Source organism: Natrix helvetica (genome assembly GCF_964273705.1).
Source record: "Natrix helvetica genome assembly, chromosome: 4".
Classification (NCBI taxonomy): domain Eukaryota; kingdom Metazoa; phylum Chordata; class Lepidosauria; order Squamata; family Natricidae; genus Natrix; species Natrix helvetica.
The window spans coordinates 18,602,760-18,732,599 of NC_138550.1; the positions used below are offsets into that span (position 1 = coordinate 18,602,760).

The following is a 129,840-nucleotide window of genomic DNA, read 5'->3' on the forward strand; positions in this document are numbered from 1 at the left end:
CATGAAGCAAATGAAATATGTATTAGATAATTCCTGGGGCATTCATTAGCCAACACATAGGAATAGGGAGAGCTAGAGACCAATAGAACAAATTGTAGATTAGATGATATTTCTTGTTATCTCACCTTGTCCCGTCTTCTCCTTTAGTGAAAATGTATAAAGTTTACTTAATCCTTTGTTCTTGGCCTTTTGACCAGGAACCCTTTTCCTTGGAGTATTCCAATAAAAAGCAATCAGAAAAGCTGCACCTTGTGTCTGGCGTCCATCGTTGGCTTCGGCACCAGGCTCAGACCTGAATTGGGGACAACAAAGGGATCTTGGAGGGTTCTTGATTCCCTGCTCAGAGGGAATTAGGAGTCAAATACCATTCTGGTCAAATGGTTGTCCAATGAATTTTTGAAAAACCTACAGTAATGGAGCATCCACAGGGAGGCAAGCTACAAGTAGTCTTTGAATTACAACAGCTCATTTAGTGGCCAAAGTTACAACAGCACTGAAAAAAAGTAACTTAAGCACATTTTCACACTTGCAACCATTGCAACATCCTCATGGTCAACACCAGGGGTGTCCAAACTTGGGAACTTTTAAGACTTGGGGACTTCAACTCCCAGAATTCCCTAGCCAACCATGCTGGCTGGGGAATTCTGGGAGTTGAAGATAACAAGTCTTAAAAAGTTCCCAATTTTGGACACCCCTGGTCAACGCAATCAAAATTCAGAGGCTTAGCAACTGACTCATATTTATGGCGGTTGCAGTGTCCTGGGATCATGTGATCGCTTTTTGCAACCTTTTGACAAGCAAAATCAATGAGGAAGCCAGATTCACTTAGCAACCATGTTACTGACTTACCAACAGTGATTGACGTAACAATTGTGGCAAGGAAGGTGGGGCAAAACTCACTTAACAAACGTCTCACTTAGCAACTTAAATTTTGGACTCAATTGTGGTGGTAATTTGAGGGCTATATGTATTCTATTGATTAGCTGTTCTCACTGTCAGAAAATTTCTTCTTACTTCTAGGTCGGATCTCTCTTTCACTAGATTCCACCTGCTATTTCTTGTCTTGTCCGCTGGTGCCTTGGCGAATAAGTCAATCCCCTCCTCTTTATATCAGCCCAAGAACTGGAGGACAGTTATCATGTCCCCCCAAATCCTTCTCTTCAAAAGGCTGGACATACCTAGCTCCCTCAACCTTTTTTTATGCTTCTGTACCAGAGGTGGTATTCAGCAGGTTCTGACCAGTTCTGGAGAACCGGTAGCGGAAATTTTGAGTAGTTCAGTGAACCAGTAAATCCCACTTTTGACTGGCCCCGTCCCCAACTATTCTCTGCCTCCCCACTCCCAGCTGATCGGGAGGGAATGGGGATTTTGCAGTAACCTTGCCCTGGAGTGGGAATGGAATGGAGATTTTACAGTAGCCTTCCCCTGCCACGCCCACCAAGCCATGCCACGCCCACCAATCCACACCCACAGAACCGGTAGTAAAAAAAATTGAATCCCACCATTGTTCTGTACTATCGCACGATAATCCCAGAGTGGATACTGACCCAGAGCCACTTTCAAAAATACTCTCACCATCCACATTCAAAAGGGATTGCAAGCAATTTTTCTATAACTTTAGTTCTCGGGATAAAGCAAAGGTTAGCAGAAAAAAATATACCAACCTTTTATTATCAATAATAATAATCTTGATCAAAGAGAATTCTGTATATGGGATTTTTTTTTTTGACCTGTCAGTCTTACATTCCCTGCATTTTTCTTTACACCATTTTGGAAATGGTCGCTTCTGAATTTGGGAAATACCCTTACCTGGTTTACTATGTTTCTGAAAGTCTGTTATTATGGATCCATTTTAGGGGAGAAAAGGCTACCTTGAACAATTACTCCCTTTTTGTTTAAAAAATATAGGAATCAAGATTCCCTAATCTTTGGTAATCCTGACGTTTTTAAAGAATCAATACTTCAAGAAATATTGTCTTCTTTTGTGTTTAAAGGTTGAGACTTATTTATTCAAAAGTTACCCCATTATTTTCAAAACAATTTAATTACATCAGTTTTCTTTTAAACTTCAATAGTGTGCCTCAGACTAAACCTTCCCAAATTGTCAACACTTAAACAGAATATTTTAAAAACTTTTAATGTGGCGGCATTTTCAATATTTAAAAATCTCTTCACTACGTTATCCTTTATCAAGAGAAGTTAGGCTTATATACAATGTAAAAACGGGGAAACATTAAAGAATACATGTCATGCTCCCATCACAGCCTGAATCTGCGGAGCAGACATTGAGGGGGCAGCTTCATTGTCTTCAGAGGAATGTGGGGAGGAGCAGGCAGAGGCAACCCAAGGCCCCTCAGGATTGGGACGGCTTGTTAGCAGGGAGGAACGGGGGCAGGAGGGAGGGCAAACACTGAACATGAGGAGCAATGAAGCTCAGGTGATGAGCAAGGACTGCCCCCTCCTGATCCCCGAGCACAGAGAGTGGAGAGAAGGTGGGAACAGCACTTGCCAACCCAACAACTTGGGAGGAGAGCACTCCGCCCTCTTTACCAGGCATACCTAGGGACTGAGATTTGAGACACAGTGGGGAGGGGCATTTGTCGGGAACAAATGCTGGTAAGAGTTCCATGTGCCGGTATAGATATTTGGAGTTTGCAGGTCTTCTTCCTGACTTCATGGACTCAGTGCCTTGTTCCTTACTTTGTGGACTCGTTGTTCCTTATTTCGTGGACTCATTTCCCTGTTCCTTTGCTTTGCGGGACTGGGCGCAGCCAGAAGCTGCCGTGTGTGTGTATGTGTGCACTTTGCTCTGGGATTTGTCAAGAACACGCCAGCGTTTGGGGGGGACATTTGGAGCATTAATGGGGAGTTTGAACTCTCAGCTGGCTATGTGACCTTCGTTCCTTGTCCCGGGTCATCACAATACACAGCAGGAATATTGATAACAAGACACACTCATTATCTATTAAAATAAGGACTTCCTATTTTCTTCAAACATATGTCTACATATTGTACATCGGACATGATTTATACATGACTCAAATATCTTAGCTCCAATCCACTTTTTTGTCTTCCTTTAAAGTATTATTATCCCTTCCAATGTTCAATAAACAAAACATGTTTATTATTGCCAGCAGGAGTTCTTCCACAGAAAGAATTTTGTAGATTGTGATGCTTCATTAACTTTTTAGGATCCAATACATTGACATCTGCAGTTTTATTTTCATTCTTTACTTTTAGTGAAGTCATACAATTTCCACTTCTGAGCAAAATGCAACACTTTCTTCCTCTGGTCTTCAAAATTTTCTCGTAGTCCTTTCCTCCAAAGCCGTGGTTCCAAATCTAGCATGCCACCAATTATTTCCTTTCAAAATAGGAAAGAATATTATTTTTCTTAAAATAACCAGAAAAACCCACACCTGTTCGAACAAAGAGTGTCAAGCAGGAGAAAAAAACCATTCTAGCTTCGCATGCTAAGAAGAGATGAGTCATCTAACTGGCTACCACATTAAAATGTTTTATGCATGCTAGACCTTTCAAAGGCCATGGGAGGCTGGGGGTGGAATATGGATTTGAACTAAAATAATTTCCAATTCATCACCTACAGAACTAGGTAACATACCTGGAGTTGTTCCATAAATCTATTCCTGACGCTTATAGGAACAGAATATATCATAGTATAGATCTATTTCAAGCTATTTAGCTCTCATCAGCTAGCCCTATCCTTACTGGGATTTGAACCTGGACTGTATTACATATTAGGCAGATAAATTAGCCACTAAGCCACAGGCTCTCCTCCTTATCAGCTGAGCCAGGGAAATAGGTATGTATTTGTGTTACAACCCCTAGTATGCCCAAATATGGGAGGGAGCTCACTACTCCCCCTTTCTGTCCTTCGGCTCATTACAGAAGACCATCCAGGCAGAAAACCATATTTTTATTTTTAATGAACCCTGGTTCAAATCCCAGTAAGGATATGGCTAGTTGATGAGAGCTAAATAGCTTGAAATATATCTATACTAGTCTCCCTTTATTTATTTATCAGCACAAATACAACACAAACATAGCAAAGGCAACATTAAAAATAAAAATATGTCCTGGATGGTCTTCTCCATATATATATATATATATATATTTAAAACCACATATTAATAATTTTCTTTAAGGAAATAGTTCTCGGCAGTTTTCACATTGCATAGTGGGAGCTTTAACAACCAATAAAACCCCAGATACAATGAAGACTATAGCTATAAAACTGTGGAGTGTAATCCTCTTGGCCTACAGTAAATGTCTTAAACAAATGCATAAAAGTAAAGGTAAAGGTTCCACTCGCACATATGTGCTAGTCGTTCCCAGCTGTAGGGGGCTCATCTCCGTTTCAAAGCCAAAGAGCCAGAGCTGTCCAAAGACATCTCCGTGGTCATGTAGCTGGCATGACTAAAAGCCGAAGGAGCACAGAATGCTGTTACCTTCCCACTAAAGGTAGTTTCTATTTTTCTACTTGTATTTTTACATGCTTTCAAACTGCTAGGTTGGCAGAAGCTGGGACAAGTAACAGAAGTTCACTCCATTATGTGACACTAGGGACACTAAGGATTCGAACCGCCGAACTGCTGACCTTCTGATCAACAAGCTCAGCATCTTAGCCACTGAGCCACCGCATTCCACCAAGTAAATACATAGAAAGCACTAATCTTACCAAACAAAAACAGAACATTTTAATACCTTTCCAAAGTAATGAGGGAACATATACTGATTTTCAATGACGTGAGCGAAACCACCTTGGAGGCCAAAATCTACAGAGAAGTAAGGCAAACCTTTTGGCACCTAAATACAAAAAAAATAAGAACAATAATAATCAGTAATAAGACAGTGCATTAATTATTTCTTTCAAAAATATTAAATTCCAAATCCTTAAAATGTTTAAATTGATGGTTGACTTATTTATTTACCTTCAGATATTTTCCAAAATTCTAAAGTTTCCAAATTTACTCAGTAGGAATAGCAATACCACTTAGATTTATATACCACTTCACAGTGCTTTTTACAGCCCGCTCTAAGCAGTTTACAGAGTCAGCCTATTGCCACCAGCAATCTGGGTCCTCATTTTACCCACCTCAGAAGGATGGAAGGCTGAGTCAACCTTGAGCTGGTGAGAATCGAACTGCTGAACTGCAGTTAGCAGTCAGCTGAAGTAGCCTGCAGTAGTGCACTCTAACCACTGTGCCGGCTCAAGCTAAATCCCAAATGGGTAGGTGCTTTTGAAGAGTTTGGGGAAAGGGGGGGGGGGAGGTGCCAGAGCAGCTTTGCTTTTTGCCCATGAAAACATACAAACATTTAAAATACTGTATATTTTTGGAATATTGTTTTTAAATATTCTGTATTGTACATACGTAGCTGAGTCTGGCCTGTATTCTAATTATTCTTGGATGGAGTCAGGTAAGCGAAAGTGTTTGATTTCCTGATCAAACTTGTGAGTGGAAGGAGATCAATATAGGATAGAGATTCGAGCCTAGCTGGTAATTGTGTTTCTGGTTAAAACTAAAAATTTTGCACTGTGGGCTTAACAACCCATGACAAATGGGAGATATGGTAGAAGAAACTCCCAAAGAACACATTGCAATCATATGGTCTCTCATCCACTCTTTCGTTACCAACAAAATACAAGTAGAGGTTGTCTTAAACAATGAGCTACCGATGCAAAATGGCAAAATGGCCTACTTTTAGTAATCAATAATGTTAGGACTTCGAGACTCAACATTAGTATCAAGCCAATTATTAGCATCTCACAACTTTAGAATTGCCTAAGTAGCAAAGAACTTTCTCTTGGGCCTGCTTTAACATTCTGCTATCTGCCTTGCTAGAAGGCTTGTTTAGTAAGATTTCCTTGGAGGAGCAAGCATGCCAAATGTTGAAGAAACTAAATGCATCCTAACAATTGCTGTCTCCAGGCAATTACAGCATCTCCTCCTGCTGTTAAACTGGCAGCCTAGGCAAATTGGTACCTACAGAGGGGAAACTGTGATCGACTACAGTGAAGCAGCAATTTCCCAGGAAGACAGGTGAGACAGGAGGCATCATAGCCCAGGGCTGGATTCAGAGGAAGAATGTTAGAATAGTCACTCCCTAAAATTTCTCAGGACATATTCATTAGAATGAGAGTAGTAAGTGTTTAGACTGGCAAGATTCTGTCTATTGTGCATAAACAAATAAAGAACTGAACTTTTGGCTGGGTTGTGCTATGTCATTCTTAGACTAAAGCCTGAAACAGCCAGGCATTACATATATAGACATACTTACATGTGCATTACACATTTGGTCAAATTCTGTGAACTGCCCTGTCTGAGAAAACAATAGATTGTTCATGACATTCCTACAAAATAGTGACTTTGGATAAAGGAAGCCATGATATTGTGTTAACACTGTCTTTTGAGTTCTGCATATCTTCATGTGTAATATTGCTGTGTTGTCATTATAATGAAGTTTCACAAATTCATTCTACACATTGTCATACTGTTCAAAACTGTTAGGAAAATGACGTGCAAAAGTTTGCTTCTTTATTTTAAACTGTCATTAAAACGAACAGTGGTAAAAAGAAACAGCACTCTGGGCCACTTGCCACAGCCATATGGATGTTCATGACAGGGCAGTCAAGGGGCTATTTAATGAAGCACTAATTCTTAAACAAACAAAAAAATCCAGAATTAATAATTTGTAAGCGACTTGGAGAACCTTATGTGCATATGGTTAGTGAATAATTAAAAAGTTAAAAATTGGAATCCTGGTCTAGATGAAAACTACAAACATTGCAATTTGAGTCCAGAGTCTCCTCCTGCCAACAGAGGAAATGATGTAATTCTTCTCTCTCCTCCAACCCCAAAACACTCCGAAGTGTCGAGCAACTCTCCAGTATATAGCAATAGCGCTTAGACTTCCGCTATACCGCTTCATAGGGCTTCACAGCCCCCTCTAAGCAGTTTCCGTGTCAGCCTCTTGCCCCCAACAATCTGGGTCCTCATTTTACCGACCTTGGAAGGATGGAAGGCTGAGTCAACCTTGAGCCTGGTGAGATTCGAACTGCCAAACTGCTGTCAGCCGGTGATCAGCAGAAGTAGCCTGCATTCTAACCACTGCGCCACCACGGCTCATAAGATCCATTCATTCAGCAAGGCTATCTCTTTCAGGGAGATTCCTCCGCAATCAAGAGCTTTCTGTACAAGCACAGTACAAGCTGTACAGGTAGTCCATAGTTAAGCACTGTACCTGCATGTATTGGCAAGCTTCGCAATTGCATGTTCACTGTTACAACTATTATTGCTTCTCAGCTTGCCAACGAACTGGGGGTGGGGGGTGGAGAGATGGAATGTAGGCTCCAGACATCAAGAAGCCAGTCGTAAAAATGAAAGAAACTTTGGCAGATGTGTACCAAAGCCAAAAGACTCATAACAATATCAGGAGACTCCATTGGACAATATGGTCTGGTCTAATAGGGGGAGGAAGAATTGAAACTTTAACTATGTGGATTTCCGCAGGAAATACTTTAGATCTGGTTTTGCCCTCATCTTGGCCGAAATGCAAATAAATAAAGGCTGACTAATTTTGGTGGAGTACTGTATTTTTTGGACTATAAGATGCACTAGCTAGGCATGTTACTATGCCTTAAACAATGTTTTTCCAAAATTTTGCTTTGCAAAATTCATTTTGATGCCTTCCCATAGTCAATTTAATGTTGAAGAATAACCAGAGAAAGTTCAGTCGGAAGACCAAGCAAAGAAACAAAAGGAACACACATGATTTTATGGTAGAAGCACTAAGTCCTGAAACTTAGTTGTGCATCTATAAAATGAAATGAAGGTTGATACTTTACTTTCTATTCTGAAAATAAATGATCCTAACATTACTGCATGCTTTTATGATTTAAGAGAATGGTGTTAAATAACTCATTGCATAACTCACTCATTTTTCTTCTAGATAAAGTCAAATAACACAGGAGCACATGTTAATATTTTTTTTTTAAAAATGGCATTGGATGGGAAACTATGTACTAAATAGGGAATAAGTAACATTTTTGCCTATCTTAATCTTGTACCTTTAAATTCTGTGATGTATTGTTCTTTTCCCAGCTTAAAGTTGCTTAGTATGAAATATAATAGAAATAAAGGCACACTGCAAAGCAAAACATCCATTCTCCTGTATTATTTTCAATGGTGTTTCTGCGACCCGAGATAAAGTATTATAAAAATAATAATAGATGCAAAGGATATCTATCTGCACAGGAGAAAAAAAAAGATAAAGGTAAGCCCGAACGAGAGGAGAGCATTCTGTGGCTTGCAACACAATGAGGGTGGCAACCTCATTAATTTCCCTGCTGATAAACAAGTGGCTTTTTGGCAGGCCTGTCAGCTATGAGTGCCTTGTTGTAAATAGGCAAGTTCAGCCTTTGTAAATTTATCCATGACAAAAAGCTGCCTAATCCTGAACTAAAAGGTCTACTCTTTGTATGATTTAGAACAGTGATGGCTAAACTTTTTGTCGTCGCGTGTTGAAAGTGCACGCCCGCACCACAATGCAATGCGTGTGTGATCCCCCTGTACTTCCCCACACCCGCACATGTGCACATGACCCCTTGCGCTCCCCTCCCCACACACGTGCCCCGCCCCCAAGCATGTGTACATGACCCCCACACATGCTTGCATGACCCCCACTCACACCCTGACCGTCTGTGCATGCATGTGCATCTCCCACATGCGGTCTGCCCCCTGCGCATGCGCGGCAGAGACCCAAAAACCAGCTGCCAGCAGGAGGCCCACGTGTATCCATTGTGGAACTGAACTGGGGGGACAACTTGCGTGCCCGCAGAGGGGGCTCTGCGTGCCACCTGTGCCATAGGTTCGCCATCACAGATTTAGAATCTATTTTCTCAAAATATCAAAGCCATTGCATAGCTATTGAAATTGAGGACGGAGGCAGGGAGGGAGAGGCAGGGGGAGAGGAAGAGAGTGAGGGAGAGAGAGAGAAAGAGAAATTTTGGAAACTTCAGAATAAATACTTGATTGCCCTGAAGAACTATGATTTAGGAGTGACAGGAAGATAAATAAAAACTGCTAGGTCTGTACAAACACTGGGTGAGACATTTCAGTTGACAGATTGACATGGATCTAGTAATTAGATTTCTCTACATGCTGAACTCCCAACGTAATGAATTCCCAAAGACAGTGAACATAGTGGTTTAGGTGTTTTGACTAGATTTATTTATCCAATTTCTACATCGCCCGTCTCACCTAGTCTAAGTGACTTCAGATGCTTTACAAATAAAAAAAATATATATATAGCAACATAAAAGCAGAGTTAAAAACAGAGTTAAAACTGAATCAAAACCAAGTTAAATTTTAGGGTTTATTAAATTAAATGTAAATTTATTAAAAGTAAATTAAAGGTTACCAAGTTAAAGAGGCCTTGAAAAGTTAAAGATTCAAGTCCAGCCTTCCCGATGGAATCTCAGTAGGTGATTTGGAGCCAATTGTTATTTCTTGGTCCAAAATACCTCACACAGTTTGGAAAATAAAAATGAAACATGTTCTCTTTATAAGCATCACTGAAACCCTGGAAGAAAGGCAGGATAATGAAGTAAAATAAAAGAGCCTTTCTTCCCAATTCCGCATCATAGCTCTTCTGAAGGAAACAAACCACCTAGCTGAAAATTTCAAATTATTCCAAGTGAATGTGGCTCCCAGAAGCCACTGCATATAAATGCATCTTTCACTAAACTCTCAGTGAATTCAATGGGACTCAACAGAGTAATTACATATGTAAGACATATGGAACTGAAGCAGAGAAAAGCTGTCAATAAAGCCAATACCTTCAAAAATTACCTTACGAGATAATTAAAAAAGTATTCCCATGGATATTTCTTAGAGTTTCTTTGAAATATACCAGTCAATATGGTTAGATTTAGCCTTGGAATGCAGATGTGTTCTTTCATCAACTGTATTTTTCTATGTAGTCTTTTATTACAAAGGCACTGTCTTTTAAAAGCACTGCACACATTCACAAGTCGAAATCAGCTCTGCATTACAAGTGATGAGCTTGGAATACTTACCGATTTGCGAACATCTTTTGAGCCTAGATTAATTAGTTTTTTATTCATGGCCCACTCTTCGTCTGATTCCATTATAGCTTTCTGGGGAGGGGGAAATATTGCAAGAATATATAAAACGTCCACAAAACGGCAACAATGTATGACACAAAGTAGAATTCATTTGGGCCTCTCCCCACCCCACCAAATTATGATCAGAATGGAGACTGCAGATTCTTTCTCTCCCCCACCCCACCCCACCCCCGTTCAAATGTGTCAAATTAGATAACTACAGAGACTGTAGTTATTTTAGCAAAGTTTTTCAAAAATGTTTTGCCATTGGCTTCCTTCATAGCACTGTGAGAAAGCAACTGGCCCAAGGACACCCAGCTGGCTTTGGGCCTGACAGTCTCCTGGTTTCTAGCTTTTTATGCACCTTAACCATTAAGCCAAGCTGGCTCTCAGAAATTTCATTAGTACATATTAATTAGGTAATTCAATTTTATGTATTAGATTAAAGCCTAATGAAGACTGATGCAGTGATAACTTTACTCTGTACCTTTCTCTTTTTATTTTACTGTTTCAGAACTGCAGTTTAACTGTAACCTGACATAAATTAGTTCAAAATAAGGGATTTCACATTATAGAATTATACATGCTATTGCCTCTGAATAATTGTGACAATTGTGTGAAATCTATTTACGTGTATATCAGGGGTGGGTTCTGGCCAGCGTTACTGCCGGTTCACTCGTGCGTGCGCTAATAGAAATTGTTCTGCACATGCGCAGAACTAAAAAAAAAAAGATGGCGGAGGCAACAGCGGGGACCGGGGAACCGGTTCGGAGGTGTGGCCAGCCTGTGTCACTGCCGGTTCTGCAACCCAGGCCGCATGCCACTACCGGTTCAGCTGAACTGGGCCAAACTGGTGGGAACCCACCTCTGGTGTATACACACTCACACACCACCACTATCACCATATGAAGGGAAGGGAAGGAAAAGGAAATTCAGGCCAAAGAATCATAATGTCGGTAAAAGCTCCCATATTTACTAATACCTTCCCATGGCATTTAAATTGCTTCAAAATACACAGTATATAAAAGGCATTTTGGATTCAACATGTCTGTTGGGGCAAACATATCCAAATCAGCCATCTTTAGAAAAAATTGATTTCCATTTTACAACATCCTATATTTCACTTCTACTGGTGGGTCTCATTCATGACAAAAAGTTTTCTTTCCCCTCTTCCCCTCCCTGGGAAGTGGACCAAAGCAGATAATACCAACTCCACAGCTAGTTTAATATGACTATTTCCAGGTAGTGGCATACTTTAAAAAAAATACTTTGTTGCTAAAAAAAAATTGAAAAGGAAGAAAAAAGAAAAGAAAAAAAAGAATCATCATCTGAGTCTTCAACAAGCAATTATCTTTTTGCTGATGGAAGGTCTTGTTAAAAATAAAAATACAGTTTCTATGAAGTGCCTATAAAGGGAAGTATCTGATAGTACTGATGCCTGTACTAGTTTTGGCTAACTTTCTTATGAAAACAAATCATTTAAGAACCTGAATACAATATTATCATGAGTAGTTTCACATAACTCATTTTAGGGTTGCTCTGCTTTAGGGTCAAAAGAAAACCAGAGATGTTAAAAAAAATTGTTACCTTGAAATAGATGGGAGCCATATCCCCCACTTCCTTTGGGAGAGGAATACATTCATATACCATGTGATATTGTTTGCTTATACTTAAATTTGTCTCCAGAAAGACACAATCCAATTCTTCAGCTTCAAACATCTTTACCAAGGTTTTTCTGAATACCTGGTACAAGAAAAGGTGGGGTGGCGGGGAGGAAGGGAGAGAGATAGAGAAGAAAACAATAGTTATTCCAACCTTAACATTACTAGGAAATGTGACTATGCAAATGTCTGCAGTGAACTGAGAAGCTTTATGCTTTTCATAGTGTGAGAAGAAATCCAGTCTGGTTCCAAGTTGTGAGGAGAAAAAACTCAGCTTGAAACAAAATGGAGGCTGGCTACACGGAAAAAAGGTCTCAGTTTATTTGGTTTCCAGAAACTTTCAGAGACAGCAGCATGTTTCTGCGGTGGCTGGCAAAATGGCTGAGTGAGTGGATGGATTTTATAGGGTTCTGGGGTTTGGTGATTGAGATGCTCCAGGGAGTTGTGCAAAGTAGTGAGCCTTGGGTCTTTTGCTGTTCTAATGGTGGTGAGTAAATCCTATAATGTCACGTCCTTAGAAATTGGGGGGGGGGGATGTAAATGCTTAATCTGATCAGCTCCAGCCTTCTGTGGGAGTTTGTGGCTGAAGGAGTTTTGTTTATGAATAGATTGATCCAGTCTTGGCCCAGAATGGATACAAAATCTCCTATCCAAAAGACCAGTTTCTTCTGTTTTGAGGCTGTTTTCCTATGGCAGGAAGACTGGGGCTGCTTTCTGTCTTTGTTAAGACTATTCTCCGTTTCTCTTTTAGGGGAAATATTCTATCCTGCCTCTTTTAAATATTAAGAATGAAGAATATTTTAACTGGGGGGGTTGTCCTACATTTTGCATTTTTGCTGCATGCAAAATCAAATATAATGAGTATGGGTAATTTTAAATATTTATACAATATGCAGAATGTCAGAGGAATTTCTTGTGGAGTTCTTGGTGCAGAGAGCCTTCTTATATGTCAAAGGAAAGGTATGTACCGAAGTTCATTTATTGGGCAATATAAATGGAAGTAGAAACAACAGGAGGTCCTTTAGGCACATTTACACAGAAGTTAATCTCTTGTCTTATATTGACTCCAAATGCCACCATTCTTCCAATTACATAATTTGTCAAAATGTGACATTTTCATCAGGCTTTATTGACCTTTAAGTGCAATAATAATATTCCCTTTAAAGAAAAGCAATCGTAGATCTCTCATCTCTGTTCTGCCGAGGTTTATCCAACCTGTTAACTGTAACAGACTTGACCTCTGTTCACGTTCACTCATTCTCCTGCATAGGATGGAATGTCACAAAGAATTACAGAGAGCATCAGTTTGCATCTGCCCCAGTGTTTGTAAACTGGGACTTTTTAGAAATAACGGAAAAGGTGGAAATCACAGTCCAGATTTCCAGGAAATGAAAGATGAGTCTATAACCCAAACTTGAAATGTTGGAATAATCTATATACATAAAAGTGTGTGTGTGTGTGTGTGTGTGTGTCTGTGTGTGTGTGTGTGTTTTTCAGCATAACTCTGGAAAGCCTCGAGCAATTTCAAACAAACTTGGTACACAGATGGCTTACTCTCGGGAGAAAAATACTGTGGGGATAAGACACCCCTAACATCCCCTTGGGGTGTGTGTTCTGTTAAGATACAGCCTGTTGTGCTGTACTGCCGAACTGGCTTCTATTGTACAGCGCAGTGGAGTTGCCATGATAACAGTACTCCACAAGGAGGCTCCCTCTGGTAAGGGGGAAAACCCAACATTAGAAATTACGTTCGGTCTGGACATTTTCTCCCTATAAATAAATACCCAGGCAAGTATTTGATAAAGAAGATGAAAGTGCTAAGAACTTGAGGTCCTCAAAATAATAACGATACGTCTGTATCTGCTTGAATCATAGGCCAATTGTACAGCATCATATATATTATAAAACTCACTTTTCATAAGCCAAATATGATGAGGAGACAGGCTACACCAAGGGTGTCAAAACTCACAGCCTGCAGGCCAGATGTGTCATGTGCAGGCCCCGCCCCAAATGGGGGGGAGTCCCAATACATCATGTGACGACATCGTGATGATGTGAACTTGACACGCATGGGCTACACTAGCTCATGAAATACGGTTTCAAACTTTATTGATTTAATTATGAGAGCAACTATTTATTTTGCAATACCAGATATGCAATGCAAAGCAAATGAAACTGTCTGCATTTGCTGCTGAAGCCAAAACATCCAGACAGAATAAAGGACAAACTAAAAAGGAATATATTCTTATAAAAAAAATCAAATGCTAATACATCTGATAATGGCAACCTAACTACAGAAGGTTGTGTCATTCATTTTCTTGCTAACAATTATGTAAATATCCAAACTGCCTTACAATAAATCAGACTACTTGTCCTTCAGAAAAACGTGACATAGTTTGAATGGTAGAAACACTCCAGAGGCTTATGAAGAGTCTCCCCATCACCACCACATCCATTAGTTGTTACTTGAACTATTATCTAGAGATGCCAGCTTGAATCTAGGACTTTCATACATTCTGCCATAAGTTATGGTCCAAAGAATCCCAGGATGAAAGGTGACAGATCTTTTATTTTCACGAAGTACCAGAAACAATGACAAACCAAATAATTGAATAGCCTGATGCTGGCTGCCAAGATGATTGGTGCTCCAATAAAATAACACAATGTTATTGGCAGTGTTGAAAGAAAACAAAATACAACAAAAACCTAAGTAAGGCATACTTTAAAAAGGGGACTGAAACAGTTTAAACCAGGGGTGTCAAACTTGATTTCATTGAGGGCCACGTCAGGGTTGTTTGACCTCGGGGGGCCAGGGTTGGCATGGCCAGCTCGACATCACTCATGTTGGGGGCGCCTGTGGTGGCCTGAGTGCTCTGCCAGCGAAAACATGCTCCTGAACTCCACTTTTGGATGTGATGGCCTCCTGAAACCCTCTGCCATAGAAAACGGGCGGCCCTCCCGAAGCTCCATTTTTGCTGGCAGAGGCACCGCGGGCTAGTCCTTTGTTATATCTGGGGTGGCCCCACAGGCCAGATCTAAGCATCTTGCAGGCCAGATACGGCCCCCAGACCTTGAATTTGACACCCCTGGTTTATGCTATACATCAATGCAAATTTCTGCAAAAAATATTTGGAGAAAATCTGAAGACAGCCAACAAACTTCCATTTCAGATTTTATTTTATTTTTTGTTTCACTGTGCTGAGAATTCTAATCAGCCTCATGTTGCAGAGATAGGCAAAAGCTGTCAACCAAAAATCCTGGCATCAGAAGGTCTGAGTTTCAATGACAATTAAATGGAAAAATAAACAGAAACAAGCCCCCTGGCCAACATCTTCAAGAATTTTACCAGTCAGCTAAATAGCCTGTTCTTGTTGTCCAGACTAAGAATTAATGGAATGGTTAACACATTACTGCTTAACATTGCCACTAGCATTCATTCTGGCAATAGTATTTGGGAGACTTTTATGGCAAAGTACACAATTCTGTTTTGTCACAGAAGTTACTAGGATGAGGTTCGGTTATCAACCAGCATATATAATAACAAGCACCAGGTTTAATTCTCTAGAGCCTTGATGGAGAACCTATGGCAAGCATGCCACAGATGGCAAGCGGAGCCCTCTCTGTGGGCACATGAGCCATCACCCCAGCTCAGCTCCATCGCGCATGCACTTGCGTCTCCCGTCGGCCAGCTGATTTTTGGGTCTCTGCCGCACATGCAGGAGATGCCTGCGCATGCATGGGAGAGCGCAGGGGGGTGCAGCGCTCCCCCTGTGCCCCATTTTTGGTTCCAGGAGGGTGCAGGGAGGCCTACTAGGTCCAAAATGAGCTGCGGGTTGGGGGGGAGCAGGAATGCAGGGGTCACACGCACATGCGCAGGGAGGCAGGAGGCACGGGGGGGGTGTCATACGCTCATTGCATTATGGGTGTGGGCACGCACACACACACGCTTTCGGCATGTGATGACAAAAAGGTTAGCTATCACTGGTCTAGAAGATTTAGGAGACAATTTTGATATTTTTATAAATATTGCTTGAGGTTAGCTAAACTGAAGTTACCTAGATTCCCACAGACTCCTAAAAGTTGTTACTTATTTGTTTGTTTATGTATTTTGTGTGGCTGCCACCTCACCAATGACTCTGAGCAACGAATAAAACTTAAAGAATAAAGACAATTAAAATAACACATATTTTAAAATACATAGCAGCCAAGAATAAAGCATACATAATTATGACTGAATTAATGACCTAAAATTGCTTGGCAGAAGAATCGATGTTCACTTGAAAAGCCCAGTAACGTTAGACATAGAATAATGTTTTAAATCAGATCATCCTGTCAATATTTTTGAATTTAAGAACAAAAACTGGAAACATATCTGGGAGGGAACCCACAGACAGCAGGAAGAACAAACATTACATCCCCCAATTTACCAATGCCAATGTCACACAAGTAAAGTTTCTTGCTTGGGAAACTGACAAAATCCACAGCATTAATAATGTGACTGATGGAACCAGAGACTTAAGAAGAAAATGGATCAAAGCTTGACTTTCCAAAAGACATGGCTCAGCTCAGCTCTGATGCTAGGAATATCAGCTCTGAGCTTTAAAAATCTGGATGACCTTCTGACAGCAAGGAAAAAAAGCTACCATATTTTATCTTTTTTTCCTGCTACAGAGTGTCATCTGGATTTCTGCAACCGAGATCCAATAGTCCTCACTTGTTATGAATTCCACTAAACCTCCTCTGAGATTTTGTATTTCATGCCTGTGATCAGAGTGCAAAAGTTTATGGATGAACTGAAAACTTTATAGTATTTCAGACAGAAAGCAATAATGGCAGCATTCCAAAGGATATGCCTGACACCCATTTTTAATATTGTTTTTCCTATTTGTTTGACTGTAACTTTGTTTGTCTGCAATATATTAGAATTTATTGGGCAAGCAGAGTACAAGAGGCGATTTTAAAAGATCTTTATTTTGTAAATTAGATAGCTCTTGCACACTGCAGCTGACAAAACGAGGCAGCAAGCTAACTCCAGATTAAATAGTTACGTGCCCAGTTTCTGTGCCAAATGTCTGTTTCAAGCAACAGAGGCGAAGGATGAACAGGGATTTTTGTTTTCCAGAAATTTTTTAGTGCACTGGGAATGGGTAACTAAATATAGGATTGTATTCGCATAGATCTGGAAACCAAAATATTATGATGCATAAACCAGGCCATGGTTGTGCCAATAACCATTTGTAAATGCTGTCCAAGGTATTTTGGCATGCCATCATACCAAAATTTGTTGGACAGGACTTGCAAAACCTGTGCATTGACAAAATTTCCACCTGTCAATTAAAAAGGCCACACCGCTTGGATCTGCACATATAGTATGTGCAAATATGTTACAACATCCTAGGTTCTGGTATATGAAGGGCAATACCAGCTAAAGAACTGACAGCTGTAATTTCATATTTTTTGTGTATATATGTGTAAAGCTGAAGAAACTGTGAATCACTTATTTAGCTGCTACAAGATGATCAAAGAGACTGAGTTGCAAACATGGCAAAGTAGAAACAATGATGTCAGGCCTGTGGTCACATTTCTTTCAGGATCTTTGGCCTGCCACACTCTTATTTTTCTTTTTCTGTTTTTTTTTAAGTTTTATTGGTTTTTTTAACATTTATAAGAGAAAAGGTAATGGAAAGGTATACAAATTTTGGCAGTTGCAAAGTGTGGTAGGCGCCCCCTCCCTCCAAACTCATAGTATACATTTGAATATAAAACATTAATGCATAGTCATATATAATCAGCATATTAATTCTATTGGTACTTTCAATCAGTTTATACATTGTAGTATATAATCCACATATTAATTTCATTACTACTTTCGGTCAGTTTATATCAATGAGATTTTCTTATTCATTTTTGTGATCTGAGCTTTCTTGGTATTGCCCCTTCTCCCCCCGCTGGCAGAGCTCCGGCCCCTCCCGTGTCCTGCGTATCCGTTGTAGGATCTTCTGTTTTTTCTAGGTGTATTTTATTTTTTTCCATAAAGGCCTGTGCCTCTATGGGTGTGTTAATTCTAATTCTTGTCTCCTCCCAGAATATCAACATACCTTCAGGCATCAACCATCTAAACCACACCTCTTCTGGTATAATTTATTCGCCAATTGCGAATAATTTTTCCTTTTTTCCCTAATTTTCTTGGGGATCTGCTTCAAGATGGTTATTTCCCTATCGTGGTATGTCAGTGCCTGCCCCCTTTGTACACCCAGAATTTCATCTCTTGTGCTTTTTCTAAGAAATTTAATATGTACCTCCCTGGGTACATTGTGTGTTCTGGCATAGGCTGAGTTCACTCTATAAACCAGGTCTATCTCCCATTCCATCTGTTGTTTTTCTTTGTGTATGTATTCAGCCAAAATGTTTGTCATGATGTCCCTTATATTTTCCTCATCTGCTTCTATCACGTTTTGAAATCTAAGATAAAAGGACATTCTCTCAAATTCTGTTTTCATTTGCTGGGTGTCAAGTTCTTTGTTTCCCTTCTGCACCGCTTCTACCCCCCCCTCACCTCCGCCACCCCACCCTCCACGAGGTCCAGTCTCTGTGAGTTCTTATAGATTTGGACTTGGTTCTCTTTAATTTCTTCTTTCATTTCCTTTAATTGTTTCTTAATTTCCTCCTGGCCCTGTATGAGTTGCTGAAGCATTTGTTGCAGATCCATCTCTGTACTTTTGGGTTGCATCAGGTCTGTAATCTTTGATTGTGTAGCAGGACTGGATGTTGCTGATGTCGGGGCAGAGGTAGCAAAGCCAAGTTTTCCAGGGGGTGGTCTTTTAGGAGACATAGTTAATAAAATAAAGAGTTCAGTCAGTATGGAGAATGGACAACTGGAGAAGCAGAGCAGCCAGATGAGTCCAGGAGGCAGAAGATCCAAGCAGGAGAGAATTTCTCTCGTCAGTCTGGCAGTAGAGTAAAATTTTTCCCCCCAGAGAGATCAAAGAATAACAATCCACAAGAGATTCTTCTGGGTAGCATGGAGACAAAGACCGGAAGCCTGAATTTTTAAAGGTGGAGTCAGGTTTCACAGTTCATAAAGACAACGGAAGTGTGCCATCTTGCCCTGCCAGCTTCGGGCTCAGAGGCATAACAAAGTTTTCAAAGTTCCCAAAGTCCTCAGATCATCAGTAAATTATGGAGCTAAGTTCAATAAAAAATCACTTTAGCAAGGGTGTGGCATCATTGGTTGGCTCTCCCCCCTCCTCCTTCTCCTGGGGCTGAGAGCAGAATTGTTCCAAGCCGCTTGTCCAAGGGGGGGGGGAAATCCCCCTCCCTCCAGCCGCGCCTCCAAAGTAATCCGAAAGCAAAAGTTTTAAAGAGCTGAAAAGTCCTTCATGTCAAGAAAGGGAATGAAGGGGGGAAGCGCCTCACCACACCGCCGCTGCTTCCTTCTGTTTTTTCATTCTCCGATCAGCCTGTTGCGAAGACGTTACGCGCCCTCCGATACTGCTCCCCGATGCCTAGAGCGAAGCGGGGGGGCCCCCACCAGCCGCCGCCGATGCAGGAGTCCCCCGCGAAGCCGCTCCTCCGGCAGGACGCCTCTCCGGGGCATCCTGTGCCCCCAAAGGAGTGGGGAAGCCCACCGGGGAGCCGGAGCGAGCAAACGACTTGCCCGTCGCCGTCAGCCGCCGGAACCGGCCCACACTCTTATTTTTCTATGCTGTTTCATTAGTGGGGAAATTGGGAGGGGGAATAGTAAGGAGTAGAATGTGTTGTTGTCAAAATAAAACATTCCTTTCTAGAAGCCCAAGGTCATTCTGTCTCTGCACCTGACCGGAACTAGATGGGTGGAAATGCCAGCGTGGCGGTGGAAGACTGGACCATGTGATGGACATGTGGGTGTGGGGGCAAGGTCTTGAACTTTCAACTGGGTGGAGAATTCGGGAAGCTTTCAGATTCGGGTTTTACACAGATGTACCAACATGTCTCTCTTATTAAATTGGAATTTGATGAAAGCTATGTCTTGAACTCTGATTTAATTCTGGATGATATTTGGAATGCTGACAGATGGCGCATTGGAATATCTGCAAGAAAAACCACTTGCCTGCAAGCAAGAATTGGTGGAGCCACAAAATAGGAAAAAAGTAATAGAAAATTAGTTTTCATTCAACATTTAACAATTGTTGATTAAGAAAGACAAAAAGGGCTGGATAGCAGATGTTGCAATACCTGGAGACAGCAGAATAGAAGAGAAACAACTGGTGAAAATCACAAAACATGAAGACCTGAAAATAGTAGTAGAATCACTATGCCAAAATAAAGCAAAAATAGTACAATACAGGTAGTCCTCGACTTACAACCATTCATTTAGCGACTGTTCACAACAGCAGCACTGAGGGAAAAATGACCATCCTCACACCTACAACAACTGCAGCATACATACAGTCCATACCCCAGGGTGATGTTGTTGCCAGTTGCAACCTTCCCAGCCAGCTTCCGGCAAGTGAAGTCAATGGAGGAAATCAGTGTCGCTCAACAACTGCGTGATTCACTTAACATCCATGGAAAAATGGTCATAAATGGCCACGTGTTCACAACTGCTTTGCTCAGCAACAAAAATTCTGGTCCCAAATACTGTATTGTCATAAGTCAAGGACTACCTATAGTAATAGGCACCAGGAGTGCAATTCCAAAACATCTATCATAGTGATCACACACTATCAAATTTTTCCCTAACTAATTTGAGATGACAATGGAATACTGTACTGAAAAGAGTTTCAATGTGCAAGTTGGATAGCTTGTTTTTCATACTTAAAACACTTCTCTAGCCCAAAGAGAACCATGAAATTATGTATTGCTCAACGGATCCATAATTGGTGATAATTCCTTGGAGGAATGGATATATCTTTTCAGTGTGTATATATATATTTGAGGGTTACTACCATTTTTGAACATTTATATTTAGCTTTTCACTGAATTGGTTTCCTCTTTCTGAGAAACGTGGGGAATTTTTGAAGGCCCTTAAAGGGTTTAAATAATCTGTAGGAAACACCATTAATCATCCCAAATAAACATTATCTCCAAAGATAAACTGTCTATTTTTTTTTAAGTTCAATAAAAATGAGTATCTAACTTGGCACTGCAACAGTTACAAATCATCATTAGCAAGGTTATCATTGTGGCTTGTCTTGCCAAGGCCTTTAACTAAGAGATTTCAGTTTTGAAATATTTTTATTTCAGTAACAGTGAGATTGTCAACAAATGCATTGTAATTTATTTTGAGAGAACTGGTCTTCCCAGAAGTTTGGAAAGCACCAGCAAAATGCTTTTTTATCATAAGCATTTTGGTAAGTACATATCTCTTTGAAGGAAAAAAGATATAATACATATTTTACAGACTATTTTTGTCTTTTATTTACTGTGTTTTTTTCTCTTCTTCTAGAAGAGATAAGGACCAGAGGTGGTATTCAGCTGGTTCGGACCGGTTCGAGCGAACTGGTAGTTAGAACGATCAGTTAGCCCCACCCACCCACCTGCCCCCACCCTATCCTGTCCTATATTCCCTTCTTTCTGGCTCAGCTGATTTGCGCGGCACAGCTTATTTGTTGTACTTATCAGGACTATCTTAGAAGGTAAGCAGCTGAACTTCAAATTGCTGTATTTTGAACGCTGCGCACAAGCATGTTAGGCGCGCATGCGCACACCGAACCGGTTGTTAAACTGATTGCATCCCACCACTGATAAGAACACTTCATACACAGCTCTCAGGAAATTTGCAGTCCTTATCTAGTGGGCTACAAACTCTTAATCCTAACAATATAAGTTTACATTTTCTTGTCAAACTTTCATAATTCAAAGGACAAATTCAACAATTCCACAGAATACTGGTCATCCATAGATATTCAGAAGAAAGGTCAGGTCAGCTGTTGTGTAAAGCAGCGGTCCCCAACCTTTCTGGCTCAGTGGACCAGCGGGATGGTGGGGATGGTTTCGTGTGCACATCACTTTCACAAATGCAGTTTCCAGCGCGCTCAACCACCAGATCTGCAGCCCAGTTCCAAACAGGCTGCGGCCCAGCATTGGGCCACAGTCCGGAGGTTGGGGACCCCTGGTATAAAGTACATACCAAAACCAAGCTTGCTACCGTGCTATACCTACAGCACACAAAACCCACATCAGAAAAAGCCAGATCAAACCAGAAGCTGTGCTCACCTGAATTTCTTCCCAAATGTCTTCATCTAGCACTGTGGCAGCGGTGTAATGCTGCATAGGAATGATCAGGCAATGACCTTCAGTAAGAGACTGGTACCTCGGCAAGGATAAGTACACCTAGAAAAGAAATTGCAACGTCTGAGCATCCATATCGACCTTATGATTTCCATGATTCATTCTAGGCAAACTAGACCTGATATAAAACTTGCTTAGACAGAGACTCTCATTTTAAAAGAACTAAAAGTTCCAGCAGTGGGAAACCTGCTAAACAGCTTCTGTAGTTTTTATATATCCATATAGGACAAGATCCATATGGGACAGATTCCTGAATGAGAAAAAGTGGCAAAACAGGAAGCATTATTATTTCTCAGCCGTGAGGTTCTTTTATTTCTATATATAGTCTGAAAAAAGACACATACAGAGAGAAAGAAAGATTGCCATATCATCTAATTTGGACTGGAATCCCTTCATATATTCAAGCACAGGCTGAACGTCATTTGTCAAGGATGCTGGATTTCTGCAAAGAACAGAAGATTGAATGTGATGCCTTAAAATGGTTTCTTTCAGCTCTTTGAAACTAATTCCAAGTTCATTTTATAAGGAGGAGACACTGTGTCTGTTGTTTTTTAACATCCGCATGACTTTGCTTGCCTTTGTGCCTTTGTTTTCTTCTACCAATTATAATTTCACCTTTCCTCTATGACTCTCCTGGTCTTACAACTCAACTCTGCTTTGGCCTCCTAATTATTTACTCTGCTTGTGCCACCTAAAATTCAGATCTTGTGTATCATTGCAGCAAGGTCACCAACAAATCTGAAGTGCTGAAGATTACGTTTATCATTCAAGACAGAGTCGCACTCCTATTTGCTGCATCCTTGAAGTGGCTTTTTCCTCTTTAATTGAAGAGCCAGGGTTATTCAAAAGCAATCATTCATGTCATAAGAAGCAATCTTAATTTGAATTTCCTAACATTCATGCACAGAGAACAGCCTTCTTTTAAGTCGTCCATTTCTAGGTCAAAATAACTGATGCTCTTCCCTTACCTTGTTGCCAATTGCAATGATTAGGTGTTTAGGAAGTTCAGAGCTACCAAAGCAATGGGGGCATTTTTCCATGCATGCAGCAAGCCGTCGATGCTCACGGATCGCTTGGTTCCTCTCCCTTTCCTCCGCTTTTCCACTTTCCTCCCTCTTTGCTGCTTTGGAAACGAACATGTCATCCAGAGTGTAATAATCTCTATCAGTTTTGTCTGAAAACTAAAGCAAAAGATAGATCGGGTGAGCTGGAAAGCTAAACTTGGGATTATAAAGTTTATTCGATGACTTCTAGAAACTCATTACCTCTACATATATAACAACTATGGACTGTGGTGTTTGGCAAAGGGCAAATGCACAGAGTGCAGTGGTGCTATGTGCTCCACCTCAAAGTACTCAAGAGAATTCTGGGATTGCCATGAGGTAGCTTGCATGTGCACTTACATACCAAGACAACATGTGAAAACTCCTACAGCATCCATAATGAATCTTCAGGAAGTTGCAATTGCTTCCAAGCTCAAAGGAGTGTGCTTCAACCAGTGAACTCTATGAAGCTCCACTGGAGATGTTTGCACAGCCCCAATAAAAACCAAATCTCATTTCATTTTTATTATCTTGCTTTTCATTAGTGGGAGTTGCTGCCTTACATAAAGTCCACAGCTTGTCTTTATTCTTATAATCTGCATGAGATGGAGGATGATCAGGGAGAATGCAGACGGCAAGTAATGACAAGGACAGCTTAAGACAAAGTCATGACAGGTAAATTTAGGCATTCAAAAGTTGTTCCAAGTATGGGGATAAGGGGAATCAATTAAATCAAGTTAATATATAGATACAAGGCCACACTGTCATCTTACTAGAACAAGCCCATAGATTTGCAATAGGAACTGTTTTTCTTTTGGTGCCTAGTATTCCCAAGCCCCCTCTCCTCTTGATTTATGGGAGATGTTGTCCTCCCTGTTTTATTGTTTCATTTCTACCTTCTGCTTTCTGAAAGAAAAACTGTGCAGGAAGTAACCTAAGCTTCATTACCTATAGTGGGGGTCGCCCAGGCAAGGGTGATGTCACCAGCCAATCCATTCACCCAGTGGGAGGATTCACATAATTTAACAATCAGTTTGCCCAGGGTCAGGTTGGCTGTCGTTGGAGGCTACGTTAAATTACACACATACACACACGCACACGATTCTGGGCGCTGCCTTGCGCTGCAATGGAGAAACGGGCAACGGAGCAGCCGGCACAAGGGAAGGAGAAGGAGCAGGAAGAAGGAAGAGGGAAAGCGGTCTTCTCTTTCCCTCCCGCCAGCCACTCTGTTTCTCCATTGCAGCACAGTGCAGCGCCCAGGATCCACTTTGATAGTGGGTGTTGTGTGTAATTTAACAACCAGTTTGCTCAAACCAGTGCGAACCGGCTGAATAGCACCACTGCTTTCACTACAAAAAGGCTTTGGTGCTTCCAACAGGGAAGTATAGTATAGAACCGAGATGGCAAACTTATGGCACACGTGCCACAGGTAGCATGGGGAGCCATTTGTCAGGGCACGCGAGGCGTTGCCGTCAGCTGACTTTAGCCTTTTTTTTTTGAGGCCATTTTTCACTCTCTCCAGGCTCCAGAGGCTTTATAGGAACCTGGGGATGACGAAAACAGCCTCCCCTGCCCCCCGCCCCGGAGGCCCTCCGGAGGCTTCAGGACCTTCCCTGAAGCGTCCGGAGTGCAAAAACCCAGCCCTATGGGCAAACCGGAAGTTTGGGGATGGACTTCCGGTTTGCTCGTAGGGTCGTTTTTCTTCCTCCAAAGCCTTTGGGAAAGCCTCTGGAAGGCTCCGGAGGGCTTAAACCGGTCCTATGAGCAAACCGGAAGTGAATTCTGGTTTGCTCGTATGGTTGTTTTTTGTCCTCTGGAGCCTTTAGAGAAGCATCCTGAAGACTCAAGAGGGCTTCAACCGGCTCTACGAGCAAACCGGAAGTCCGTTCCTGAATTTTCAGTTTGTCCGTAGGGGCAGTTTTTTGCACACTGGAGGCTTCAGGAGCTAGAGGGCCTCTGGCGGGGGGGGGGGGGCAAGCAGGAGGCTTTTTTCACCCTCCCCAGGCTCCTAATAAAGCCTCTAGAGCCTGGGGAGGACGAAAAAAGCATGAAAAAATGTGCGGGAGCACCTGTCATGCGAGCATGCACACTTTGGGTCGTGCATAGCATCATGGGTGTGGCACGCCCACACACGACCCCCCTGCATTCCCACTTTTGGCACGCGAGCCAAAAAAAGTTTCGCCAGCGCTGGTACAGAATTATATATAGTAAACTTGAGATCCTTTATCTACAAATAAGTACCTTACTTCTGTTGCTTATGCATTGGATTCTTCCACCTTTCTAAAAAGAATAAATAAGAGTGCACCACTTTGTTGAGTGGGGTATCTCTCAATACTCTTCTGACGGAATCCTACCAGCATATGCTGCTTAATAAACACCACACTAAGTCTTGATTATTGACTTTGGTTCCTATGTTTGATTCCATACAGGTAGCTTGGCCCCGTCTTGTCCAAAGAGGATTGTGTTCTAGCAAAACTCTTCTATATAGATAGCAGAATGAACAGCTGCAGCTTTCTGACTGCAAGTGAGATGCCTCATTTTGCAATGATTGAATTGCACACACGGGACTCAGTTTCAGAGACTTGCTGCCAATTTTGCACAGCCTTAGCCAAATGCTGCATTTTCTAGGTAACTACCCTGTTTCCCTGAAAATAAGACCTCCCAGGATAATAAGCCCAATCGGGCTTTTAAGTGCATGTGCTAAAATAAGACCTCCCCCCAAAATAAGTTCTCCCTGAAAATATTGCAACCCAGCAGCAGCCATGAGGTGACCATGCTCACTGCCTCCTGCACCTGAACAATAATAAGACCTCTCCGAAAATAAGGTCAAGCGCTTATTTGGGGGGGGGGGGTCAAAAGAAAATAAGACCCTGTCTTATTTTGGAGAAAACACGGTATCAAACAAAAAGGGGGAATGGATCTCAAGTCTCCCATGGAATATTATACTGGAAGGACCCTTTACCCTCACACATTACGAATCCATTCAAAGAGGTATTTCCTACTAGGATTTTGGATACCCTCCCCCTCTCCATTGTTTTAGTGGGGAGAGGGTACTGGGAAATCAGGGCCTGCTTTCTTTTATCTAATGTATCAAGACAGATAGTTTAAAAAGAAAATAGCCAGATGAAGGCAATGAAACATTTTTTAAAAAAAGAAGAAGATGGAAACTACAATTTTTTACCTGTTTACATATAATAACTAAAAGTAAAAATAAAGAACAACCAAGACATAAATGGACCCAGTGCTCTACCCAGCTTAAACTACCAAAAGGTGAATGAAAAAATAATAAAATAATAAAGTAAAGTAAAATTAAATTAAAAAATAAGCCTTTTTTGTTTCCAAAGTTTTGCTCTAGCTAATGCTATTGATGAAAATACCAAGTATCATGGATGAAAATTTCACCATCTTTTTTTAAAAATAACACATGAATGGAAGAGCTTACATAGTATGTGGCAGACAAATGCATGATACATGATACACATGATAGACTGCAGTGTGTTTTATAACATGTTTTCATAAGGTTTCCACAGAAATGCTCTTTAGAAAGCTTTTCAAAAGACAAATTGTCTTGAAATGTTAGGGGGGTTTTTTTGGTCTTCTTCCGTTGTATTGTGTCCAATTCTCAGAGACTGCCTGGACTTGCCCCTGCAGTTTTCTTGGCAAGGTTTTTCATGAGTGCTTTGCCATTGCCTCCTTCCTAGGGTTGAGACAGAGTGACTGGCCCAAGGCCACCCAGAAGACTTCATGCCCAAGGTGGGACTAGAACTCAGAGTCTTCCAGTTTCTATCTTGATATTTTAACAACAATAGCAAACTGGCCCTTTTACAAACAAAAAAAATATTTTGGTTACTCTGTGGCAAACATATAATTTGAAGCTAAGCATATAATTTCATGAACTGATTGTCTTTTTAAGTAGTACTTTTTTAAAAGTTTAATTCTGGCGCCATTTAGAGTTCCACGAGACAGTATCTTTTAATGTATACTGACAGCGGAATGAATACTCAGTGACACTGAAAGTTAATATAAAACAATTTTAAAGTCTTGACAACAGATCATACAGAGTGGTTTCTATATCTTTTTCCTTGTACTAATTAATCAGAACAACACACTGAATTTTAAATTAACTCATCTAATAAATTATTTTAAAGGACCATACAAAAGAAGAGAGTTAAGTTTTAAACCTGGGTTGTCTTATCTATGCATTGTGTTTTCGTTTTGTTTTCTGACTTTTTTGTGCCTTTCGGGTTTCAGAAGTGGGGGTTTTGTTGTTATTTTTGTGTTTGTTTTGTGTCTTTGAAACAGTGATCACTCCTGCTGGATTAAAATATAGGCGTAGGGTAGCACTTCCTCTTTATAATAGCTAAACAGATAGGACCATGGTGGTGAACCTATGCCATGCACGCCCGAAGTGTCACGCAGAGCCGTGTCACCTGGCAAACACGGCATTGCCTGTTCCACTTCTGGGTTTCTGGTGTGCATCTGCGCGCAACAATCAGCTAGCCTTCATGCATGCGGCAGTGCCGGAAACTGGAAGAGCTGGTCTTCCATTTTCTGTCATGAGTGCCAGCCAGCTGATCGCTGCATGTGCACCAGTAACTGGAAGATTGGCTGGAGCGCATGTATATGCTGGAAACTGGAAGTTCATTTTCCGGTGCGCACATGTCCCCTGGGGAGCTCCTCTTCCGGGTTGCGGCCCCAATGAGTGCGCAGGCGCATGCTCCCTTTTCGGCACCGAGTGCCCAAAAGATTCACCATCACTGCTATAGAAAGTCCAATGAGGATGTGTAATAAACTGTAATATCACAATAACACATATGAAGAGGCATATAACCATAACAGTTAATACCCTCCAACTATTTTATCCTTTGTGAATTTCTTTAATCCCTTTTAAAAGACTGTCCAAATTACTACCACCATTTTAATGATATCCTATTATGGAAGAAAAAGAAAATGTCTCAATTTTTTTTTTACACCATGTAGCATGCCCCCTCTCCACCCTATATTCTTTTCACCCTTCTCTTCTTCTTTAAATGTAAACTATCTTTATTAAAAGTTACTACCTGGGTTTCTATAGAAACCAATCTCAATAGGTTGTCATGTTCTTATTCCCAAGTTACAGTACTGAAGCCTGGACAAGAACAGGACAAAGCTTCCACATTAATGGAGCCCAATTATAGGAAAAGTGCTGATTCCAAAGGCTCAGATCTAATTCTCAGAGGCTCATTAATCACTAGGAGAATGTATCTTATACCTCTGGAGCAGTGTTTCTCAAACTTGGTGACTTTAAGTCCTGTGGACTTCAACTCCCAGAATTCCCCAGCCAGCTGGCTGGGGAATTCTGGGAGTTGAAGTCCACAGGACTTAAAGTCACCAAGTTTGAGAAACACTGCTCTGGAGGAACATATACGGTGGAAAATTCCCAATGAACGCTCACTGAGCATGTATACAGTTTGGAAATGCTTCCTTTTTTTCACAAGATGACTTGATGTTTGCCATCAGTGTCAACTCTTAGCAACATACAGATCCTTTCCAGGGATCAACATTATTTTATAGGTGTGGTCTTGCTGTGCCCAGAGGTGCTACCTATGATTGTACTATATAGTGTGCTTGGCTTCTTCTATCTCACTGATCCAGACTTGAGGCAGTGTTAATCTCCATGTTCAATACAACCATAATAAATCATGCAAACCACGCATAACTATACTATCTACTAGCTTTTATAAGGCAGTTTGCATAGGTTACAGAATTCAAACTTTCTTAACATGGAATTTTTAGTTTTAGTTTTAAAGCAAAGATTATGAAGAAACCATGTTGCGGGAAAGGTAGACTCAACACTTTATCACTAACATCAGGGTTTTTTTCTTTACCAATACCATCTGGAAAAATATCCCAAAAATATGTTTTCATAGGTGTATAAAATGATGTGTGGGTTTAAAGAAGTGTAATTTTTGAGACAAAATATATATATATTATCAGTTTACTGTTTATTTCACGCCAGTGCTTTCTTTTTATGGTATAGCTTGATAGTATTGTTACTATCAAACTATACTATCTATTACTATTATTTGACGATAATTTGATAGTATTTTTCAGATCTTTAAGTTGATGTCATCCCTTTTCATTTCCCTTAAATTATCCCGCATTCACTTAAAATGATTGATTTTTATCTTTTCAAACCACATTCATTCACAATCATCCACATACAGCAAATATGAAAAGATGGCTAACATAAACAATTGTGTTTTTCCCAGAAATTCACCAGCCCATTAACATCACTGTGGTTCATATCTCAGAAGAGAATTTGTGCAATTCAATACTATGTTTATATTTGAAAGAAGAAAAATCTCAGCAAAGTCTCCCATAAAATTATTTCCACCCTTATTGATAGGAAACAACCCTGAAGAAAGCTCCTTATAACAGTGGTCCACCAACTGGTGGTCCACGAGAAAAATCTGGTGGCCCGCAGAAAAATTATTTGCATTTTTATATTGCACTAAATACCATTTATCTTTTTAAAAAATCATATTAGTGGTCCGCGGGATTTAAAATTATGAATTTAGTGGTTCCTGAGGTCCGAAAGGTTGGTGACCCCTGCTTTAGAAGACTCTCAAGCTGTGTCGCGTTTTCACCAGGTTTTAATTTTGTGTGAGAGAGTGTTGTTTATTTCCTTTTATTCCATTTATTTCCAGCATTTTACAGATTGCAGGGCAGATGCATGGCTTGGAAACACTACATCAGAGAATGACCTGAGTATGGTCATTGAACCAGCATTGTGAGGTAGCTGCCAGAAGGACTAACACGATCTGGGATGCATTAGAAGAAGCATGGTAACAGAAATGTGAAGTCTGCACAGCACTGATATGATCACACCTGGACTTTATACAATTCTCTATACTTCATTTCCAGAATATTGGCAGGCTAGAGTGGTTTCAGAAGAGGGTGATTAAGATGATACTTAAGAAAGTGCCCTATGAGGATAGAGTGAAGTTCTTGAGATGTTCAGCCTGGAGAAAATGCACACACATACAAACACAAATACACTATATACATATACGCATGTACAAGATATAAATCGAGTAAAAAGCCAGAATCAATAATACCCATTAGACTTCCCTTCAGTTGCAAATTTTATGTTTCCCCTCTATATGCAATAATAAGATTCTAATTATGTCATGTTGACTTATATTTTCTTCTATGTTTATTGGGTTTTGAAAATAATTATGTAGGAGGGAGAGTTTTGCATTCCGGAGAGGGAATAGTTCAAAGGGGTGAGAATTGAAAGTGCATTTCATTTTCTTAGAGTTTTCACTTGCCCATTACTGTTTATTATTTTGAAGCACCAGATAACACCATAAAGAAAATTCTAGACCTGTTGAGACCTGTCTATAAGCAAGGTCTGTTTTCAGAACAGACACAAGCAACTCAAAACCCAAAAGTGAGGAGTTTCCATCATTCATAAACTACTGTATTTTTGGGAGTATAAAACGCACCTATTTCCCCCCCCCAAAAAAGAGTGAAAATTTGGGTGTGTCTTATACACTGAATGTAGCCCCACCCACCCCCATCAGAGGCCAAAAACGCGAGGCATGGAGGCAGTGATGGTCTATGGCAATCCTTGCAGCCTGGAACAGCTGATTGGGGGTATTCTACCAGGCTGATCCACCTGCCAATCAGCTGTGCTGAATCAGGCTGCAATAAGTGCTGAAGCTGACCTGGCTGTTTGGAGTTTGCAGCAGCAATCACATTCAGAAAGCACAGTAACTTATTCAGCAGGATTCAAAATAATAATTACAATACAATACAATAGCAGAGTTGTAAGGGACCTTGGAGGTCTTCTAGTCCAACCCCCTGCCTAGGTAGTAAACCCTATATCGTTCCAGACAAATGGCTATCCAACATCTTCTTAAAGACTTCCAGTGTTGGGGCATTCACAACTTCTGGAGGCAAGCTGTTCAATAATATACAATATATTACCAAAAGCAAGTTTTCCAAAGTAGGAATAAATACAAGCAAAACACAAGTAGTTTCACTTTCAGTTCTCGGCTAAGCCGGGCTCCTTCCTGTTTCTTTGTTGCTCACATGGCAAATTTCAGAGTCCAAATAGCCCTTATTGGCTGACTTAGTTGCTATGCCTATTCATTGGCTGACCTTGTTACCATGTGTCAGCTGAATACCATGGATGCTGGTAGGCAGAGGCAGAATTTTTCTTCTTATTTTCCTCCCCAAAAACTAAGGTGTGCCTTATACTCCGGAGCGTCTTATACTCTGAAAAATACGGTATATGTGAATTTCCAAATGGCACGTGTGCACACCGAAAAACAGACTATGACTGATTTCCTACTGCAGCAATTACATCTGCCAGAGACAAAGTTTTGAAAACTCTGGATTACCTTTCTACAGTCAATAATGCAATTATATGCGGAATTCTATATGTACACCACAGTATACGGTGCTGAAAAAATATCTCCAGAGATTTCCCAAAACAAAAGAGGTCATTGTAAAACTGAGATAAGTCTAGTGGGAATGTGAAAGACCATTGTTATTTCAAGGAGTTTAGTGATGTATTTTGAGTTCTCCTTTATATAAAGGAAAAAGTCTAGAAATTTGGAGCTCATTCTGCGCTGGCCTGCTTGTTTTTCGCTCTTGCTTGCTGAACAAAGAAGGGGAGTGGGAGGGAATCAGTGGTGAAATTCATTTTTTTTTACTACCGGTTCTGTGAGTGTGGCAGGGGAAGGATACTGCAAAATCTCCATTCCGTCCCCACTCTGGGGCCAGCCAGAAGTGGTAATTACCGGTTCTCCGAACTACTCAAATTTTTTGCTATTGGTTTTCCAGAACCTGTCAGAACCTGCTGAATTTCACCCCTGGAGGGAATCATATGTAGCTTCAAAGCTTTTCCCATTGTGAAAGTCTCAGATTTTTGGTTCTCATTGCAGAGTCATGTGCCAGCCAGTCAAGGCCAGGATCTTGCAGTCTCATGGCTGTAGCGGGGACCATGAAGTCAAATTGCCACATTTCGATAAAAACTGAAGGATGCCATGGTTTGTGGAGCTTCTGCACAGAATCTACCACTAGGTATTGTGGAAACTGACTGCCCTTGAGATACCTCAGCTGTCATTATTAAGGATCTCCCTGTAAGAGATTTTAGTATTATCTTGCTTTGCATTTATGTTGTTTTTATGTTACGCTTTTAAATTTGTTTGCTTGAACTAATAATAAAACTTAAAATCCCCTTATTCACTGAAATGTTCACGAGCTGTGATGGCGCAGTGGTTTGAATGCAGTACTGCAGGCTACTTCTACTGACTGCCGGCTGCCAACAGTTTGGCAGATCAAATCTCACCAGCTCAAGGTTGACTCGGCCTTCCATCTTTCTGAGGTGGCTAAAATGAGGACCCAGATTGTTGGGGGCAATAGGCTGACTCTGTAAGCTGTTTACAAAAGGGCTGTAAAGCACTGTAAAGCAGTATATTACTGTGTTTCCCCAAAAATAAGGCAGGGTCTTATTTTCTCTTGACCTCCGAAATAAGCTCTTGGCCTTATTTTCAGGGAGGTCTTATTATTTTTAAGGTGCAGGAGGTGGCGAGCGTGGTCACCTCATGGCTGCTGCTGTGTTGCAATATTTTCAGGGGTGGGTTTATTTTCAGGGGAGGATTTATTTTAGCGCATGCACTCAAAAGCCCGATTGGGCTTATTATCCGGGGAGGTCTTATTTTCAGGAAAACAGGGTATGCCTAAGTGCTATTGCTATTGTCTCTAGATCCAAAAGAGCCAATTGCTTGGGCACCTCAACAGTACCCTAACACTTGGCAACAAAATAAGCTGATTATTTTTAGTCTCCCCTGCCCTTCCCACTATAAAGACAAGGGTTCTCCCTGTTATAAGCCTGTCACACAACTATCTCTGATGTGTGTTATGTTAACTAGATGTTTTATTTAAAAAAGGGCTGGACCCTTTTTCACATTCACTTCATGAAAAAAGAGCAAGACGAGGGTTGCTGTTTTTTTAAAAATCAACCATTTTAAAGTATGATGTATAGCATAAAGAAACAACCAGCAAAATAATAGTCCTATTAATTTATTGCAATGAGAAGGACAAACAGTTCTATTACATTTTAAGGAAAACCAATATATACATATATTATGGAATAAGCCTAGGATGACAATGTGCTTGCCAAAAAGTACTTAGGTGTCTGCCCAACTCCCTACTCTATTTAATTATATTTGTTTAGATTCTTTTAATTAAAATTAAAAAAAATGGGAAGCTAACATGCCGAAACAAAGAAATAACCTCAAGCACACCATGCATGTCTATCAAAGTCTTTGGGGCCCATTTCAGTATCCGAGGAATTGTTGCGGGGGGGAGGAGGGAAGATTACTTTAGCTCAGTTCCTTTGTTAAGGCTTCAAGGTCACACTTTCTAAGCATCTATTTCAAGACAGCGCCAACTGTCAAAATGTCAAATCTGCCCACTGGCCCAAAGGTGTTGAGGACACCTGGTCTAAACTTTTAAAGATCACGTTTCACTTTGTGAAAGTATCTGAAGCTGAAGAAGCCTATTCTGAATCTCCAGTAAATCATTATTTGAGCTTTTTGAGCATTGTTTAAGGAACTGCTATTATTGGGAGTGGATGGGGAAGAAGGCCTTGAGTGACCAGCAATTGCCTTGAAAAGGCCAGGCTCAATTATGGTAACAGGGAAGGGGAGAGCACAACTAAAATGTCTACTTTGGCAAAAGTGTCTCAAAATAGAAAAGGGAAGAGTCAACAGAACTCTACAATCAAAATCCTGCCACAACCTAAGCTTGAGTACAATTAGTCTTTGCTTAACAACCATTCGTTCAGCGACATTGGAAGTTACGATGGTGCTGAAAGAATGGTGCAGATAGTCCTTGACTGATGACCACAACTGAGCCCAAAATTTATGTTGTTAAGTGAAATATTTGTTAAGTGAGTTTTACCTCACTTTACATCATTTCTTGCCAGAAGGTTGCAAAAAGTGATCACATCACCTTGGGACACAGCAATGGTCATGAAAATGAACCAACTGCCAAGCACCTGAATTTTGATCACACGATCATACTACAAAAGTCATAACTGTATACAAATGGTCATAAGTCCCATTTTTCAGTGCCGTTATAACTTTGAACTGTCACTAAATGAACTGTTGTTAAGACGAGGACTACCTCTACTTAAGACTCAGCCCCTGAAGTTACGGCCACTGCAGGCACCCCCCGTCATGTGATCAAAATTTGGGCGCTTGGAAGTCTGCCCAAAGTTAAAACCATGGGAGCCCCTCAACTTCCCCCATTGGCCTATCTCCCCACTAAGTCTGCTCTTTTGGCCTCCTGCCCCCACCATGCCCCCCCCTGCCCCCAACTGACAGTTTGCTATATTTTGATGTTTATTTGCTGATGACGCCAGGTAGCTCCTGGCTATGCAGGCCTTTCTTCCCAGCAATTTTCTCATTAGATCTGAGGAGGATTTGCAAAGGGCCGTATTGAGCACAGCAGAAGGCCTTCGCAAAAAGCTGGTGAAGGTCAGCTGGGATGTGGAGCACACGGGGTATGAGCTCTGGAGCGCAGGGGCGACTGTAACTTTTGTGCCACTAGAAGGACTGCCATGGCTGCAGTTTCACATGGCGCTGCTGTGGTAGCTATGGCTTTCTGCTGCACGCAGTTGAAGGGATTCATGTAGCCCCAAAAGCGTCACACATCAAGGAACCCTTGAGCTACAGCAGGGCAAGCAGCCCTACAGCTGCATGGTTCTGGGGCTGCTTGGTGCCCACAAGGCAGGGTGCAGGGCAGTCAAAAGGGCAGCGAATGCAGGGAATAGGTGATTGGGGAGTTGAAGGGGAGGCAGTGTCTTACCTTAGAAGAATGGAGGGTCAGGCCTGAGAGAGGCCAAGCTGGGGATGGCTTGGATCAGATTGGGTGCTTAGCTAACAACCAATGGTATAGTATAGCCGTTATTGTCATTGTACAAAATAAATACAATGAAATTGGTTAAATCCAAAATGAATTACGTTGATGATGGCAACAAAGATTGCCACAGCTAAGTGATGAAGTCACATGATATCGAGCCTCATAACCGCACAGCTTAGTGACTAATGATCTGATCCCAACTGATGTCGTAATCTGACTCTAAATTTATTAGCATTATTTTTAACTAATTTTCTATTCGTCAACTTCTGTGGGCTGTTTCCGTTCTTGCTAGTGAACTAACATTTGTTCTCGTAATAATACTAATGCAATACCAATTCAAGATGCCCCTTCCACATGAATGCAAGAGTTACAGCTGCCGTGAAAAACTGCCAGAACAAAAAAAGGTGTACAGATTGTGTAAGCTGCATCAATGCGATTTTAAATTGCCATGGCAACACTGACATCATCCAATCTCAATGGTAGAATATGTATTCCAAGAATGTTAGATTCCAAATATATTACAGAGAATAAAACATATGTGAACAGAAAAGATCATCTCTCTCTAAGATGTTGTATTTAGACAAATGGACTACAAATGCAAAAAAGAAGAGTTTAAATGCATGTAATGTTATTTCATTCAGATTAATAGATGAGAATCTGTATCTTAATTAAATATTGCTAAAATAGATTTCATTACTCAAATGTCTTTATTAATTTAAATCCTATCATATCTGTACGAACCTGAATTTGAATGTAGAATATCCACCAACAATTTGTTCCATTGAAACAAAGTCAGTGAATTTTATTATTAGATTATTAGATTATTTTGCATGATGATTGTCTACAAACTGTAGGATCCAAATTACCAATAGAAGAAAGAAAACATATATTACTAAACTATTTATAAAGCACTCAGGTGATGCTATGTTATACAGAATATAACTACAGGAGTTCTTTTAAAGAAACAAAACTATTTCAATTTAATTTCACTTCTCTCATACAATCGAAGCAGAATAAATTTTCTGCATGGGACATCAGTATTATTAGATGAATCTCAGTATTAATAAATGAGTTTGTCACACAAATATATAAAATCAGTATCTTTGTAGAAATGAAATGAAACCAATAATCAAAAGGCTAGATTATGTGGTTAAAGTTTATCGATTTCTATCAGACATCTTTGTTCGTGCTTAGATGCTGAATTACTGCTAAGAAATAGATTGAAAAAAATCAATTATTCTGGAGGGTTTGCTATAGATATCTTAGAAAAGACTGTTTTTAGAGGGCTAATAGTTCAGTTGACAGAATTGAAATATATCATTCCCATACAAAATGTAGTTAAAATTATCACTGGAAAACATTTCCAAAAGAAAAGTTATAGCCAGTGGTGATTTAATATTTAAAAAAGGAAGAATAACTGAAATCACACAATGTGCAATGGCCAGTATGCAACTTCACAAAAATTAAAAACCTGAAAGAAGCCAGAAATAGATGAAATTCTCCTATTATACAAAGAAAGCACATTGGATGATGGGGATAATCATATTTTACTTTTATTCTTTCTAAATAAGCTGTTAAATAATTACAGGCAAGCCTTCCCGGAGGACAATTGTCCATCATTTCAATGTTCACATTCATTATGCAAAGAAAATCTATTCACTTGGACAGGTAACAGTTCCTAATAGATACGGCCAGTGGCTCCTTCAAAAACTAAGGTATTCAAACAGTTCCTTGGCAGAGTTTCTGGAAAAACATGTAAAATTTCCCTGAGGGCAGAAAAACTAAAATAATTATTAATTGATAAGTTTGGGGAGGTTCAGCATTTAAAAAAATTGTGATGATTCCCAACACAAAAATGGCTTTGGCTAGTGACATAATCCTGGTGTGGTGAGGAGAAAAAAAAATACACAAACAAGTTTACTTGCTGTTCCCACTTCATTTTTTCTTTTTCTTTTAAATTTAGAAGTAATTATTTTAAGATTATTTTCCTATGTGCCTTTGTTATTTTTATTCTAACATCCTTTTTCTGTGATTGAAGAATCACTTTTCTCAGGATCTAGGCAAAATATTATTTTACGGCTTTTTATAATTTTAATCTTTTATATCAACAAATGTATTTTTTATTTCTTCCTCAAATGAAGGTATCAAACAGTAAGTCATCCTGATCTGTAGACATTATTAATAAAAATGATGGGGGAAAATTAGAAGCAAAAATCCCTAAAATTAATGTCTTCCCCTATTTGAAATTTGAATAGAAATTTCATCCATTGTTATATATCATATAACTCACTCACTCCCTCCCTCCCTCTGTTTCTCTCCCTCCCTCCCTCCCTCTCTTTCTCTCTCTCTCTCTCTCTCTCTCATCCACCCACCCCCGTGCATGCTAAAAGTCAATCCATTACTCTATGAAACTAGCTTAAATTCTTTATTCCAAAAAAGCCCACTCTGAGTCTTTGGGTTAATCATCTCTCTCTAAGATGTTGTAAGGATTAAGAAGACTTAATGGTTTTTATAGGGTTCAAATTTTTTAACCTTCTTTCAAGTATTCAGCTAAATATAAAATTATATCCATTCCTAAATTGTAAAAAAAAAAAAAAAAGGACGTGGAAAAATTACTTCTCAGATCAATCTCTTTCATAAAAACGAAATGGGCTCTTTTAAAGTGAGATGGAAAACTTGTAGCCCACATATGACAAAATTACCTTCAATAGTCCCCATCATCCCTGGAACTCAGACCACTGATTTACAATTGCAAACTTTGAAGAAATAGGAATTCAATTTCCATTTGCTTTGCTTTTTGCAGAACAGCAAATGAAAAAGCACAAGTCTTGGGGGGGGGGGGGAATCTCACTGTGACAGGTTACAGGAGGCCATGCCTCTCTGCGAATCTGCCAGAGATACAAAGGCAGCCCAGATATCCCAACACGCACTGTATTCTAGCAAGCAGATAACAGAATTAGAGAATAGGAAAGGGATGATGGTGGTATTCAGCCAGTTCGACCAGTTCTCCCAAACTGGTAGCAGAAATCATAGATGGGCCCACCGCTGCCCACTTGCCCAAGCTCTATGCCGTCCTATTTAGGCACGCTTTTGAGGCTGGGCGCATGCGCGGAAGGCACACGCATGAACAAAGCGCATGCTTGGAAGGCCGGGCACATGCATAAAAGGTGCAAGCGCCTGCTTCACACGTGTGTGCGCACAAAGTGCGTAGGTGCGCATTCGGCAAACCAGTAGTAGCGAAATGTGCAACCCACTGCTGGGGATGATGGAATCTTAAAAACTAGGAGGAATATTGGGAAGAGGAAGTATATCTTAGAGGGAAGAGGTGGAATGGCTGGTAACCTAAGATGGATATAGGTTGAATACTGGCTTTTGAAAAATGTGTCATTTTATTAAAGAGCAATGTTGTCTGGAGATTGAAATGGGCTCTGCAGTACCGATGTACGTTAGGAGTGCTAGTTCAAGGGGAAGACTGCTGAAGTGGAGCAGTGAACAATTCAGACAAGTGTGCTCTACCAATCCAATTGTACTAATGCTAGATCGAGAGAGAGACTAATGGTCAGTATCGCAATATCATTGTTCAGTATCTTTAATCTTTTCTGAAGTCTACTTAAGAGTCTTCAGAAATAGAAGAGTACATATAAATTAAACCAACATTATCGAGCGCACACATAAGCTATTAGAGAACATTTAAGCTGCATGTTGCCCCTTTTCAACATAAGATGTGGCTTCAGTTCTTTTCAGTTGATTATCATTATAAGCAGGCAAGAGAAGCCATGAGAGCCCAAGTTGAGTTGTAAATTACACTTGAGAAACGAGGCTGGAGGAACCAAAAGGAAACACCTAATTGGAACACTTATATTGATTTTTCATCAAATGATTAGAACTCATAAAAAAACATGACAGCTGTTTCAACAAGGCTCAAAGAAGAAAATAAAAAGGAAGAAAGAAGAAAGTTTAAGGCAAAGACAGATAAAGAAAAAACAAGCGTTGAGACACATCTCCTTTGCAATATGTTGGAATATTGCACACAAATACCTAAGGGGTGGAGCTTGTATTATGAAATCACAATGCGGATTTCACGATTTCGACAAACCATACAACTGCTGAGCAGATTTATGCGTATAAGTATGATTTTATCTGTCTGCAATCTGTAAATTAGTATTAGCAATCTTAATTTTGAAACAACAGGGTTTGTTACTTTAAAACTGCACTGTAGCATTGAAGTTTAGGATCCTATTGGGGGGGGGAGCCAACATCACGACGATACGGACGTGCGGTCTCAATGCTCCGAGACCGCAGCCTATACTTTTGCCGCTGGGTGGTCCAATCGGACCTAAACCATCCCGCAGAGACGGTGAACAGGAAGAATATGTCTTGCTGATCTCATGATCTCAGGGACATCGCAAAGTCCCTGATCGATCCAAGAGAAGTTCTTCAAGCCAGCGACAAAAATCCAGCCATTAGGCTGATGAAGTCGGGGCGGCTCCAATACGGAAAGAGAAACTGTTTCCAGCTGGTGAGGAATTTTTACCGTTTTAAAAGAGACTGCCTATAAAAAACTTAAAATTAATTTAAATTGGAGAACAGAATAAATAAGCGGCAGATTTAAGTTTGGAATGGTTTTGGACAGTGGGTTATCTTACTTTTAAAATGCTATTTTCATGGATGGAACTTATGCAAGCCTTTTAAAACGAATGGATTAAGTTTTCTTCTTCTATTTTTTTTTCTTTTATTATTCTTTGTAACCTATGGACTAAAATTCTCCTCTTTCATTACTGTGGGTGTTCTTCTAACTCATTCAAGAATCAGACTTTTTTTAAACTTGAAATACAAAAAAGATACAAAAAGAAACAAAGAAAATTGCAACAATAACACTGCTACTCTGAGGCTGGAGGTTTGTGTATTAGAAACAAAACACTCTTACTTTTCTCACTGATTATCCTGGCTTGGCACGCCAAGGTCTCACTGCTTGTTTATAGACAGTGATAAGAAGAAAAGCATACAGATGTCCCTTTGAAGTATATCTTTAACCAGAGAAAAGTGAAAATAAAACATTATTGTGAATCTATGCTTAATCTTGTTAAAACCTTCCAAGCCAGAACAGCAGCGTTTGTTAGCTGGAGATAATGGCAAAATTTCAACAGCAGAAAGAGACTTTAAGTCTGCAAAAGATATTCTCAGAAATATAGAAATTATCAAACACATATGAGAGGATAGAGAAGAAGTTGGAAGACTTAAGGGCATCTAACAGTAAAATATGATGAAGAAGCTGGAGATGTTTATCAAGTGGAAAAAGTGGTGGCTAAAATCTTTAAAATCGAAGAGGAAAATGAATATAAAGAAATTAAATTTGCTGATATTTATGGTGATTGGTTTATCTCTGAAAATGGAAAGAGTGGAATACTGAAAGAGGAATTAAATGGAGGGGAAATCTACTCCAGATGGCAAGATACAGAAGAAGAAAAAACAAAATAATTTATGGATTTAAAGAGAGAACATTTATTAGCAATATCATTAATAACACTACCGACAATCAAAGATAAGCTGATTAAGGAAACAGAAGAAGGGCATCAAAATTACATGAGAGATTTTACAAGCAAGGAGTTGCTAAGAGGAGCCCATGCTTAAGACCCACCTGTTCCAACTAGCTGGCCTAGCTGACTTATAGTCCCACTTTCAACCTCCTGGCAAACATCTTATTTTGGGTAGTTTTTAAGGGTAATTTTTAATTTTTATTCGATTTTTAATTTATTATTGTACAGTGCATATCCTACCTCCTCCGTCTATTTATGTATCTATGTATATCTATATTTTTATATCCACATTGTTTTTAATATGACTGTACACCGCCCCGAGTCCTGTTTAGGAAAGGGTGCGGTCTATAAATTAAAGTATTATTATTATTATTATTATTATTATTATTATTATTATTATTATTATTATTATTATTATTATTATTATTATTATTATTACAACTACTACTACTACTACTACTACTACTACTATACGATTGTATCACAGTGGCCAGTTGATTCGCCGGATTTGGCATTGATTACTAGTCGGGCCCCACCCAGGGGCCTAGGACGTTGTAACGTATTTTCGTAATATACGTGCAGATCCAAGCAGTGCAGCTTTTTGCATTTGACTGATGGTGATTTTGTCAAGTTTTAACTGTTTTAAATGTAATTCCAGTGCTTTTGGAATAGCACCCAGTGTGCCGATTACCACTGGAATTACCACTGCTGGTTTGTGCCATAATCGTTGGATTTCAATTTTTAAGTCCTGGTGTCAGGCCTGTAATTATATTCTTTTTAGGATCTTTGGCCTGCCACACTTTTTAATAATTTTCTAGGCTGTTTCAATAGTGTAGTAGTTGGGAGGGGGGAATAGAAAGGAGTAGGATTGTAGAATGGATTGTTGACATTCTTTTGTAGAAGCCAAGGTCATCTTTTGTCTCCGCATATCGACACCTGGCCGGAAGAAGATGGGTGTACATGCCAGCGTGGAAGATGATGATTGGAACATGTGATGGATTTGTGGGTGTGGGGAGAGATCATGAACTTTCAACTGGGTGAACTTACAGGATGTAATCCAGAGTTGGAATTTTCCATAGCTGTGCTAAATTGCCTGCGGAATAAATTGGACCTTAAAGGATGTTTTGCCTTGGACAATGATTTATTTCTGCATGGTATTTAGAACCCTAACATTATTCCAACTCTCTCTCTCAAAATAATTCACTAGCACCCCCCCTCGCGGGGGGGGGCTGGTGATGGGGGGTCTCGGCATTCCCAACGCTGACCGGGACAGCGTAAATATCAGCGAAGAATTAATGAGAAGCTTTTGGTGATAAGAAGCTGAGTGCGGAACTTCAAAGGCAATGGAATGCTGCTTCCAGTTTAATTGCATCAGGAAGAATGCAGGAGGAGACACGACAAGACGAAGGAAGGTCGCAGAAATATTTCTTCAGCAAATTGTGAGTGCATGCTCCCCCTCCTTCCCCCCAGTTTGGAAACAAGGCTTGGGGGGAAAAAAACCTAGAACAGAGGTTTGGGCTCCTTCCAGACGGCAATAAATGAAATGGCTTGTCACCCTGCAACTAGTTGGGAGAAAGATTCCCTTTCAAAATGGGAATTTCAAAGGAGGCAGGAAGAAGGAATTTCTCCAGCATCTGTCACTTGCAAGCCACCACAAATGGGGCTGCAACCAGTAAATGAAGCAAATTGGGCAGTAAATTGCGCTTTCCTCCCAGGACTTGGATGGAAGAGATGCTACTTACCAACTCCTTTGCCATCAGCATGGGGAAATGCTCCAAGCCAGCAAAGGGCACCTACTTGGCCCATAACTCCTCCAAGCCAGCAGGAGGGTCCTTGGCACGTAAAACCCCTTAGCCAGCCATCATTGGTTGAGCTGCAACCTGTGAAGCAGGCAACCCCGGGATGGGTCTTAACCGCAGGTCATGGATGGGAGGGATGCCAGTGGGCACCTGCCCTCCCTCAGCAGATGGCACCATGGCAGAAAGCTGGGCAGTGGCCAACCGAGGGATTGACCTCCCCACCGGTTCCAGTCTCCCCTGCAAGGCCCAAAAAGGTTCTTACCAGACCTTCCTACAGAGAAGAAATCTCCATGGAAGAATGGATTACCAAACAGAGGCCTGCATTGTGGATGGCGGGAAAATGTGCGCCTGCAAGGCCCCAAGTGGTTCTTACCCCACCTTCCTACAGAGTAGCAATCACCAACATGGAAGAAGGGATTACCAAAGCCAGGCCTGCAAGATGGGAAGCGGAACAAGGTGCATCTGCAATGCCCCAAAAGGTTCTTACTCCACCTTCCTACAGAGAAGCAATCTCCACCATGGAAGAAGGGTTTACCAAGAGGGCAGCTGCAAGTTGGAGAGCAAGGCAGTGTGATGAAACGGTTCCTAAGTTTAGAGATGTAACTAGGTTCCATTCCTCGTGGGGGGCAATTAAATGCCACCATTGTTGTCAACTTGGCCACAGAGCGTCAGAGTGCTTGGCTCCAGCCCCAATGCCACAAACGTGCGCACCAACCACCACGGCGGTAAAGAGAGGGTCCCAGATGCCACCACAGAAGAGTCATCTGGGCCAACAACCTCTGGAAGAGGATCCCCAACTTAAGGTGAGGAAGTGTCCTACCAAGGGGGAGGCCTCGGAAGATGAAAAGGGCAGACAATCTCCGGAGGAGGATCCCCAACTTAAGGTGACAAAGAGTCCAACTAAGGGGGAGGCCTCGGAGGGGGAAAAGCCTAAACGACCTCTGGAAGAGGATCCCCAACTTCAGGTGGCGAAGAGTCCTACCAAGGGGGAGGCCTCAGAGGAGGGAATTGCCGAAGAACAAATGTGTGTACCAGTCGCCATGGTGGTAAAGAGAGGGCCCCAGATGCCAGAACCGAAAAGTCATCTGGGCAAACGACCTCTGGAAGAGGATCCCCAACTTAAGGTGAGGAAGTGTCCTACCAAGGGGGAGGCCTCGGAGGAGGGAATTGCCGAAGAACAAACGTGTGTACCAATTGCCACGGTGGTTAAGAGAGGGCCCCAGATGCCCGCACAGAAAAGTCATCTGGGCCAACAGCCTCTGGAAGAGGATCTCCAACTTAAAGTGACAAAGTGTCCTACCAAGGGGGAAGCCTCGGAAGAGAAAAAGGGCAAACAATCTCCGGAGGAGGATCCCCAACTGAAGGTGACAAAGAGTCCAACTAAGGGGGAGGCCTCGGAGGGGGAAATGCCCAACCGACCTCTGGAAGAGGACCCTCAACTTCAGGTGACGAAGAGTCCTACCAAGGGGGAGGCCTCGGAGAAGGAACAAGGCCAGCCGTGGATGATTGAATCCAAGAGCCCAGAACCTACAGCACCTGCAGCAGAGAGCCCTAAACGGCCATGGGAAGAGGTCGCAATGGACTTCATCGTGGAACTCCCAGACAGCAGTGGGCATAAAGTAATTTGGACTGTTATTGATTTGTTTTCTAAGCAGGCACACTTCATTGCTTGCTCAGGATTGCCATCCGCAAACGAATTAGCGAAAATGTTTGTGAAACACATTTATCGCCTGCACGGAGTACCCAAGAGGATCATTTCAGACCGCGGAGTCCAGTTCACAACCAAGTTCTGGAGAGAGGTCCTGAGATCCATTGGGTCCACACAAGAATTGAGCTCAGAGGTTCATCCCAGCATGAACGGCGCAGCAGAGGGAGCCAATGCGGTGGTGGAACAATACATCCGGTGTTTTGTGGACTATCAGCGAGACAACTGGTCGGACTTGCTACCCTTCACCGAAGTGGCGTACAACGATGCGGTCCACAGCAGCAGAGGATTAGCGGGTTTCCAGATTACCAGTGGCATGGAAGTTGTTGCCATGCCTGAGTTGCCTAGAGAACCTCCTTCTTTCATGTCTTTGAGTGAATGGATGGACATGCTAAAGAAAGGATGGGAGAATACGAAGAAGGCTCTAGCAGTTGCGGCAGAAGCCTACCAGAAGCAAGATGATCAACGTCGCTCACTCCTAAACCCCTACCGTGTGTGGGACAATGTTTTTGTATCTACCAAATACATAAGATTAGAAATGCTTAGCAAGGAATTGGGTCCAAAATTTCTAGGTCCATTCCCAATAGTGAAGATAGTTAACTCAGTTACAGTTCAACTCGGTCTACCCAGAAGTCTAGGGGAAATTGACCCAGAATTTAATTGTAGCTTGTTGAAACCAGTAATTGGGTCTAACAGAAGAGCATCCACCCAAGCTCAATCTCCTCCTGTAGTGATGGAAGGGGAAACACAATCTGAGGTGGAAAAAATTGTAGATTTCAGGCTGAATAGGGGTTGCTTACAGTACTTAGTGCATTGGAAGGGTTACCCTTGGTCTGAAGCTAATTGGGTGAACAGTGGGAACCTAAAAGTGGAGAAGTTAGGAAAGCAAGTCAATGGGAAGTTTCCCGAGAAGTCAAGGGGTTCCCCTGGGTGGAGAAAAGGTGGTTAATTTTGTTATGTTAACTTTTATGTTATTCTCTTTGCAGGAAACGTTTTTCTTTTGAGGAGAGGCCGCCTGTCAGGCCTGTAATTATATTCTTTTTAGGATCTTTGGCCTGCCACACTTTTTAATAATTTTCTAGGCTGTTTCAATAGTGTAGTAGTTGGGAGGGGGGAATAGAAAGGAGTAGGATTGTAGAATGGATTGTTGACATTCTTTTGTAGAAGCCAAGGTCATCTTTTGTCTCCGCATATCGACACCTGGCCGGAAGAAGATGGGTGTACATGCCAGCGTGGAAGATGATGATTGGAACATGTATTTGTGGGTGTGGGGAGAGATCATGAACTTTCAACTGGGTAAACTTACAGGATGTAATCCAGAGTTGGAATTTTCCATAGCCGTGCTAAATTGCCTGCGGAATAAATTGGACCTTAAAGGATGTTTTGCCTTGGACAATGATTTATTTCTGCATGGTATTTAGAACCCTAACACCTGGTATTTCGCGACTTTTTCATGTTCCTTCTCCTCAACCCTGCTATCACCTGGTATTGCGATGTCTATGATTGTAACCTTCTTTTTCTCAACCAGTGTGATGTCTGGTGTGTTATGCGCTAGTACTTTGTCTGTTTGTATACGAAAATCCCACAGGATCTTGACCATCTGATTTTCGGTGACTTTTTCAGGCTTATGTTCCCACCAGCTTGTTGTTGTTTTAATATTATAATTTTTGCACAAATTCCAGTGGATCATTTGTGCTACTGAATTGTGCCGCAATTTATAATCAGTCTGCGCGATTTTTTTACAGCAGCTGAGTATGTGGTCAACAGTTTCATCAACTTCTATGCAAAGTCTGCATTTGGCATCATCAGAGGATTTTTCGATTTTGGCCTTAATGGCATTTGTTCGGATAGCTTGTTCTTGCGCAGCCAGGATTAGTGACTCTGTTTCTTTCTTTAATGTACCTGTTGTTAACCATAACCAAGTTTTTTCACTGTCCACTTTATCTTTTATTTTTTCCAGAAATTGACCATGTAAGGCTTTGTTCTGCCAACTCTCCATTCTTGATTTTATCACATCTTTTCTGTATTCTTGTTTCGTCTGTTGGGCCTTCAGTAGATTTTTGTTCTTTACTTCGATTAATAGATGTTCTTGACTTTCTTTTAAATAATCAGCTAGTGCATGTTTTTCTTCTTCAACTATTTGCTTCACTTGTAATAATCCTCTGCCACCTGATTTTCGGGGCAGGTATAGTCTATCAGTGTCACCACGTGGATGTAAACTGTAGTGCATTGTCATTAGTTTCCTTGTTTTTCGGTCCAAAATGTCCAAATCAGCTTGTGTCCAGTTAACTATACCAGCTGTGTATCTTATAACTGGTATTGCCCAGGTATTTATGGCCTTGATTGTATTTCCACCATTTAATTTAGATTTCAAAATTTTTCTAACTCTGTTGGTGTACTCTCTCCTGACAATAGTTTTTACTTGTCCATGTTTGATGTTATCCAACTGCAAAATGCCTAAGTATTTGTAGGCTTCATTTTCGTTGCATTTAATTAGTTGGCCATTGGGCATTTCAATTCCCTCACATGTAGTGATTTTGCCCCTTTTTATGGATACAGTGGCACATTTTTCCATGCCAAACTGCATTGAAATATCGGTGCTGAATACTCGGACAGTGTTTGTCAGTGATTGGATTTCTATTTCTGACTTTCCATAGTTTCAAATCATCCATATATAATAAATGTGAAATTTTTTCAGCTTCTTTGGCTGTTTGGTAGCCTAATTTCATTTTTTTTAAGATTACTGATAGTGGGATCATCGCAATGATGAAGAGAAGATGTGAAACTGAATCACCCTGGAAAATTCCTCGCTTGATATTAACCATTCCATAGTTCTCATTCCCTACTGCCAACTCAGTTCTCCATTGTTTCATCGCCTTTTCAGTGAAGGATGTAATATTTTTACTAATGCCAGTTGTTTCTAAGCATTTTATGATCCAACTATGTGGCAATGAGTCGAATGCTTTTTTATAATCAATCCAGACCATATTCAAGTTCGTTTTTCTTTTCTTACAATTTTCTAATATCATTTTATCAATTAGGAGCTGATCTTTTGTGCCCCTACTCCTTCTTTTGTTGCCTTTTTGCTCTACTGGCAAGATGTTGTTTGTTTCCAAATAATCCATAATGTTATCTGCAATAATGCCTGTGAGTAATTTAAAGGTTGTTGGCAAGCATGTTATTGGTCTGTAGTTTTCAGGTATTGTTCCTTTAGTTGCATCTTTCTGAATCAAGTATGTTTTTCCAGTTGTCAACCATTCATCAATTTGACCATTTTGTAAAATTTCATTCAGTTGCCTGGCCAACATTGCATGTAAACTGATCAGATATTTGAGCCAGAAACCATGTAATTGATCATTTCCAGGTGATGTCCAATTCTTTACTTTTTTTACTCGATTTTTGACCATCTCAGTTGTTATTTCTATTATTTCTATTATTATTATTATTATTATTATTATTATTATTATTATTATTATTATTATTATTATTATTATTATTATTATTATTATTATTATTATTATTATTATTATTATTATTATTATTATACAAAGTTGGTTAAGGAGATGATTAGAGGACTGACACCACAAATGGCAGAAGATATGAGACTGTTTTGCTACTGGAAAGATACAGGTTGGTAGATGGAAGAGTATAATTTAAAACTAGTTAAACTTAGTGAAATTTAGTGACAATAGGTATAGTTAAATAACTGATAATGATAATAATGTGTACAATGTGTAGTGTTATGATAAGTAATACTTGGATATGAATATTGAATGGTACCCATGAAAGGAAGATTAGAAATCCTTTTGGATTATATATAAAGGTTAATAAAAAAGAACTAAGTTAGATACAGTTAAGTCTTGATTATTAGGGGAAAAATGTTATGATACAGGAAATAGTTAAATAAAGGAGGGATAATGATAACAACGTATATATAGGTATGGGTACAACATAAGAAAACTGGATGTAAATTGTAAACAGTGATTTGGAAAGGGGATTAGAAAATGTTGTTATTAAATATTATGGATGTTTAGCTAGAATAGGACATAATGATTCAGTATTATTGGAGGATTTTAGAAATAGTAAATGAAATGCCAGTATGTGGTTAGGTATTAAATCTTGGTATATTTTATGATGAAGGATGTTTAAACAATTATAGTCAAATGAAAATGGAGGTATGATGATGGTAACATGTATAAATATCTGAGTTAAAATACTTGAGTTAATATGAATTATGTTTGTTGACTGTGGAAGAGATGCATGAAAGCCTTTTTGTAACCAACTGATACACTTTCTACAGTATGTAAAGAAGGATGTGTTGTGTTTGTTTTGAAAATAAAAAATAAAAAAATGGGGGGGGGGGGGAAGAAATGTAACTAAAATCCCTAAATGTAAATAACTCAAGAACGTGTTGCCCTGAAACTCTTCAGAAATTATCTGTCCTTAGCTTCTTCTTGAAGGTAGCTGAAAGTTTATCTAAGGTCAAGCAAGATGCCTTTTCCTGTGGTCTGGAACTGAAAAGCCATCCCTTGACCTTTTGAAAATGAGGAACTCTCAGCTGCTTATCCCAACATGATCACAAGCCTAATTCCACTAGGAAAATGTGTCCTTTTGTTAACTGATATTAATAACAGACCAACAACAAAGTCATAAACAATGTCCCAATCAAGGAACTACCAACTCAGACAAACAATCAAGCAGTAAGCAAAAGCCTGGTGAATAAACAACTAAGAAGAAAACTACACTCCAACCATCAAAGCTGTTATGTAAACAGAAATCAAACCCTCCTCACTTCTAGCACTGAAGATGTCTCTTTGTTGTAATGAAACATCCACAATAAATCAACCAAGCAGAATTCCAGCTTCTTATCTCAAACTCACAAGATCAGAGAATGGTTTCCAATAAGAATAGAGTAGAGTAGAGTAGAGTAGAGTAGAGTAGAGTAGAGTAGAGTAGAGTAGAGTAGAACAGAAATTTTAGGATCCTATTATAAATCTATTGAAAACTAAAATTCATGGACATAAGGAATATAAATGCCACAGAACAAGCAATTGATATTCTTGTTCTTAAAAATGAAATTTCCTACATAATCTATTAAATGAAAGCTAATTTCCTCAAAATTAAATTCTAATCTAATTTAAATTAAGTCTAAAGACATCTTAGAATATACGAAATAATAGTTTAAAAAATTAAAATATCAAAAATGTACTTTTAATTTTTAGAAATAATTCAGACTGTCAAGTCTTACCTTTGATGCCATTCTCATGAAAAGCTTATTTTGATCCTCTGATGTACTCATCTTTTCATTCCTGATCAAATCCTTCAGGTCCAAATTATCATCATCTTGAAAATATCGAATTCTTTCCTTATCCACATGAGTAGGTATCTGATAATCAACATAAAAAAATCAAGATGGTTGATATGATTGCCAACTTATTTTAAAACAAACCGATGAAAAATGAATCACGCTATCACAAGCCAACTGAAATTACAGGTAGTCTTTGACTTATGATCATTCATTTAATGATCATCAGAACTTATGATGGTGCTGAGGAAACTGATTTACAAGCTTGGAAGTTATGACTATTGCTACACCTTTAGAGTCACATGATCATGATTTAAGCACTTGGCAATTGGATCACTTTTACGATGCTTGCAGCATTCTGTGATAACATGAATGTAATTTGCAACCTTTCCAGACATTTTCCAATAAGCAAAGTCAATGGGGAAGCCAGCAGGAAATGTCTCAGTTAATTATCATGGTGATTGACTTAACAACCAAAGGGGGAAAAACTCATAGAATTGGATGTAGTCACATGATACCTCACTTAACTAACATTTAACTGCTGTTTAATGATGAATTTTCTGGTCCCACTATGATCATAAGTTAACTTCCTGTTCAGAAAATCAGTTTCAACAAAATGTAAATTGATAGAACGCATGGAGTATAAAATATAACTTTATATTTGGTATAATCAACAAAATGGGCATCTGGAAAAAGCTGTTCAAAATTATTGAAAAGCATCTTAAAGATATTTTTTCGTAGAACATGTTTACAAATCATTCCTTCAAAGGGAAAGCAAAAACAGGGATGTGTAAAGCATTTCTATTCAAAATGGACTGTTCCAACCATTTGAAACACCTTGTTCCTTCCCAAAACAGCTCAAGAAAATGTTTAAAGGTTGAAACTGGCATTTCAAATCTTGAACCTTTGGAAAGTTCCTAGAGGAAAACGGATAAAGTCTTCATTCCCCTTATTGATGAGCTGATACGAGCTCTACTATTCCCCAGAAGTCATAATAAAAGAGACAAAGGAAACTTTGATATTTTAGAAATTGCTAAGAATTTGCTTTTTAAGGTATGAGCTTCAGGGTAACTATTGCTCTAATGCCAGATATGTTTAGGGAGTATGAACTAATAAGATGTAGTCTATATATTACTTATTTTATTAATATATATACTGTATGTACTAATAAGTAATATATAAAGAGAGAGTGGAGTGGAGTGGAATGGAGGGGAGGGAAGGGGAGTGGAAGGGAAGGGAATGGACTAGAATAGAATAACAGTTGGAAGGGACTTTGGAAGTCTTCTAGTCTAACCCCGTTTAGGAGGAAACCCTACACCACTTCAGACAAATAGTTGTCCAATATCTTCTTAAAAACTTCCAGTGTTTGAGCATTCACAATTTCTAGAGGCAAGTTGTTCCAATGATTAATTGTTTTCACTGTCAGGAAATTTCTCCGTAGTTCTAGGTTGCTTCTCCCCTTGATTAGTTTCCACCCATCGCTTCTTATCCTATCTTCAGGTGTTTTGGAGAATAGTTTGACTCCCTCTTCTTTGTGGCAACTCCTGAGATACCGGAAACTGCTGTCATGCTTCTCCTAGTCCTTCTTTTCATTTAAAATAACACCCACCATTTGATTCTTCCTCCTTCTGCCTACATGATCCGATGTTTCTTCCGGAATATTAACAGGCCATGCCCTGCCAGATTTATCCATTCTGACCAAGATCGCTTCATGGTCTTCTTGAAAACCAGTTTTCTATATTAAGATAAAAAAAATAATAAAGCAGAGAGAGTTAACAAACACTGAAGCAGGTGATGCACCTTAATTTATAAACTCAACAACTGTTAAATACTAAATATGCCATTTAAACAGAACATGAAATCTAGAAAATTCAAAACATTTTTTTTACTAAAATAAATATAGAATTAAGACCCTTCCAAGAGCAAAAACTATACACATACAAATGACCCATTTGGTATAATTTCATTCACTAAGTGCTGATACTATAAGTATATTTGAATATATTTCAATTTATTGGACATGTATTATACACATTATTCCCTATAACCTTTAAAACATCAAACAGCATTTCATCGCACTTCAAAGAGCTGATAGGAAAGTATCATGGAAATCAGGGCCATCAGGGCCCAACCTATCTTGGTAATATATGCCAGATTTTTGTGTTCATCCACTATCATGTCATCTTTACTGTGGAGGAAAAAACTGATCCACCATTCTCTATTCAGTGTGGGATCGAGATTAGGTTAAAAGGATATAATTCGCATTAAGATTAATTTGATCAAAAGTTTCTAAGAGAATTTGGAAATGGAATTGAGCCTCTTTTCTAAGGTAAGGATTTGTACTTTCCCACTAGCTAACCTTTTTTTCAATTTTACTTTTTATTTGTACAAATAACTAAGTAGTCATATCCAATAATGTCTGGAATGTTCTACCAACCAACAGCAGTGACGCAGTGGTTATAATGCAGTATTGCAGGCTAACTCAGCCCACAGCCTGAAGTTCAATCTTGACAGGGCTCAAGATTGACTCAGCCTTCTTTACTTCTAAGGTTGGTAAAATGAGGAGCCAGATTGTTGAGGGGCAATATGCGGACTTTGTAAACTGCCTAGAGCAGGGTTGTCAAACTCCCAACCCCACGGGCTGGATGCGTCACACTCTGGCCACGCCCATGCCCGGTTTAGCAAAGGGGGAAAAGTCCTACTACGTCATGTGACAAAGCCGTAACGATGTGAGTTTGACACCCCTGGCCTAGAGGGTGCTGTAAAGCACTATAGGGAAGTATATAGGTTTATGGGCTATTGCTATTATGATTATTTTTGTCTGCTTACCAATAACTCTCAAATTCTATCTCTGTACCATCTGTATTCCTACAATCAGTAATATATCAGGGTATATTAAGTACATGTTTATTTTGTTTTTTCTTAACATAATGAATGGTAATAGTGACTGTGTTTGTTTTGGCTCAACATGATAACTAAATTATAAGAATTAACTATGGGTTAACATTGTCTCTATGTGTTTGTGCCTTTGAGTCGGTGTTGATTCCTGGTGACTGTAGGTGCCTTGGCAAAGATTTTGAAAGTGGTTTGCCATTACCTTCTTCTTAGGATTAAGAGAGAGTCCAGGGACACCCAGCTGACTCTAACACCTAAGCTGGAACTTATACTGTCCAGAGGCCTCTAGCCCTGTGCTTTAAACATTATACCAAACTGGATTTAATTTAATGTGCAAAGCAAGTCAAAGAATAATGAGTGCTAAAAAGAATAAAAGAAAGTTTACTTTCCCACTCCACCTATGAAAATTAGCAAGAGTCAGATCTTTTCCTTATTCTTCAATATTTGCAGGTATGACAAAATGTTGTAACCTTCATCTCTTTTATTACATGTATCCTTTAGACATGTTTATCCTGGTCTTCCATGAAAGCTTCATAGGAAAGCCTGTCACCACATAAAACTGAACCTGAAATAACAACTTACTTTTCAACTTACTTGCATTAATAGAGGCCTCCATAAGATGCAAGTGTGTATTTCTATTTATAGCCTTTGTAAACAGAAATTAAGAGCAGAATATAAACTTCTTGCTCAGTCATTAAAGAAGCAGCCGCTCACTGTCTGTTAATTGATTAAATTAACTCTAATAAGGGGGATGTCATCAAAATTGGGCACATTAAAACTGACTTTGTCAACTTTGATATACGCTGAAATAAATCTCTATCCAAATCATTTTCAGGCAAATAAACAATGTGTTGAACTCACATCTGTCCTACCACTAAATAACAGCCCATCCCCTGAAAATTCTAAAACCTACTAAAGGGGGAAAAAAGTTCTATAGTTGTGGAAGTATCAAAGCTCTAAGGGCTTAATTATATTCTTCAGAAAAACCAAGACAGCAATAATAAGAAGTGTGAAAAAAAACTGCAGATCTATACATTTTGCCCTTGTTATATTTTGATCTGCCACAATCTCTGTCCCCCTGCACAAACGATTAATCATACTTTTTGCATAAGCAATTTTTTTTTAGAAAAGTTAATATTTTTTGTCAACTACTAAGCAATATTTTGTATTATGTACAGATACGGAACATGCTTTAATTACTAAATGTTGTACTTCAAATAAGAAGAGTCCCTGATAATGAATACAGTAGTTTATTTGAATAAAAAATAAAAAGAAGAAAAATTTGGATATTGGCATTAAGGTATTCACACGTTTATTTGTAAAATAATGAGAATTTCTTCTTGCCATGCAACTGAATTCCATGGAGGCTTTGAAAGAAATAATATTACAAATCTCTCATGCCCTGTAGATGTTTTATAATACTTTTACTAAAGCATTTTACTTATGTATTGTTCATTGCTGTTCAGACAAAAGTTTTTCATTCATGGTCCAAAAGGACTCTGATATTCCCTTTATATAACTACTTTATTTTATATAACTGCTATTTTAAAAGACTACTTTATATAACTATCCCAACAAACTATAAGAATTTCTCACTAACAATATATAAAATTGAATTCCATGCAGCATCTAATGACACAAATCCCTCATAACTTGCAGATGTTGGTAAGTATTGTTAGTAGTCCCGCTCAGAGGTGGTATTCAGCCGGTTCGGACCAGTTCACCCGAACCGATAACGGAAATCGTGGGGGGGCCTGCCCACTCACCCCGGCTCTATGCCGTCCTATTTAGGCACGTTTTTGAGGCTGGGTGCACGTGTGAAGGCGTGCACGCTAGCAAAGTGCATGCACGGAAGGCCAGGTCCATGCACGCAGGGAGTGAACCAATGGTAACAAAATGTGAAACCCACAGCTGAGTCCCACCCAAAAAACAAACCTCTGTGTTGTTCTTGGACAACAATCTTCCATATAATGTTTAAGACACTGGACTAGATGACCTATAAGGTCCCTTCCAACTCTATTAATATGTATCTGTATCTTTAAATTATCTACTAATTCTGAAGTAAATCAATGAAATATGCAGTAAGATATGCAAATAACTAGTCTAAAATATTTGTCAATCAAAAAGTCCCATTCAAATTTCAGGGAAGCTCTTTCATAAATTACTTTCAGATGAGCTTATGCATATCAGGAGCTTATTTTATTATTTATTTTTTGCTTAAGAATAGTGACAGATGTTTTCCATCAGGCGTTCCTAAACATGTCTAAAAAATGTGCAAATCAGAGACAGAAATCTGTCTCCCTCCAAATGTTGTTGAACTCCCAACATCCTCCTCCTCTCACTTGGCAACTAATTCATACTATATACACAACCCACAGAGTTACATTTTTAAATGACATAAATGACGTAGATGAGGAAAAGACAGCATGAATTTCTTTGGAATTCATGTTCATATGTCATGAGTACTTTAATAAAACTCACTGCCACAAAGAAATGGACTTGCAATTTTTGGTGAAAATGCTATCCTTCTAGGCTTGGCTACCTACAAAATGTTGATTTACCAGAAGGTAGCTGGTAAGATTAACTCTGCCATCCCATTTAGCTGACTAGATGGTCAGAGTTAGTTTTAAGATGGCAGAATGGCATGTTGTTATTCTTTTAGAACCAGATTTCCAGAAGGCTGTAGTATTTTTAAAATAATTTTCAAAGTATTCCGCTTTTATGAAGAAAATCACTAATTGACTTGTTTGGAAATTCAAATAGAATAGGAATAGGAATAGGAATAGGAATAGGAATAGGAATAGGACAGGACAGGACAGGACAGGACAGAATTCTGTATTGGCCAAGTGTGATTGGACACACAAGGAATTTGTCTTTGGTGTATATGCTCTCAATGTACATAAGAGACATTCATCAAGAATCAGATGGTACAGCACTTAATGATAGTCATAGGGTACAAATAAGCAATCGGGAAACAATCAATATCAATATAAATCGTAAAAATACAAGCAGCAAGTTACAGCATGCAGTCGTAAGTGGGAGGAGATGGGTGATAGGAACAATCAGCGATTATTGTATCAATAATACAACTGAATTCAGCCACAACAGAAATATTTTTGAGAACCTGGAAAATTACAGGAATCAAGAAAATTGCAGGAATTATGCAAACATTATTTCCAATCTTTAAAAAGGGAGTCATTTCATGATTTGGAAGACTCCAATACTTACAGAGAAATAAATGAACATATTAGAAGAGAATACTTCTTAACGGAGAGAACATGTCCACACTATGGGTTTGTAGAACATGAAAAACCATAAGCTATGATTTACTAATAAATGGGGTAAATTTTCTGAAGAATGGGGACCCATTAATAAAATAGATAACACAAGGAATGCAGCCTTGAAGCAGCTACCTCACAGCAAATCTTATCAGAAGATTCCCATGGCAACCCCTTGATATGTTTCTTTTCATTAAGACAATTATTCTCTTTTTGAAGATGTTAAAAGTAGAAGGGTTGGAAAGTAACCCAAGATCTATTACTTATGAATATGCATGCTTACATCATCTATTATTTATGCATATGTGTGCCTGCATCATTTTCCCTTCCTTTTTGGAATGTGTAAATATTAACGCATCTCTTTCTTTGCAGGTCTCTCACCGTTTGCCATCTAATAAAGACTGCCTAGGTTGACACATTGCAGGAAAGCCCTAAGGTGTGTTTAGTTTTCTGAGCCTTGATTATTTGCTTTGTGTCCTGTGTTTTGATTCCAAACATAAAAAACCTGTTTTGATTCCAAACATAAATAACTGATTTACATAACGTACTAAACAAAACCAAACACGCATTATGGCTTCGTGCAATGTGTCAAACATAGCTAGTCGCTCAGATTTTAATTTACTGATTTTGGACAGGAACTACGTCATTTGCAGAAGATCATTCTCTCCACAGTAAAGGCATAAAATTATGCTCTATAAAGTTATCCACAGTTCCTATGGGTCAACATATCAGTATGGTAGGTTTGAAGGCATGCTAACTATGGACATGGCTCTACAGTCCCATTGTGCCCTTGCCAAGGGCTTCTTAGCAAGTTCTGTCAGCAGCTGCAGCTTCTAGTTCCCTTGGCTGAAGGCCAGAATGGAGTAGGGTTTCTTCATAGCACTGACCTGGAGGTTTAGATTCCAGTACACTATAGGGGAATTGGCAAGGCATGTGAAGGTTATCTGTTGTGATGACATGTCTTCTAATTTCTTTTGGGCTCTGATAATCAGGGACTCAATGCTGATATACCTCACCAGTTGCTGGCAAGCTGTGCCATGAAGCCTCTCCATCAGTTTTGAAGGCAAGAGCTGCCAAAATCTGATATAAAACTGTCCCAAGGATGCTTTCTTTTTTTGAAAGGGCACATGGACTTTCTTGTTGTTGTTTTTGAAGATGTTTCACTTCTCATTGAAGATATTTCGCTCTCAGCTCTGAATGGATTGTGGGGAATGGAAGGATTTATATTCCTTGCAGACAGCTGGACAAATAGAATGCAAATCCTTCCATTCCCCACCATCCAGTTAGAGCTGAAGAAGCTTCTTGGATGAGAAGCAAAACATCTTTAAAGAAAAACAAGGAAGTCCAGTTGCCTCTTGAAAAAAGCACCTTTGGGACAACCATGACCTGGGTGATTGAGAATCTCCATAGACATTCTGTTATAAAACTGAAACAGCATTGCAGAATAATAATCACAGTACCACAACAATGGAGTTTCAGTGCCTCCATTGCATTAGATTCTAGAATGGGATTGCAGAGCCACCTCTGTGTTCACAGATGAACTGCACATCAGCAGGTCTTCTTTAAACCTGAAAGACTATCATATGTAAAAAGCCTTAACTGATCAAACCATGACTGTAAAAGCATCTGAGTTACTACTTTTGGCATCAGAGCAATTACCTCAAAATTATAAGCTAGATTCATTGCTTGCTGCACATTCTGTGACTTACATCATATGTATTTGATTAGTCAAGCATTATGTGTATTTATATCAATTGCATATAGAGGTTATATATTAGAAATTTTACCACCAATTCCTGCATTTTAATTCAACAAGCTTCCTTATCCCTAGAAGCATCCTCGATGGATGACATGCTAAGTAAAATATGCTCTTAGGTAGACTTCTCCATAATTTCACATCAGAAATTGAAAGGGTTATGCAATTACAATGCAGTGTAATTGGAACACAACATACAGCTGAGCAAAGCAAACTGATTACACGAGATCACTTTCTATCAATATGGACCTGTTTTTCAATTCTTATTGGGTAATTGATAAAATTTTAAGAATAGCTCTGTCACAGAGAGGGGAGGAAAGGGAAAAATAATGATTCTTAAAGACACATAAAATGAGCTGAGCTAATGAAAAACACAGGCACAGATCTAAGAGGTTGCAAGACAAATGTAGTTCTCTACTAAAACGAAGCGAAATTAATCCAGGTCCAGTATCAACAAAAGAACAGCAATATTTAGATAACGAAGTCATATAGCATTAACAGGCAGAGTGGGATGGAAATGTTTAGACTACACTTTCTCAACCTGGCAATTATAAGATGTCTTGCTGGCTGGGGAATTCTTGGGAATTGAGGTCCATTGATCTTAAAGTTGCCAAAACTGACAAACAATGATTTAGCGACACGGTCAAACTGGATATTTCAAGTGAACAAAAACTGACTGAATCAGTGAATTACTGCAAATATGAATGCATACTTATTGTTCATGCAACAAAGTAGTAGGTTAACACCAAGGCCCACAGAATAAAATGGGACAACAAAAATTAAGATAAATACCATGTTTCGCCGAAAATAAGACAGGGTCTTATTTTCTTTTGACCCACAAAATATTGATTGGGTCTTATTATCGGGGGGTGCTTATTGTTTTGAGGTTGCCAGGTGGCTGCTCTCTTGTGAGCGGGCACCCGAAGAGCCAGGCGCAGTCTCAGGGGCAAACAGCTGTGTTGCGCTGTCACAGCAGCTCAATACACCAGCCATGAAGTGACCACACTCACAAGGAGCCACCCGGCAACCCCCCTTTCCAGCCGGGCAGAGCACCACTCACCGACCCAGTGATATCCCAAAGGTGCTAAGCAACGCAAGCCTTTGCCCCCCACCCCGTTCCTGCGGCTTGGCGCCTTCGGGATATCCCTAGGTCGGTGAGTGGCGCTCTGCCTGGTTGGAAAGGGAGGTTGCGCGAGTGCCTGTTTCGTCCTCAGCAGGTGTGCCTCCCAAACTCACCATGCCCTGGCCCAGCTCTCCCTGCAGGGCCAGGGTGCTGCCACCGCCGCAGCACTCCGAGCATAACCTATTCTCCGGCTTTCAAACTCCGGAGATCTGCAGCCAAGTTTTTCGGCAGCGGCCAGTCTGGGAGTATGCTCTATAGTTGTGGGCTGGCTGCCGGCAGAGCATACTCCCAGAGCATACAACCATAGAGCGTATTCCCAGAGTGGCAACTTCCGGAAGACTCGGCATCCTATCTCCGTGCTGTGGAAGCTGCAGAAAACGCGCTGCGGCGGCGGCGGGCAGTGGCGGCGGAGGTGCCCTGGCTCTGCAGGGAGAGTTAGGCAAGAGCATTGTGAGGCTGAGAGGCACACGAGCGGGGAGCGGACAAGCCGCTTGCACAACCCCCCTCTCCAGCCATGCAGAGCCCCATTCACTGACCTAGGGGCATTCTGAAGGCACCAAGCCGCAGGAGCTGGAGGGCGATGAACAGGCGCTCACGCGGCTTGGCAATACCCCTAGATCAGTGAATGGCACTGTGCCCGGCTGGAAAGGGGGGTTGCCGGGCAGCTGCTCATGAGCGTGGTCACCTCATGGCTGTTGTGTAGTGCTGCTGCGACAGCGCAACACAGACGTTCGACCCTGAGGCTGTGTCCGGCTCTTCGGAAGCCCGCTCGCAAGAGAGCAACTGCCCAGCAAGCCCCCTCTCCAGCTGGGCACAGCACCACTCACCGACCTAGCGGTATCCCAAAGGCACCAAGTAACGTGAGCCTTTGCCCCCCCCCCCCGTTCCTGCAGCTTGGCGCCTTCGGGATACCCCTAGGTCAGTGAGTGGCGCTTTGCCTGGTGGGGGGGGTTGTCCAGGGGGCTTATTTTCAGGGGAGGGTTACATTTTTGCCTACCTGAAAAATCTGGCATGGCCTTATTATCAGGACATGTCATATTTTCAGGGAAACATGGTAATTTGAAACTATAAGGAGAAGGTCTGAGTAAAGTTCATCTTGTATATTAAAAGAATTCTTTTTAAAAAAAGAAGCCTGAAAAACAGCCATGCAAAATAATGTGTTCACTGACTTCGTGAACTTCTGAATTAATTATTGTGCTGTGCAAAAAGGTTGGCGAGATAAAATTTTGAGTTTTTAACAGTATATGGTACCCTGAGAGTGGAAATTAAATTTGGGGCAAAATGTAAAAACTGCCAGCACTATATGCAAAGGTATTTGGAAAGGACAAAAAAAAAAAAATCTCCTTTTATAATTTTTCAAAACATTTGCCTGCAAGCAATTTAGCAACAAGGCATCAGCTGCAATTCCAGCTTTTTGCAAAGAAGCAGTGGCAAGTTATTTTTCGTGGATTTTAATCCTGATGTGATAGAAAAGGGCAATAGCTTCAATACTCTGAGAGCTATACCAATAACAATGTGAGTTCCTGATGGGGCCTCCTTTGCCAGTGATTGAAATGGGAGTGAAGGGGAGCTAAGAGTTATCCACAGTAGAAATGGAAGACTCATCGAGCTCTGCAAGTGTGAAGGAAGTGAATCTCATTTAGAAATTCAAACAAAGGCCCCAGTAGAGATTATACTACCTGAGATTTCTCAGGAAACAACGACAGAATGAAAAACTGCTGGTGACCTTCTACCACTGCACCATAGAGAGTATTTTAACTTACTGCACCTGTGTGTGGTTTGCCAATTGCACAGTGGCAGATAGGACAGTGTTCCAGAGGATTAACGTCATTACCCAGAGCATCATTGGTTGCCCTCTCCCCTCCCTGGAAAAGCTTTATAGCTCCCGCTGCCTTAAGAAAGTTCAAAACATTCTTAAAGATTCATCTCATCCTGGACACCATTTTTTTGGAATTATTAACATCTGGCCGACGGTACAGGACAATAAAAACAAGGACAAATAGACTGAAAAACAGCTTAACTATATTGAATTCTACTGTACAGTGTAACACAAATGCAATATCAGGGGTTTTCAATTTAATTGTATAGAATGTGAAGGATGTGTGTTTGTGTTTTATTTATACCCTGAATTTTGTTGTACGAGGTGCAATGACAATAAAGTCAACTAAACGAAACTAAACATTAAATGTTGATCAAGGCAAGCCATCCTTTGGTTATGTGATTATAATTTGCAACCTTCCCAGCCAGCTTCCAACAACCAAAGTCAATGGGGAACCCAGCAGAGATAGTCACAAATTACAATTACATGCTGTCTCACTTAACAACCACGGTATTTTTTTTTCTATTTTTCTTTTTGCCGTTCATCTTTTTCTTTCATTTCTTTCTTTTCTCTAGTCTTACTCTATTTTAATCTACATTAAATTTCTAGACATTTTTTTAAACTTTCAATCAAATTATATTTTAAAAAGATAATACTAAAATCAAATAACACAATAAGAAACCGAAAAGGGAAATAGACAACTCAGTGAATCTGGATACTTCCAGCTGCATATTGTCAAATAGACTGAACTGTCTCAAAGGTGGAACTTAGATGTATAAATTGTCTCAAATATGAAGCTTAGAGTTATAAAATTACAGCATGCCAGCCAAATGTGATTTGAAGAATACAGCCAGAGGGATGTATAAATTGACCACAGAATGTTTGAGAGAACTTCTGAATATTCCTTTCCTATTCTGGACCATGAAAAATGTCATCTACACTATCTAATCATTTTTGTTCAGAAAACTGACAAGCCACTATGTGGAATGGCACAGTCAGTAAAAACTTCAGCATGGTCCAGAGGCGGAACAGAATGGTCCAGGGATCTGCAGAATATTCTCTTTCCCAATTGGTGAATTTTTGAACATCCTTATAATGTAAAATCAATGATAGGACTTAGTATGCATGTTTCCTTTGGAAAACATCAGCCTGAAAAGCTGGAGGAAAAGATAAGAAACATCATCAAAATCTGAAGCAAGCACGGAAAAAGGCTCCGGATTTCAAAGAGAAGAAAGCTATTAGGATAGCCTGAACAAGAGAGAAGATAAAAGTCCTAGACAATAAAAAGCACATATGACAACTGAATGCATAGTTTCAATATCAAACAAGGGCAAGAGAGCTCAATCTAAAATGTCAACCAAAGAATACAACAGAACAGGAAAATGAGATCTTTTTAAGACCAAAGAAATCATAAGACAATTTATAACTTGAGGTAGGAATACTTGGGACTAATGCAGGGGTGTCCAAACTTGGGAACTTTAAGACGTGTGGACTTCAACTCCCAGAATTCCACAGCTGGCTGGCTGGGGAATTCTGGGAGTTGAAGTCCACAAGTCTTAAAGTTCCCAAGTTTGGACACCCCTGGACTAATGGAAAGCTACATAGGAGCTTATTATTATATATAGATATATAGTACATACTTATACATACACACACAGATATATTATATGTGTGTATGTATGTATGTATGTATGTATGTATGTATGTATGTATGTATGTATGTATGTATGTTATGTACTCCAATAAGAGGGTACAAAAAGATTTTTAAATATTTTATTATTAAATAAAATAAAATATTTAAATTACAATATTAAATATTTTAATATTGACTTTGCTTGTCAGAAGGATGCGATTCTGGGCTACTGCAACTGTCATAAATACAAGTCAGTTATCAAGCATGTAAGACACGTGACCACGGGGATGCTGCAGCAGTCATAAGTGTGAAAAATGGTCATGTCAATATTTCAGTGCCATTGTAACTTCAAATGGTCACCAAACGAATTGTTGCAAGCCAAGGACTACCTGTACATCATCATCAGAGTGGAAGGGACCTTGGAGATCTTCAAATCCAACCCTCTGCTAAGTAGCTGATGCCACCTACCTCCTGCATTTCCTTCTTCCCTTATGCTTATCTTTTCAATTTCCTATTATTGTACTTCCATTATTCACATTTATTGTTTTATTCCTTTAATATTGTTATTTCTACAGTTTTATCATTTTTTATGTTTTATTGTTTAAGCCACTCAGAGTAGCCCTTCAGTGAAAAGGAAGGAAGGAAGGAAGGAAGGAAGGAAGGAAGGAAGGAAGGAAGGAAGGAGAGTAAATGTGTAAGTAAGTAGCATCACATAAGATTTAAAAAGATAGAAAAACTGGATTTTTTTTTACAAATGAGATTACACAAATTAAATACTTGTTGAGAGAGTAAATAATGAGGAATTAATTTCACAAGAAATTAAGGTACAACAAGAAATAGCTTAACTGTTAAAGATGGAAGCACTAGAAGCAGATGCAATACCTACTGAACTGTTTAAAGTTACATGAAGGAGCAGAAGTTCTAACAATTCTACATCAGCAAATATAAACACGTCTGAGGCCAAATCAAAAACAGACTGGGATATAAATTGAAAAAAAGGAGAACGCAAGAAGACACACCAATTATCATTCCTCACACTAGTAAAGTTTTGCTTAAGATCTCACAAAGCAGCAAAATTCTAAATTAACCCAAAGATTTTAGAAAAGCACGTGATATTAATTAGCTAAAATAAGACAATGTAGAACACATTAAAGCTAATGAATGTGCCAGAACTGCTCGATTATTCTGCTGACCAATTTTACAATGAATAAGGAGCTATTGTAAGAACTGAATTTGGAGAAACCAAGTGGTTCAGAATATGCAAGGGAGTGAAGCAAGGATGCATATTTTTCCCTACATAGTTATAGTAGATGACAAGATTGGAAGATATTGTCAGAGTTTGTTGCAAAAATCAAATCCAGAAAGCACACATAGATAACTGATTCAGCAGGATTGATTTAAATAAGAAACTTCTTTATATACAAGAATACACACACACACACACAAAATACCAACAGCCGACCTCCTCCTTGTACATGTCTTGGTATATGTTTTTGTAATATGTATGTCTTGTCTATATATTTATTTCATATGTTTTGTTGTACGCCGCCCCGAGTCCTTCGGGAGAGGGTGCGGCTAAGAAATAAATATTTATTATTATTATTTATTATTCTTCCAACGTGTTAGAGAAGAGAGATTGGTTTTTTTTTCAATTCAGAGAGCAGACTAGATTAGTTCTCTTGCACAGACTCAGAGCTACATAGGTAAGCCACACCCAGGCTCCAAGACATCTGGCATGGCTCTCAGTCACCAAATAGTTCCTATTGGTTGACCCAGTTGACATATCCTATTCCAACCAGTCCCCAATGGCTGACCTGTTATTATGGTATGTCCTTACAATACAATAGCAGAGTTGGAAGGGACCTTGGAGGTCTTCTAGTCCAACCCCCTGCCTAGGCAGGAAACCCTATACCATTTCAGACAAATGGCTATCCAACATCTTCTTAAAGACTTCCAGTGTTGGGGCATTCACAACTTCTGGAGGCAAGCTGTTCCACTGATTAATTGTTCTAACTGTCAGGAAATTTCTCTTCAGTTCTAAGTTGCTTCTCTCCTTGATTAGTTTCCACCCATTGCTTCTTGTCTTACCCTCAGGTACCTTGGAGAATAGTTTGACTCCCTTTTCTTTGTGGCAACCTCTGAGATATTGGAACACTGCTATCATGTCTCTCCTAGTCCTTCTTTTCATTAAACTAGACATACCCAGTTCCTGCAACTGTTCTTCATATGTTTTAGCCTCCAGTCCCCTAATCATCTTTGTTCCTCTCCTCTGCACTCTTTCTAGAGTCTCCACATCTTTTCTACATCGTGGTGACCAAAACTGAATGCAGTATTCCAAGTGTGGCCTTACCAAGGCATTACAAAGTGTTATTAACACTTCACTGTCCTATTCCAGTTCATGAATATTCTGACAGATATAAAGCTGAAAGGCTCTAATTTTTTTTTAAAAAAAATGAAGTTTGAGATGTGCAGATATTACTTTGTTACTTAAAAGTAAAAACAATTTAGAAGTTTTTATGAAACTAAAAATGGAAAATGAAAAAAAAGGGTTAATGCTGTTACCGAGAAAAATAGTTAATAACAACCTGTATGACTAGTGAATAGATGACAGTGAATAAGCGAAGACAATTGGCTTTTTTTAGGCTCAAAAATGAAGCTGACAGTTGCTGGAGAACAAATTGTAGAAAGAAAAGCAATACAGGTAGTCATTGTTTAGTGACTGCCTCGTTTGGCAATTGCGGTGATGACAATGTGATTTTGCAAATAATCCTCACATTTGTGACCTTCACAGGTATGTAAAGCAAAAGGAAGCTGAAATCATAAGCACAGTTTTATTTAGCAGCTGCTTCATTTAATGATCAAATTGACAGTCCCAACTGTGGTTGCCAAATAAGCACTACCTACAGTTAACTTAAGGTCAAGAGCATGCAGACATTTCTTATAACAATAAAGACTGAAATTGTTAAAGTAATGGTCTCCCCAGGGTTAACATAATGGTTGTGAAGGTGCACTATAAGAAATGCCAAGAGAAAAATGGAAAATGCTTTTGGATTATGCGCTTGGAACAAGTTACAAATAGTAGCATGAATAACAAATCTTCTTAAAGATTGATTACTTCTTAAAGTAATCAATAAGTAGAAAATCACATACTTTAGGCATCCGAGGCACTTTGAATGATGGACTGGGGAAAACAATTGTTATACTTAACAAAGTTAAGGAAAATAAAAGAGGAAAACAATGGACAGGGTCAAGATATCGGAAAGAAATACAATAGAGACAGGTCAAGATAATGCTGATCCATTCCATCACCAGACATCAAATCCTATTTAATGACATTTGATTACTTAGTGGTGGTAGCACAAAAGATTCTATATTGAGATAATCAAAATGAGATCTGATATTATCTTTGTCCTCTCCGAAAGTCTTACGCGGATTTCACATATTCTGAGTGACGATAACTAGAGTATACTTGAGAATATGATGTAACCTTGCAAAGTCAAAATAATTCCATACTGTAACTTTGATCAGAGCAATTTCAACTTAAATCATGCCTTCATATATTCAGCTGAATTGTAGAAACATGATCTCAGCTAATCCAAACAGGATTTCCTCTACTAAGCTTTTATTTAGTTGGTATTGCAACTCTGCTACCACAAATGATTTTGTTATCTTAGGGATGGCTTGCATCCTTTGGTCTTTAAAGTCTTCAGGTATCGAAAATCCCACCCTCAATCTAGAACAGTGGTTCTCAACCTGTGGGTCGGGGCCCCCTTGGGGGTCAAATGATCCTTTCACAGGGGTTGCCTAAGACCATCGGAAAACACATATTTTCGATGATCTTAGGAACCAAGACACCAATTTTATGGTTGGGGGTCACCACAACATGAGGAACTGTATTAAAGGGTCGGGGCATTGGGAAGGTTGAGAACCACAGATCTAGAATGAATTAAGCAATCCACCCATCTGAAGGAAATGAAGTCATGAAAGTATGGAATAAGTTAAGGATTTGTCATGCTAGCTATGAGATAAAAATGGTGGTCAATGAGTGTGTGCGTGCATGTGCATGTGTGTACACACACACACACACACACACACACACACACACACTGAATATTCCAGTCATTGGCACTGGGCGCCGTTTAAATTTAATATATTATAACCATATATCTTGAAAAATATTCAAATGAACTGTTGCAAACCTAATTATATTAAAGAATCTGGATATCTTGTGTGATGCTTGTTCAAAAGAACAGTTTCCTCTTTTACTGACCTCAGTCATCTAATTTTTTAAAAAAGGTTCCACCCTGTCCTATATTACTTCCCACTAAGGTAAAAAAGAAGTATAAAAACAACACAATGATCTAATCAACACACTTATGTACATACACATTACAAACTTGCAATTTAACTGGAAGACCATCCATATTCTCCAGATGCATTGGCTGAAAGCCAAACATCTTTATTTAAGGACTATAGCTTAATTACGCATCTTAAACTATGTAATTACTTGTATGAAATATTTTCCATACATTTTGGAGACCTCTGACTAATGATCTTTAGAACACCAATTACACATTTGGCTATATTGATGAGTTTCTTATATAATTGCTTCTCAAAATGTAAGCACTCTTAATTAGATGACACTGAATCATGGAAAAAGCAATTTTGGTTCAATTAACGCATCTTGTAGATTTTGGAACTAAGCCAAATATGTGGATTTTATAACCCTCTCCAGCAGGGGTTGTGCCACTTGAGATGACAATGAATATAAAACTAATGTCTTTTAGATAATAAACTAACTTTGGCTTATGACTACAGAAGCTCCCAAGATTAATGGAGCTTTTTTAATCAAATCAGCACACTACATTTCTGATGAGTTTTCCACAGAAAGGCCAAAGGTGGGGGGGGGGGGGGGGAAGAAATGCCACATTTTTGTTATATTAATTTGAAAGAGGCTGTGATGATTTTTAAGACAAGCCCAGCATTTCCCTTTGCAACCCGAAAACATCTGCCGTATTTTTCAGAGTATAAGATGCACTGGAGTATAAGACGCACCAAGATTTTGAAGAGGCAAATTAAAAAGAAATAGTTTTTGCACTCTGCAAACCTCCCCAAAATGATCCATTTTTCACGAAAGCAGGCCAATTTTTTTTTTTTTTAAAAAAGGACGTGATTAGCCTTTAGGAGGCTTGTAGAGTGCTCCGGGGGGGGGGGGCAAAAACAAGCAAAAAATGGCCCATTTTTCGCAAAAACAGGCCTGGTTTTTTGTCCCAAAAAAAGGGCATGGATAGTCTTTAGGAGGCTTATAGATTGTTCCTGGGGGTTGGGGGGGGGGCAAAATTAAGCAAAAAAAGGTCCGTTTTTTGCTCATTTTTGCCCTCTCCAGCCCACAGGAGCACTCTGAAAGCCTCCTAAAAGCTATGCATGGCCATTTTGGTGAAGGGGGGGGGGGGGGTCGGGAGGCAAAAAATGCTGTATTCAGTGTATAAGACACACTCAGATTTTCAGCCTCTTTTTTGAGGGAAAAAGGTGCGTCTTATACTCCAAAAAATGGTAATTCCTTCCTACAGGTAACATCTATACTGCATACATTTTTGCCCATCCTTCCTTGTTCCATTTAATTCATCAACACTATTCCTACAAGCCCTAAAGTCATGCTCACATAGTCTGGCCTTGTCTCATTTCCATCAGGAACTCACATAATTTGGCAGTTTCTGTTCATAAACTGTGATCTGAATGAACCAATTACTTCTGTGCAAAGAGATACCTATTCACGGAGTATCAACCAGATCAGATTTAAACTGATTAAATTAAAGAGACACTTGGTCAATGAAAGTGCTGAAAAAAATGACTTGCACAGATTAAACATACTTTATTTTCTACCTTCAATATCAAAAAATATTTGTATTAAGAGTTTTGGCTCCACTTATTTAATGCATTCATACATTATTATTTATAGTAAATTCATCCTCTGCTATAACGTCATCTTTTTATTGGCCTTTTGTAAAAGGCCTTTAAGTTTTGGTCTTCTGAAATAACTTCTCTTTTTCACTGGTATTCATGGTACCCAGAATTAATTCCCAAGCTTATGTTTTTTAGATGGTTTTGGATCACTGTACCTCCATTTTCCTTGACTTCCTTCTATGTATCTTTCTAAACCTAACATCTTTTGAATGAACAATTAAAACTGTTCTTTGAAGTGCCATAGTTTATGAAGTGCATCATAGTTTACTTATATGCATGGAACATACATGTTCCTAAAAACATGCTGGAAGGGACCAAAATTCATAAAAATTCAAATTCGTATGTCTTATCTCAAAGAGAAATTATTTGGCAACACATGAAATTTGAAGGCTTACTAATTTGCTGTTCTTTCTTGCCTGGTGTTTCTACTTACACTTACACTTTCCAATTTGGGGCGTAGACTTAATATGTGCTGCCTGAATCAACTTTTGAGTACTTTGCAATATGCTTAACTTTCAAATAATTCCTGTCACTTCTTTCTAATGTGAAAAGAACATTCAAAGTCAGTAAATTGTTGACTTAAATGAAAAAGAAACTTAGATATTATATCTAACGGCTGAAGTTTAACTAATTGGTGTGGAATATTTTATGTACCATATATAACTCACTCTCTCTCTCTCTCTCTCTCTCTCTCTCTCTCTCTCTCTCTCTCTCTCTCTCTCCATACATACATACATACATACATACATACATACATACACACACACTCTCTCTCTACATACATACATACATACATACATGCTGGTCTTGTTGTATTCGGGTCTTTTCCCATGTAAGATTGAGATTGTCTTGGCAACATTTCAGCAAGGTTTTGGGCCAAAACCCAACTTTAAGCCCAAAACCCAGCCTGAAGATGGCAAGTGAGACCTCGCTGAAACGTTGCCAAGACAATCTCAATCTTACACGGGAAAAGACCCGAATACAAGACCAGCATACCTACACCCATGAAAATCTGAGAGCTAAATAGCTTGAAATAGATCTATACTAATCTCCCTTTATTTATTTATCAGCACAAATACAACACAAATATAACAAAGGCAACATTAAAAATATGGTTTTCTGCCTGGATGGTCTCCTGCAGTGAGCCAAGGGGCCAAGGGGGAGCAGTGAGTTCCCTCCCATATTTGGGCACACCAGGGATTGTAACACAAATACATACCTATTTCCCTGGCTCAGCTGATAAGGAGGAGAGCCTGTGGCTTAGTGGCTAAGACTCCTGCCTAATATGTAATACAGCCAAGGCTCGAATCCCAGTAAGGGTATGGCTAGCAGATGAGAGCTAAATAGCTTGAAATAGATCTATACTAGTATCCCTTTATTTATTTATCAGCACAAATACAACATATATATACATACATACATACATACATACATACATACATACATACATACATACACACACATATATATACATACATACATACATACATACATACATACATATATATAAAACCACATATTAATAATTTTCTTTAAGGAAATAGTTCTCGGCAGTTTGCGTAGTGGGAGCTTTAACAACCAATAAAACCCCAGATACAATGAAGAATATAGCTATATATTCATATACATGTATATATATATATGTATATGTATACATATATATACACGCAAGCTTATATAACCGATAAACATCACAGGGTGATATTTTAGCAAGTTTAGAAACCTGGAAAATGGGATAGAAGCACACAACCCTTCGCTTTTTAAGTATACAGTTTTTACTGCACCACTGATGTTAACTACAGTTTGTCTGCTTAATCAGACCTTAATGGTGCTTAACATATACCATTTATTATTTGCTGCCCAGAGTTATGTATTTAAGAATATTAGATATATATAATACAATACAATACAATACAATAGTAGAGTTGGAAGGGACCTTGGAGGTCTTCTAGTCCAACCCCCTGCCTAGGCAGGAAACCCTATACCGTTTCAGACAAATAGCTATCCAACATCTTCTTAAAGACTTCCAGTGTTCGGGCATTCACAACTTCTGGAGGCAAGCTGTTCCACTGATTAATTGTTCTCACTGTCAGGAAATTTCTCCTCAGTTCTAAGTTGCTTCTCTCCTTGATTAGTTTCCACCCATTGCTTCTTGTTCTACCCTCAGGTGCTTTGGAGAATAGTTTGACTCCCTCTTCTTTGTGGCAACCTCTGAGATATTGGAACAATGTTATCATGTCTCCCCTAGTCCTTCTTTCTCTTAAGCTAAACATACCCAGTTCCTGCAACCGTTCTTCATATGTTTTAGTCTCCAGTCCCCTAATCATCTTTGTTGCTCTTCTCTGCACTCTTTCTAGAGTCTCCACATCTTTTTTACATCGTGGCGACCAGAACTGAATGCAGTATTCCAAGTGTGGCCTTACCAAGGCATTATAAAGTGGTATTAACACTTCACGTGATCTTGATTCTATCCCTCTGTTGATGCAGCCTAGAACTGTGTTGGCTTTTTTGGCAGCTGCTGCACACTGCTGGCTCATATTTAATTGGTTGTCCACTAGGACTCCAAGATCCCTTTCGCAGTTACTACTACTGAGCAAGGTATCACCTATACTGTACCTGTGCATTCCATTTTTGTTGCCTAAATGTAGAACCTTACTCTTTTCACCATTGAATTTCATTTTATTAGATAGTGCCCAATGTTCAAGTTTGTCAAGATCCTTCTGTATCTTAAGCCTATCTTCTGGAGTGTTGGCTATTCCTGCCAGCTTGTTTTCTAACTAAATATGTTTTCTAACTAAATAAACCTTCAGTTGAAACATTCACTATTATGAAGGTATGAGTAAAACAGATTCATAGTAATTAGTAAAGAATTAATTGGTAGACTGTTTCTTTTTTTAATTTGGGCTACAGGTGATCAACCCACAAACCAGAACCTTTTTTCCATAAATACCCAGTTTCCCAGATTACATTACCAAAATTCAAATAATAATATTTAATGACACCATTTTTTTTCTTTTTTGCTTAATACACTGATGCTTTTACCGGGAAAAGGAAGCACTAATTTCATGTGAAACACAGAAGAGAAAATGAGCAGAAATTATTATGAAAGTGTCTTCTAACCTTATACATTCCCTGCAGTTACTGGATTTTGCAATTATTTATGAGTAGCATTCTAAAGCAGTAAAATATTTACAGCCTAAATAGATATCAAATGCTTCTGTATATACTAGAATACAAAAGAAAAAAGAATATACTTCTCAAAATTTCTCATACAAACCACAATCTTAAAAAGATCTCTAAAAATATGGCACAACACATTCACTCATTTTCTTAAGATTTCACAGTGACTGTGAAATAATAAAAAATAAGTGCTATTTTTTCCCCAAATACCGGTATATCCCTTTTTAACAAATAAGAATGCATACAGAATGCATTCAAATGTGAAAATACAAAGATTTTCTTACATTCAATTTCAATTTTTCCGAAACTCTTCTGTTTTAGGCTTTCATTCAGTTAATTTCCACTTTACAACTCATACATAATTATTAAAGTACTGTCTGGTATGATTATACTGGAGCCAAGAGATCTACTTTTGTTACTTGCATGCTAATATAGAAATGAAAAACAGCACTGTTGAACAATGTAGTTTATTTAATTAAATTAGCTAGTTCTATTAAATAGATTAACTTATTCCTCATTGGGGAAGTTTTCATTTTAGAATTCTGACATGTATTGGAAGAAAAAGGTTTCTTCATTTTTTAATCTATTTAAGTTTTCTTCATTTATTTAAGCATTCAGAACGTTGGCATAATTAATATTAAATGTGAAGACCAACGGCATGATACTGAACTTTGAATAAGGATAAGCAATCCATGAAACACCCGTTCTGCCACTAATGAAGGATGCTAGGAATTGAAGGTTAACAATTGAAATAGTATGTGAGAAAGATCTTGAGAAATATAAGGGAGACAGTGGGGGAATTGTATTTACAACATTTGCAAGATTTTGTTAATGTAACCTTACAAGAAAGTAGAATTAGTTCATCTGGTTGTGTTTTATGTCTGGTCTACATACACTGACATCAATCTTACAAGTCTCAAAGTACAAATCTCCTACCATCCTCTTTTAAGACTGAGAAGTATGGGAGGATCCTTTCATAATTTTTGTTTCTCCAACCATTATGCATCTATGCCCTCTTACCTAACCAAAACCTAGGGCAGGGGTCACCAACGTTTCGGATCTCAGTGACCACTAAATTCATAATATTAAATCCTGTGGACCACCAATACGAATTAGTGACAGGATGGGGTCCTTCAGGCACTTAGCTTGGCCACCTGTTAGTGAAGAGAAGCGCCGCTAGAAACTCTAGGTTTGCTGTCAACTGCAGTTAGGAATCTCAAATACAGCCAAGAATAAATGTTTGTCTTGTAGACAGCCTGGGTGCTAGATCGGCCCCCTGCAAACTCTGTCTTTCGAGGAGCCCGGCCGAAGTTTCATGCACCGCTCACTGAAGTGCCTGGATTCCCAGGAAGAGAGGGAGGGAAGGGCAGGAACTACTAAACAGGTAGCCCAATTATGTGACTGAAGGACCCCATCCCATCAGCAGGTAGGGGTTAATGGTTCGGCGGGCCATATCCAGCCCAGGGACTGTCGTTTGAGGATCCCTGATTTAGTGCAATATTTAAAAAATGCAAAAATGCAAAGGTTTTTCTGCGGACCACCAAAATTTTCTCACGGACCAAAAGTGCTCCATGGACCACCAGTTGGTGACTACTGCTCTAAAGAGCCTCACTTCATCCATTCCTGAAGGAATTTCTCACATATCATTACAACAACATCTTAAATTCCAGAAGCTGTTAATCTATGTAAGACTGGGTTGGATTCCATTTGTCTAAGAAATAGACCCGGGGTGGCGAACCTATGGCACGCGTGCCACAGGTGGCACAAGGAGCCATTTTCAGGACACGCGAGGCGCTGCCCTGTCAGCTGGCCAGCACGCATGCGCGCAATGGCCAGCTGAGTTCACCCTTTTTAAAAGCCATTTTTCACCCTTCCCAGGCTCCAGAGGCTTTATAGCAGCCTGGGGAGGGCGAAAAGAGCATTCCCCCCCCCCCCCGGAGGCCCATCTGGAGGCTTCATGAGCTTCCATGAAGCCTCCGGAGTGCAAAAAACGGCCCTATGGGCAAACCAGAAGTTCGGGAACGGAGGTCCGGTTTGCTCGGAGGGTTGTTTTAAGTGCTCTGGAGACTCTGGAGCACTCAAAACGACCCTCCGAGCAAACCAGAAGTCAGTTCCGGTTTGTTCGTAGGGGCTTTTTTTCCCTCCGGAGGCTTCAGGGAAGCCTTCTGAAGGTCCCTGAAGCCTCCGGAGGGCCTCCGTGGGGGTGGGGGTGGCTTTTTTCACCCTCCCCAGGCTCCTATAAAGCCTCTAGAGCCAGGGGAGGGCGAAAAAAGCACGCAAAAATGCGAGGGCTGCGCCTGTAGTGCATGCATGTGCACTGGGGGGGTCACGCATTGCATTATGGGTGTGGCATGCCCACGCACGACCCCCCTGCGCTCCCCCACTTATGGCACGCGAGCCAAAAAAGGTTCGCCATCGCTGAAATAGACTATTTGAGCTTACTAAGTCAAATGATTTCTTGTTGTCTTATTCAAGTACTCTAACATTATAAGAGAAATGGATTCTTGTAGTTTACAAACCTATTGTGCCTTTACGCATGACTGAAATTTCTGTAAAACTTATGCCAAATACAGAAATTTGTTCAGACTACAAATTAGTTCTTTGTAGAAAGTGTGAACTCCAACAGTTATTCTAGCTTGGAAATATATATTCCCTTACCTATATTGACTGACCAAGAACTCCTCTATTTTGTTTCCATCTCTTACAGTTTATTACTTATAAGCAACTCTGATTTAAAGAACTTCATCAGCTATAATTAAAAAAAGACCAAGAAAGCCAGATATCATCAGCATAGTGATAGTACTGAAATCTGAAGCCTTTGTATAATACCTGTTCTGACAAAAAGAATACATTGATTGTATCAATGTAAATTTATTTCCTCATCTACTCGTAGCATAATTATTCCTTTAAGATCGGCACGATCCTACTTAGACATAGATAGGAAACCAGCCTGATATTCAGCTGCATCATCAAATCATCCAGAAAACTCTGGTGTCAATACAAGTCCCAACATCTTACCTAGAGCAGAAATATGGCTGGAATAAATCCCGTAGAAATTCAAAATGTTATGTTTTTTGACAAGTTTCTCATCACCACCTCTTTGAAATCACACCTTGTTACAAATAGGATTTTACCATAAATCTTACTCACTGTTATTTTAAATTGAGGGGGGGGGGAGGAAAGCTGACACATCGCAAAGCAAAGTGCTATTTCCAGAAAAATCTTTCTTTAGGAGTCACCACCAGCAAAACACCATCAGCATATATGGAATAATGTTAGATTTTTTTTTGCCCTAAAATGCGTCACTGGATGCCTTCTTGCATTGAATCACACTGCCATTTTCATCATCGTCGGGGTATTTATTTTGCCCCTTTTGGAAGGCTTCACTTTTGTTTTATTTTCATTGTTTCTGTTTGTATTCTTTTGAAATGATTTGATTTTTAACCAACAATTTTGCTAGCCACCCTAATTCCAGTTCTTCTCTGAACAAGTACATAAAACATCAACCTCTTTATAGCTCCTTGAATCCACTTTCCTTCCATACCCCCATTGCGTATAACCCACAATCACATCATGAGAACAGCAAAACTGTTCTTGCTCTCTATTTTCTCAAGAGAAATAATTATTTAAAACTACTGAGAAACTAACCAAGGTCTTTGGTAGAAACATGTTCTCAGAATCTTGAAGTAAGCTTAAGACAAACAAAAACCCCGTGCACATTTAAAAGGAAATTATTCCCAAGACTACAGTACATATATGTATAATCAGAGGTGGGTTGCTCCCGGTTTGGCCCGGATTCGGCGAACCAGTAGTAGCAGTGGCAGGAGGCTCCGCCCATCCACCCACCCAGACGCTTCTGTGCATGCGCAGGAGCGGCACGCGCATGCACAAGCAAACCAGTAGTAAGAAAAATGGCAACCCACCACTGTGTACAATCATATATGTATGATTAATCATATATGTATATTATTTTCAATATGTATAGGGAAATCAGAGAAAATTCTTGTAAATAGACTATACAAGTTTATGGAAAACTAACAATATATACTCTGAAATACAAGAAATAAGCAACTGTATGGGTTATATTATTTAAAATTACCAAATAGGCCACCATTCTAAGATCTGAAACAGTGAACAATGTCTTTTCACAGCTTAGCTTCATAGGCTAGTATTTTACCGCACACTATAATTTCTAATTGTTTTGAAGGTTTTCTCTGTCAATGCTAGGAACTATATTTAACACAGTCACAGCCTTAGGTGCTGCACACCTGTCATTAAATCCTTTGTTTCCAAAGGCGCTAATCCAAAATGAATGCAAGATCATGCATACCCCCTTACCTCATCCGTTGTTCTAGCTCTGGCTTGTGCTCCACTGTCCTTTAGCATGCGTGCCTTATCAAGCTGAGACTGAAGTTTTGCAGCTAAATCCTTCAAACAGAACAAATATTGCACAATGTAACTTTTTTTTTAAATGTACAATGCATTTTGTGTTAAAAATATTCCCTGAATAATTTTTCAAGCTTTTCCTGTAAAATAAATGTTGATGCTATGAAAACGGAAGTGTCATTATAACTAACCAAAGCTCTTGATTCCAGCTGGTGAACGTTTATCAGCAATAAATCAAATCTTATGAAATCAAGCATAAAGTTGCTTCTAAAGATACAGCATTTATAAAATATTTTCATAAACCTGGTTAATTTTTTATTACTTTGCTATAATATTTGAACAGTATTGCACAATTAGTCTGAAAGTGTGGAGCGCTGTGGCTCACATGGTTAGGACGCTGGGTTGACAATCTGCAAGCTTGTCGCTCCAGACCCGAGTGTTGATGAGTGACGGGGTGAGCTCCTGACATTCGTTCCAGCTCCTGCCCACCTAGCAGTACGAAAGTGTGCAAACGTGAGTAGATAAATAGGTATTACTTTGGTGGGCTCATTAATGGGGACATGAAAGGAGCTCCCAACTGGGTGTCTCTGGTAATGTCACCAGCTAATCCTTTTAACCCAGAAGTGCCTTAGTGCTTCCAACATGAATACAATGACGGATCTTAAAATGTTTTATCATAGTTATCTGAAAATATAAGACAAAAAAAATCTAACAACATCAATCACACACCTTGTTTCCCATCAATTCTGCTTTTACAATCCTGGCTCCCAGTTTGTTCATTTCTTCGTCACTGAGAATGAGAGGCGTCTCATCATCTGAAACAGATCTGGTCAAATACAAACACAGGGCATTACGCATGGAGAAAAGGAGAATGTGCCATTCACTATCTCAACTGGATAACTTAGGTGGGAGAAAGTGGCTTAAGGAAGGTCCATTCGGAAAATTCAGCTTAGGCCCTGAGTATTTTGCATCAGACTACATTCACTTTTAAATATGTGTAGCTAAAAAAAACTTTAAAATTTGTTAAGAACATTTGCTACATTACTAGAAATCTCAAATTAGAGTCAGTTTTCCTAGTTTTAATGCTAATTTTAAAAGTTTATATGATTTCTGTCTTGGCCTCAGGAAATATGCAAGATTTTGTTGCAGTGCTCCATCTTCTTTATTCTACAAACTATATTCCACTACTACTATTGGGAAACTGTATTTTCTAGATGTCACTGAATGCAAATGCTATCATTACCATCTTGTGTGAACAAATCACAGATGAGGAAATTGTAGCTTGACATTTGAACGACAGGAATTATTTTTTACTTACATAACCTGGTCATTCATTAGTTTCTATACTGTATATTTTAATAAGAAACAGTACAGCATTCAAGATTAGCATGACTCCATAATAAAATGTAAAACTTAAAACCTACTAAACAAAATATGTATATATTACTAAGAAAACCAAGCCACCTTCTCTTAAAAAGATATTCTCAGAACGCATGATACATGTCTCCTAGAAAATGTATATATAAATTAGAGTTTATATTTCTTTAACAAAGTAAACTGTTTCCTTGCATTTAGTCATGTATTGATTATTATGGAATTATCTCAATTATGTTCTTTATTTTTGTAGCATTGTAAATCATTTGTAGTGGATATACTGTATATGTAGGATGAAGTATCAGTACAAACTTCCAGTTCAGAACGTATTACAAGTATTCCTCATTTAACAACCACAATTATGAGTGGGAACTTCATAGTTAAGCAATGCAGGCACTAAGTGAGACATCACTGATTCGCAATGGATTTACAGCATCATTTTCATAGTTAAACAAAACACCCATGGTCATTAAAACAAGGCATTAGTCATTAACAAGGCATGGTCATTAAAACAAGGATGCAAGGAAACAAGCCAATTTTCTTAGAATTAAAAAATATGCTGGGCAGTAATTTATCTGGCTTGATTTTAAGTTAAAAAAAATGATAATCATTTTTTGAACATTCAAGGTGTCCATGATTTTCATTTTATGAGAATGCCCATGGTACGATTCCAAAATTCCAAGCATATCTTAATGTATGTATATTTAGATATATTTAAAATGTGACAATAAAGCAGTCATGCAACTATAAAACCATCCTCTCCTTCAAAACAAGAAGATACCTAAATACCTGGAACATGATGGTTTACTTTCCACCAGCTGTTTTTCTTCCACTGCAGCTTCTGAGAGCTGTTCTTCTTTCTCTTTTGGCTCTTCCTCCTTCTTGCTGGTAACAGCCTTACTCGTTTCGGAAGATTTTTCATTTGGGGTTGCTTTTCCAATTTCATCCTTAGATTGTGCTTTGCGCCATCTTGGGGTCACATCAGCATCATCAACAGGTTTCCGGAAACCAGAGCTCATAAAACGAGGAGTCAATAATTGGGATGAAGTTCTCTGCCGTCTGCTTCCTTCATCACCATCACTGCTTGGTTTCAGAAATGCAGCTTTCATAGAGCTTGAGAAAGGTTTCTCATAATGACTTAATTGATGGGGATCTTTTCTGGTTGTACAAGTCCAGTTTGCTGCTGTAGATTCTTTATTACTTGGCCTTGATTTTTTGGTTTCCGTCCGTTCGCTTTCTCTGTAATTTTTCAGTTCCTCAGAACACACTTTATTATACTTCTCTTTGAATTGTTCTTTATGTGAAAACCTTTCTAGGTTGTTCTCCTCCTGCTTCTCTTTGCCATCCCTTGAAGTACGTTTGCTTTCTGAATATTTGCATTTTCGCCAGTCCCTTCTATCATTTTCTTTTTGGACTGCAGCTGTCTCAGCTTCTCTTAACTTGGACTGAAATAGCTCCACTGACTACAAGACAGATGAAAGTATTGTATAAAGAAAATACTATTAAGATAAACACATGAAAGAAAGTGTTAACTTTGAAATGAACATCATTTGAAATCGCTGAGTTTCACAAACCTGGTGATAACTTACGAAATATTTCATTTTTACATAAATGTTCCCTCCAAGAAACTCAGGATTTCGATCATTCTTTTTTGTGAAATTACTTAGTCCTTTGTAGATTTGGTCTAGTGAGCCTCATGGCTGAACAGAGGAATTGGTTTACTTATCAATCAATTTAAGAACTGGCTCAATCATTTAAAAAAAATTCTAGGTGACATAAAATAGTTAACAAGTATCTTGTAAAAATCACAGAGAAAAACCATAATAACAGCAACATGAAACACAATCTCATGGAATATACTAGCAATTACCAAAATAAACATCTGATCTTAGCTGCAGGAACATGTTAATTGTGCCAAATTTTAAAAAATCAGGGAGAAATATTTGGAGAGAGGCATATCTAACCTTACACTGCCTCAGTGATTGGGAATAAAGGCAGATCTTCAAGGTATTTCAGAAGGCTAGGAAGGTAAGGCCCCATGGGATCTCAGGGGGAAGAGTACAGGTAGTCCTTAAGTTACAATCACAATTGTAACAATTGCAACAATTCAATTGCCGATTGAAACATTTGTTAAGTGAGTTTTGCCTCATTATACTATCTTTCTTGCCACAGTTGTTAAGTGAATCACTGCAGTTGTTAAATTAGTAACATGGCTGCTAAGTGAATCTGGCTTCCGCAATGACTTTGCTTGTCAGAAAGTCACAAAAGCTGATCACGGGACATTGCAACTGTCATAAAAATGAATCTGTTGTGAAGCATCTGAATTTTGATTGTGTGACAATGGGAATGCTGCAACGGTTGCTAAGTGTGAAAAATGGTCATAAGCCACTCAATGAATAGTCACTAAATGAACTGTTGTAATCTGAGGACTACCTGTACTAGGCATGAATAAAGTGCATTTTTAAGGTCTTATCCTTTGTGGTTTTGGTATTTGTGAGACATCCCAAATAATGAAGACCATTTTTATTAGTCTATGTAAGGGGTGTCCAAACTTGAGAACTTTAAGACTTGTGGACTTCAATTCCCAGAATTCCCCAGCCAGCATGGCTGGCTGGGGAATTCTGGGAGTTGAGGTCCACAAGTCTTAAAGTTCCCAAGTTTGGACACCCCTGGTCTATGTGTTATTTAAGACTTTACCTTGATACTTTTCTGAGAAGCTTCATTTATTTTTCTCTCCTGCACAAATATTTTCACTATTATCATCCTCTCAGCACTTACCCCGTATCTTTCTGCTACAATTTCTTCCAAGTCTCGTTTTTCTCTCTCAGACTGCTCCTGCATCCTCTGGTAGGATTTCATTAGCCAGCTTAATCCACCATCCTCTACAGCTTTTGCTACAGAATAATGATAGTAAATACAGTATTTGCATTCTGAAATGTAATACAATTACCTTAATAATCTTAGTGCTAAATGCATATGGTGTGTTTCATAGTTGCGACATGTTAGTCCAGTCAGAAATATTCTTAATGGTACATTTTTCCCATTTGTGTTCATGTTCTTACATGCTTTTGAAAATCACAGCCTACCAAATGGTCTTTAAAAATTAGTTAGTAAAAATGACTAAAAAAATTAGTAATCTGTCACCTCTCTTGAAGGTGACAGAGAGACAGTGGAAGTAATGGATAATAGTAATTCTCACTAATCACATAGCATATTCAATGGATAACCCACGGGGGAAAATATTATTCTGTTTTTAGTTGAATAACTAGGAACATATAATGGGAATGCATGAGGGGGGAAAAACTCAGGTAGTTGTAATAAAATAAATCTTAGGGTCCTTTCATGTTATAATGAATTTTTATTTAGAAAGTACATCTAAACATATAAAGTTCAACTCTTGGCACATGCAATTGGAGTATTTCTTTCTTACGGCATTTTGACATTTAAGTAACTTGAGCTGCAAGCATTGTGAAGTTAGGCTTTTATTTTTCATCCTACATCACTATTTGCCATTCGGCAAACATTTCTACCATTTAGCAGACCACAGAGTTTGCATAATTTGATAAATAGTATTGCACACATGCGGGCAGGTGCGCACGCACACACACGCACACACACGCACACACTCAAACACACTTATGTTTGCTCTTTCCACAAGGAGACCAAATACCCTACAGGAGAAAACAGAGACACGAAAAAGGGTTACATAAATAATATTGTGCCCCAAATTGCACCTTTGATGTACTTTATTTGAAAGAGGATTCACAAAGTTCAGCTCCTGAATATTTTAAAGCTGCAATTTGTATAATGGAATGAAACAGGCCAAATGAGATGACAACAATTCATCATGTCTTAGTACAATCTGCTTTTTTTAATTAGTTCAGGGTGGATTGCGAACATTCTGAAGGTCAAGCTCTTAAGATTAAAAGAAAAAGAAATGAGTCAAAATATTCTGCGGTTATGAACTACAATTTTAATGTAAGGTATCATTACCAACTAATATTAATTTTATTTTATTTTAACATCAGCATAGTAATGAAAGAATGTGTGTGTGAGAGAGAGAGAGACAGAGAGAGAGAAAGAGACAGAGACAGAGAGATTGTCAAAATTTATAGAACAATGTTACCTTTTACTGATGTTGAAACTTCTGTTGGTAAGCCTGTACCACCATCTTTCCAATATGGATTCAGCTCTCTTTCTGAAAGCAGCAACTATTTGGCAATTTTAAAAAAATAAACCCAAAAGTTACAGAGTTAATAGTTTCTTGGATGCACTGTTTGTGCCTCATCAAATTTACTTTACTGCTACAATCATTTGGAATAAATCCCAGAGGTACATATTCTACCTTTTCCCTATTTACTAATTTGGTCACATGGTGACAATTAATTAATTTTAACTAATATGCAAAACCATGAATTTTGCATCACCAAGATGCAAAAAAGGAGACCCTAGAAAGAGTCTAGGGAAGAGCAACAAAGGGGGCCTGATAAGGGGTCTGGAGGCTAAACCATACGAAGAACAATTGAGGTACAAGCTATGTCTAGTTTAACCAAAAAAAAAGGGACTAGGGTGATATTATAATAGTCTTCCAGAACTTGAAGAGCTGCCACAGAGAAGAAGAAATCAATCTATTCTCCTCTGGGCAAGACAAGTACCCTGTTTTCCTGAAAATAAGACCTCCCTGGCTAATAAGCCCAATTGTCCTTTTGAGCACATGCACTAAAATAAGCCCTCCCCTGAAAATAAGCCCTCCTCGAAAATATTTCATCACAGCAACAGCCATGAGGTGACCATGCTCGCCGCCTCCTGCACCTCAAAAATAAGACCCCTCCCGAAAATAAGGCCAAGCGCTTATTTTGGGGGGTCAAAAGAGAATAAGACCCTGTGTTTCCCAAAAAATAAGACCCTGTCTCATTTTTGAGGAAACATAGTAATAGGTGGAAGATTATCAAAGAGACATCCAAACTAGAATTAAGGAGAAATGTCCTGATAGTGAGAACAATTAATCAGTGAAACAGAAGTTGTGGGTGCTTCATCATTGGAGGTTTTCAAGAAGAAACTGGATGGACATTTATTTGGAATGGCATAAGGTCTCCTGCTTAGGCAGGAGTTGCCCTCCAAGATTCCTTCCAACCCTATTGTTCTGTGTTATATGTTCCAGCATGGTACAGTGGTTAAGTCAGTGTTACAGGCAAACTTTGCCCATAGCCTGGAGTTCGATCCTGATGAGACTCAAGGTTAACTCAGCCTTCCATCCTTCCGAGGTCAATAAAATGAGGATCCAGATGGTTGGAGGCAATACACAAATAATGCTGATATTGTAAACCACCCAGACAGTGCTGTAAAATGCTACTCTTATTGCTAATTTTGTACTCTAAGATTGAAAAAGTACCCCAAAACCTAACTTATTTCAGCTAATAAATATATACAGTTGACCAAACCACATTACATCAAAAAAAAAAGGGGGGGGGATTAGTTTTATGACAATGGCATAAGCCGATTATTAACAAAAAAACACATTATTTGTTATATATATATGTGTAGCCATAAGGCATTTCACTCAGTAATATAATGAATAATTGAAATACAGTTAAATGTAAGAAACCACAACACTGGCCTCGTAGCCAGCAATAAAATAATTCATGCTTTTTTGTTTAAAAACAAACAAGAAACCAACCGTTACTTGCCAAAGTAATACAGTGTTTCTCCAAAAACTTCTTCTTTTGACCCCTGAAATAAGCACTTGGCTTTATTTTTGGGGAGGTCTTATTAGTTTTGAGGTGCAGAAAGCAGCGAGTGTGGCCACCTCATGGCTGCTGCTGTGTTGCAATATTTTGGGGAGGACTTATTTTCAGGGGAGGGCTTATTTTCAGAGGAGGGCTTATTTTAGTGCATGCGCTCAAAAGTCCAATTGGGCTTATTATCCGGGGACGGTTTCTTTTCAGGGAAAGAGGGTATCATTAAATTTCAGAGAAATTTATTCAAAGAAATTTATTCAATGTTACTTTTATTTATATTAAAATCATTCTGTTTTTCTAATTCATATACATCACGAAAAGTATGACTTCATTTGCTCCTAGGATTTTATTTTCATTTCTGGCAAGAATCAACCAGCTCAGAATACTTATTAGGGCTGGATGAAATGTCCTAGGGCTACACATATATTATGAATAAAGCATGGAAACCTGAATTGGCTCTCAGGAGAATTAAATCTACAAATTAATATCTGATAACTGAAGCTGGCTATTGGCTAGTCTCTTGCAATCTTTTAATCAATTAGTAACTAACCCTACCTGTTCATTTTCCTGGGCTTTCTGTTGCTTCAATATTTTTTCTTTCTGCTTTTCAGCCTTTAGAGATGCTGAAGACAGTGTTTTCACAGTCATAAAATCTAAGGTCATCCACTCATCCCTCTACGAAAAAAGAAACACATCTTTTTTTTATTAAAAGAGATCCAAACACAGCAGCAGCTTACTTTTGAGATAAATGGCAGAAAAGATGAAATTACAGGCTGTGGAATAAAGTCAATGGGTGTTTTGAAGACATTAAAAATAGAATAATTTCATTTAACCATCCTAGAGCAATTCATAAGCCTAGCCCAGTGATGGAAAAGCTTTTCGGCACCAAGTGCCCAAACTGGAACATGCATGCATGTGAGTGCATATGCACGTGTATGCACGCTGGAGCTCTGAAAAACCGAAGACCAGCTGGCCAGTGTGTGCATGCCTGTTTTTTGGCCAATTGTTTGGTCATTTTCAGGCTGGTTTTGGCCCCAAAAACAGCCTGAAAACATCCCCCAAAATGGCCTGGGTTTTGGGTTGTTGTTTTTTTGCCATTTGGGCGGCATTTTCAGGCCATTTGTCAGCCATTTTCAGACCATTTTTGCCCCCAAAGCAACTGAAAAACAGCCTGAAAATGGCATGAAAAGCAGGCCTGTTTTCTGGCTGTTTTCTGACTGTTTTCCAGGGCTCAAGCACACGCGGAGATGAAGCATATGCATGCCAGAAATCAGAAGAGCAGCTGACGACAGCGTGCATCTCCACAGAGAGGGCCCTGCATGCCACCTCTGGCATGAGTGCCATAGGTTCGCCATCCCGGGCCTAGCCCATCCATCATTTTTTAAAATTCCCTACATACGTTTTATAGAACATGCATTTTAAGTCATGACAGTAGATCATGAGAGAAAGAACGTTGGTCTTACCTGAACGTTTTTTTCTGGAGTAGTGGAGGGAGGGGTCACAGCAGGGTTAACACAGCCTGATTGGTCCATTTGACTGAGAGAAAACTTCTTAACCTTCGCCTTCTCCCGTTGGTTCCCAGTTTCCGCGATGTCACGGCCAACAACTGCAAGTCAAACACAAACAAGAACAAGCCCCCCCGGGGCCTCCCGATTCTACACCTCCCGGACCCTGTCTAACTAACTAACTAGGGCGGGAAATGTGACCCCTCCCTCCACTACTCCAGAAAAAAACGTTCAGGTAAGACCAACGTTCTTTTTCCAGTAGAGTGGAGGGAGGGGTCACAGCAGGGACATACCCACGCTACGTCCCCGGGCGGGCCGACTGGGTCCCAGGTGAAGAATCGGCCACCACCCTCTGAAGGACCCTCCGGCCAAAGGATGCCTCAGCCGAGGCATAAGTATCCAAACGATAGTGTCTAATAAAAGGTGTGGGGGAAGCCCAGGCCGCCGCCCTACAAATATCCTCGAAAGGTGCCCTGGTGGCCCAAGCCGCCGAAGTAGCCGCACTGTGGGTGGAGTGCGCAGTGATCCCCGATGGGGGAGTCTTCCCAGAAGCCCCGTAAGCCTCAACTATGGCCAACCTAATCCATCGTCCGATGGTGGAAGAAGACACCTTACATCCTAACGAGCCTGGACGAAAGGAAACAAATAACGCTTCCGTCCTCCTAATGCCCTCAGTTCGCTTTAGGTAAATGCGAACAGCCCGGCGAACGTCCAGCTTATGCCACACCAACTCCCGCTCTCTCGAGGGATTGGGACAAAAATTCGGGAGCACGACCTCCTGGGCCCTGTGAAACTGTGAATTCACCTTCGGAATGAACGAAGGATCCAAGCGAAGGACCACCCTGTCCTGGTGTATTACACACAGGTCACTGCGTGAAGAAAAGGCCCCCAACTCTGAAATGCGCCTGGCCGATGTAATGGCCACTAAAAACACCACCTTAAGGGTAAGCAGACGCATGTGTACCGTCCTAAGTGGTTCGAACGGGGAGCTCGTCAGAGCCTGGAGAACCAGGGTCAGATCCCAGGTTGGAAACCTATGAACCGGAGGCGGACGGATGTTAGCCGCCCCCTTCAGAAAACGCTTAATCAGTGGAGACCGTGAAAGGACGGGGGAACCCTCCCCCCCCAGAATGGTGGCCAAAGCCGCCACTTGACGCCGGAGCGTATTATGCGACAAGCCATCCTCCAACCCCTTCTGGAGGAACTCCAACACGTTTGGGACGGTAGCCCTAGAAGGATCCAACCCCAAAGGAATGCACCACTTCGCAAACGCTTTCCATGTGGCATTGTAAATTCTAACCGTGGACGGCCTCCTAGACGCCTCTAAGGTGGCTATGACTCCTGACGAAAGTCTCTGCCCCCTCAGGATCCTCCGTTCAAGAGCCAGGCGGTCAGATGGAGCCACTGAGGCCCTGGGTGATGTAAAGCCCCCTGACTCAGAACGACCTCCCCCGGGGGAATCCTCCAGGGGTCTGCTACCGACAGCTGGACCAGGTCCGCGAACCAGGGTCTCCTCGGCCAGTATGGTGCTAACAGAATAACGAGAGCCCTCTCTGTGACTATCTTCCCTATCGTACGGGGAACGAGGGGAAGGGGAGGAAAGGCATAAAGGAGACCCGGGGGCCATCGGCTCCTGAGAGCATCCGCTCCTTCCGCCGACGGAGACTGGAACCGGGTAAAGAACCGGGGCAGCTGAGCGTTGTCGGGGGAGGCGAACAGATCCACCCGAGGTGTGCCGAACCTGCTGCATATCTTCCGAAACAACTCCGGGCCCAGTTGCCACTCGCCATCGTCTAGGGTTGTGCGACTCAGCCAATCCGCCTGAAGATTGGACACTCCTGAGATGTGCTCCGCCACTATGGAGGCCAAGTGTCTCTCCGCCCACAAGCCCAACGACTGCGCCTCTCGCCAGAGAGAACGTGAGTGGGTGCCCCCCTGGCGATTGACATGGGCCTTCGTCGCCACATTGTCCGTAAGCAGGAGGACATGGCGCCCCCGCAGGTGATGACGAAAAGTCCTTAGGGCAAGCCGCGCGGCTTTTAGCTCCAGCCAATTGATGTTGTGGCGGAGATCCGAGGCAGACCAACGTCCCTGGGTCATGTCGGAGTCCATCACGGCCCCCCAGCCGAAGAGGCTGGCATCCGTCGTCACTGTGACTCTCTCGGGCTCCCAAAAACAAGCCCCCTGTTGCAGTGCTGGGGACAACCACCACCGAAACGAGAGTCTCACCTCCACCGGTAGAGGAACTGGACGCAAGGAGTTGCTCATCATCCTTCTCTGGACCGGGATCAAGGCCCACTGGAGAGGTCGCAGGTGGAGCCGGGCCCAGGGCACTATCCCTATGCAAGAGACCATCTTCCCCAGAAGTTGAGACAAGGTCAGGATGGAAACAGACCGACTTTTTTGTACAGAGGAGACCAGCTGGCGAAGGCTGGACAAGCGCTCTGGAGACAGACGGACCCTCCCTGACTCGGAGTCTATCACTGTCCCTAGGTGTAGAATCTGCCTGGATGGGGACAGGTGGCTCTTGGGAAAGTTCACTGAAAACCCCAACGCCTGAAGCCAACGGATCGTCAGCCGAAGATCCGACTTGGCCCTGGGGAGGGACCCTGCCTGAACGAGGACGTCGTCCAAGTAGCACTGAAGTCTCACCGGAATGGAACGCAGGTAAGCCGCCAGTGCTGCCAGGACCTTGGTGAACGTCCGCGGAGCTGAGGCCAGACCAAACGGGAGAGCCCGGTACTGGTAATGCCTGCCCCGGTGAGAGAACCTGAGATAACACCGGTGAGACTGAAGGATGGGGACGTGGAGGTAGGCCTCCGTCAAATCTACTGAGGCCATGTAATCCCCCTTCCGAATGCCCTGCAGAATGGATTTCAGGGACGCCATCTTGAACCGCCTGTATACTAGGTAGCGGTTTAGGCGTTTCAGGTTGAGGATTGCCCTCCAACCCCCCGAGGATTTTGGAACTACGAACAGATGGGAGTAGTAGCCCAGACCCCTCTCCGGCTCCGGAACGACCTCCACTGCCCTGATTTCTAGAAGATGGGCGACCGCGAGGTCCATGAGATGACGCCGCTTCGGGTCCCGAGCCGGGGGAAAAACTTTGAAAAAACTTGGGGGTTTGGAGAGGAATTCTAACCTTAGGCCGTGGCGAACGGTCGCCCTGACCCAACCGTCTGACGTGATCCGATCCCACTCGTCCGCATACCGTGCCAGGCGGCCTCCGATGGGATGACTCGGGTTCGAGTCATTTCCCTCTGCGGAAGGGGCGGCCGCCCCCCCCACGAAAGGGCCGCTTGGACTGCGGCTGATATCTAGAACGGTCCTGAAAACTCTGTCTATGAAATGACCTGTCCTGCCTGTATGGTTGGTATCGCTGGTCCTGATCCCTGTCATAAGACTTGAACTGGGGCCTGCGATAGGGATGACTACGGGACTCCGCCTTCTTGGTGGATGTGGGCATAACTTTCTTTTTATCTTTGTTTTCCACCAAAATCGGGTCTAAGGAAGCCCCGAACAAATTTGGACCCTCAAAAGGGGCAGCTACTAGGTCCCACTTGGCTTTATAATCCATCTGCCAGTTCCTGAGCCACAAAAGTCTACGAGAGGCCACAGAGGTGGCCAAAGCACTTGAACCAAATCTAACTGCGTCTAGGGTCGCATCAGCCGAATACTGACACGCTGCCATTATTTTAGCCAAATCCTGGTGTGCGCGCTCCTCCTGGATCGGAATGCGCTCCTGGAGCCGGCGGAGCCACATGACCGTAGTACGGTTAAAGTACGAGGCAGCAGCCGCTGCCCGCACCGCCCATGCTGAGGCTTTAAAATTTTTACGTAAAGTGAGCTCCGCCCTCTTGTCCTCTGCCTTAAGTTTGTCAGCCGCGTCCCCCGAAACTACTGGAGAGGAGGAGACTAAAGCTGCTATGGGCTGATCTATAACTGGAAGCTGAATAGCCTGCACAAAAGACTTTTCCATGTTGTAGGCGCGACGGTCGTTGCTGCCAGGTGGGGAAAAGTTAGAAGGACGGGCCCATTGGCTAGTAGCTACCTCTAAGAAAAGAGGAGGGGCAGGAATCTCCTCCTTATTGGTGGCCGTCGCTGAGAACATGACCATGTCCGGATCCGTGGGCGGTGGGACCGTGGGGTCCCCCGTGCCCACCTTTGTGGTCCTCCTAGCCTTCTTAAGCAATGGTTTGAACATGGCCTGGAGGAAAAGATTGGAAGAGCGAGGCGGCTCAGGAGCCGCATCCTCCTCCTCAGAGAACCCCCAATCGTCCCTCCGTGCCTCCCCCCTAGAGGAGACCTCACTCATGAGGGAAGGCGAAGAAGCCCTAGATCTGGACCTACTAAAGGGAGTAACTCGACTGTGGTGGTAAGGTCTGTCCCTTTGGGAAATGCCCCTAGAAATGGCTGCAGAAATAAGCCTTTTGAGATTCTCAGGGAGGTTTTCGAGATCCTCCTCATCTTCTTCTGAATCATAGTCTGGTGCCACATAGGCCCTGCTGGATCTCCTACCCCTAACTGGACCTGCAGAGGTACCTTCCAATGGATCCCCCCTATCTTCTTCCCTAATCCCCGGGAAAGCAGAAGGAGAGCGAGGCGCCCCCCGCTCCTGACTCCTAACAGATCTGCATGGGGAAGCAGAGGAAGAGGAAGAGGAAGGGCTGAACCCCCTAGCCACCGGTGGGGGAGGGCATGAAGCTGCCACGTGTGGGGATCTGGATCTGGGCCTAGGATCCCTGGCCTGTCTCTTCTCAGCCCTTTCAATGACCTTCTCGATGGCCCTGGATCGCCTGAGCTCATCCCTTTGCAGAGCTCTCGAAGGCCTGTCCTCAGCTGAAGGCCTAGAAACCCGAGGCCTAACTGGGGGAGTGGGCTCAACCTGATCTTCGCCTGCCTGAGCTGGCGCGGCCTGCTGGGACTCAGTTCTATCTGCCATCCCCACTCACGTGCTCCAGAACGAGGTTTTTGGTAGGAATTGCCCTTCAGCTGGTGAGAATCGCCTGCTCCGGGCCTCCGGTAAAGTTGCAAACAGCACAGCCACGTTTTTTACAGCCTCTCCGTGTTGCAAGCCCCAAACACGTGACTCAAAATGGCCGCCGGCTTCTTTTGGGCGGTGCTTTCAAAAGCGCGCCTAAAAATGGCCGCTCACCTCGCCCTTATTGCCAATGCCTGCAACTGCAAGCTCGCTTTCCCAAAACACTCTCTAAATCACCGCTGAGCTCCTAAGCCCCTAGGAGCCTTCCAAACCAAGAAAAACGATTCCGCGCTGCTGCCGTGGGCTGTAACCGGCCCGGGAAGCTAGCGGTTCAAATTAGAAGCCGAAAAGCCGCTTTCGCGCCGAAAAGCCCCAGCGCGCTGCGAGCCTCACCGGAAAGTTTTAAGAAGACAAATTAAAGCACGTAGGATCGCCCGGCACACCCGAGACCCCAGGCACCAGTCCGGAGCGATCCCTTAAGAGAGGGGGAGGAAGCGCCCCCCCCCCACTGACTATCTCAGCCTCCTGAGGGCAGTCGAACAACAGCCCTGCAAGGCGGACCATTAGAAAAAAAAAATTTTTTAAATAAAAAACTCCAAATTCAAGGTGCCAACAACACTAACACTGACTAATAAAACCCACTAAAACTCTACTACTAGGAACCAAACCTGTGTCTTGGACCTTGACTGAGAGGAAACTGGGAACCAACGGGAGAAGGCGAAGGTTAAGAAGTTTTCTCTCAGTCAAATGGACCAATCAGGCTGTGTTAACCCTGCTGTGACCCCTCCCTCCACTCTACTGGAAAATAGGAATACATGCAAATGTATACGAAAATTGGGAGTTTATTTCTCTGTTAAGAGTCTCATATTTTGACAATTTTACAAGATGATGGAACATTGGTGGTACACAATCAGCACCATTTCATTCACCTGTTTTATTCAATCATGCATCCTGAGGGCAAGTGCATTATATACCTCTAACAATATTTAGCTGCTCAAGCTGTCCAGATGTCAGATGAACCGTTAAGATGAATTCAATAAATGTCCACATTTGCTTGTGGCTCAGTTTGGCTATTCAGAATAGCATTTGCACGTCAAGGGCCATGTTGAAAGCCTTTCAAGAAAACCCTTTCCATCTGCATTTAAAGGACACAGGCCACCCTTTTGGGGACAACAAAGTCCATATTTTGGACAGAGAGGATGGCTGGTTTGAAAGAGGGGTTAAAGAGGCCATCTATGTCAAAACTGAACACCCCTCTCTCAACAGAGGGGGAAGGATACAACACCGCCTATATCCAGTCTACAACACAAGTCCTTTCAACAGTTCCAAGAAAGCTCCACACCAATTTGCACTACTCAGGTGAGCCTGGTGACACAGATAAACCTGACCTTAATGACCTGCTAAAAGAATGCAAATGTCCAGCTGTCTGCAAGGAGTATAAATCCTTCCATTCCCCGCCATCCAGTCAGAGCTGAAGAAGCTTCTTGGATGAGAAGTGAAACGTCTTCAAAGAAAAACCTGAACCAGTTGCCTCTTGAAAAAAGCACACTTGGGACAACTGGATGACTGAGAATCTCCATAGACTTTCAAGAAAAACAATTTTCCAGAACCACTGGAAATTAAAATAATATGAGAAAATATTCACGACCCAGAAAAAGAGAATGATTAAAAGATCTGCCCCCATTATTATAATTAATAATTCTCATTCCCAAAAGTATTAAAATAGTTGGCAACCACAATCCACAATAAACATTAAAGCATTATAATATCAGCAATTCAAGCAATTCTTTGAAATGAACTCAATCTATTTACAGCTTTGGCCAAGCCATACATGTACTCTTGCCTTCAGAAATCCTGCAAGGGCAGCCAAGTACACAGGACTCAGCACTGACACAGCAACAGTGAAAAATATTTCTTTTACAGGAAAAGAGTCAGCCTTAAATTTCCCCAAAAGCCTTGCAAAAATGTTTTGTGAACGGTACTTTTCAAAGGGATAAGCTAATTTTTTAAAAAAATGATTGGTAAGCATATTAATGTGGGCTCACAGCTGATTTTACTGATATTTTAAGATGTGTTACTAACCCCAAATCATTCCTGAAAAGGAGCCAGAAATAAAATGCAGTTTTTAAAAATCTGCCTCTACATTGAATCACCGAAGGCTTTCCCAAATGCTTCTGCCACTGTGTGAAGAAGCAGCTCCAATGGTGGAATGCTCATCCTCAAAAAAAACCCTTGCCTATTGTTTAATGTCAAATGTTTGCACAATTGTAAAATGTTAAGCACGATTCCCACCTACAAAAAGGGTGGCTTACCTGAATTGGTGTAGGGTTTTCCACTGTTCCTTCTTCTGATTGTTCTTTCTTTGCCTTCCAAGCCTGCTCCGTGCTAGAAGACTGTGCAACAGACGCTTCCACCCATTCTTCTGAAGAACCCTAAGAACATAGTTTCAAACAATCTTATGGGTTTTAGAGGATTGTAGAGGTCTTTAAAGCTCAATGAGACAATGTAAAAGTCATTTTAAAACCTATTTCCTTTTCTTTATGAATAAGAGAGTTCTCTTAGCTATCCAGAAAGAGGGAATAAAGGGACTATTATAACATTATAATAGTCTTATTGGCGACTGCAGCTCTTTAAATGTATTTATAAGAGTTGGGCAATCAGATAAAAAGTAACTAAGTACAGCTGATATTTATTGGAGTCAGTTTGCCCCACTGGGAATAAGCCACCAATTTGTTCCCTTGAATACTATTATTCATAATGGGCTACATAAAAAGACAGGTTGTTAACTCTCAAAAGACTTTTCAAAGGAATTACTTTTGCAGTCTTCCTGTTATAAAGGGCCACTTAAAATGCTAAAATAAAGCTGGCACATTTTCACAGTTGGAAGTCATACGATCGGCAGAACTTATGGGAATGATGAGAAGAAGCAACAATATAGCTTATGCATAATAATACAATTAGAAGGGAAAACCCAAACAAAGTGCAGACAACATATTGTTAACGGCACTTGCTTCCAGTGAAATAATTGACCTTGATCATAAGCAGATCTGTAGCTTAAGAAAAGGCATGCAGCCACCAGATATAAAACACTGCTTTGTTATCAAACTAGCTAATCCAACTGCGTATCAGGGAATTGAAATCCAATACTACCTGAAGGTTACTATATTATAGAAGGCTGGGAGATTTTCTACTATTGGAGAATCTTAAAGCTAAATTCGTAAAATTGTGCAGAGCATATCCAGTAATAATGTAGAATAGAGTCCAAATAACTTTGCTGTCAAGTATTGCAATGAACAGCATCAATAGAAGCAATAACGCGACAAGCAAGTTCATATTTAACCTTTCAAGCAGGCCAATATTCTGTATGCTGTGTCTAATGATGCATTATTACCCATGCTGAATGCATTTTTCTCACTATGAGAAAAAAACCCAGCAGCTGAAATCTGGTTCTTTCTACAATGTGCTTTCTATTTCTTCCATATTACATCAACTGTAGGCTTCAAATTGAATTTTCATTTCACTATCTGTTCAGCTCTTAATACAGGTTTTAAATAAAATACTGATTAATTTAAATTAAATTCCAGGATATTGATCAAAGTAAGGCATAGGTATCATCGCGAATATAGGTAACAAATAGCTTTCTCTAACTGGCGACTTGGATTTTAAAACTTACAGAGCTAGCATCAGATGAATCGTCAGTTTTTTCTCTCATAGTCTTTTTCTTCTTCTTCTTTTCCTTTTTATGTTTTTTTGAATGCTTCTTTGTAACAGCATGTTCCTACAAAAAGCAACATTTGTATCAATCTGACACGCCACATACTGTAACTAGAATTAGGAAATTGCACAGTATTTTATCATTTTTAAATCACCACCTTGTTAAAAAACGTCCCAGGATACTCTGTTCTTAATGGTTTATTTTATTATATATGACACCCAAAGCTTCTTGCCAGAAAGGTAGTTAGAAAGACACATATAAAAGATGTATTCTACAATAACAGAGTTGATTTTACAAAGCTACAATTATTATTATTGCCAGCCCAATGAAATTTTACTTGACTAAGCAACATGTCTGTTCTTCGTTTGACATCACCATTGTTGATTCAATACACTGACTAATGGCCAAAGTGATACCAAAAGCTAAGTGATAATCTGATTTGACTGGGTATTGATTTATCCCATATTTTATACTCCATCATGGTGTTATATGTTATTTGGGAGAGGAGGGGTGTATATCCTCCTGAACAGCAAATCAAGTACATCAAATAATGCAATGGGAAGGAGGCAGTCATAGCTTGATAATGATCTTAGATAAAAGGAGAGGTCAACATAGCAATAGCACTTAGACTTATATATCGCTTCACAATGCTTTACAGCCCTCTCTAAGCGGTTTACAGAGTCAGCATATTGCCCCCAACAATCTGGGTTCTCATTTTACTGACCTCAGAAGGATGGAAGGCTGAGTCACCTTGAGCCTGGTAAGATTCAATCTGCCAAACTGCTGGCAGCGGGCAAGTAGCCTGCAGTACTGCACTGTAACCACTGCGCCACCGCAGCTCATAACTTTTGCAACATAATTTTGCTTTGGCAAATGTATCTCATCCTTGATTCTTACACTTCTGCAGAATCTGTCACAGCCAAATAGAGTTAAACTGTTTATGCTTATTACCAAGATTACTCTGGTCAGGTTGCTCCTGGCTGCAGATATGCACTAGAACCGTGATGGTGAACCTATGGCACGCAGGCCACAGGTGGCACACGGAGCCATTTCTTAGGGCACATGAGGCGTCACCCTGTCAGCTCCAGTGTGCATGCGCGCACTGGCCAGCTGATTTCGGCCTTCATTTTCAGCCGTTTTCCACCCTCCCAGGGCTTCAGGAGGCTTCCCTGAAGACTCCAGAGGGAGACAAATGGCCCAACACGGAAACCAGAAATCAGAAAATGGGCCATTTACGGCCTCCGGAGGGCCTGCGGGGGAGGCCATTTTCACCCTCCCCAGGCTCCTAGAAAGCCTCTGGAGCCTGGAGAGGGCGAAAAATGGGACCAATGTGCCATCGTGCGCCAAAAGCGAGGGAGGGAGGGGGTCACGCACGCATGCAAGGGGGGGTCGCATGCATGCACAGGGTTTGCACACATGCGCGGGGTTGCATGCATGCGCAGGAAGAGGGCACGTAGAATTATGGGTGTGGGCATGTGCGTACATGCCCTCCGCTGCACTCTCCCCGCTTTTAGCACCCGATGGCAAAAAGGTTAGCCATCACTGCACTAGAACTAAGAATCACAACCATAAGTATATGCAGCACTCGGGAGTGAGAGGGTTGCTGTACGCACACACAGAAAAGCTCTGGATAATCACTTTCACGATTTGCAACAGGTTTTCTTTCAGGTACCCCTTCATTTTCTGCTCAGGGCCTTTCAGATGCTTTTCTCCATTTTTCCTTCTTTATTAGCACCAGCCACCAGTGAACTGGGAAATGTTATGAAGAACCGGGTACAATTATATAACATTCATCATAATGTTTTAAGACATATGACTGAAGCAGCACGGAAGCATTTGAGATAAAGACAAGACATTATTTTCTACTCTTCTTTTCCAGATGAGTGCTTGTGAGAGATTTTTTTCCTTTATTATATCAGTGAATATTGTTCATTTACCGATTTAGAGGCGGAGGGTTTGACTATTGCAGATTAATACCTTTGTTAAATCATTAGGTAAATATCCTCTGCAGTAAATATCCTCTTATTGTTTCAACTGGATTGTGTTGATCCTTTGGTGCTAATATTTGTTTACTAGATTCAAAGCTAATCTTATTTGGATTATTTGTAATTATTGGTGGCAAGAGGTATTTTGTACAATGCCTTAATAACAACATGTAATAATTATATTGTCATTATCTACGCTGAACATCAGTTCAACATTTCACAATTATTTCTTCTGTTGGCTTTTGTGTTCCAGAATTTGTTTTTAAATTCATTCAAATTTCTTTCCAAAAACTATTTATTTTTTGTTAACCCAGCAGAACATTGGTTTCCTGGGACTTTGACTGAATATGGCTTGTACTGCCTATTATCCCATTTTGAAGCACTTGCTTTTTCCATAAATTCATTGTTAAAACCTGAAATTTTAGTGAGCAGTTATTTAAACTACTTAACAGCTGGTCCTCCTGGATTCTTAAGTTTACCTCAGAGGATTTTTTCCACCCTCATGATTACAAAAAGATGATGAATGAAAACCATTTCAGTGATGATACTAACAATGCAGTCATTTCCGCAGCATGTAATGTTTCATCGGTTTTTAATTGAATTAAGCAATACTTTGATATTATTTTTAAATGACTGTTACCTGTTGAGCGTAACTAGAATGGAAACAAGTGGGCAAATCTTTTGCTTAGTCACAAATTAAAAATGATTGCAACAGCAGTATCAGCAGTACCTTTTAAAACATGGTTTGCCCACAGTCATTAATATATTGGCCATTGCAAATATTTATTAGTTGACATCACAAACCTTACCTTTTTCATTTCTTCTAAACGCTCATTCACATCATTCAGCATCCAAGTATCTTCCCCTCGCAATCGCTTCAGTTCCTTGCGTCTTTCATCTTTTTCATAATTAGCTTTTGCCTGAAGTGGAGAAAGAGATATGGATAATGTAGCAAATTGCAAATATGTGTATAAAGTAATGCTTAGCTCTTCAGTGAAATACTCCATTTGGAATAAATCAGTGATGCTCCATTATATCTCAGAGATACTTGATTATGCCAAATCAATGAAGCATAAGACTAGCCAGAGAGTTTTAAAAGAAAAAGAATTATAGTGAGCTTAATTTTGCCACTCAAAGCTGTTATAAGATCTGGAAAGTATAATACGCCTATGAATGCTGAAGGAAAACAAAATTGAATTCCAAAACCTACAGTAAATCATCCCATTTATCGAAGGCTATGTTTATTGAAATCTAAATTTTCACAAGCTAAGACTTACTCACATACACACACATGTAATTGTGGGATTGTGTTGCTTGGAATGTTAGACTGGCATAGCCTCCCTAAACTATTTATACTTAGGGTTATCTATGCCAACTACAGGGGTGGTATTCACTTTCTTTCCCTACCGGTTCGCAAATGTAACCCCGTCCACGCATGCGTTCCGCCTTTCGCGCATGCACTTTGGATTGAAAACGTGACTAAATAGGACAGCATAGAGCCAGGGTGGGTGGGCCAGCCCACCAGCGCTATTTAAATTTAAAACATTTTAATTATCTTTGCGCAATGCAAAGCACATGAAATAGCTACTTCTCAAAGCCCTATGCATGTGCAGATATGGGCTTTGAGAAGAACCCAGTTTTGTGCATATCATCATATAAAGGTTTAGGGCTAGAATAAATGCTACCCATATATAGTTGCTCAAACATACAGCCCTGTGCTACTGTCTTCTCTCACCTCCCAAAAAGATAATCAGTGATTTAAAAAAAGTATAGAGCCAGATTGGTGTAATATAGATTAATATCTACTTTCCAGTAACTTGGAAGTATCTTTATATCACAGAAAAGTGCTACTGTTCCAGGCACATGAGGAATGTTTAATAGGATGCTCAAATGTAAATATCTGCATATGCTCACATATCTGCAGGAACATTCAGAAGGAAGGCATCCTGATTTGTAAAATCTCATGCCCGCACACCAAGGGGCCACATTTCACCGAGTCAACAAATGTAAGCTCTTGAATTATCATTTTCAAAACTGCAACCTGGGCATTCATAACAGAAGGCTGCCCAGCACCATGTCCACCTCTTATTAAAAAGCCACATTGGATTGGTCATTTTATTAAAATTAATGATAGTTCACATTTACTAGTTAGGAGGCTATAATGTTGGCAGATGTCAGATCATACAGTTGACAGCTTGACAGAGTTATGTATTTGAATTTGGAAAATCAGGGGAAACTGTCCATTTCCAAATGCTTCTTGTGCAGAAGGATCCATTTGTGCTGTTCACTCAAATCAAATCTCTGGATACAAGTGTCTACGGAGATTCTCGGTTATCTAGGTCACAATTGTCCCAAAGGTGCTTTTTTTCAAGAGGCAACTGGACTTTGTGGTTTTTCTTTGAAGATGTTTCGCTTCTCATCCAAGGAGCTGCTTCAGCTCTGATTGGATGGTGGGAAATGGAAGGATTTATACTCCTTGCAGACTTTCTTCAAAGAAAAAACAGAAAGTACAGCTGCCTCTTGAAAAAGCACCTTTGGGACAACCATGACCTGGATGACTGAGAATCTCCAGACATTTAGCAATACACTTAAATGGAGCTAACAAACACAAAAACATATAGTAAAATAGCATTTTTCCTTTTCTACAGTTAATAAAGTTTTAATATCTCTTCAAAGTAAAACTTGTTTTTAACCTCATTTATCAAAGTAATGTAATCAAATATGATACAATCAATTCAACTGTGAATCACAAGTTTCAGGAGCATTCAAATATAATTGATTGATGGGAACTTCCATGGCGGAGACTTTTAACGGACACTAGGTTTACAAGCCTCATTTTCTAATGACTTTCAGAAATTGCTCATTAATTACTTCTAAGCTAATTAGAAAATGCTGAGTGAAGGTGCCTTCAATCTTGAACAAAAAAAATTAATCATAAATTTAAGTATTTAAAGAATCTGAAATAAACAGTAAAAAGCTAAAGAAGACTTTGATCTTAGAAAGTGATAAACTTGGGGTTCAGATAAAATTGGAATGTTGAAATTTTTGTGTATTTTTGGAATTAATTATAAAGAATAAACAACTTCTCAAGGAAAATAGTCAAACCGGGGTACCTTGCCAGTCAGCCTCAACGGGCCTTGGCTCCGCTGGACTGAGCCAGATAATGGCAGCTATGTTCGGACCAGGGAGCCTGCCTGACAGTTCGCTTTCCCTGCGAACACAGGAGGAAGCCAATTGTTGTCCTCTGTTGCCAAGTGAGAATCCAAGAAAGGGAAATTCTGTCTATCTTTGCTCTTTAGTTTTGAAGACTGAGTCAAAAACTGGAAACACAGACATGAGAGGTGTGGCTACAAAAGATTGACAGACTCAGTCTAACGAGCAGCAAGGCAGAGTTAACCCATTCCTTGGATTCTCCTCAGCACACTGGAAAATATATTGATTTGGTTTTACAAGACAAAAGGAAGATAAGCAATTTCATGATTTCAAAAAGTGGACACAAGAGGGGATTGAAGTGTTTACATAGGGGAAAGACTTACAAGCCGGTAAATTGTTGCAAAACACTGCAACAATAAAAATACTAAAGGAGAATTTTGAAGAATGGAACTCAGAAAATAGTAGTCACAATATCAACAATGTTAGTAATGATGTCTATGTCCAAAAGATGTTATTGAACAAATAACAGATGTAGAATACATTTTATTGGACACGTATTGAAAGCAAATGGTATTGGATATGGGTTTACAACTGACAAGAATGACTTACAAAAGGAAGTTTCACTTGATCTATGAAATAAAGTAATTAAGGTTTTAAATTTTAAAAGGAAAATGCAAATGACAAACCAAGAGAGTGACCTGAATCATTTTTGCTATTGGATTTTCCTATTGGATTGTTAAAGCCTTGGAGAATTCTGGCAATGGGAAAAAGAAGAAACGAAGAAAAATCAAACCCTATGACAATATTTGCATGAACTACATATTAAGACTATTAATAGTAAAAGAAATATAAAGTTGGTTTATTTGATCAAAGATAAAACAAGTTAGGTTAATTCTGGAAGCCCTTTTGAACTTTCTGACCCCCAATGGTAAATATGTTCTATGGATTTATTTATGGATAACAGATAGGATATGGGATGAAGAAATAAACATTTGTAATCTTAAAAGGGGTGAAGAGTTTACACTCAATCTGTTTAAAGGTGATAAATTTGGAAATCACTTTATACATTTCTTTTTCTTTATTACATTCTTACTTTTTCTTCTCTTTTGTTACACTTTTTATTCCTTTCTATTCTCTTTCTTGCCTTAAACCACCAAGTTTAGTTTGCATCGGATTTTACCATTAAAATCCTTAATTAAAAAATTACATATATATCAATAAATAAATGGCATTATCTTCTATAAAATAAATATAAAAATCAAAATGAAATAAATATTAGTTGTGTCACAGAAGGAATGGCAGCTCCACAGATGCACCTCTGACATCCCCTCAGGTGCCACTACTCTTTTTCAAAAAATATCCCAGAATTTGCAGTTCTCCTAAACTAGTTTCTATTTTGATGACTGTCACAAATCAGTGAGCAGAACACAAGTAAGTCTTGTCACTCTCCTTTTCACGTATTTCTATACTTCACTTCATAAGGACAGAGACCCTGTTCTAAATAAGTTTTCCATAATTCCCTCTGGCAGTCAGCATTGAGGGAATTCATAAGTATACTAGCAAGACATCCATTTAGCAATGTCCCTCAATGTTTGGCCCAATATACTCTTCCATTTATTAGATATGATGATGGTTTCAACTTAAAAATTTAAACAGTTATTGTTTTCTATCCTACCAAAATAACCAAGCAAATAGAACTGTATGTTATGTGATCGTAGGACTTTTGCTGATGATAAGACATCCTTAACTCGAATTGTGATATTCTGATGATGCATGTCTCTATACATTATTCATAGAGTTTTCATTCCTGCCTAGCAACAGAAAATAATAAAACTCCAGATAATAAGGTTTGAAAAAGATCTAATATCTGACAGGCATAAAAACTTGTCTGCCATTTTGCATAAAGTAGATCCCACCCCCAAAAAAGCCACCAACTCCCAAAGTTCACAAACATTTTATTTCAGATACCATGATCTGCTCTCTTTTTAGTCAACAACAGATATGTAAAATTAAGGGTAAGAGAATTATGGATAAACACCGCTACTTATATTTAATTTCATTAGCTCCTACAGGTGGGATGGCAAAAATCGGACATCACAAAATAAACACAAATTGATAATATACAATTATTATTCTACTTGCATGCTTCAATGCTACCCAAATCATCTAATAAGGCTGTATCCAAAACAGATTTAGGAATGAGCCATTCAACCCATTTGAAGCTATATACTGAAATATCTAACGCTGGAAGAATTATTGAATTTACAGCCATGAATAAACTTCCCTTATCTTTTTCAACACAAGCTAGGCTTACAATTAACAAATAGGGCAAATGAATGCATCCTATTACAATAACTACAACCATAAACATATTACAGATAATAGGATTATGTTTTCTTAATAGCCTTGTTTTCATTTAATTCTATCTTGTGCAAATGAAGGTTTGTGCTAATTAATTTTTGAATACATATTCGAATTTAATAAGAAGATACACAAACATCCAGCTCAAAGAACCACCTTGAGTAGGAAGTGAATTATTTTAGAGTTCTTGCTGTTAATCTATGTAATTTATTAACTGTAGAAAACAGAAACCTAAACAGGAAATAGAAGTCTTTTTTTTGCTTTTTCTAAACTATTGAAAAAAAATTAACCAAAATTACTAATTACTATCAGACTTAAAATATTGACCATAATGTAAATATAATAGTGATATGAACAAATTTTTGTTACAACTGTGAATACAACTGTTATTACATGATTACAGATTTTAAAACCGATAGAAAGGCAATGTAGAATAGAGAACTATAAAAGCTAAATATGTAAGCCGATACAGAAGGCTGTAAAACTATTTCATATTGTTATGCGTGTCTTGTTTTTTCTGCATTTTTGTTGTTGTTTTTTCTGTTTTTAAAGGTTAAAATGTTTAATAAAAACTATTTAAAGAAAAACTATTTTAAAAAATATTAACTGTAAAAAAGCTAATAAACCATGAAGAACATACTTTATATATTATTGTTTACATGTACATAATACTAACAACTACTTAATATTAACTTTAAAATATTAGCTAAAATTGGTATGGCCCTGTTCATACAAGACATGCTTGATTAGCTAATGACAAATGATAACAGTCCATGAAAGAATAGCATCTATGCAACTCTGAGCTGCCCAGTTTATCCACCCAACATTATTCTTTCACCAGGATTTGGTTCGTGTTTCCAAAGAAAAGAAACTTCAACATTTCATTGGCTATATGGAAACCTTTTTCGTTTACTTTTCCTGAATAACCTTCAAGAATAAATTTATCAGGCAATGCCAGCAATTATCTTGAGGTTACATCTGGACTGATTTAGGGTTAATTTGAAGCGACTTACATCATTTCTGGTTCTTGTTAGATAATTGCTTCTTGATTCCAAAGTATAGTAAATATATATCTATTGATTGGAACACAAGTAATAAAGATTTACTCAACCACATACAAATCCACTATAAGACAAAGATCAGTTTTATCCAAATGTGTGTCCCTCTTCTGATATTTTAGAGTCACAGCTGACATTATTCCCTATCACATCAACAGATAGCTAAGACATCTTGAAGTTTGAAGAATAGCAGATTGAAAATTGGTATCTGAAGGATAACAGGCTGGAGAAAACTGGCATTTTAGAAGTACAATTATTTATAATTTATTTATAAATTTATTGACTGTCCATCTTACCATAGAGCCATGATGGCAAACCTATGGCACGTGTGCCCAAAGTGGCACACAGAGCCATGTCGCCTGGTACACATGCCCATTCCCCTTCTGGGTTTCTGGCAGGCATGCGTGTGCGACGATCAGCGGGCCTTCGTGCGTGCGGCAGTGCCAGAAACTGAAAGAGCTGGTCTTCCATTTTCCAGCATGAGCATGCGCACCAGCCAGCTGATTGTCATGCAGGCATGTGCGCCAGTAACCAGTAACCGGAAGACTAGCTATTATGGAATACCAGGTGTACCTTCCCTAGCAGTCGGAGCAATCTTAACTGTACCATGACTGGGTTGATGGTCTTTACTATGGGGAATGGTACCATAAACTTTGGCCCCAGTTTCCTACTGGGGCATTTTAAGCTTAAGTATTTTGTGGAGAGGTAGTCTTTCTCCCCCAACTGGAATGACCTACATGTGCCGAAAACCGGAAGTTTGTTTTCCAGCGAGTGCATGCCCCATGGGCAGCTTCTCTTCTGGATTGTGGCTGAGATAAGCGTGCGCATGCAACCTTTTCAGCAATTGGTGCCAAAAAGTTTCACCATCGCTGCCATAGAGTAACATACTGTATCTACTGTGTTATCTCTTATAAACTTTCCTCGGGGTCTAGTCATCTCGGAATAAGAAAAATATAAACCTTTGATGTTTTTTCTTAATTTACTCCCATTTAAGCAACTGTTGGAAAGCACCAATCACATCTCTAGTCATAGCACATCATTATATAGCTCTTTCTAATGAACCATCTATATCAAGCAGCCTTAGTGTATTTTTTTCCAGTCAATTAATTTATTGCCACTGCTGAGCGCCTCCAACATCCCCAGTTCTAGTTCTGGTGATAGAAACTTTTTCTTCTAAGATATATTAATAGCTTTGCCAACCCTATTAAGAATTATTTATTCATCCATGTTATTCATTACGGAGTATTGAAACAATATGTTTACATACACCTAGCATTATCATACAAACATAAGCAGAATCATTTAGAAACACAAGAATATACGCTTACAATTATACATTAGACTAGGCTTACAAGAAATCAAGAGTTCACTGTAGATTAGCACCTATGATATGAGTTAAGCCTCCATCAAATGAAGCTTGGTTCTTGGGACTTTACAGACAACTGCTTAGAATGCTTAGGCTGAAAGAAAGAATGCAGAAAAAGATCAGGGGAGGTAGAAAAAAGAAGCAGTCACAGGCTGGGTGTGATAGTTTCTCTGGGTAGGATGGGCAAAAGGAAGGAGCCAGTCCTGTACTGCAACTACTTCCTAAATTCTCCTACCAGCCAAAAATGAAGAAATCCCTTCTGCTTGCAGAAACTGTAAATAAATTAATTCCTACCTTTATTTCTACTTCTATCTCAAATGCTAACCCATTTGAGGTACATGAATGGGATTTGCATATAGAAATAGAAAAACAACTGTCAAAACTCTTCGTCCCCTGAAAAAAACAATTAAATTGATCTGTCAAATTCCCTTCCAGCTTCTCCAACCTCCTCTTTCTAATTCATCTCATATATTCATAGATAACCAGGTAGCTTGAAGCAGGACTGGGAGATGTTTTCCCAAGGTGGCTCAACTGAATATATGAATAAGTAATGGTTCTCCCAACTCAGTTCCAATATGGAGCCTATCCTACTAAGTGCCTATTATTCCTATTAAATCATATTTCCATTTATATAAAGATTCAAACTCATTTTGCCTACTTACTGTATTCTGAATAGGAGAGGAAAATGTAGGCTACAGACTTTATTAGCCATCATTTATTCTAATTTTCATTATTAGTTTAGAAGACCACATTACTGTAATACTCTTGCTTTCTTTCACAGCTTTTTCTGAGGTATTCAAAGTTTTTGCTTTATATAAATCTCTAATATTTCAGCCTTACAGTATTTTCATAACACATATAAAAATAGTTACTGGGGGCCCTTATCTAATAAAGCAGAATTCCAAGTTTTCTCTGCAAAGTAGCCATATTCCTGTATAATAAATTAAGCTTCAGGTCTGCTAATCATTTAGCAATAATTTTGACACCATTGTTCAAGAATCATTTGATTCTTTGTGATCAAATAATGGTTTGCAAGGATTTTCTGTCCATAATTACTTCAAGTTCTTATAATCTCAAACTCATATCAGAAATACTACTGATCTTTTTTGTCTTCCGACACCCTTTTTTCTATTCTTTCCTCAAGTATCAGTATGATCTCCAAACAGCCTACCTTCCTCATTACATATCAACATTATTTAAAATTTAGCTTTATTAGTACATCCAGTGAATTGTCTGGTCTTTCCTCATATATTGAATTATTGATCCTTCAAGATACCGTCAACAATTTTCTCCAGCACCACATTATCACCTTCAAAGGGTAGGACTGCTAAGTCTTTATCAACAATCTTGGGATAGTGGAAGTTCTGTGCTATTAATTCACATACAGAGAGATTATTGCATGCATTAAAGACTGATACCGCAGGCCTTCTCAGCTGTTAGTGCCTCCATGTTATGAAACACACTTTCCCCAGAGGCATACTTGGCTCCATCCTTGCTTTCCTCAAGATTCTAAAAATAGATTTTTCCATCATACTTTTAGCCTTGGGTTCATTGCCTGTAATCTTACTTGGGTTTGGAATCTTTATTTTTATACTATTTCTGCTTTTTGTGGACTGCCAGAATCCTTTGGGATTGGAGTGGTCTACAATAAATAAAACCACTAGTTTCACATCCCCAAATATAAGGATTGGAGCCATAAAACTCCCCCAAAATGTTTCTAATTTGTAGAACTTTTCCCACACTATGGGATGGGAAACAAACACACAAAAAACCATTTCTTTGCATAAATAATAATATTTTGCCAAAAATGAAAGGATTATACCCTCTGGCTGCCTGAATTAATTATTCTCAAGTTTCCATGAGTGTAGTCTTCTTTTTAGTTTTTAACAGACCCTCAAACTGATTCTTAGGTTAAACAATATTCGTGGGATAATCCTAAAGTAGAGTTTCTTATAAAGTCGTTTTTTTTAAAAAAAAACTTGACACGGTTCTTGCAAACCAAAGTTGTGAAGTTTAAACATAGGTTCTGGCTCCCCTAATTTTCAATCTTACCAAGAATCTTATACCTTGTGAATAAATATGTTGCAGGAGATGGCACCACCTGACTTGCAAATAAAACATATCTACATGTACACAGGGCCGGATTTAGATGAAAAGAGGCCCTAGGGCCTAGGCTATTCCACTTATGGGGCCCTTTCACCTCCCAATTTTAAGTTTGTAAATTACATGAGAGATAATAAAATACATCATTACTGTGAAATATATCAATATATTAAATGAAACATGTTGTAATTGGTACTAACCTTTATAAAAATAATAAAAATAATAAATAAAATAAAATAAAATAATAAATAAAAATAAAAGGCCCCTCTTGATCTTGAGGCCCTAGGCTGAAACCTAGTTAGAAATAGGAAAATCCGGCCCTGCATGTATATCAGAAGGGACTTCTTTCCAACCACCAGGGAGTAAAAAAAAAGGAAATGATTTACTGATTGATAATATTTTACCCTACGTTTTGTTCAAGAACTCAAGGCCTTATAACTCCCACCTTGGGATAAGGCATTAATAACCCTCTAAGGCAGCGGGTGGACTTGTATCTGATTCCCTTTTCTCCCTGTGGAAACTTCTCAGCCCTTACTACTGTTTTGTCTTACATACAATTTAAAATGAACTATGGAATAAAAAGACCAGGAGTACAAAAAGGAAAACATGATACTATGATAATCAATAAAGGAAAATATTTGTAGCTCAGAATTGAAATGACGTTTTCTTGCAGATGTTTCATTACCCAAACTAGGTAACATTAGTACACCGAATAACAAAATAACAGACTTGGAAGGATCTTGGAGGTTTTCTAGTCCAACCTTCTGCTCAAGCAGGAGACCCTAAAGCAAACAAGTGGCTGTCCTTAAAAGCCTTCAGTGATGGAGCACCCACAACTTCTGAAGGCAAGTCATTCTACTGGTTAATCATTCTCCCTGTTAGGAAATTTCTCCATAGTTCTAGGTTGCTTCTCTCCTGGATTAGTTTCCATCCATTGTTTCTTGTCTTGCCTTCTAGTGTTTTAGAAAAAAGGTTGACCCCATCTTTTTGTGGCAGCCCCTCAAATATTGGAACACTGCTATTATGCCACTCCTACTCCTTTTCAGTAGACTAGACAAACTCAATTCTTGCAACCATTCATGTTTTAATCTCCAGCCCCCTGATAATCTTTGTTGCTCTTTTCTGCATTATTTCCAGAGTCTCTGCATATTGTTTATAATATGGTGGCCAAAACTGGATGCAGTATTCTAAGTATGATAGTACCAAGGCTTTATAAAGAAGTACTAGCACCTCATATGATCTTGATTCTGTCCCTTCGTCAACGCAATTTAGGATTCCGTTGACTTTTTTGGCTGCCGCCCCACTGACTGACTCATATTTAAGTAACTGTCCACTAGGACTCCTAGTTTGGGTAATGAAACATCTGCAGAAAGCAAAACCAAGCTCAGAGAGCATCAAGGACCTCACCATGATACCCCACCTCAGAAGGATTCAATAATGCATTAATACTTTGCCTGCAGTTTAAGGGGACTTTGTACAAGACTACGTTGTATAATTCCTAAGACATCACAACAATCCAGTGAAAGGTTTTAGTTGTAAATAAGTCTGTACAGGTATTCTCAATGTGTGTTATTCTGGACATACATTGTTTCAACTTCTACCCTCAAAACGATGCTCTAGGGCACTGCACACCAGAACAACTAGACAAAAGGACAGTTTCCCCCCCAATGCCATCACTCAGCTGAACAACTAATCCCCACAACACTGTAAAATTATCTACTAAGACTGTATTACTATTATTATTCTCTTCCTTCCTAGTACCTATCTCTTTCCTAGTACCTATCTCTTTCCACTTATGACTATAACCATGTTGCTTGTATCTTTAAAATTTATATTGTTTTGTTTCCTAGTATAATTTGACTGCTTATTAGTAACCTATGACAATCACTAAGTGTTGTATCTTATGATTCTTGATGGATGTATTCTATTTTATTTTTCTTTATACTGAGAAAATATGCACCAAAGACAAATTCCTTGTGTGTCCAATCACACTTGGCCAATAAAGAATTCAATTCCTATTCCTTATATCCCTATTCTATACTATTCCATTCTATTCACAGATGCAAAAATACTTCCTTATGAAGATGCCCGAGAATCAAACAACAGTAGATTTATACTTTACAATAATACAATAGCAGAGTTGGAAGGGACCTTGGAGGTCTTCTAGCCCAACCCCCTGCCTAGGCAGGAAACCCTATACCATTTCAGACAGATGGCTATCCAACATCTTCTTAAAGACTTCCAGTGTTGGGGCATTCACAACTTCTGGAGGCAAGCTGTTCCACTGATTAATTGTTCTAACTGTCAGGAAATTTCTCCTCAGTTCTAAGTTGCTACTCTCCTTGATTAGTTTCCACCCATTGCTTCTTGTTCTACCCTCAGGTGCCTTGGAGAATAGTTTGACTCCCTCTTCTTTGTGGCAACCCCCGAGATATTGGAACACTGCTATCATGTCTGCCCTAGTCCTTCTTTTCACTAAACTAGACATACCCAGCTCCTGCAACCGTTCTTCATATGTTTTAGTCTCCAGTCCCCTAATCATCTTTGTTGCTCTTCTCTGCACTCTTTCTAGAGTCTCATCTTTTTTACATCAATCACTTTACTTTGGGGACCACTCAGAGCCACTGGGTCAGTGGTGGGTTCCTCCCGGATCGCACCGGATCGCGCGCGCTCCCTTTCAGCGCTCCACCTGGCTTGCGCGCTCCCTTTCAGCGCTCCACCTGGCTTGCGCGCTCCCTTTCAGCGCTCCACCTGGCTCTCGCGCTCCCTTCCGGCGCTGAAACCGGAAGTACAGTCTTGCCCCGCCCCTGGCGAAGCAACGACGCCTGCCTGCGCTCCACCAGCTCGGCTGGGAACGGAGATGTCTCCGCTCCGCTGAGGAAACATCTCCGTTCCCAGCCGAGCTGGTGGAGCGCAGACAGGCGTCGTTGCTTCGCCAGGGGCGGGGCAAGACTGTACTTCCGGTTTCAGCGCCGGAAGGGAGCGCGAGAGCCAGGTGGAGCGCTGAAAGGGAGCGCGCAAGCCAGGTGGAGCGCTGAAAGGGAGCGCGCAAACCAGGTGGAGCGCTGAAAGGGAGCGCGCGCGATCCGGTGTGATCCAGCAGGAACCCACCACTGCACTGGGTAGAAGTGTGGCGGGGTCTACATTAATAAATGGGCATTGCCTAGGGGGTTTCTCAGCCTCCCCCCCCCCCTCACCTCCGGATTCCTAAACTGCCAGTGACTTACAATTCATGGGAGCATCCCTTTAGGAGCAATACTAGAGATGGCTTCATTGGTCAAACTACATTTCCCATAATTTCCGGGAAACGAGATAAAGCAACCCAGTTATTACATCGGGTGACTCGTCTGGCATAAGGCGCAGTCCTTCAAAACAAAGGGTTTATTTTATTTTTATTTTTTTATGGCGACGTCTCCAAGCCGAGAGCCGGGGGGGGGGGGCTGGACGGAAAAGCTCGGTCATGTCCTAAAAGAGAGAGAGAGAGAGAGAACGAGAGAGAGAGAGAGCAGGGAAGGCGAGTCCCAATCCTAGAGTTTGTTTTAAAGCTCAGAAACGCGCGACTCCCCCTCGAGGAAGCAAAGCGGCCCCGGACGCGGAGCGCAAAGCCGAGCCGGTGGGTTACCTGCTGCAGCAGCGCCTCGCGCTGGCGACGCCTGTCTTCCTTACGCGCCGCTAAGACCCGCTCGCTTTCAAATCCGGACGCCATGATTGTTACGGGGGGGCGGGGCGGGGAGGGAAGGAGGGAGGAAGGGGGAGCGGCTGCCGTAAAGGAAACAGCCCAGCGCGCCTGCGCGACGCGGAGTCGCCAAGAACGGGAACTCACCTTGTAAGGCTTCCATTTCCGCGCAGGCGTAGTCGGAGTCGTCAGGACCTTGAGTAGTCGCTTGATGCCTTTTCGCGGCCTTGGCAGAAGAGAGTTGTTGGTACAACATTTTGAAGTCTCTTTTTATTCTTGGTTGCTTGATGTATTGCGGGCGTCCGTAATGTATTGTAGGAAGTGTGGAAGTGGTTACCATGACCGTTCAGGCAATATGGGATATATGACTTAGTGGGCAGCCTTTTAAAATAGAATGGAATGGGAATAGAATAGAACAGAACGGAATGGAATAGAATAAGGAGTAGGAGTAGAGAGAAAGAATGGAGAATAAAGAATAGGGAATAGAATAAGCTGGAAGGGGGCCTTTGAGGTCTTCTAGTCCAGCCCCCTGGTCCAGCAATAAAGCGTCTTTACCAATTTTCTGCTTTCTTTCATTTCATTCCACAATTCCTCTGACTCTTTAGCAATGAAGTTTAATAACTTCCAATCAAACGTTTGATTCCCAAACCCATCATAGTAGCCATTTTTGACAGATAAATAGGTAAATATCATTTATTTCAGCAAAATCTGATTAATGCCAAAGACATTGCCTCAAAATACTAATCAAGGAGAGAATCTAGAAATGAGAAATGTCCTCACAGAACAATTAATCAGTGGAACTACCATTTGTAGAAAGTTAGCACCCACCTCTCTCCTAGAAGAATGAAATGCTATGAGAAATATTAAAAAGGCAGAATATTACATTTCCCTAGATGAGAAATTGAGTAACATGCTCTTGGAGACAGAAAGTAGCCCCCACCTTTCTAGATGGCTCTCAGCAGATATAGCCCTATTCGTAAGCAAATTCCCTGCAGCAAAGGTCTGAACAAAGGTAGGATTAGCCCTCAGCCACAATAGGAATTGCCCAACACGCCCCTTCATTGCATCAACAGACCAAGCTTCAACCAAGCTTGGCTCAGACAACCTACAGAGCCAGCTAATGACCCCTATCACAGCCAATAGAATACATGTTCTTGCACAGGAACAGAAAGCTCAAGTGCAAAGCCTAAGAGAAGGTGTCAATACCCCCCACTCTCAACTCCATGTGGTCAGCTGCACCAGGAACATCACAAACATGATTCTGTTCATCAATAAATGGACCCTCTTTCCAATCAGCCTTCATCCTTGTCTTCAGTGCCTTTCTCCCTGTCACTGCATTTGTTGTTTGCCAGCTGTGCTTAAACTCTAAGACATACGGTAGACTGATCTGACTCTTATCACTAATCTCACTACGCATGTCCACATTCTTTTCCACATTATTATTCTTTGTTCGCCCGCCAAGAAGGTAGGCAGGAACACTGCCAAAATGTAATCATTAGCTAGTAAGTTTTGTTTTCATTTTCTTTACAATAAAATGTGTTTCTTAGAATATATCTCGGGCTTATTTTTCTTAATTATGAAGTATACTTCAAGGAAAAACCACGGTTCATCCCTCATTAAATGCAATTACCCCAGGAGGGGGGAACAGGGCTGAATTTCCACCCTGACACTCCCAGCATTGAACTGGACCTGGATACTTCTTCCAACACATTTTTCTGAAATGGTATGAGGTCTCCTGCTTTCAGGGAATTAGACTAGAAGACCTTCAAGGTCCCTTTCAACTGTTATTCTGTTAACCCCCCCCCCCCCAATTTAAAAACTTTGCTATAAAATGTTACAGGGGATCAGGATTCTATCCAACCAGCCATGTTTCCCCAGAGTATTCCATTCTATTCCGTTCTAACCCAACTCATCCCATCCTATCAATAAGATTTTTTTTATTTTTAAAGTTTTTCCTGTTGGAAGCAGGAGTAACCGAGATATTGGATGGCTGAGTTTTATTTTTACTAAACAGTTGCCCTGCCTCCTAAGAAAGGTACAATGAAGACACTGGCTCATTTCCAATGGTAAAATAACATTAAAATACTAAAGATTTTGTATAAAGGAGGAGGAGGAGACATTACTTTGTCCTTTCCTCAGCTATCTGTTCAAATTTCTGGGACCATCGTGCACGTAGCTGAGTTTATGAGTTACTCCGTTTTTAAAAGACTCATTTAAAACAAAATGTTCAATTTATCATTTTATAATTTTGAGGCTGTTTGGGAAGAAGACAAGTGTCACAAGGAAATGTCAAGGAGGATACCAAAGTGAAATGTTATGAAACATGGCTTTCAAAGGAGACACATACTCTTATAAACACTTATCTTCTCAAAGCAAGCAATAAAATCCTAAATAAGAGAAGGCAAATTTCCAAACCTCGTCTTTCAACTGTATGAGCTGAGATGCTAAGGAAGATATATTTTACCCATGTGCAGTCTGCAGAAGAAAATAAATGTGATGTGTCAGGGTCAATAATTCAAACCGATTACAGCATGATGTGTACACAAAGTGCTGAATTTATTTCTGCATAGAGAATATTTTTACAATATCTGCCCATATCGGCCTTCCATTTTGGAAATCATTTACAGTTCCTTGGGATTAATGGTCTCTTAGGCGATCGCAGAATTAGAATAGAGTCTCCTGTATCTGTGATGACAAATGGACCAGGCAAAGTGTCACTCTATTAAGGGAAACATCCATTTTCAAACATGATATATTCCGTAGGTTCAGAATTTTTATCTTGAATTTTACACTAGAAATTTGAGGCGGACACTCCTTCTAAGTAAAGAATTTAAAACAGCACAGGACACATATCTCAATATAAGGTTTGATGTAAACACATTTTAAGCACATTCCACAGTTTAATATGACCAACACAATCAAAGGCCTTTCTATTATCAATAAAACACCTATTGATACTTGTTGGTATTCTTTGGGGCAGTTCACAGGCATACTTTCGCATTCTTGTTTGAGATTGGAACTTGTTCTGAGTTTAGAGAGCTTTTGAGAGAATTTCCTATTTTTCCCATGTTTGTTTCCATTTCAAAGTCTGTACAGACTTTTGTCATATTGCTAATTGTCTCTTCTAATAGTTCTCTGAAACTCTTTGTTAAGTTCCTTCCTAAGGTTTTCCCAGTTGCAATGTATGGCTGTGAAAGTTGGACCATAAGAAAGGCTGAGCACCAAAGAATTGAGGCCTTTGAACTTCTTGCTGGAGAAGACTCAGTGGTGGGTTGCAAATCCCGTTCCAACCGTACCAGTTGGAACGGGGCTGGCAACGTCCTCATGGATGCATGCAGTGCGCACGCACACATGCGTAGTGCGTGCATGCGTTCAAGCACCTCCACGATGCTCCAGCTGCTCCATGGAGTATCGCACAGGCGCTGTATGTGTCATGCCCCTGCGCGGAAGCGCAAAAACCTTTAAACTCCGGTAAGGAGCTCGGGCAGGCAGGTGGGCCCTCCGAGCACCATACCAGAACGGTATCCGGTGCTCAGGGCTGGCTCCGGTACACCTGTACCATGGCGTATTGCCTGCAATCCACCACTGCTTGGACTGCAAGGTGATCAAACCGGTCAGTCCTAGAGGAAATCAACCCTGACTGCTCTTCAGAAGGCCAGATCCTGAAGATTAAACTCAAATACTTTGGCCACCTAATAAAAAAAGGACTCACTGGAGAAGAGCCTAATGCTGGGAAAGATGGAGGGCAAAAGAAGAAGGGGACGACAAGAGAATGAGGTGACTGGATGGAGTCACTGAAGCAGTAGGCATGAGCTTAAATGGACTCCAGAGGATGGTAGAGGACAGGAAGGCCTGGAGGAACATTGTCCATGGGGTCACAATGGGTCAGACAGGACTTCACAACTAACAACAACAACAAATCACCCAAGGCATTCCTAAATCAAAGTCTTCAGGAGGTGAGAAAGTCCTTTTATATTAGAAGAAATATACCTTAGAGAAAACACTTTCAAAATGAAGAATAGACAAGAAAAGAGCACTCTTCCGTTTGTCTACTTTGAAAGCCTTACCTAAGTTTAGCCCTCACAGTTACAAGCAGACAATGTTTTCTCTTTGTTCTATAATCTTCTCTGGTAGCTGGGGGGAAATGATCATGTTAATAAAAGGCAATGGTCTCAGATGACATGAACTCCAGCAGGAAGGCATTAACCTTTGCAAAGTGAGTCACCATATCCCATTTAGCTGAGAGTTTTAATGTGCTCCCTGATAGAAACAGCATGAGCCACTGGCAATTTCCACAATGAGCAACCCCATACATTTTTTTAAAAAAACGGAAAAGACAATTGAAAAAAAAAGATGGGATATTTAATGTCTGGGAGGGGAGGGAAGGAAAAAGGAAGATTTCACCAGGGTGGCCAAAGTGGGGAAAAAAACCTTTTTAATATGTATGTATGTATGTATGTATTGGGTTTTATTATGGGTGTATGTAAATGGTTTTAATTGTCTAAATGTTGTAATTTATTACCTCCTCCGTACGTGTATGTCTTTGTATATATGTATGTTTATGTGTTTGTACACATGTGTTATGTTTTATATGTTTCTAGTGTACGCCGCCCCGAGTCCTGCTTGGAAAGGGAGCGGCTAATAAATTCAACATTATTATTATTATTATGTATGTATGTATGTATGTATGTATGTATTTGTGTTACAACCCCTGGTATGCCTAAATATGAGAGGAAGGTCACTACTCCCTCTTTCTGTCCTTCGGCTCATCACAGAAGACCATGCAGGCAGAAAACCATATTTTTATTTTTAATGTTGCCTTTTTATATTTGTGTTGTATTTGTACTGATAAATAAATAAAGGGAGACTAGTATAGATCTATTTCGAGCTAATTAGCTCTCTTGAGCTAGCCATACCCTTACTGGGATTTGAACCTGGGCTGTATTATATCTTAGGCAGGAGTCTTAGCCACTGAGCCACAGGCTCTCCTCCTTATCAGTTGAGCCAGGGAAATAGGCATGTATTTGTGTTACAACCCCTGGTATGCCTAAATATGGGAGGAAGGTGATGAGCCGAAGGACAGAAAGAGGGAGTAGTGACCTTCCTCCCATATTTAGGCATACCAGGGGTTGTAACACAAATACATACCTATTTCCCTGGCTCAACTGATAAGGAGGAGAGCCTGTGGCTCAGTGGCTAAGACTCCTGCCTAAGATATAATACAGCCCAGGTTCAAATCCCAGTAAGGGTATGGCTAGCTCATGAGAGCTAATTAGCTCGAAATAGATCTATACTAGTCTCCCTTTATTTATTTATCAGTACAAATACAACACACACGCACACACACATATATATATATGAAGCATTAAGAGAATGACAGGAAAAGATGGGACTTAATGAGTAAATTCTGGGTGTCTCTGCATGAGGTCTCCCATTGTATTTCAGAAAGTATTCAGAGTCGTATCTCATACGGCAGGAAGGCAATATGGAGAGAAATGGGCAACCCCACTGTTGAAACGCAGCTTCCTCTCGTTCAGTTATTTATATCTCCTTGTTTTAGCATATCATCCATTTTTTCAGTTGAGTACTCTTGATCTTTTTTCAAGGATCACAGAGACAGAAGTGGGAATATTATACACCGTGATTAAAATAACAGTTTTGGGCCTGTGAGACATTGTGCATTAATAGCATAAAAGGTGGAGGGGATTGAAAATGTATATCGATTCACTGGTGCTTATAAAGACTTCCCTGAATTATGATTTTTAACTGCCACAGGTGCTTTCAGTCATCTAGGTGAGATATGCATTCATTTGATAGGCAGATAGCACTACCTAAGGGGAATCGTGTAAATTTATTTATTTAGTTAGTTTGTCAAACGTGAAAGATAACAGGTATAAGTATAAATATAAGTATGAACACAGTAGATGGGTACAAATAAATTGAGACAGTAGGACAGGGACGGTAGGCACGCTGGTGTGCTTTTGCACGCCCCTTACAGACCTCTTAGGAATGGGGTGAGGTCAACAGTAGACAGTCTCAGGTTAAAATTATGGGGGTTTGGGAATATAACAACAGTCAGGTAGTGCATTCTAGGCATTGACCACTCTGTTGCTGAAGTCATATTTTCTGCAATCAAGTTTGGAGCAATTTACCTTGAGTTTGTATCTATTGTTTGCTTGTGTATTATTGTGGTGGAAGCTGGAGTAGTCATTGATAGGTAGGACATTGTAGTGGATAATTTTGTGAATTACGTTTGGGTCGGACTGTAGGCAGCGTAGCTTTAGGTTTTCCAAGCCCTACATTTTCCAAGCCCTACATTTCAAGCCTGGTGGCATAGAGTATTCTGTTGTGAGTAGAGGAGTAGAGTACTCTTCCCGTGAAATACCTCTGGACTCAATTGTATTAATATCCAATATATACAGTGTGGATTCCAGGCAGACAAGCTGTATTTGAGAATTGGTCTAGCAAAGGTTTTGTATGCCCTAGTTTGCAGTACAATATTACAAAAAAGAAACTTAGGCAAGGACAGTGCTGCTAACATTTATTCATTCATTCAAAGTTTTTGCTCACCAAAATCCAATGGACTCTTTGTGCCCAAATAGCCTGTTCTATTAGTTCAGCAAGGTAGGGACCAGTCTAATCTCAGATGCTCAACTGTTATGGAGGATGAGTGAAAGGCATGACATTCACTTGGTTTCCTTCTGCCTGACTCTGTTGATTTTGGGCAACATACAATTAAATAGAAAACCAATAGCAACAAATCACAATGAACATGGCTAACCTGAGGCATACTTCTTGCAGGTCTAATAGGCCAGATAGAGAGAATCAGAGAGAGAGGGACTTTGAAGTATCTTGGACCCACACCTTAAACGGCTTTGTAAGGAACACAACCAATACCTTGAATATTAACCTTAATAATTTGCTCCCACCTCCGCCTCTCACCCCAGAATCTGGCTGCTTGTTCTTCTAATGACGGAGTTTTGTGCAACAAAATCTTCTGAAGAATGCCTTCATAGTAGCATCCTATAGGGCCCCAAAGCCCAAACCGACCCATCAATGAGTAAGTGAAATTGGGCCTCACTGCTCATACCCCACCTAATACCCAATAACTGGTGTGTTTTCTAAATTAAAAAAGGTGAAAAATAGAGGAATCCACAATTGTGTTGGTAAAAAATAGGCACTCTAGCATAGATGGAGTTTGTATTATATGTCGTTTTGGGAGGCTTCACCCACTTTCTTTTAATTTGGATTGGTGTAGTTTGATTATGTTTTATTTCTGTGTGCCACTCCGAATTCCTTTCATACAGTACATCAGCAGCAATGTAAATTTGTTAAATAAGCAAGAAAGAAAACTGAGCCAAGTTGTTTGGGAATGAAATGGTACCTTGGTTAGGATCTGGACTTAACGGAATGACAAAGTTGGAAGGGACATAGGAGGTCTTTTAGTCCAACCCCCTGCTCAGACAGGAAACCCTACACCATTTCAGACAAAAGTTTGTCCAATCTCTTCTTTAAAACCTCCAGTATTGCAGCATCCACACAACTTTTGGAGGCAAGTCATTTCACTGACTAGTTGTTCTAACTTTCAGGAAAATCCTACTTGTAGGATGGATATGCTAACAATGCCAGCTCCAGGTGTAGCAAAGTTAACAAAATCCGGTAACTACATTCTGCCACAATAACACCTATCTATATACACACAGTAATATTACTCCACCCACTCCCTATAGCTATTTTTAACAGTCATTTTGCTATAAGATCTAGATATTTTCAAGCCTGCCATTACATACTAATGTGACGAGTGCTAGAAAATTACAGTGGGTAATTTCCAGTTTAGTTTGAACCCCAGCACACATCCAGTCAACTTCAGATCAGAGCAAGCAGAAACAACACTCAATTAAGCTAGCAAAAAAAGAGAGATATAATATAGCTTAAGGTTTCGGAAAACATCAAAACATTTAATTGGTAAACCAAAGCAAAAAGCAGGCAGAACATGAAGAAATAGAGAAATGAAATTAAGTCAGAGGACTTAATATCAACAATCTAAATATTATATCTATAACTACAAACATCCTAGTACTTTCCAGGTTTACTTGAAATATACTATGCATATTTACCATGTACAGTCCTGCAGGGAATTTGGTTATTCCAGCTTTTGTGCACATACTGTAGCAGCAAAAGAGAGATAAAAGTAAGGACATCATGTTATCTCTCCTCCATAAAAGAAACAGTTTGATGGACAGGGATGATATATCTAACATCAAAAGGACCCAATGTAGTCATTGAATTTACTGCAGAATCTAAGATTTATCTCAGACTTCCTTTCTCAAATTCACAATTCCAATTATTTCTCCCTATTGGTTTCAGTGTCTGAGGGAGTTGAAGTTCTCAACAGCACAAGATCCTTATATTTCTCACTATTGTACATACTAATAGGGTTATCAAGAGTTATCAGCTGTACTATTAAGAATTGTGCTGAAGGGAAAATACTGTCAACTGCAGTTTGTTCCATCTTTGTAGTTGTGTAAGATGTTTTTAAAAATACAAAAACACCCCTACAAGTTTCCTTTGTGTACAGTCTTTGAATGCATCTTACATTATGTCAAGAGCTGACAAACAGCAAAATGGATCCCTCAGGTGCCTATTTATAAGGCTAGTGATTTTTTTTTCCACCAGCAGGAAAGTGCGTAAATCCTAAGAACCGTAGAAGTAAGTGGACACCATATTTAAAGTCTCCAGAAGTTAGTGGAGAACATCCTTCCTTTATGAGTCATGCCATTTGGGGGAAATATCTGTTTTTCAGATACATTGATTTACATGAGAAAGTGGAGCCAACACCTTCACAATTCAGAGACCACACATGTACAACACTTTCACTAGAACATTTAAACAGATGGATTAAAACTTCACACTCCAGATGGCTTCAGGTATAGCCAATCATTAATAGAGAATAATGTTAACAGCTCTGATTAAGGTCAGAGCCTTGTTTTTTTTTTTAATAGATAGCCTTTCTTTTAGAAAAGTATTTTATAAAAAACATAAAAGTTGAATATCTTCCCATAATCTACCTGGAATCTTTCTTTACCATAGTTTTATAAGTGATTTTTCTCTAACTTGATTTTCTGTTATAATTACAATTCCTTAAGGGATCCAGCTAGTGCACACTTACCTGAGATTCATTGGTAAAGCAGACTATTCCAGGGTGAATCTCTGGTTAGAAAGAATCAGGGAAGTGATGAGGAAGACCTATTCTAGAATCTGCCTTCAGATTACTAAACTAGAAGGGCAACCCAAGGCAGTTTCCATCAACACCTTATATCTGTTTCCCTAAAGAAAATATGGACTTGACTTGGAAGATACTATCACTTGGAAGACCGGAGTCAGCTAGTAATGATATATCTTCATTAATATCTGTCATACATCCTCACCTGAGCTCAGTTATAAATCACTGTTTCTACAGCTTAGCAATAGCACTTAGACAAATACCACTTTTATTTATTTATTATTATTTATTTTATTTATTTAAACTTATTAGTCGCCCCCTCTCCCCACAGGGACTCGGGGCGACGTACACAAGCAACAAACAGCACAATGTCGTACAGAGGAGGTAAAAAATAAATAAATAATTACAATACTGAAAAAGGTTAAAACCCCAATAACATTAATAGTTTAAAAACTAAAATTAACAATTAAATATGACCTAGGGGTGGAAAAGTTGTAGAGTTATGCCAGGCCGGCTAGCCGAAACAGGTGGGTCTTCAGTTTACTGCGGAAGGAGCGGAGATCAGTTGTTGTTCTGATGTCTGGGGGGAGGTCGTTCCAAAGGGTAGGGCCCGCCACAGAGAAGGACCTACTCCTGGGCACCGCCCTCTGACAATCTCTAGAGGACGGCACCCGGAGGAGACCCTCTCTGTGTGAGCGAATGGGCCGCAGGGATGTATGGGGCAGGACACGATCCCGCAGGTAACTAGGCCCTATGCCATGAAGCGCTTTGAAGATGGTAACTAACACCTTGAAGTGCACCCGGTAGGCCACAGGAAGCCAGTGCAGCTCGCGCAGGAGCGGTGTTATATGGGAGAACCTCGATCTCCCCATAATTACCCGCGCGGCTGCATTCTGGACCAACTGCAGTCTCCGGGTGCACCTCAAGGGCTTAACAGCCCTCTCTAAGCAGTTGTAAGCATATTGTCCCCAACAATCTGGGTCCTTATTTTACCAACCTCAGAAGGGTGGAAGGCTGAGTCATCCTTCAGCCAGTGAGACTCGAGCTGCCAAACTGTTGGCTGTCAAACTGCCTGCAGTACTGCTTTCTAACCAGAGGTGGGTTGCTCCCGGTTTGACCCAGATTGGGCAAACCGGTAGTAGTGGCAGTGGGAGGCTCCATCAACCTGCCCAGATACTTCTGCGCATGCGCGGAAGCGTTGCACAAGCACGCATGCAAGCATGAGCAAACCGTTAGTAAAAAGAATGGAAACCCCCCACTGATAATAAGCACTGTGCTACCATTGCTCATAGGCTGGACGTGTCTGAAAAGTCTCAGATGGGGCTTCATAAAAGTCTCAGATGGGGGTTCATTTAAGATCTCAATTGTAGTGAAGAATGCAATCTTATAAATCATTTTTTCCCAATTGCTCATGCAAAAACATCAAAATCTAAAATTCCAATGCGTTTAAAGTCAAGGTTCTTTCTTCCATCCATTTGGTGGGGCACTTAGCAGCCTGAAGTTGAGTGGAGTTCTTTCTGTAATGGGCATCCTAGAGACTGCTCAATCCACCTTTACCATATAAACGCTTAGGAACAACTATATTATATGCCATGCTTTTGAGTGGGGAAATGCTCCTGTTGGAAGAAATGTCCATCTGGATTCAGTTCCAAATGGGGAAAAAGACATTGGAAACATGGTGGCTGCTTGGAAAGATGGTTTTTAATGGTGGACAGAACCACATGGCTTGAGGTCCGGGGCAAAAAGGCACATGGAGTGGAGAGAGAGAGAGAGAGATTTATGCCCTCTGTTGGCATTTGAATTTGAGCTTGCATTCTGATTGGCTGTCACACTCCCATGGGATCATGCAGGGGTAACTTTGTAGATTGTGTTTTTAAGTCCCAAGCGTGGTTGACTCTTGCTGAGTGATGATGTAATGAAAGGGCTTTGGGATTCCTATTATGGCTCTGCCTGAAGGAGGTAGATCTTTGTTATGTAGAATAGACTGGTCCAGGCCTTAATGACCTATTGACAAAGGGGGGGGGGGTGAGTTTCTCCTTCTCTTTTAGGGGAAATATTCTGTCCTTTTAATATTTCCTAAAAATTTTCCTAGGAAAGGGGTGGGTGCTAACTTCCTACACTCCCTTAAAAAAAAATTCCAGCTATCCTGTTGATCCAATATTTCTACACTTGTTCTGAGCAGAGGTTTTTTAAATGTTTTATTCATTCTTATTTAAGCAAGGTTTCATAACATGCTCCAGGAAAAGCCAAATCATCCATCACTGTGATAATTCAATGTGTAGACTGATTCATTTATCTGGAATTATCCCATTAACAAGACCATTATTCCATTAACAAGAGCAATAATTTATTTTTGTTGCACAGATGATCAAATCATAGTTAATTAATGTACAGCTTCTGGGCGTAGATGGCACATGCAGCTTCTCATTGCTTTCAAGAAAGAATATGGAATTATAGATAAATGCCATCCCACATTTGCATGTCTGGTTTTCATTAGAAAAGATCCGTTTCTTGGATCTGGACAACTCCAAATGTTGGTTGAGTAAATTCCCCTAATAACGTTGCTCTGAATCCTGAAGCTCTCTAGGAGATACTCCCAAAAGTAGTGAGTACAATCTTTTTTACTACAGTTGTTAAACAAATCACTGCAGCTGTTAAGTGAATTATATGGTCATTAAGCAAGTCTGGCTTCCCCCATTGACTTTGCTTGTTGGAATCCAACTAGGTAGGTTACAAGTGGTGATCACATGACCCTGGGACAGTGCAACTGTCATAAATTCATGCCAGTTGCCAAGTGCCTGAATTCTGATCACATGACCATGGGAATGCTGCAATGGTCATAGGTGTGAAAGGCAATCATAAGCCACTATTTTCAGTTCCATTGTAACTTCAAACTAAACTAAACCAGTTTTTGTAAGTTGAGGATTACCTGTACATACCTTTAAGAAGTCCATGAATGCAATAGTAATTTCCCTTTCCTTCATTCAACGTGTACTCAATGTGTAGTCCTCAATGGAACTGCATCTACATGGAGGGAAGTATGCAGTGGAGTACCCCAAGGCTCTGTTTTAGGCCCAGTACTCTTCAACATCTTCATCAATGATTTGGATGAGGGAATTAATGGGGAACTCATCAAATTTGCAGATGGCACCAAGCTGGCAGGAATAGCCAACACTCCAGAAGACAGGCTTAAGATACAGAAGGATCTTGACAAGCTTGAACATTGGGCACTATCTAATGAAATGAAATTCAATGGTGAAAAGAGTAAGGTTCTACATTTAGGCAAGAAAAACAAAATGCACAGGCACAATATAGGTGGTACCTTGCTCAATAGTAGTAACTGTGAGAGGGATCTTGGAGTCCTAGTGGATAATCATTTAAATATGAGCCAGCAGTGTGCAGCAGCTGCCAAAAAAGCCAACACAGTTCTAGGCTACATAAACAGAGGGATAGAATCAAGATCACATGAAGTGTTAATAACACTTTGTAATACCTTGGTAAGGCCACACGTGAAATACTGCATTCAATTTTAGTCGCCACAATGTAGAAAAGATGTGGAGACTCTAGAAAGAGTGCAAAGAAGAGCAACAAAGATGATTAGGGGACTAGAGAATAAAACATATGAAGAACGGTTGCAGGAACTGAGTATGTCTAATTTAATGAAAAGAAGGACTATGGGAGACATGATAGCAGTGTTCCAATATCTCAGGGGTTCCCACAAAGAAAAGGGAGTCAAACTATTCTCCAAAGCACCTGAGGGTAGAACAAGAAGCAATAGGTGGAAACTAATCAAGGAAAGAAGCAACTTAGAACTGAGGAGAAATTTCCTGACAGTTAGAACAATTAATCAGTGGAACAGCTTGCCTCCAGAAGTTGTGAATGCCCCAACACTGGAAGTCTTTAAGAAGATGTTGGATAGCCATTTGTCTGAAACGGTATAGGGTTTCCTGCCTAGGCAGAGGGTTGGACTAGAAGATCTCCAAGGTCCCTTCCAACTCTGCTATTGTATTGCATATTGTATTATTTACACTTTTCTACCATGCCATCCATGAGCTGCAGGAAACATTTCAGGCTTAGTGGAACAGAAAATTTGGATACCAGACTATGAGCACTCTGGAATATTCTACTTTATCACTAAATTGCATTTCTTTTGACTTCATGATTATAAAATATTTATAATTTATTTTATTTATTAAATTATGAGTTCCTTAGATTTCATGTAGTAGAACACAGCAAAAAAGAAAAAGAAAAAGAATATTAAATAGAAAAAGAGCTAACTTGTATGCATAAAGATTTCTTGTGGAAATTTAGATGCATATGCTAGATAGATAGATGATGATAGATAGATAGATAGATAGATAGATAGATAGATTAAGAAAGGAAAGAAAGGAAAAGAAATGAAAGGATACAGACAGACAGACTAGATAGATAGATAGATAGATAGATAGATAGATAGATAGATAGATAGATAGATAGATAGATTAAGAAAGGAAAGAAAGGAAAAGAAATGAAAGGATACAGACAGACAGACTAGATAGATAGATAGATAGATAGATAGATAGATAGATAGATAGATAGATAGATAGATGATAGATAGATAGATAGATAGATAGATAGATGATAGAAAGGAAAGAAAGGAAAAGAAATGAAGGGAGACAGACAGACTAGATAGATAGATAGATAGATAGGTAGGTAGGTAGGTAGGTAGGTAGGTAGGTAGGTAGGTAGGTAGGTAGGTAGGTAGGTAGGTAGGTAGATAGATAATAGATAATATACATGTAGTTTGCACCAAAATTTAAAGAATATTACAATTGACATTATTATCATAGGTCATTATGTCATGTGTTTTCATAAACATTACTCTGCATACTTATTTATTATTGTTCACACAACAAACAAATCCTTCAATGCATTTGAACTCTTAACGGCCCCATAGGGATATTTTCTCCATGATGATTTATCCCTTCAGTTGGCCTTTCGGGTCTTCCAGTGTTATGTACCATCACCACTGTAACCAAGTCCATCTACCGTCTTTGTATAATCTGTCTGAAGTAGGATAATTTGAGTCCGGTCATTTGTGCCCCAAGTGAGACTTCGAGTTGATTTGTTTGATGATTCATTAGTTTGTTTTCTGGGTTGTCCACAGAACTCAAGAGGTCAATGGTCTTCTTCAACACCAAAGTTTATTTGAATTTAGTTTATTCAGATGCTATCTTTGTTACTACATAGCAACTGCAATCAAAATGCTATTTGTCTAAATAGCAGAGATTTTGCATGCCATTTAACACTAGTTGTTTTGCAGAATGAGATGGGTAGCATATAAATTTACCGTATTTTTCAGACTATAAGACACTCCGGAGTATAAGATGCACCAAGCTTTTGGGAAGGAAAACAAGAAAAAAAATCTATATCTGCCTCCTAGCATCCATCCCATATTCATCTGGACTTCTTTGCCGCTGCCTGTTTGCCACTGGTGCACATTTACCACTGCCCATTTGCTGCCGCGGCTGATTCGCCACTTCTGCAGCCTGTTCGCCACCGCAACCTGTTCGCAACCGCTGCCACAGTCTGTTCTCTGCCGCTGCCCATTCTAGAACCGCTGTTCAGCGCCACACCAACCCTCCCCCTGCAATATTCACTGTATAAGAAGCACAGACATTTCCACCCACTTGGGGGTGGGGGGTAGAGTGCTGCTTATACTCCAAAAAAATATTGTAAAGGATCAAAGAAGTAGGAAGGAGCCTCTTTTGTTATCTTTCCGTTTAATTGTAATCTTGCCAATTTTTCAATAGAAGTGTCAATAATAGGAACAGTTGTCAGACAGTAACAAAAACCTAAACATTGCAATATGGTTCAACTCGATGAAAAGCTACAGGTTGCTTTATCTTCTCGATCTTGGTTTGCTCCAGGAAGCTGCCCATTATAACAAACCAGCATCTGGGAAGATCAGTTTAAACCAGTTAAGCAAAAATATGACAAATTTTGAAAAAAAAATGATAACATAATATTTACCTGCGAGACCACCTACTGCCACCAGTAGCCTCCCACCGTCCAGTACGATCCCACAGAGTTGGCCTTCTCAGGGTGCCGTCGGCCAGACAGTGTCAGCTGGTGACCCCCAGGGGGAGAGCCTTCTCTGTGGGAGCGCCTTCCCTCTGGAATGAGCTGCCCCCGGAGCTTCGCATAATCCCTGACCTCCGGTCCTTCCGACGCGCCCTAAAAAGTTGGCTTTTCCAGCAAGCCGGCCTGGCCTGTTAATTTTAACTCATTTTAAAATGTATTGTCTTATAAATTTGGTTTGGTTTTTTTGGATATGTATTTAATTTCTTTTTAACTTTTGGGATGTGTGTTTTTTAATGTTGTACGCCGCCCTGAGTCCTTTGGGAGAAGGGCGGCATATAAATCCAATAAAAACAAAACAAAACAAACAAACAATTTAATGATGCATGCATTAAAAAGCGCAATAAATGAAGCACTGCAATATAATTGTGGTAACTAAATCAGAATAAATGGTAAAAACTAATCAAAATATGGTTAATGGCAAAAGCAGAATAATTCAAAGGAAGAAACAGTAAACTTCAACTCTATTTAGCATACTAACATTCTGGAGTGTACAATAGTATTAAATTTTGTCAATATCTAAATAAGATTAAGCATTGAAAATATAAGGAAGTATTTATTTGCGTAAGCAAAGAACCTCACAGGTTGATTTTGATAGATCAAAAGACTGTTAGAAGCTCAACAGATCTGGACTCCTTTTCTCAGTGCTGAAATTCCAATTTTTTTTACTACCGGTACTGTGGGCATGGCTTGGTGGGCATGGTAGGGGAAGGATACTGCAAAATCTCCATTCCCACCCCACACTTGGGGGAAGGATATTGCAAAATCTCCATTCCCACCCCACTCCTGGGGGAAGGATATTGCAAAATCTCCATTCCCACCCCACTCCTGGGGGAAGGATATTGCAAAATCTCCATTCCCACCCCAGTCTGGGGCCAGCCAGAGGTGGTATTTGCCGGTTCTCCGAACTACTCAAAATTTCCGCTTCTGGTTCTCCAGAACCGGTCAGAACCTGCTGAATCTCACCCCTGTCTTTTCTCCATTCTTCTTGGATATTCACTTCATTTAAATGTAGCTCATACATAGCGTTTAATTGCTATCATGAATTGATGGGATATTTTATGTCACTCACAAACAGGGCATATTAAAACCCCCATTTTCAGATTTGTGCCAGGCTGTGGACAAACATACATCTATATTTTCTAAATCCGTGCTCCATGCGCCTTTTCAGCCTCCAGCTACACCTTTTGCAGACATTTGCAATTGTCTGCTTCCCAACCGACTTGAGCGATCTCTTATTTGTCCATGCCAGGCAGAGTGATGGCTGTGCTTCTGTACTATATTTAATATCTACCCATGGTCATTTATTTTAATTGCACTCATCTCACTTCCCATTCCAGTGGGCTGACTCCATTTAATTGGCTACCATTTGTCTCAGCTTCCCACTGTCATGCTCATTTATCTGATGCCATTAAGCCCCTGCTGCAGCAGCATTAACCCAATTCTTTCACTTTATATCTTCTCCTGGCCCTCCAACTTTTCAACTAGTTAGTATGTTGTCTCATTACCTGCAGCTCTCTTTTTGACCTTCACCAAAGCCATTGTCCTCAGCCAGTCTCGTCTCCACACACGGATATACTCCTCAAACAGGTTTCCCTTTCACTTCCAACTTCTTCTGAATCTCAAATTGTAGACTGGCATAATTAAAGACTTAGGTCTTAGCTAATTAAGTCAAGCCTCCTGCAAGCAAGAAAAAAAGACTGGGGGAGCTGGAGCTAGCTGATATTTATTCATATTAATGCATTGATATCAAGAGTTCAGAATAGCAACCAAACCCCAGCTCCACTCCTATTAAAACTAAAGGTGCCTCTTTGCTAAATTGCATTGACCTCATATTACTCCTCTGTCAGAACCCCTTAAAGTTACAGAATTCTTGGCTCCTTCGTCTAAAAACTCAGCAAATTCTGAACGTAGAAAAATGGGGTTCCCAAGTAAGTGTGTTCAAAAGCTGGATGTAATTTTTATTTTAAAGGCAGTTGAAAGAAGCAGGTAATGTTTACAGATAATGCAGTTTCACATTTTGAATTGTTTGGGTTAATTTCAAGTACTTCAAAAAAATAATAAAACCTCTGAAGGCTGGAATGTGTGTTATTTTTTGGTAACTTATTGCGTTTCCCCCAAAATAAGACAGGGTCTTATTTTCTTTTGACCCCTGAAATAACGCTTGGCCTTATTTTGGGTGAGGTCTTATTATTTTTGAGGTGCTGGAGGCAGCGAGCGTGGTCACCTCATGGCTGCTGCTGTGTTGCAATATTTTTGGGGAGGGCTTATTTTTCGGGGGAGGGCTTATTTTAGCACATGCGCTCCAAAGCCCGATTGGGCTTATTATCTGCTGAGGTCTTATTTTCAGGGAATCAGGGTATTTATTCGATTTATGTAATTGCCCTGCATTTTCCTTTGTTGGAAGAAATGTCCTTCTGGGTTCAGTTCCAAGTGGGGAAAAAGACACTGGAAACATGGAGGCTGCTTGGAAAGATGGTTTTTAATGGTGGACAGGACCACATGGCTTGAGGTCCTGGGCAAAAAGCACATGGGAGAGAGAGTTTTGGGGTTTAACAGGCCTCATATGAGCTGGGTAGGTGCCACAGTCTGATTGAACCAAGTCTCAATACAATACAATACAATACAATAGTAGAGTTGGAAGGGAGCTTGGAGGTCTTCTAGTCCAACCCCCTGACTAGGCAGGAAACCCTATACCGTTTCAGACAGATGGCTATCCAACATCTTCTTAAAGACTTCCAGTGTTGGGGCATTCACAACTTCTGGAGGCAACTTCTGTTCCACTGATTAATTGTTCTAACTGTCAGGAAATTTCTCCTCAGTTCTAAGTTGCTTCTCTCCTTGATTAGTTTCCACCCATTGCTTCTTGTTCTACCCTCAGGTGCCTTGGAGAATAGTTTGACTCCCTCTTCTTTGTGGCAACCCCTGAGATATTGGAACACTGCTATCATGTCTCCCCTAGTCCTTCTTTCTCTTAAGCTAAACATACCCAGTTCCTGCAACCGTTCTTCATGTTTTAGTCTCCAGTCCCCTAATCATCTTTGTTGCTCTTCTCTGCACTCTTTCTAGAGTCTCCACATCTTTTTTACATCGTGGCGACCAGAACTGAATGCAGTATTCCAAGTGTGGCCTTACCAAGGCATTACAAAGTGGTATTAACACTTCACGTGATCTTGATTCTATCCCTCTGTTGATGCAGCCTAGAACTGTGTTGGCTTTTTTGGCAGCTGCTGCACACTGCTGGCTCATATTTAAATGGTTGTCCACTAGGACTCCAAGATCCCTCTCACAGTTACTACTATTGAGCAAGGTACCACCTATACTGTACCTGTGCATTCCATTTTTCTTGCCTAAATGTAGAACCTTACTCTCCCAAGGTGTCTTACCCACCCACGCACCCAACGCACCCGTTGCTCTGCTTAACAAATGAACTTGGCAGAGCTGGGATTGTGGCCTTTAAGCAAGGCAATCCTATGGGCATTAACAACCACCATAACATCTGACAATCATTCCAGGCTCAATTGTGGCCGTACGTCAAGGACTACTTGTATTCTCTTGCAGGGATCTAGTAATATAATTTACTTGATTGCAGTCTGGTTCTGGATCTAATGTAAAACTTGATTGATTCACCCAATAACAACATGGAATTGTTTATTATTATTTCCATGGAAGCAGGATTCTTGAACCTGATTATATTATATTCACTGATGTCTATTATTTGGATATGATAGGATGTTTAGTTTAAGTATATTGTGCCAGTTAGATTTAGCTTATTGGACTAGATTCATTTACTGTGAGTTGTGTTGAGGCCTAATTAGATTTTAATTGTGTGTATATTTTATTTTGCAAATGAGATAGCATATATCTTGTAACATACTTTATTAAAAATTACTTTTTGGTAATAAAGATGCTACTATTATTTTTTTTGTGTTGTGTTCCCTCTCCCTCCCCCCCTCTGCCAGTTTTAAACTTGGTGCATCCAGCGTTCTAAATTTCATAGAAATACCACTCTCGTATTTATGCAAGCTTTCTGCTGCATCTATAGAGTACAAAAATTGTCATGTGTGTTTTGTAACTTTCAATTGGACAAAATTAGATGGTATAGAATAGATCAATAATTATTGAACTGAGATCATTCAAATGGACTAACTTTCAAAATGCCAGGACTTTATATTCCTAAGGGAATGAAATTTGGGGAATCACTGCAATTATGTGATGGTCATTTACAATGTTCCTTGATCGCTTCCTGGTTACTTATGCAATTATTTCCTTTTCTCCTGGAAAAATGTAAGGGGAAGGGAATTTCCAATGTTCCCTGCCAGTGTCGAGGATTCGGGTTAATGTCAGGGTTCCAAGTAACACCCTCAACGAAAGAAGACTCCAAGGCTTGAAGTTCCTCAAAGTTCCATTTTATTAGAGATGTCATATTGGCACATCTGGGAAAACCCCAATCTGAAAGTTTCCAGGTTTTCCCCACCCAAAAGAAAGCCAAAGATCCATCCTCTGCACCAGTAGTGAAATTCTTTTTTTTTTACTACCAGTTCTGTGGGCGTGGCTTGGTGGGCATGGTGTGGCTTGGTGGGCGTGGCAGGGGAAGGATACTGCAAAATCTCCATTCCCACCCCACTCCAGGGGAAGGATACTACAAAATCTCCATTCCCACCCCACTCCAGGGGAAAGATACTGTAAAATCTCCATTCCCACCCCACTCCAAGGGAAGGATACTGCAAAATCTCCATTCCCACCCCACTCCAGGGGAAGAATACTGCAAAATCCCCATTTCCTCCCCACTCCAGGGAAAGGATACTGCAAAATCTCCACTCCCACCCCACTCCAGGGGAAGGATACTACAAAATCTCCATTCCCACCCCACTCCAGGGGAAGGATACTGCAAAATCTCCATCCCCACCCCACTCCAGGGGAAGGATACTACAAAATCTCCATTCCCACCCCACTCCAGGGGAAAGATACTGTAAAATCTCCATTCCCACCCCACTCCAGGGGAAGGATACTGCAAAATCTCCATTCCCACCCCACTCCAGGGGAAGAATACTGCAAAATCCCCATTTCCTCCCCACTCCAGGGAAAGGATACTGCAAAATCTCCACTCGCACCCCACTCCAGGGGAAGGATACTACAAAATCTCCATTCCCACCCCACTCCAGGGGAAGGATACTGCAAAATCTCCATCCCCACCCCACTCCTGGGGGAAGGATATTGCAAAATCTCCATTCCCACCCAGTCTGGGGCCAGCCAGAGGTGGTATTTGCCGGTTCTCCGAACTACTCAAAATTTCCGCTACTGGTTCTGCAAAATCTGCATTCCCACCCCACTCCAGGGGAAGGATACTGATACTGGAAGTGCTGATGTTAATATAAAGCTGGGGAAGAAATAGAAATGGTGTTCTGAAGCTTTGACTTCTGATATTCTGTATCATATCACCTATCTACATAGAATCATTTATAGTAATGAAAATTAGTGGAATATTCACTAGAAAATATTATGTATCCGTGCCTTTCTCCCCCCCCCCTCTAATTCTATATTAATTTGATTGATTTGTATGCCAGTGATGTTTGTATCTTATGCACTTATAGACACCAACCAAATATAATGGCAAGGCTATATATAGTGAAAGATCCACAGGTCCTTTTCCAAATACCTTTAAAATTCACAACCAAGTTTAATGTTGTGGGAGATTGCTAAGTACATGGGAATGTGCCAGTTGGCTTCTTATTTCTCTTTTTCTGCAATTATTGTGGTGAAAGAGACAATGGGTAAGCTTGCTAGAATAACAATAGAATGCTGGCACTGCCTTGAACCAAAGATGTTATATTACCTTTCAAAATCCACCATTGTTGCTTCTCCTACTCTGAAACCATTCCAAGCCTGCTCCTGCATTAGGTACAAATACATTTCTTTGTTTCATTGTATTGAGCACATGCTCTGTGTTTCTTTGATCAAATCCCTACGATGGTTTGAGGTATTCCTATGATGTTTCTTTTGGCCTGCCCCAGGTGCACAGGACCAGAATTCATTAGAACCCGCTAGTTTTGCTAA

General features: G+C 40.1%; 1 protein-coding gene across 1 annotated transcript; it reads right to left on the reverse strand.

Annotated features, from left to right (window-relative positions):
- Window positions 1–1,961: 1,961 nt before the first annotated feature.
- Window positions 1,962–108,493, reverse strand: CWF19L2 (CWF19 like cell cycle control factor 2). The gene is made up of 18 exons (XM_081950372.1): window positions 108,387–108,493; window positions 95,533–95,643; window positions 92,697–92,801; window positions 91,336–91,455; window positions 83,093–83,212; window positions 80,926–81,010; window positions 79,578–79,693; window positions 77,589–78,262; window positions 76,155–76,251; window positions 75,378–75,467; window positions 51,001–51,126; window positions 49,335–49,472; window positions 23,049–23,261; window positions 22,006–22,122; window positions 11,735–11,890; window positions 10,100–10,180; window positions 4,726–4,827; window positions 1,962–3,364 (listed from the first exon to the last, which is right to left on the reverse strand). Exons 1-18 carry the CDS (start codon window positions 108,468–108,470, stop codon window positions 3,224–3,226), a joined length of 2,676 nt encoding a protein of 891 aa, XP_081806498.1. The 5' UTR covers window positions 108,471–108,493; the 3' UTR covers window positions 1,962–3,223.
- Between the last annotated feature and the right edge of the window lie 21,347 nt (window positions 108,494–129,840).

Bases quoted from the DNA above. Each gene is read 5' to 3' on its own strand.
- CWF19L2 (XM_081950372.1), bottom strand. From the start codon at position 108,470: ATGGCGTCCGGATTTGAAAGCGAGCGGGTCTTAGCGGCGCGTAAGGAA. The intron at 83,213-91,335 runs GTAAGCCACCCT...CTTTTTTCGTAG, and splicing joins AAAACCCTACACCAATTCAG to AGGGATGAGTGGATGACCTT. The intron at 4,828-10,099 runs GTAAGTATTCCA...TTTTGTATTTAG, and splicing joins CAAAAGATGTTCGCAAATCG to GTGCCAAAAGGTTTGCCTTA.